The sequence below is a fragment of the Eleutherodactylus coqui genome, chromosome 6 (genome assembly GCF_035609145.1).
Source record: "Eleutherodactylus coqui strain aEleCoq1 chromosome 6, aEleCoq1.hap1, whole genome shotgun sequence".
NCBI classification, from domain to species: domain Eukaryota; kingdom Metazoa; phylum Chordata; class Amphibia; order Anura; family Eleutherodactylidae; genus Eleutherodactylus; species Eleutherodactylus coqui.
Genome location: NC_089842.1, coordinates 194,688,607 through 194,832,785, shown reverse-complemented (window position 1 = coordinate 194,832,785; position 144,179 = coordinate 194,688,607). Strand labels below are relative to the sequence as shown.

At 43.1% G+C, this 144,179-nt stretch overlaps 2 protein-coding genes and 2 long non-coding RNA genes across 4 annotated transcripts in view; all 4 read left to right on the top strand.

Annotated features, from left to right (window-relative positions):
* LOC136633089 (uncharacterized) overlaps nucleotides 1–5,784 on the top strand; it is a 14,970-nt gene extending 9,186 nt beyond the window's left edge. Inside the window, exon 3 of the long non-coding RNA XR_010793226.1 lies at nucleotides 5,698–5,784. This is a non-coding gene — a long non-coding RNA (uncharacterized lncRNA). The remainder of the gene's footprint in view (nucleotides 1–5,697) is intronic.
* A 34,116-nt stretch (nucleotides 5,785–39,900) lies between these two features.
* Nucleotides 39,901–109,958, top strand: LOC136571799 (A-kinase anchor protein 6-like). Its single transcript, XM_066572426.1, has 6 exons — nucleotides 39,901–39,965; nucleotides 42,115–42,184; nucleotides 44,118–44,257; nucleotides 47,629–47,749; nucleotides 106,038–106,184; nucleotides 109,938–109,958. Exons 1-6 carry the CDS (start codon nucleotides 39,901–39,903, stop codon nucleotides 109,956–109,958), a joined length of 564 nt encoding a protein of 187 aa, XP_066428523.1.
* Nucleotides 109,959–110,797: 839 nt separating this feature from the next.
* LOC136633090 (uncharacterized) lies at nucleotides 110,798–126,643 on the top strand. The gene is made up of 3 exons (XR_010793227.1): nucleotides 110,798–110,849; nucleotides 125,449–125,661; nucleotides 126,566–126,643. It is a non-coding gene; the product is annotated as an uncharacterized lncRNA (long non-coding RNA).
* On the top strand, nucleotides 126,643–135,474 carry LOC136633088 (A-kinase anchor protein 6-like). Its single transcript, XM_066608555.1, has 2 exons — nucleotides 126,643–129,364; nucleotides 134,619–135,474. The coding sequence occupies exons 1-2, from the start codon at nucleotides 126,815–126,817 to the stop codon at nucleotides 134,655–134,657; spliced, it is 2,589 nt and encodes an 862-aa protein (XP_066464652.1). The 5' UTR covers nucleotides 126,643–126,814; the 3' UTR covers nucleotides 134,658–135,474.
* Nucleotides 135,475–144,179: the final 8,705 nt, after the last annotated feature.

The following is a 144,179-nucleotide window of genomic DNA, read 5'->3' as shown; positions in this document are numbered from 1 at the left end:
GAAGTTTAGGGCAGTCTGGTCCCCCTGGATATCATACATGGGGACTTCCTTGGTTGACCCCTAATGTGGTGCGAGTTTTTCTTTAGACTAGGTGAAAGCTTTCGAATTGTGTGTTCCTTCCCCACCCCTCCCACGCATTCTTAAATGAGACATTCGCCCGGCACACAGCAAGCTCAAAATGACATTGCGTACTTGTTGCTCACCACCAATTGCCATGTACTATCTTGGCATGTATGCGCAAGTAATGCTACAATTTTTATTCCGCATGTGTTTCATGCAATATGTATGAGCTGCAACATAGGAGCCTATGGCAGATTGGTACAACATAATACGCTCGCAAACCCCACGCACATAATACACTTTCACTACATGTTTATGTGAAGGAGCCCTAAAACTAGAGTGAAATATATAGATGAGGGAGAAGCAGTCTATATATATCCTTGCAGGGCCAGTTGAATAGGAATCGTAATCTATTACTACTGACCTATGTTATTACTACTAAAGGGGATGTGATTCAGTAATGTCCTCAGTACTTGGAAATTGCGCTTACTATCCAAGACTTGGTGCTTGCACCTATGAAGAGGTAGCTTCACAGAAGGCCACATTCCCTAGTTTATTTAAGTCACACTGCGCATGATGGCGTGTGTGAGATACGCTGTCATGCTCAGTCAAAAATCGCTGCTCTACACGATGATAGCCGGCTCACACAGCGGTAGAATGCTGTGTAATACATACGGCTGTGTGAGCTGGCCCTAAGAAAAAGGCCAAATGCACACAGCTGGGTCGGATTCCGCATGCTGGATCTCGACCCTGTGCCCAGCCGGTGACCCCCGCGTACCTGTCTGGATTCTTCATAATCTAAATTGCGGATGTGCCGGCCGGCGCACATGCACAGTACAGATCATGCTGTGCCGATGCTATGCAATGACACAGATTCCGCGACCTTTCTGCAATGATGATTGCGGAAGGCTAGCGGATCAAGCGGCTTCCATTGACTTCAATGAAAGCCGTCCACGCGGAATCTGCACTAAAATAGAGCATGCTGCGATTTTTCCTCTGCAAGCAGAAAATTGCAATTGATTTTCCCTCTGGATCAGGGAAATGCGATTTTCAATAGCATGTCTATGGACAGTATTTGCTGCGGAATCTGGAGGCAGACACCTACTCCGGATTCCGCAATGCAAATACGCCCGCATTTGGCCTAACCTGTCTTCTGTTTATTCCTTGTTCTTCTAATAACAGAGAAAGGGGATGAAGATATGCAAAACCTTTGAAGAAATCCTTGTTGTTTCATATGATTTATTTATCAACGTCATTATTTTCCTAGGAAATTGATAAAACAGTCTCTGACCACCCAGATTTGTGCTTCACAGTTTATTCCTATAGAGGGCAGCATCTGTCAGTGGCTATCGGAGAGGGTAAAGATGGCACAACCTGCCCTTTGTATGCAGTGAGACTCCCAGCTGTGACTTGTTACTGAAGCATGAAATTCTGCATGAAATAGTAATGAGTTACAGGGAATGCACACAGTGACGCTGAGTATCATACTGTGTGTCGGTAAATAACAAGCTGACTTCTGATGTATTATTAAAATTTACATTAACACTGAGACCTCCACCTAGTACGACAGAGATTGTTATATACACATACTGCCCCTGAGTCAGGCGTACTATACAGCCACTGACAAATCCCTGACACAAGCATTTACTGGTCCGATCTGTGCAGTTGGAAATTCAGATAAAAACCTCATTCTTGTATGTGTGATCCCATAGAGCCGCCACTGAGCCAATAGCCAAGCCCTATATCTGTGTTTTAGGCTAGATTGACGCGGGCGTTTTTCTACGCTTAAAATTTGTATGCACAATGTACAGTGTATAGAACCCATTGATTTTAATGGGTCTGTTCACATGCGAGTATTTTCCTGCGCATTTCGGTCACAAAAAACCTCAAGTGCAGTATGCTCTATTTTCTTGCACATTTGCGCACTGTGCAGGAAAAAAGAACACATTTGGAACTTATTAGGCTAATTAGCCATTTCAGTCAGCGTGTATTTTTTTGCACGTGCATTTGCTCACGGAAAAAGTGCAGTAACAGGCACAAATACGTGTAGGTATAGAATTGAATCTATTGATTTCAATGGGTTTGTTCATACTTCCTCTTTTTTGCATGTGCATTTCGTATATTACTGTACATGCCTTGCACGTGGGAAAAAAGAAGCACGGATTGAAATAACTAATTACTTGAATTAGTTACAGACGTGTTCTTTTTCCTGCGTAATTAAGCAGTGTTTCACGCATCTCCTAGCATATTTTGTGCGCATTTGTGCCTCTGCATTGACTTTTGTGGGGACCCTTGGTGCGTAAATGCGCAGGAAAATAGAGCATGCTTTTTTTTTCTGTGCAACCAAAATGCACAGGGAATCTTGTAGGATTCTAATTGCCACTGATTGCTAAAGGTACCTTGGCACAGGGCAATTGGTGCCAGAATAGTTGCTTGAAACTGATTTTGGCGATAATTGCACCGTGTAGCCATCGACAGGGCACTGAGCAAGAAATTGCTCATTAGTCATTAGTCACTTTGTTTCCACACACTAAACAAAGCAACTAGTGAGCAACTTCTTACACAGTATGAACAGGAATCATTCAGTCTTTGAACAACTTCCTGTTCAATGTGAATGGAAGTGGGCAGCCAGAAGAGATCTCTGGCATGCTCCGCTACCATTCACTGAATGACTATCGCTCCCGTGTGAAAGCACAAGAGCGATAATCATTAGAGAGACTGTCATGCACTTATGCGCCTGACAGTATTCCCACATAAAGGTACCTCTGTAGACTATCTTGACTCTTTATTAAAACATAACTTTTAATGGTAACTTATTAAAATGAAGAAGACCTCACAGACAGAAAGCATGTAGATGCTAAATTAGTACGATAAGCACCAAAGTCTACCAATTTAATTGGCCCACAGATGGCACTACGATAGAGGAACAATTGCACAATGCTAATCGGTATGGATATTCTGTGCTTTTATTTTACTCTATGGTCAACATAGGGGCCACGGTGACTATTCCATCAGTAGGAGGTGGCCAGCCGGGAATACGATACCGGCATGTCCAGTCCCACCGTAGGACAAACGAAAAATATGAAACGGGTGCGTACCCCCGTCCAAAACAACTAGGCTTGTCCACTAGTAAAGCCGTGTGGACCAAGTCTATATAGACACTGGTTTTATTTGATTTAAAAAATGTTTTGATGATCAAAGCAGAAATAAATCAAGGGGGTAGACTTTTAATTCTGTTTCACTAGATAGAATCCAGTTATCGATAGGAACATACCCAGGATTTAATCTATACTGTATTCCAAATTGAAAAGAAGACCTATGTGGTTCACTAAATAGAAATAGATGTAAGTTGGCTCGATGTTAATTGGCTCAACGCGTTTCTGTCGCAAAATGCGACTCATCAGAAGCCTTCTAAATGAAGAAAAAGAACCAAAAAGGAGTCATAAGGTATTTGAGCAATAAGGACAATGCCTATTACTGCTAGGATAAAGGTTTAACTATAGTACATGGGTGGCGATCCCCAGTATTGTGACCAGAATAGTACTGGTCCTGTAGTTTTCCCCAGCCTCAAAATTACCAGCTTTCCCTGAGCTAATTTGGGCTGGAAAGAAACCCTGTTTACAATAAACAAAGACTGCCCAGTCACAGTCATAAAATACTCTGGATCTAATGCTACCCACAGTCAGTACCCAGAAAGAGGTTTGCTGGAAAGAGAACCAAGATAATAAAATGGAAACCTAGCAGAGTCTCCAGCCTCTCCATTGAGCCAATTAACATCGAGCCAACTAACATCTATTTCTATTTAGTGAACCACATAGGTCTCCTTTTCAATCTGGAATACAATATAGATTTCATTTTCTTCATTTGTCATACAGTGGGACTGGACATTCCCAGCTGGCCACCTCCTACTGATGGAATAGTCACTGTGGCCCCTATGTTGACCATAGAGTAAAATAAAAGCACAGAATAAGCATACTGTTCCTCTATCGTAGTGTCATCTGTGGGCCAATTAAATTGGTAGACTTTGGTGCTTATCGTACTAATTTAGCATCTACATGCTTTCTCTCTGTGAGGTCTTCTTTATTTTTATAAGTTACCATTAAAAGTTATGTTTTAACCCTTTTGCAATCCAATTTTGGATTCAGAGTTTCCTAGGGGGGTTTCTCTTTCTGCCATTATACAATGGTGCCACCTGCTGGCTAGAGCCAGTACTGTGGTATTGGACATGCTCAAGAGGCCCCTGACAACAGAGCGGCCAGTAATATACAGTAAGAATACTCTGACGGACGTCTTCCGATATCGGAAACTATACAGCCTTCAATCTTAATGTCTTTAGACGTCAGACAGTGGATTGGAAAGGGTTAATAAGGAGTCAAGTCAGTGAAGACGTTTTTGTATTGTTGATTCCCCTGCGGCTGTGATACCTACCTCTACAGCATCTGCAGTCAAAAAGTACCAACCGATATATTGAAAATACCAGTAGACAGACTTTTGTTAAAATAGTGTCTTTGTGACCTACAGTATATCTCTCCAGTAGAAATGCCTTTATCTCAGCTATTTTGAAAATCACAGTCGACTTCACTCTTCAATACAACTGCATGTGATAAAAGTACTGATGCAGCAAACATAAAATTGACAACGTGTTAAATACAGAGTTACTTGATGCTTTTGTTGCACGGTGTCAATTTAAAGGTTGCTCCATCTGTACACCAAGTGGCCTATTTTTTGTCATGGCTTGTCAATGGCAAATTTATAAAACTGTACAGGTATGCAGTTGGGGCATATGTTCAGCGGACAAAATAAAATTATTTCACCAAATGTAATCCCCATGGGGTGAACAATGATTAGCTGTGGTAGTTATCTACATACATAGAATATGCTATGGGACGTCTTCCCAAAGCCCTGTTTTGAATGCACTAGGCACTAAATGGACATTTCTTTTAGACCCAGTCCATCTATGAAATGGACTTGGTGGCACTAAAAAGGTGAGCAAGAACCTGAAGAAGAACTTTCATATGTATTTTCTTTCCTGGAACAATGTAAAGCATACTGCACTGTCGTTCCATGATAAAAGTCTGGCTAAAACGTTTTGCTATACTTTTTTATGGCCTACATAGACTTTACTTGAAAGAATACTCTTACCTTTAAGAGGGTTGAGGGCACCCTTTTCTCTGCAGGAAGAGCTGGCAGGAAACAAAGCAATCCTGGCTTCTTATATATGCCGAAACATTTTGTTGCTAGTAGTTATTTGTAACTGATTTACAACATTCTTAATGGACTATGTCAGGCACGGCGCACCAGCTGTAAGCCTCTGTAGAGGTTAAAGTGTCCTCCACCTTTGTGGTGGTGCTAACAATTCTGGCTTTGCTGCAGATGTTTACTAAGTGGTCACAGCTGTTTGGCGTAAATAGCCATTCAAGGTAAACACCATTTTTAATTGCATTTACCTTACTAAATATTCGACATATGAGCAAGATATTTATGACCCGTGCGCACTACAGACCGTGTTACAAACCAAGCACCTGTGCAGTACAGCGACACGGTCTGCAGCTCATGCAATGCAGGTGATATATACATTTTGTTCGTATACTATACAATGTTTGTCACATAATCTTCATATTTGTCCCTTTTATACAGGATTCCAAGAAATGCTGCAGATGATTACTGCACAGTGGAAAGAGCTGCAGAAACAGATACGGAGGCAGCACGGTTGGATTATGGGTGCTCTTGATACAATCAAGGCAGATATTCTTCAGAAAGATGAGTTTCCAGAAGTTGTAAGTGAATCACAGGTGAGAGAGAACAGGCCTCACCTACGGCACACATTATTATAGATAGGAGAGGTTCATGCATGGTGAGGCCCGTGCAAACAGTCGATACGTGTTTGGTATTTCTGTCTCTACAAAGACTGTGGAGAGTTAATATCGTCTGTCCTACACATGATCTCTGTACATCTAGAATAGCGCGTACGCCTTTAAAGAGTAAAACTCAAAGTGCCGTGTCCCATGGGTGTCATACACTAGGGCTATAAAATATTTGTTACGTTAATAAATCATAATAATGATTCCATTCTCTGACACATTTTGGTCACATGACTGCATCTAATGAGCAGTTTGACTAATTAAGAAAAAGTGGGTGGAGGCAATGGCAGTTCCCACTTGAGCTCTGTCATTGGAAGTAATATTTGCAGTCTAGTATGGCTTTTTTATGCATGTGGTGCAATGCAGAACTTCCTGCAGGCATAAGGGTTAAAGTTTCTACTATTTGCTTACATGAACCCTTAGAGGACACCATTTTTCCTCCTTAGATGTATAATATATTTCAAATATACGCTCAATGAACAATACCGCGTCATTAAAGTTGTACAAACATACTCCGCTCTCCTCTCTCCTGGCACCCATAAAACCTTGTTTCTTATTACCTTCAGCATATGTTCTTGTTGTTGTTGACTGTGTGTGGTGTTTCCCCCTCAACCCTCCTCCTCTGCGTCCCCTCCTAAATGATCCCCCTCAGAGCTGTAAAATATTTTGAATGCTGATTATTTTGTCCTCAGAATCATAATGCAGCAGAGCGATTGCCTTTCAAGAATTCCCAGACTGATCTACAGATTTAAGGTTTAAAATTAAGGGTACACAAGGATACAGGCATGTGTCTGCATGTTTGTACAGTATATACACCCTCAGTGTAGGCTTTACTGTCCAACCTTTGATACTAATCTTAAAAAGTGGTACCTATTCTGCATTTTAAAAGGAACTTGGAATTTTATTTAGTTTTCATATTTTTATGATGATTATTGCAATTTTAAGATTATTACAAGTTTAATAGGTTTAATAGGCAACATTATTCAGGTCCCTTATGAGGACTAAAAAGGTGTAAAGAAAGGTGTAATAAATAGAGATGAGCGAGCACCAAAATGCTCGGGTGCTCGTTACTCGGGACGAAATTATCGCGATGCTCGAGGGTTCGTTTCGAGTAACGAACCCCATTGAAGTCAATGGGCGACCCGAGCATTTTTGTATATCGCCGATGCTCGCTAAGGTTTTCATTTGTGAAAATCGGGGCAATTCAAGAAAGTGATGGGAACGACACAGCAACGGATAGGGCAGGCGAGGGGCTACATGTTGGGCTGCATCTCAAGTTCACAGGTCCCACTATTAAGCCACAATAGCGGCAAGAGTGCCCCCCCCCCCCCCCCCGCACTGTCAGCATAAAGATTGTTCTCCTAACAGCTGTGGCAGAGAAGAACGATGTTAGCCCATTGAATTCAATGGAGCCGGCAATACAGCAGGTTCCACTGAAAGCAATGGGCTGCCGGCGTGCGTGGGATGAATTGTCGGGAAGGGCTTAAATATAGAAGCCCTTCCCTGCAATTCATCCAGAAATGTGTAAAAATAAAAAAAATATACCGTATATACCGGCGTATAAGGCGACGGGGCATATAAGACGACCCCCCCAACTGTCACCTTATACGCCGGGAATACAGCGGAGCAAAAAATAAAAATCATTACTCACTTCCCCTGGCGTTCTGCGGCGCTGCTGCAGGATGTCGCTCCCTCCTGGTCCCCAGCAGAGCATTGCTTTCTGGACGCAGGGCTTGAAATCCCCACCTCCAGAAAACACACGTGCCTTCAGCCAATGACAATAATGTCATTGAATGGCTGTGATTGGCTGACGGCGTGTGTTAGCTAATCACAGTAGCTTTCTGGAGGCGGGGATTTCAAGCCCTGCGTCCAGAAAGCAATGCTCTGCCAGGGACCAGGAGGGAGCGACAGCCTGCAGCAGCGCCGCAGAACGCCGGGGGAGGTGAGTAATGAATTTTTTTTTTGACACTTTCTTTTTTTTGTATTACCGGCGTATAAGACGACCCCCGACTTCAGAGCAGATTTTTCGGGGTTCAAAAGTCATCTTATACGCCAGTATATACGGTATATACTTACCTTGTCCCAGCAGACGGAGTTCAGCGCGGCCGGCCTACAGTGGGTGTGAAGGGGGTGTGAGTCAGACCTGCCCCCTGATTGGCTCAGCGCTGAGTCTGACTCACACCCCCTTCACACCCACTGCCGGCCGCTGCGGCTGAACTCCGTCTGCCGGGACAAGGTAAGTATATATATATATATATATATATATATTTTTTTTTTTTTTTTTTATTTTAACACATTTCTTGATGAATTGCAGGGAAGGGCTTATATATTTAAGCCCTTCCCCACAATTCATCCCGCGTACGCCGGCAGCCCATTGCTTTCAGTGGAACCTGCTGTATTGCCGGCTCCATTGAATTCAATGGGCAAACATCGTTCTTCTCTGCCACAGCTGTTACAGCTGTGGTAGAGAAGAATGATTTGTCTTCTATATGTTCTCAATGGGCGCTGCTGCCGCCGGCCCCATTGAGCGCATATAGAGAAGAGAACAGGAATCGCAGATCGCAGATAGGTGCGATCTGCGATTTCTATGGCCTAAGAAGGACCGTTGGGGTTCTTGAAGCCTAAAATCACTCCTAACGCTCTCCCTATAGCAGCTCCGGCATCAACAGCACTTTCCCTGAACTATGTCAGAATTAGAGATGAGCGAACGTACTCGTCCGAGCTTGATACTCGTTCGAGTATTAGCGTGTTCGAGATGCTCGTTACTCGTAACGAGTACCACGCGATGTTCGGGTTACTTTCACTTTCCTCTCTGAGACGTTAGCGCGCTTTTCTGGCCAATTGAAAGACAGGGAAGGCATTACAACTTCCCCCTGCGACGTTCAAGCCCTATACCACCCCCCTGCAGTGAGTGGCTGGGGAGATCAGGTGTCACCCGAGTATAAAAATCGGCCCCTCCCGCGGCTCGCCTCAGATGCGTTGTGAGATAGCTGAGGGACAGTGCTGTTGGTGCCGGAGCTGCTGTAGGGAGAGTGTTAGGAGTTAGTGTAGGCTTCAAGAACCCCAACGGTCCTTCTTAGGGCCACATGTAACCGTGTGCAGTAGTGTGGAGGCTGCTTTTAGCAGTGTTGCACTTTTTTTTTTTTTGGTATATCGGCCGTGCAGAGCATTGCGCCCTGCAGTATAACTCCAGGGATAGAATTGTGTAGGCAGGTCCCAGAAGACATATATTATAGATTGAATATACGCAGTGGTCCTTTAGAAAAAAATATTTGAAAAAATCTATTTGGCCTGCCTGTCACTCTGCTCAGTGTTCTGGGTCTGTGTCTGCTGGGGGTAGTAGTTCTCCAAATAAATACGCAGCCAGCTAAGTGTTACAGCAGGCTTGCGCCAAATTATTTCCTGGCTCTGAAATCACCGGTCTGTTGCAGTTAATAACAGTGCAACACTGCAGTTCCGTGACACACACATCAGGGACAGAATTGTGTAGGCAGGGCCAGAAGACATATATTATAGATTGAATATACGCAGTGGTCCTTTTGAAAAAAATATTTGGAAAAAATCTATTTGGCCTGCCTGTCACTCTGCTCAGTGTTCTGGGTCCGTGTCTGCTGGGGGTAGTATTTCTCCAAATAAATACGCAGCCAGCTAAGTGTTACAGCAGGCTTGCGCCAAATTATTTCCTGGCGTTCCGTAAGCGAACTCAGCCTCCAACCACAGGCCAATAAGCAGCACATTTAATTACAGTGTTGTGTTTCTGCATTCCTGGTAATACAGCATGCTGAGGGGTAGGGGTAGGCCTAGAGGACGTGGGCGCGGCCGAGGACGCGGAGGCCCTAGTCCGGGTGTGGGCACAGGCCGAGCTCCTGATCCAGGTGTATCGCCGCCGACTGCTGCGGGATTAGGAGAGAGGCACGTTTCTGGCGTCCCCACATTCATAGCACATTTAATGGGTCCACGCGGTAGACCTTTATTAGAAAATTAGCAGTGTGAGCAGGTCCTGTCGTGGATGGCAGAAAGTGCTTCCAGCAACCTATCGTCCACCCAGAGTTCTGCGCCGTCCACTGCTGCAACTCAGAATCCTCTGGCTGCTGCTCCTCCTTCCTCCCAGCCTCCTCACTCCATTACAATGACACATTCTGAGGAGCGGGCAGACTCCCAGGAACTGTTCTCGGGCCCCTGCTCAGATTGGGCAGCAGTGGTTCCTCTCCCACCAGAGGAGTTTATCGTGACTGATGCCCAACCATTGGAAAGTTCCCGGGGTCCGGGGGATGAGGCTGGGGACTTCTGGCAACTGTCTCAAGACCTTTCAGTGGGTGAGGAGGCCGATGACGATGAGACACAGTTGTCTATCAGTGAGGTAGTAGTAAGGGCATTAAGTCCGAGGGAGGAGCGCACCGAGGATTCTGAGGAAGAGCAGCAGGACAATGAGGTGACTGACCCCACCTGGTTTGCTACGCCTACTGAGGACAGGTCTTCAGAGGGGGAGGCAAGGGCAGCAGCAGGGCAGGTTGCAAGAGGCAGTGCGGTGTCCAGGGGTAGAGGCAGGGCCAGACCGAATAATCCACCAACTGTTTCCCAAAGCGCACCCTCGCGCCATGCTACCCTGCAGAGGCCGAGGTGCTCAAAGGTCTGGCAGTTTTTCACTGAGAGTGCAGACGACCGACGAACAGTGGTGTGCAACCTTTGTCGCGCCAAGATCAGCCGGGGAGCCACCACCAGCAGCCTCACCACCACCAGCATGCGCAGACAAATAATGGCCAAGCACCCCACAAGGTGGGACGAAGGCCGTTCACCGCCTCCGGTTTGCACCGCTGCCTCCCCCCTGTGCCCCAACCTGCCACTGAGATCCAACCCCGCTCTGAGGACACAGGCACTACCGTCTCCTGGCCTGCACCCACACCCTCACCTCCGCTGTCCTCGGCCCCATCCAGCAATGTCTGTCAGCGCAGCGTCCAGCCGTCGCTAGCGCAAGTGTTTGAGCGCAAGTACGCCGCCACGCACCCGCACGCTCAAGCGTTAAACGTGCACGTAGCCAAATTTATCAGCCTGGAGATGCTGCCGTATAGGGTTGTGGAAACGGAGTCCTTCAAAAGTATGATGGCGGCGGCGGCCCCGTGCTACTCAGTTCCCAGTCGCCACTACTTTTCCCGATGTGCCGTCCCAGCCCTGCACGACCACGTCTCCCGCAGCATTGTACGCGCCCTCACCAACGCGGTTACTGCCAAGGTCCACTTAACAACGGACACGTGGACAAGCACAGGCGGGCAGGGCCACTATATCTCCCTGACGGCACATTGGGTGAATTTAGTGGAGGCTGGGACAGAGTCAGAGCCTGGGACCGCTCACGTCCTACCCACCCCCAGAATTGCGGGCCACAGCTCGGTGGTGGTATCTGCGGCGGTGTATGCTTCCTCCACTAAACCACCCTCCTCCTTCTCCAACGCAACCTCTGTCTCGCAATCAAGATGTGTCAGCAGCAGCAGCACGTCGGCAGCAGTCGGTGTCGCGCGTCGTGGCAGCACAGCGGTGGGCAAGCGTCAGCAGGCCGTGCTGAAACTACTCAGCTTAGGAGATAGGAGGCACACGGCCCACGAACTGCTGCAGGGTCTGACAGAGCAGACCGACCGCTGGCTTGCGCCGCTGAGCCTCCAACCGGGCATGGTCGTGTGTGACAACGGCCGTAACCTGGTGGCGGCCCTGCAGCTCGGCAGCCTCACGCACGTGCCATGCCTGGCCCACGTCTTTAATTTGGTGGTTCAGCGCTTTCTGAAAAGCTACCCACGCTTGTCAGACCTGCTCGGAAAGGTGCGCCGGCTCTGCGCACATTTCCGCAAGTCCCACACGGACGCTGCCACCCTGCGCACCCTGCAACATCGGTTTAATCTGCCAGTGCACCGACTGCTGTGCGACGTGCCCACACGGTGGAACTCTACGCTCCACATGTTGGCCAGGCTCTATGAGCAGCGTAGAGCTATAGTGGAATACCAACTCCAACATGGGCGGCGCAGTGGGAGTCAGCCTCCTCAATTCTTTTCAGAAGAGTGGGCCTGGTTGGCAGACATCTGCCAGGTCCTTCGAAACTTTGAGGAGTCTACCCAGGTGGTGAGCGGCGATGCTGCAATCATTAGCGTCACCATTCCTCTTTTATGCCTCTTGAGAAGTTCCCTGCAAAGCATAAAGGCAGACGCTTTGCACTCGGAAACAGAGCCGGGGGAAGACAGTATGTTGCTGGATAGTCAGAGCACCCTCTTGTCTATATCTCAGCGCGGTGAGGAGGAGGAAGATGAGGAGGAGGGGGAAGACACAGCTTGGCCCACTGGTGAGGGTACACATGCTGCTGGCCTGTCATCCTTTCAGCGTGTATGGCCTGAGGAGGAGGAGGAGGAGGAGGATCCTGAAAGTGATCTTCCTAGTGAGGACAGCCATGTGTTGCATACAGGTACCCTGGCACACATGGCTGACTTCATGTTAGGATGCCTTTCTCGTGACCCTCGCGTTACACGCATTCTGGCCACTACGGATTTCTGGGTGTACACACTGCTCGACCCACGGTATAAGGAGAACCTTCCCAGTCTCATTCCCGAAGAGGAAAGGGGTTCGAGAGTGTTGCTATACCACAGGACCCTGGCGGACAAACTGATGGTAAAATTCCCATACGACAGCGCTAGTGGCCGAAGGCGCAGTTCCGAGTGCCAGGTAGCAGGGGAGGCACGGAGATCAGGCAGCATGTACAGCACAGGCAGGCCAACACTCTTTAAGGCCCTTGACAGCTTTATGGCTCCCCAGCAAGACTGTGTCACCGCTCCCCAGTCACGGCTGAGTCGGCGGGAGCACTGTAAAAGGATGGTGAGGGAGTACGTAGCCGATCACACGACCGTCCTCCGTGACGCCTCTGCCCCCTACAACTACTGGGTGTCGAAGCTGGACACGTGGCCTGAACTCGCACTGTATGCCCTGGAGGTGCTTGCTTGTCCTGCGGCTAGCGTCTTGTCAGAGAGGGTGTTTAGTGCGGCTGGGGGAATCATCACAGATAAGCGTACCCGCCTGTCAACCGACAGTGCCGACAGGCTAACACTCATCAAGATGAACAAAGCCTGGATTTCCCCAGACTTCTCTTCTCCACCAGCGGACAGCAGCGATACCTAAGCAATAGGTAGGCTGCACCCGCGGATGGAAGCATCGTTCTGTATCCCCATCAAAAACGGGGACATTTTCGCTTCATCAATCTGTGTATAATATTCCTCCTCCTCCTCCTGCTCCTCCTCCTGAAACCTCACATAATCACGCCGAACGGGCAATTTTTCTTAGGCCCACAAGGCTCAGTCATATAATTTTTCAAAACAATTTTTCTACGTTTCAATGCTCATTAAAGCGTTGAAACGTTCACCTCCACCAATTTTTATTTTAACTGGGCTGCCTCCTGGCCTAGTTACCAATTAAGCCACATTAACAAAGCGATTTATGGGTTTCACCTGCCCTCTTGGTTGGCCATGGCCAATTTTTCTGATGTACATTGTTGATACAGCAATTTTTGTGGGCCCTTGCCTACAGTGTAATCAAATGAATTTTTAGCCCACCTGCATTACAGCTGACGTTACATCCGCTGTGTTGGGCAATGCAATGGGATATTTTTATGTACCGCCGGTGGGTTCCAGGGAGCCACCCATGCTGTGGGTCCACAGGGAGTTGTAAATGCATCTGTTTCCACTTCTAAAGAACCCCAGTCTGACTGGGGCATGCAGTGTGGGCCGAAGCCCACCTGCATTAAACATGACATTACTACCTCAGCTGTGTTGGGCAATGCAATGGGATTTATTTATGTACCGCCGGTGGGTTCCAGGGAGCCACCCATGCTGTGGGTGCACACGGAATTCCCATTGCGGAGTTGTACCTGCCTGTGACTATTTATAAAAAACCGCAGTCTGACTGGGGCGTGCAGACACCTTGACAGAATGAATAGTGTGTGGCACATAGGTTGCCCATTGCTGTGCCCACGTGTGCAGCTCCAGATGGAGGTGGCACAGGATTGGATTTCTCATTGCTTCTGTACAGCATTGTGGGCTATCGCCCCGCCCCTTTTAAAGAGGGTCGCTGCCTAGCCGTGCCAACCCTCTGCAGTGTGTGCCTGCTTTTCCTGTGGCAGACGCACTTATAAATAGACATGAGAGTGGCGTGGCATGAGGGCAGCTGAAGGCTGGGCAGGGACAGTTTGGTGTGCGCTGTGGACACTGGGTCGTGGGGGGGGAGGAATTGGCAGCATGTAACCCAGGAGAAGTGGCAGCGGAGTGTCATGCAGGCAGTGATTGTGCTTTGTTGGAGGTAGTGTGGTGCTTAGCTAAGGTATGCATTGCTAATGAGGGCTTTTCAGAAGTAAAAATTGTTGGGAGGGGGGGGCCCGCTCTTGCCGCTATTGTGGCTTAATAGTGGGACCTGGGAACTTGAGATGCAGCCCAACATGTAGCCCCTCGCCTGCCCTATCCGTTTCTGTGTCGTTCCCATCACTTTCTTGAATTGCCCCGATTTTCACAAATGAAAACCTTAGCGAGCATCGGCGATATACAAAAATGCTCGAGTCGCCCATTGACTTCAATGGGGTTCGTTACTCGAAACGAACCCTCGAGCATCGCGAAAAATTCGTCTCGAGTAACGAGCACCCGAGCATTTTGGTGCTCGCTCATCTCTAGTCAGAATGCATCTGTGGCGAGCCGCGGGCGGGCAGATTTTAATACTCGGGTGACACCTGATCTCGCCAGCCACTCACTGCAGGGGGGTGGTATAGGGCTTGAACGTCGCAGGGGGAAGTTGTAATGTGTTCCCTGTCTTTCTATTGGCCAGAAAAGCGCGCTAACGTCTCAGAGATGAAAGTGAAAGTAACTCGAACATCGCGTGGTGCTCGCCTCTAGTAACGAGCATCTCGAACACGCTAATACTCGAACGAGTATCAAGCTCGGACAAGTACGCTCGCTCATCTCTAGTAATAAAGTGTAAAAACCTGAAAATTATTAAAGGTTCAAAAAACCTTTTTCCCGTTATTAATATAAAAGAATAAATAAAAATAAACATAATTGGTATTGTCGCATTTGTGAAAGTCTAAACTATTAAACTATCACACTATTAATCTAGCACAGTGAAGATCATTAAAAAAAAGTACAGAATGTCAGAATTGTGCATTTTTTTTGTTGCCCCATCTCCAAAAAAATTGAATAAAAAGTGTTAAAAAAGAAATATGTACCCCAAAATAGTACTCAGAAAAGGTACATCTTGCCATTAAGGTAACAAGCATTCACACAGCTTAATCGACCAAAGACTAAAAAAGTTATAGGCAAAGAAAATAAATTTTTGTTTAAAAAAAGGTTTTACTTTTTAAAAGTAGTATAACATTAGAAAAAAACTATTGGGGTTGAGATAATCGTACTAACCCACAGAATAAAGTTGACATGTACTTCTTTCTGCACAATGAAAGCCATAAAACGAAACCCCCAAAATTCTGGTTCAATTGCAAGTTTTGAAAGTAAGATTACTTCAAGTATATTTGTTCTTCAACTGGATGAATAGTGTAATTTGGATAAAGAGATATTCCCATCTTATAAATTATAGCATATTGGTAGGATATGCCATTACTTTATGATCAGTGGGGGTTTGACCTCTAGGAACCTTGTGAATTGTGAGAATGAAGGGGATACACTGCTAACTAGTACTGCTGTGCATGAGAACAATAGTAAAGGGGATACAATGCTACACTAGTGTTGCCTCTCCTTCATTCTCAGGATCAGTGGCAGTCTCAGAGGTCAGATCACTACCGATCATATAATGATGGCATATCTTAGTCATGTGCCATCACTTTATAAAAATTGAAAAAAAAACAATTTACTTCTCCTGACAGCAACATATTCTCAAATATCCATGCCAACACCATACATTTCATGCACTACTCCTTTCATGTCTTGCCAAGGTGTATGGTTTGATTTTGAGCTACCAGTTTATTTACTTATATATACACCAATCAGTGCCAGGGGCGTAATTATAGGGGATGCGGTTGCACCTGGGCCCAGGAGCCTTATAGTGCCCAAAAGGCCTCTCTTCTTCATATAGAGAGCCAAGTACTATGAATAAAACATTACATTTGGGGCCCTGTAAAAGATTTTGCAATAGGGCCCAGAAGCCTCAAGTTACTCCTCTGAATCAGCCATAACATTCAGCATGTTTTCAGATGGTGCAGTTGTGTTGTGGTTTTTTGCCATGTGTCTGAGACTCACTCAGCAAGAACCTTACTCAGTTTTGGTGTTAATTGTTGCAGTGCCACAGCTAGCACAGGTGAAGCTCATTAATACAGGGGCGTAACTATAGGGGATGCGGTTGCCCCCGGGCCCAGGAGCCTTAGGGGGCTCATAAGGCTCATAAGGCCTCTGTTCTACCTAGTACTATGAATAAAGCATTATAGTTGAGCGCCCTGTTACAGGTTTTGCATTGGGGCAGAGGAGCTTCAAGTTACACCTCTGTGGCAAAACCATGGGTATTCGCATTAAAACCGAGTGCTGTTTTTGCTCGTAGTTCTTGGTCACACTGCAAGAATTGCAGCACAGACACTAACAGGTGAAGTGAAAAACATTAATTATCTTGAGATAATAGCACCTGTGAAGAAGTGGGATATATCAAGGAGCAAGTGAGCAGTCAGTTCTTGAAGGTGATGTGTTAGAAGCAGGAAAAAGGGGTGAGTGTAAGAATATGATTGTCTCTAAAACTTCAGGTCTTGTAGGGTACTTCTTCTACACAGTGGGTACTATTTACCAAAAATGGTCCAAGGAGGGACAACCAGTGAATCAGCAAAAGGGTAAGGCTGAGTTTCATTGACAGGCATCGGAAGCACAGGCAAGCCTGTCTGGTTTCATCCAATAACATAAATTGTTGAAAAAGTTAATGCTAGCTATGATAGAAAGGTGTCAAAACACACAGTGAATGACAGCTTGCTGCATGGCCACATACTGGTTATAGTGCCCATGTTTTGCGCTCTCTACTGCCAAAAGAAAGTACAATGGGCATGTGAGCTTCAGAACTGGACCATCCTGCAATAGAAAAAGAGCTATCATGTGGACGACATTCAGGTGTGTCGTTTATAAAGCACATACATATTTCGAAGCGCTGAATATCATAGAGTTTTATCCCCATTAGGGCTTCCAATCTAAATTCCCCTTTATGGGGAGAACATGCAAAACCTGTGCTTGGTCAGATTTGATCCCAAGGCAACAATGCTAATCTCTGAGCCAGCATGCTGCACTTACCCGGAGGAAAAAATGTCCTTTGGCAAAAAGGCTAATTTGTGGATGCAGTATAATGCCTGGGGCAAAGTTTTGCTGGGAAACCTTGGGGTCCTGGCTAGAGATGAGCGAGCGTACTCGGAAAAGCACTACTTGCTCGAGTAATTTGCTTTATCCGAGTATCACTGTGCTCGTCCCTGAAGATTCGGGTGCCGCTGCGGCTGACAGGTGAGTTGCAGCGGGGAGCAGGGGAGAGCGGGCGGGAGAGAGGGAGAGAAAGATCTCCCCTCCGTTCCTCCCCGCTCTCCCCTGCAGCTCCCCCCTCCGTGCCGGCACCCGAATCTTCAGGGACGAGCACAGCGATACTCGGATAAAGCAAATTACTCGAGCGAGTAGTGCTTTTCCGAGTACGCTCGCTCATCCCTAGTCCTGGCATTCATGTGGATGTTACTTTAACATGTACCACTTATCTAAATGTTGCTGCAAAGTACTCTCCTTCATTGTAACAGTATTTCCTAATGGCTATGGCCCAGGGACATAGCTAAAGGCTCATAGGCCGAGGGCAAAAGTTTATCTTTGGGCCCGAGCTTCTCTTAACCCCTTAACGCACAGGCGTAACTTGAAGGTCCTGGGCCCCAATGCAAAACCTGTAACAGGTACCCCAACCATAATGCTTTATTCATAGTACTGGGCTCCCTTTATGGCAAAGAGAGGCCTTATGTGCCCTCTAAAGCTCCTGGGCCCGGGTACAACCCCATCCCCTGCATCCCCTATAGTTACACCAGTGCTATGGGCTTTTTCAACAGGATAATTCATCCTGCCACACTGCAGCAATTTTTGGATTTTCAGAACTTGATCTAGATCATTGCATTACAATATAGATGACACATGACACAACACTGAGTAGCTTTTCACCTGTTAGTATAGTTGTTGGAGACATTATCAACAGAAAGATGAAGAGATCCTCTGTAGTACATCTCTATTCATTGAAGAGCCAACAGTGGTGTACATACATGGCATTGGCTCCATAGCAAAGATATACGGGCTGCTTCTATGGTATGCATTTGGTGTCCAGATATGTAAAGACATAATCAAGATCTGTATAGACCAGAGTGACTCTCACTTACACCTGTATTGTCAAGTTTCTTTAACCTCACTTGGTACTACCTGGTGTTTCTATGAGTCAAATTGTGAAATGCAATAGAAGAATCATTTTTTTCTTTTATACTCTCTTTAAAAAAAGACTAAAAGTGCCTTTACATAGTACAGCTGTCGGGCACATAAGCGCCCAACAGCCGTATCAGTGACTAATGTTCCTATGTTCTATACAGGAGCAATAGTCATTCAAATGAATGGAGGTGAAGTTGGCCAGGTATCATTCCGGCCTGCCCACCTCCACTCACTGAAGTGTTCAAACAGAGGCTGGACAGATATCTGTCTGTTATGATTTAGTGATCCTACTCTGAACAGGGGGTTGGACCAGATGACCCTGGAGGTCCCTTCCAACTCTACCAGTCTGTAATTCTAAAAAGGCAGTCGCTGGCCATAAAGTCATTCATTTGAGCTATCGGACTGTTTAAAGGTACATTAACATGTTGGTACCAAATATACCTTTATAATCATAAAACTTAGAAACATTGTCACATTCACTAGGGTACATCTCATACCGTTCCTTGAAGAACAGACTAGAGTATTGCATGCACGTCTCTGAAATTCAACAATAATCAGCAGGCGTGATGCAAAGCAACTAAAATATTGTCCTATTTTCCTACAGCAAGCAGTGAATTTCTCTTCCAGAAATAGTCAGTTTAATTACACTTAAAAATAACATTTTTAATTAAACACTCAGGTAAGCAGAAATTGATTTGAATTTAAAAAAATAAAACAATTAGATATCAAAAACCTTAGCAAACCGATTTGCAGTGAGAAATGACGAGAGTGTAAGGATGGGATATAAATGGGTAGATGGTATCATGCTCTTAACAACCCCCCACCTCCTCTTGTCTGGAAGTCTCCCACATTCAGTACTCTATTTTGCCTTTTTTTATTATTCATCTTGGGGAATCAGGATGAGAAGACAGAGTCAATACTTCCAGCATTTTAATTAAAACCGTTAGCGGAATAAATCCATTTCATTATCAGTTAATGAAATACAAGGTCATTTTACCACGTGTGATGACTTGTGAGGGTGGAAGGGGAAAAATAACCCTTTGGCTGCCAGAGGGGGTTTGTAGCCATGTTGGAAAAAGCTTCACTGACCACTCTAGAAAATGTGGAGAACCTAATCTTCGAGCTCCTATTTTATTGCTGTATCTTTTTAGCTATCTGCATAATTCATACATTTTGTAACTTGTTCAAAGTAAAGGGCCAACAGATTCTACAATAAATACATTTGTTTTCTAACTCCGTGAAGCTCCTGCCCCAAAGTAAAATCTGTGAAAGGGTCTACCACCTACCATATGCCATTTAAAATACTGGTATCTTTATATGTGGCAGAGAGGCCTTTGGGTTCCTTTAGGGTTCTGGTCTTACTATATCCCCTATAGCTACGCTCTTGTTGCATATAGAGTGCAATATGGTGTAGTTGCATGTATTATGTATTCTAAAATTATGATAAAAATAAGTTTTACATTACTAATTCGCTACATATAGTTAATATTTTATGGTCATACTTCTATATAATTATAATGTATTTATGTGCAATTTATATGGCCCAAATAGACAATGTTCTAAATTTTCCCAATGATCTTTGGCAGTGTGAAAATCCATTTTTTCTAATGTTGTCTAATGCTTTGCTAATTAAAGTGTGCATGTTAATTAAAGCAGAGGCTAATGTTAATTACCTATATTAATGGGATCCTACATTGCACCTGCCTAAAACGCTGCCTTCATTTTTCAAAATATCTCAATTAAAACATAATTTCTTTTCTTTCCTCTTAATTTTTCTTTGCATTTAAATAGTAGATAAAATACGTTAACCTCTAAAACCCATTGATATAGCATGATCATTTAAAGCAATGGCAGACCATTTCATGTTAAAGAAGACTGTTGATTTCAGGAACCAGTCAATTTAGGACATACTGGGACATTTATGGAAAAGATGATATGATTGTGGAACACTAAATAGAAATTAGTCTAAAAAGCTAGGCATCTTCAGTCATTTTAAGTCTAATATACCGAACTACAGAGAAAAAGACTAATGGTCTGCACATCCAGTTTTGTTTATCTGTAATTCAATACTGAAATTATTTGCCCAGTTTTATATAGGGATTCATTTATCATATCATTGTTTGCATTGCCTGTTTGGAAACCTGTATTTGTAAAACGTGTTATTGGTATTGGAGAGATGATACTTTTTAATGTCTAACCAAAGCAGCAAGCTTTCAAGACTCTTTTCGGTCTCTTCCACAGGCATGGTATAACAAAGTCTCAATATGGTACATTTTGTACATTTACAAAAGTGACACTTTTATTTTGGTTAGCCATTAAAAAGTATTATACAGTATCTACAAGAGCATTTTGTTTCTGTTACTGAGAGCAATAACACTTTTTACAATTGGCTAACACAATACCAAACTTTTTTCTTTTTTTAAATATCTGTAAGCATCAAGGCGTGAAGAGAGCACAAAATACTTCATGTTCAATGCATGAGGGTTTTCAAGCCATTTATCTTTGAAAGCTTTCACTCAAGGGTAACTAACAAAAGTTAAAGTTCCCATTACACTGACCAGGCCATCCTTCTACCGGCCCTCACCCATCATCTCTGGAATGTGTTCCATCACAAGACCCATCTTTATCTCATTTCATTTTTTGAATGTTTGGTTAAAATTCCCTGTGATGCAGTTTTGCATAAGTTTTTTTTTTTTTTTTGCCAAACGTTAGAGGAGATCCTAAAGTTAGCAGAAGGAACATTATAGTGAGTGAAAAAGTTGTTATACCTGTGCAGGTTGTGGGAATAATAACCTACATGAAAGCAACCCAAATAAGGGTTGGAAAGAAAAGAATATGCACTCGAACTTCATCCCAATAGGGATGGCCCCATATTGGAACCCAGAGGCCTGGCTCACCATAGATGATAACAGGCAGGAACACCAAACAAGGGACATGCAACATAACTGAAACAGGATAGTTCACAGTTAGTGTAGTCAACACCTACAGACATACACAGAACATGACCCTGCTCACACCAAGTGACTGCAACATAAAGGCGGCGCCACACAGAACAAGATACCACCTGTTCACAACAAGTGGAGTCCAAAACTTCAGCCATACACTGAACAGGACCTTGTTCATACCAAATGTAGTCCACACCTTCCGACATACAACAAGTCATTATTCACAACTAAAGTCTACCCATCTCACAGACAGAAGGAAACCCCACTCAGAACCTCATGCATGCATAGATAAAACAGCAGCTAGTTCAAGTGTCCACACACCGAGAAAGGCAGAAGAGCATCAGACACAAATCTGACATAAAAGGAACATGTTGTCATTAATCACCCACCTGAGAACGTACAGGACATCAGATGTCTGGAGGCCGCACCTGATAAAAGGAAAGGAAACAAAGGCCTGCAAAACATGCAACCAGGGAGATCAGGTGTCCAGACCATCTTCAAGAAAGTTAGGGGAAGCAACTCAAAACTACAGCATGCATAACACCAAGTACTGAGTGGAAAAGGGATAATAGATAAATGGCAAAAATGATCAGCACTCTCCAGTAAGAGAGGCTGGTATTTATGTGCACAAGACCAATTGCAATTGGCTGGTTGGAGAACTCCACACGATTAGACAGCCAAATCAACCACACCCGCAGCAGTGCGGTCCTGGAAACCCATAGAACTATAGGTCACAGGAGCATAACATGACAGTGTACTTACTAAGTTGCCTCCATCAACTTGGAACTTCTACTTCTCAATTACCTCCAGCCCTTCCCACGCTCTCCCAGCAACATGACTTACAAGTTTGGAATGGTTTTGATTGCACCACTAAAGTTTTCATAGAGCATGCAACAGAGAAGCTGATTACAGGGGCTTAACTATAGGTTATGCACATGATGCAGTTGCATCCAGGCCCAGAAGTCCTATGGGCCTATAAGGCCTCTCTTCTCCATATAGGGAGCCCAGTGCTATGAATAAAGCATTACAGTTGGGGGCCCTGTTACAGATTTTGCATTGGGACCCAGAAACTTCAACTTACGCCTCTGGCTGATTATGTAACTTTTAATAATAGATTAAGGATTAGGGCTCCAAAACTTCATTTACCTGTGCTGCTAAGTAAAAGAAATTCAGTGGGCAAGCATTTATACTGATTACCTCTGGCCGACACCTTCATCTCTGCTTACCTCCCGATAATATAAGATATCGCATATTGTACAGCAAAAATAGCGTGTTACCATGTTAGCTAGAAAAATCTATCTGCTTTCTAAAAAAAAAATGTATCAATTTACTTTTGCTTAAAAAACATATATCATACAAAAGTGCTTAACTTCACCATAGATAACGCAAGTTAACATGCCACATGCCTGAACCTTGTTTCTCTCAAGACCCGACATTTGGGGACATTTAGCTTACCACATACATATTAGATTTTCAATGGATTCTAACATTATTGGAGGGAACTAGCTAATTTGCATGGCTGGCCTAAGTTAGCCACACATTCTGTTGTCAAGAGACTTTCATCTGGCCATTTTATCACGGGAAAGTTTATAGCAGCTAGACTAATTTTTCTATCCAGTCGTTATTCAGACGCCTCTGCATTATGCCAGTCGCTGCATTGGCTGCCCATCCACTGCAGAACTAAATTTAAACTCCTCTACCTCACAAAGCTCTGCATGGCGCTGCGCCACCATACATCGCCTCCCTACTGTCAGTACACCACCCAGCGCGCCCACTCCGATCGGCTAACACCCTCAGACTAAACGCCCCTTTAACACGAACCTCTCATGCTCGCCTACAGGACTTCACTAGAGCAGCACCCATCCTCTGGAATGCTCTACCCCAAGGCATCCGGACAATTCCCGATGCACGATATTTCAGACGTGCCTTAAAAACGCACCTCTTCAGGGAAGCATACCAAATCTCCTGACCTAGTCCCTCGCCCCTCCCTATGGTGCTCCACCCTGTTTGCCTTCTGATAAATGATCTGTACATAAAATTTCCTATTGCCTGTGTTCCCCACCCCCTTCACCTCCTGTACCACCCTCAACCCATTTGTGTCTAACCCAATGTACCTTATATTGTAATTGTTGTATTGTTTTGCATTTATCCATGCCTGAAAGCGCTGCGGAATAAGTTGGCGCTATACAAGATTATTATTATTATTATTATACTTCTCTTCTTTTTTGTATTCAGGAATAGTTTTGGATACAGAAAGGCACACGACTGGCCTAACAGGACATCCTTTGTCAATCCAGTCTTGAAAATACTCATACTTGTCAATTGAGATGGCTCCTTTCTTAAAGGGGTATTCCAAAGAGTTAAATAGGTCAGAAGTGACCTATTTGAGCCAGTGATTGGCTGCAGTAGTCACATGTTCTGGTCAGCAACTACCAGAAAGGATAGAGTGGCTGTGAAACAATTTTAAGTCTCCAGAATATCCCTTTAAGACAATTCCTTAATAGTCTGTCCAAAAGCACATAGCAGTATCTAGTAGATTTATAAAAGAAATGGTGCAAAGAAAAAGTGAAGCCATTGTCCATAGCAACCAGCCAGATTCCACCTTTTTCAGAGGCCCTTTGCAAAATAAATGCAGTAACCTGATAGGTCATCGTAGTCAGTTACTTCACTTTTCCTTTGCACTAGTTCTGCTAAATCTAACCCAATAAATTAATTTTTGTCCTTCTTAGGCTTCATTCTGACGAGGGCATATACGCCACGTTTTCACGCCCGGGCACATATACGGCACCCATGTGAAGCATTAGTTTCCAAGGCAGCCATTCACACAGGCGAATATACGGTGCAGAAATACGCTGGCAGCGTGAACAATAGAACACATACGTGGCCAGCGCATATACGCTCAGCCAAGAGATAGTTCTAGAACTAACTTTTGGCCAATATACGCCGGCAGGTCTCAAAGACTCATATGGGAGCAGGGAAAGAGAAGGGAGGGGGAGGCATTTTTGCAGCGTCCAACGTGCCTCTATATAGGCAGTGGAAGATATCCCTAAGGTTCTTAGCAGTGCGAGGGTTTTCCGGGGTGCGGCGTATTTTTTTTGCTAAAAACGACACTCGCGGTCGTGTGAATGACTGAGAAACGGTGATCGCGGAAAAACGCCCATTCAGGTGCTTATACAGAGCAGGTGTGCAAACATAAAAACGCTGTCACTGTATATCCGCTTGTGGGAAAGAGTCCTAAGGCTCTGTTCTTATTTCCATTCTGCTGTTCTATTATGAAAGAGAAGAGTAAAAAAATAAAACAGCTGCCGGATGTGTGAAAATGACAGAACCTGGTAGTGTCTGATGGAACACATTGACCATAATGGGTTCCATCTGATTCTATAATGGGTTCCCGGCATTTCTAATAGCACCACTGGACAGAACGAGCTGACGGAGGGTTGAACAGAGCCTAATATGAAATCATTAGGATTTAAAATCCTACACAGTTTCCATTTTTCCTAGATTTACAAGAACACACCTGTTTTTCCTTTCCTTGTGTCTGCTTTCCAGCTGGTGTCCCAGGAACGTAGTTTTCATTTGATTTAATATGCTGTTGTCAGATGATAGAGTGACCTCTCCTAGGCATGTTTACCATTGTTATGTTTGCACCTCTTTACTCCAGCAAGGACTGAGTTACAATGTTTTTGGGGCAATGTCTGAACTATAGACATTAAAGGGGTTGTCCCGCGCCGAAACGGGTTTTTTTTTTTCCAATAGCCCCCCCGTTCGGCGCGAGACAAACCCGATGCAGGGGTTAAAAAAGAAAACCGGAGAGTGCTTACCTGAATCCCCGCGCTCCGGTGACTTCTTACTTACCTGGTGAAGATGGCCGCCGGGATCTTCACCCTTGGTGGACCGCAGGGCTTCTGTGCGGTCCATTGCCGATTCCAGCCTCCTGATTGGCTGGAATCGGCACGTGACGGAGCCGCTCTCCGGCACGAGCGGCCCCATTCAGAAAAGAAGAAGACCGGACTGCGCAAGCGCGTCTAATCCGGCGATTAGACGCTGAAAATTAGACGGTACCATGGAGACGAGGACGCTAGCAACGGAACAGGTAAGTGAATAACTTCTGATAACTTCTGTATGGCTCATAATTAATGCACAATGTACATTACAAAGTGCATTAATATGGCCATACAGAAGTGTATACCCCCACTTGCTTTCGCGGGACAACTACTTTAAAGAGAATCTGTCAACTCAAACATGCTGTCCAAACTATGATCATTAACGTGACTGCACAGGTGTAGCCAGAGACATAACTTGAAGCTCCTGGGCCCCAGTGCAAAACCTGTAACAGGACCCCCAACTATAATGGTTTATTCATGGTACTGAGCTCCCCATATGGAGAAGAGAAGCCTTATGAGCCCCCTAAGGCTTGTAAGTCCCAGGTGCAACTGCATCCTCTGCATCCCCTATAGTTATACCCCTGGGTGTAGCTGTCAATCACTTATAGGACCGCTCATTGGACTGTTCAGCTCAGAATGAGTAGAGGTTTAACCCTTTCCAATCCACTGTCTGACGTCTAAAGACACTCTAATTGAAGGATGTACAGCTCTGATGTCGGAAGATGTTCGGCAGGGTATTCTTACTGTACAGTACTGGCTGCTCTGTTGTCGGGGGCCTCTCCAGCATGTCCCATACAGCAGTACTGGCTCTAGCCAGCAGATGGTGCCATTCTATAATGGCAGAAAGAGAAAACCCCCTAGGAAACCATGAAACCAAAATTGGATTGCAAAGTGTTAAATAAGTAAAATACAAGTTATACTGAATCTTTTCTCATAAAACAATTTATAAATCTGCCACAAATACGGACTTCAGAAGATTATATTATACATCTATATATAAAAAAAAATGTGTGACACAGAATGGACCTAATTTTCCAGCTCCTGCATGGACTTTCTTCTTTTTCGAGAGAACACCAACATTGCCAAATTTGCTCCAATAGCCCAATAGTGTGCTGTGAGGTCATGCAGTATCAGTAGATACAAGATGTGATCCTGAAAGCAAGTAAAAGACCAGTTTACAGCTTTATGTCCTACCCTGAAGCATCAATACAGCAACAGAGCAAGAGGACCCTCATAAGGAGCAGCAAGAGCCTCTTGGACCTGCCTTTGGTCCACAAGGATAGTAAGCAACAAATGACTTATGTGAACTGGTAGGTCAAACCACCATAAAGAGAAAGTAGACTATAGTTACATTACATTTACTGTTAATATGAATTACAATTCTGGTCTGTGATGGAAGAGGTTTTATTACTGTTAATGGAAGTAGGGTTTCCACCTGTGAGTTAGTGAGGTGTCTCAGTGAAGCCCATTTATGGGTAGAGAATAGAGTTGAACAAACATACTCTGCCAAGCTTGATGCTCCTTCGAGCATTAGCGTACTCAATGGTGCTCGTTACTCGAACAAGCATCAAGCCGTGTTCGACCCCGCTCCAGTTTTTGGCTCCTCCCCGCTGTGACGTGCCTGTTTTGGCACCTCCCCGCCACGATGCAGCGCGCGTCCTTGGCAAAATTTTTGTCTGGCTGGCTGGAGAGAGAGAGAGAGAAAGAGAGAGAGAGAGAATGAACCTAGGGGAAAAAAGAAAAAAGCTCGGCACCCGGCGTCCCACATACAAAAATGCTCGAGTCCCCCATTGTAGTCAATGGGGTTCATTACTCGAGTAGAGCTCTCGAATTTTACGAAAAGCTCGACTCGAATAATGCGGACTCGAGCATTTGGGTGCTCGCTCATCTCTAGTAGAGAAGGGTCTTTTTGGGATTTGTCCATGTATAAGGGGCTTTCCCTAAAAGGTTAACATGATGATGGGCAGAGATTGGATGAAATGTGTGACAAACTGGTCGTGTGCGACAACTGTGCAACAATTTGAACTGAGCATGCCCAGAAGGACATTCACTCATTGGCTACTGAGTAGAATAAAATAAATTACATCTGCGCCATCAGGGCAGCAAAGGAATTGGCAAAGTGGAGAGCATTATAGCAGCTTCCAACAGATACTAATAGAGTGCAAAACCATCATAAACAGCCAAAGTTAGCCCTGAAGGCTATGACATAGACAAGGAAGAGACAAGTGATTAACACACAAAAAAAACAGACACAGGGTATGGCCAGACGCACAGGGAGGAGACAAATACAAAGGGGCAAGTGGAAGGGGAAGGAAGAAGAGTAGGAAAAAGAACAGCAAAGAGAAAGGCTAAAAAAGAAAAGAAAAGGAGGAAAGAGGGAGAGGGCAGAGTAGTAGCTCCTTCCATACTGAAAGAGGATGAATTTATTACCACAGGCATTAATGAACCCCCTCTCCCCCAAGTACAGTAATTAGTAATGGAAAGTTAGAAACGTCCTGAAAATTGATCAAGGGCTGCCATACTGTGTAGAATTTACAAGTGTCACCTGAGTTCTTAGCCACTAATTCTTACATTTTCACCAGGCCATTCATTTCCTGGATTCATTCTACAGGTGAAGGGTATCTGAGTATATTTCTACTGTTGTTGTGGCATGACAGCATGAGGAAATGGCGAGTAAGGCCCTTTTTAATAAGGGCTAAAGAGCCAGGTAGTATCGAAGTAGCGCAATCTGTGGGCCCGCTGTCACTAAATGACCACTATCCACTAACCTTTGTGCATGTATAGAAGACTTGAGTCCAAAAGGGCTGAAAATCCCACCACACATGCAGCATACTCCCTAACCTGATCCACACCTCCAACATACCAAGGGCATAGAGGGAATGGTTTTTAAATAATTACAGCATTACAGTGTAAGGAGAATTTGTGTATTTACCAAGGAGAAGACAATCTCAGATCTTGTGTAAAAAAGCATGGGCCCTCAGGAGAAATACAAATCACACCAGCCTGTTGTGGTATCAAATGATTTCTAATTTAGTCAAAGTTGCATGTGGTTTATATACCATAAATGACATCACAGGAAAAGTATCTACCTCCAAGAATTATTAGAATACATGATAGGCTACATATATACAACTAAAATATTTAACATAAGTTCACACCTTTTAAGGTGTAACTATAATATACAATGAAACCTTATGATGCAAGGGAGGGGGTCTGAGGGACTATCTTATCTTCTGTCTTATCTCATACCACTCTCTGGTATATAGAAATAGTTTCAATTAACACCTTCTCTACTTATACTAGCAGCATGCTATATCTTCCTAGTCTACAATCTTATAGCAAAAACAATTAAGTGATACATTGATCTACAATATTCTTAACATACAGGAGCCATAATCTTAATTTTCCTATTGAGGTAGCCATATAAAAGTCATACCTCATTCAGGTTTTCACCCATGTAGCTGACCGAGGGCTTGTTTTGCAGGATAAGTTATAGTTTTTATAGTTTGTACTAGCACCATTTTGGGATGCGCACAAATTATTGATTGACCTTTAATACAGGACTTTTTTTGGGGGGGGGGGGTTAAGGGGTGTGCTTGCAATATAACTACTATAATATATAAATAAATATATATTAATCCAAGGTGCCATGATTGCTATTAACTGCGGCATCTGCGGGGTTTAATTATCTTGGATACCAGCCATTGGAGCAGGATGTCGGCTGTATAAAACAGCTGGCACTAGCAAGTGCTGGTTTGGATGGTTTGAGCACAACTCCAGTGCTTGCACTATCACTGTGACATAATGGTATGGCGGTTAGTAGGAAAGAACTGTGAGAAACTAATAGGATTCACGATACAGTCACATAGTGTTTAATACCTTATTTAGGGTTTCCATCCCAGGGCTCTGTGTGGATCGACGCGAAACGGCATTCAGAAGGAACCCTGGACAGAACATAGTTGGCTACTACTAAAATGGAAACCATAGGTGCAACTTTAGTGTCCATTTCAGTAGTCTGGGGCCAAAAAGGGTGATCCATCAAAGGGAAGGCCTGTTAGGATCCTCTTAAAACAGGTATCTGCATCCCAGGATTTTAACCACAGAGGCCGGCGTGTGGCTACCGAAGCCGCCGAGGCACAGGACAAGAGTCTGGCCATATCCAAGGAGGCTTCGCAGATAAACTTCCCTGCCTGGCCTATCTGATGAGCAGTGTCTGCTAATTCATCTGGAGGAGACCCGGAAAGTATACCTCGGCGTAATTGCTTAGCTTATTCAGTAGTGGCCCTACAGACCCAGGTAGAATCGCAACCCAGCCTTAGTGTCGAACCCACTTCTTTAAAGCAGGTTTTGGATAGTGATTCCATTTTCCAGCCACGTACGTCTTGAAAGGAGGAAGCGTTGGCCATAGGAAGGGTGGTGTCTTTCACTAAAAGGGACAGAATAGCATAGTTGACTAAAATGCTGCAAATCTGCTAAAATGGAGACCAAACCTTGCAGCTTTGGTCTCCATTTTAGTAGAAGTCACCTATGTTCTGTCCAGGGTTCCTTCTGGATGCCATTTTGCATTGATCCAGACAGAGCCCTGGAATAGAAACTCTGAACAAGGTATTAAACACTATACGACTGTAGCCTTAGGAAGCAGAGGGGTTAAGAAACTGTAAGAAAAACTATAACTCCCAGCAGATCCTGAGAGTCTGCAGTTGTCAGGGTATGCTGGGACTTGTAGTTCTCAAACATAAAGGGGTAAGTAAACACATGCAAAATGAATGCATATTATAAATACCCATTTTACTATGCCTCCTTGGTCCTTTTCCCTTCACAGCCTATATATATGTCTGAGGGCAATATTTCATGCTCACTGTTCATCCCCATGCCATGCTCTGGCCTGGGATGTGGGTGGGAGGCAGAAGATATACCACAGCTGCCTGTCAGTGCATTGTCAGCATGAGGAAATCTGCACCAGAAGCTACAAGGAAACTGTCATGTCCATGCGGCACAAGAGCACCACACTGAACGCAAGTATAATATATCACGCAATGTAGGACAGTGAGCACCATTCCAGGAAACGGGGAGGTGAGAAACCCATGCCTGCAAGCAGAGTTATTGTCCTGATAAAGACAGCCCTGCTGTTTTCTTCTGGCCCTGACTATCCCTATAGGAACCCCTAGAGAGATGGACTGGCACCGCAATGCAAAATAATAAAGATAACCAAAATACAACAGAAAGGATACTGCAGAACTTATCTGAACTTGGAAGCTATTCACCCAGTCTAGAGGCTTCAACCTACTTCAACCTCTCCTCTAGAGAACTGAATAAGCAGCAAGGAGGAAAGGGAGGAATGACCAATAGAAATGACTAATAGTTAGCATGCAACTATGCAGCATATAGAGAGATAGCAACCAGCAATCTCTGCACAACGTGCATTAGCCATTGTCATGCATAGCTACAGGGCAATAGGTCTGACCCTGCATCAAGGCCACCATGCCACAACGCAGTCGCGACCAACAAGCCGTGACAGAAACAAGCTGAGGGGAGGATGTGTTTAGGAGACAGGGCCCATGGAGGAAGAAGATGAGCCCCGCTGCTTGGACACTACAGCATGCAAGTGTTAAGATATCATGTCATCTTGCCACTTGCACTGTGAATACCTCTGATTATGCGCTATTAGGGGGGTACTCAAATGATTAGCTTTGCTGTGTTTCTCAACAAGGAAGACTGCTTGTTAGTCTGGGCCCACTGGGGGATTCACAAGCTCCTTGGTGGGCCAGTCTGAGCCTGAATACTTCTTTATTGCAGTGTACTATACTGTACATGTCTGTTTAACACTGAGAGGCAGCCCATTAGACCCTGCCTCTGGCACAGTCTAATGAGTCTTCTGTAATTGGCAGACCTTTGGCTGTCATAGTGAAGGCAGGTTTGGCCAACACAAATACAAGGGAGAACCCCATCCTGCTACAATAGTAATCCACTGGCACCACATAATCACTTTGTGAGAGTTCCTACGGACAGACAGAGGGAGCAAAACGTGTTTTTCCACTTATCAAGCTCCTTTGTTCCTCTTCCAAAATTACCACCCCCAATCCAAACTGTTCACTCACTCTGAAATAACTGCTGAATGTGTTTTGTGAAATGATATGGACTGTCAGCCCAAAGAGAGATCATACTACATACTTGGTTGAACTTGCTTGTCATTTTTCAACTATACTATGTAACTATGCTGCCCATAGAAGTCTATGAGAGAGCAATGGTGCTGCAGCTACTACTATCTTACACCTACTGGAATTATATCTAAACTGCTTAAACCTTCTCCATATTTTCCTCCATGCTGTTTCTGCTTCTTTGTAAATGAGAGATAGTGATAGGGAAGCAGAATCTCTACTTTCTGTGTGTAGAAACATCATAGCGGCTAGTCTCCACCCAACCCCAGTGAAAAACAAGAGTGTTTTTTTTTAAATGATAAGATAAAACCTGTAGAGGGGAAAACTACAAAAAATGTAATATACAAGTAAGTCATTTGATGGCCAGAAATAGTGATATTTCTCATGTACACACTTATGGCAGCTTATTCAGAAAAGGTCATCTGTAATTACAGCTATGTTTAGGGTGCACATTGCAATTCTGTTGGATAACCATGAAGCATCTGAGAATACATTTTAAAACGATGATTGCTGCCTTAAAATAGAACTGTTCCAACAACAACTAGGGCATGAGAAGCTTAGCATAAATACATTTTGGAAATAAATCCAGTTAACCACCATGTTTTGTCAGTGACATCAGCAAATAATATTTTACTGTAATGCACTTGCTACAGAGCTACAGACCAAACTCATTCGTTTCATATGGTATTGCATATTAAAGACACTGGTCTTTAAAGCTTAACATATTGCACATCTAGATCTGATTCAGAGAAAGGTAAAACCAACCCCCAAGGAATTGGTGCCCAATTTTGCCTCAAAGGGAAATGCAAATATTCTAGCACAGTGGTTGGATTAGAATGCTTAATACTGTTACCTTACAGTACTGGTGTTGTGGGTTCAATTCCACCCAAGGGCAACATCTGCATGAAGTTTGTATGTTCTACCCATGTTTGCATGGGTTTCATCTGGGTACTCCAGTTTTCAAAAACACACATTGTGAGCCCCAATGGGAGCAGAGACCGATATGAATTATGACAATCTCCATACAGTGTTGTGGAATAGGCATATGCTATGTAAACTTATAAATTAAATGGATCTTGACCACTCAATAGCAGCTAGACAGTTTGTCTGTGTGTATTTTACTTCATACCTGTGTCTCATTAATCATAACTCTAAAATAAAGAAAAATGTTTAAAGCGGTTACCAGCATTATTGTAACAATGGAAAGCACAGGAAGCAGATCAGCCTGATCATAGCGCAGCGGCCCAGGTTAGTATTGCAGACGCAGTTCCTACTGAATTCAATGAGAGCTGCGTCTGTAAATCCAATCCAGGATGCTGCACTATGGTGAGGGTGATCTACTTCCTCCATAGAGATAATGGTGCCGCTAATCAGCTGTTCAGTGGTATTGCGAGCCGTGAATCCTATTTGACATGGCCGCTCAACAGAGCAGGAGGCAGGCCGACCCTTTCATTACTAACTCCCTGCATATTAACGCTCTAATTTTTGCTGTAACCTCTACTGCTATCCTCACTGCCTGCCCCTACACCCTCTCTCTACACCCAGGCCCAGCCCACTCTTTCTATATCAAACCCACCCTGCTCTCCTCATCCATGCATAGCTCTCACACGCTGCTCACCTTCCTTAAAGGGGTTGTCCCGCGCCGAAACGTTTTTTTTTTTTATTCAATAGGCCCCCCGTTCGGCGTGAGACAAACCCAATGCATGTGTTAGAAAAAAAAAAGTTTAGTACTTACCCGAATCCCCGCGCTGCGGCGACTTCTTCCTTACCTTAGTAAGATGGCCGCTGGGATCTTCACCCACGATGCACCGCGGGTCTTCTCCCATGGTGCACCGTGGGCTCTGTGTGGTCCATTGCCGATTCCAGCCTCCTGATTGGCTGGAATCGGCACACATGACGGGGCGGAGCTACGAGGACCAGCTCTCCGGCACGAGCGGCCCCATTCACCAGGGAAAAGACCGGACTGCGCAAGCGCGTCTAATCAGGCGATTAGACGCTGAAATTAGACGGCACCATGGAGACGAGGACGCTAGCAACGGAACAGGTAAGTGAATAACTTCTGTATGGCTCATAATTAATGCACGATGTACATTACAAAGTGCATTAATATGGCCATACAGAAGTGTATAACCCCACTTGCTTTCGCGGGACAACCCCTTTAAATGCCTCCACCCTCCTCTCACTGCCAAGAAGCCCCACAGCTACCCTCACAAGTCCCCCAACCATCTTCTTACCATCGGTACCCTGTTACTTTTAGCTGCAGAGGGACATCTCCCCAACCCTGGCCCAGCCTGCACCGCTCCCAGCCTTTATCCTTCCAAACCACACCTACACATCCCCCAAGTCCGACCTCTAGCCTGCATGCACCCCTTCCTGTCTGATTCCACCTCCCCTGCTGCACTGTCCTATGATAGCCTGCAGTTCTCACACCCCCCCAGATCAGACGACTGGCATGGTGGAGGAGTATGTGTTTTCCTCTCACCAAATTGCACCTTCCAGGTCATCTCACCTTCTCGTCATTTGAAGTACACATCCTGTGACTATTCCGTCCACTCCCTCTACATGTTGCAGTTATCTACCGGCCCCCAGGCTCCCCCCACCTTTTCCTGGACCACTTCGCCACCTGGCTCCCCCACTTTCTGTCCTGTGAACTCCCAACCCTCGTACTCGGTGATTTCAACATCTCTATTAGCAATCCCATCTCCCCATCTGCCTCCTAGCTTTTAACGCTCACCTCCTCCTTTGGCCTATCACAACTCCCCGACTTTCCTACTCACAGAGATGGTAACACTCTCAACCTAATCTTCCTCCGCCTCTGTTCTCCTCCAACTTTACTAACTCCCCCCTCCCACTCTCAGACCACAACCTCCTCTCATTCTCCATTAGGCACCCTAACATCCCCTCGGACCCTCCCATCTATCGCACCTCCAAGAACCTCCACAACGTCCGTACCCAACAGTTCGCCAAGATCCTATGGTCCTCCCTGTCCCCCATCTCTCTCCTCTCATGCCCCAGCCTGGCTGGCAAACATTACTTCACCACCCTCAGAGGCGCCCTAGATGAAGCGGCACCCCCTGTGACCAGAGCCGTCAACCGCCGACCACAACAACCCTGGCTCATGCCCCAAACACGTTTCATCCGGCGGTGCTTCAGATGTGCTGAACAGCTGTAGCATAAATCCAAACAGCCTGCTGACTTTCTCCACTTTAAGTTCATGCTAAAACCTATAACCTCGCCCTCCACCATGCCAAACAAATCTACTTCACATCCCTCATCGCCTCATTATCCCATAACCCCAAACGACTCTTCTACACTTTCCACACCCTCCTTAACCCCAAAAAATAGGCCCCCGTGACGGACCTTAGCGCTGGAGAGTTAGCCACAAACTTTAAAGAAAAAAAATTGAAAATATCTGTGAAGAATTGCCCAAACACTGCGCAGCTAACTCTGACTCTGCTACTTTTAGCACAGCATCCACCACTCACTCACTATCTGTACTTGAACCTATGATAGAGGAAGAAGTCTCCACACTGCTTTCCGCTGCTCGCCCCACCACCTGTGCCAACAACCCTCTCCCCTCACACCTCCTCCGATCCTTCTCCCCGGCTGTCATTACCCACCTCACTACCATCTTGAACCTTTCCCTATCCTTTGACATCTTCCCCTCCTCTTTCAAACATTCCATCATTTCCTCTCTTCAAAAGAAACCGACTCTTGACCCGACTGATGCCGCCAACTACTGACCTATCTTTAACCTCCCCTCCATCTCCAAACTACTTGAACGCCTTGTGTACTCCTGCCTAACTCGTTTTCTCTCTTGAAACTCACTCCTCAACACTCCCCCCCCCCCCCCCGTGTGGTTTCAGTCCCCTCCAGTCGACTGAAACCGCACTCACAAAAGTGGCAAACGACCTGATGATGGCCAAGTCAAGGGGCAACTACTCCTTACTAATCCCCCTTGACCTCTCTGCTGCGTTTGATACTGTCAACCATGACCTCCTCCTTGCTATGCTTTGCTCTGTCCGCCTAAAGGACACTGCTATATCCTGGTTCTCCTTCTATCTCTTGGACCGCTCTTTCAGCGTCTTTTGCTGGCTCAACCTCCCCTCCAGTTCCTCTCACTGTCAAGGTTCTCCAGGGCTCGGTCCTTGGCCTCTTTCTCTTCTCTATCTATACAGCCCCAATAGGACAAAGCATCCGCAGATTTCGCCTCAAATATCACCTCTATGCTGATGACACCCAGCTGTACACCCCCTCCTGTGACATCTCTGCACCTTTCCTCCAAAATGCTCTCTCTAACATCATGTCCTCCCTCTGTCTCAAACTTAACCTCTCAAAAACTGACCTTCTCGTCTTTCCACCCTCTACCAGCCAACCTTCCCCTAATATCTCCATATCAGTAGCTGGTACCACCATATTCCTCGGACAGCATGCCCACTGCCTCAGGGTCATACTGGTCTTGGACCTCTCCTTCAACCCCCATATGCAATCCCTGTCCTGAACATCCCACCTGCACCTCAGGAACATTGCAAAAAAACGGCCGTTCCTGACCACGGACACACTAAAGACACTCATTGTCTCCCTCATCCATTCCCGACTCAACTACTGCAACGCACGGCTTTACTGGCCTTCTTCGCAACAGACTCTTTCTTCTCCAGTCCATATTAAACGCGGTAGCTAGACTCCTCTTCCTATCCAGCTGCTTTTCAGACGCCTCTGCACTATGCCAGTCACTGCACTGGCTAGCCATACACTACCGAACTCAATTTAAACTCATCACCCTCACCCACAGAGCTCTCCATGGTGCCACACCGCCTTATATCACCTCCCTCCCTGCTGTCGGTACATCACCCAGCCCGTGCGCTCCGCTCTGCCAACACAGTCAGACTAGACGTTCCCCTAATACAAACCTCACATGCTCGCTTCCAGGATTTCACCAGAGCAGCACCGACCCTAAGGAACGCTGTACCCCAAGACATCCGGACAATCCCTAATGCACAGAACTTCAGACATGCCCTAAAGACTCACATCTTCAAAGAAGCATACAAACTCCCCTGATTTAGTCCTCACCCTCAAAATCATGTTTATTTCCTGCCTGCATACCTCCCCATCCCATCCCTATTGAGCCCCCTGTGCACTTGAATGTGCTGCGGAATAAGTTGGTGCTGTACAAATAAACATTATTATTAACCCCTTCCCGCTGCAGGGCGTAAGTTTACGTCCTGGCAGCCTGGTACTTCCCGCAACAGGACGTAAACTTACGTCCTGGAGATAGCGCGGGATCACATATGATCCCGCGCTATCCCGCAGCGGGAGCCGGCTATCAGTCACAGCCGGCGTCCCGCTGCAACAGCGGGGGGTCATCGGAGATGCCTCCCCCGCTGTTAACCCCTTCCCTGCCGCGATCTAAGTAGATCGCGGCAGAGAGAACTCCGGCCGGAACTCGCGATGTGATCGCGAGAGCCCGGCCTGTCACCATGGCAACAGGACGCCAGACACTGGCTTCCTGTATTGCCTATGCCTATAATCGCTGTACAAGCGATCATCAGGGCAGTGGTTAAAGTCCCTCAGAGGGACACAAACAGTGTAAAAAAAAACAAAGATTAAAAAAAGAATTTAAAAAAATGTAAAAAAAAGAGTAAAAAAACCCATTTTTTAATGCTTTTTCTCAGATTAGCATAAAAAAAGGTTAAAAAAAAATAAAATCCCACATATTTGGTATTGTCGCGTCCGTAACGACGTGTAAAATAAGTTGCACATGCTTTTGACTATGCACGGAAAAAAACGCTAAAAAAACGCTAAAAAACTGAGGCAAAATGCTAATTTTTAGCATTTTGCCTCACTAAAAACGCAATAAAAGTGATCAAAAAAGCCGTATGTACCCCAAAATGGTACCAATAAAATCTACAGCTCGTCTCGCAAAAAATAAGCCCTCATAGAGTGCCGTACATCAAAAAATAAAAAAGTTACAGGACTTTGAATGCAGCAATTTAGAAAAAAAAAAAAGATTACCCAGAAAAAGGGTTTTTATTGCAGAAAAGTGGGAAAACCTAAAAAAAATGTAAGAATTTTGGTATCGTTGTAACCGTACCGGTCCACAGAAAAAATGGAATGTCTCATTTATGCTGCATGAGTACCGCTGTAAAAAAAAAAAATAAAAAAATCTATGGCAGAATTGATGCGTTTTCTCTCCCTGCTATCATTAAAAAAAAAAAAGTTTTACAATATAGTCTATGTACCCAAAAGTGGCAACAATAAAAACTACAGTTCGCCACGCAAAAAAAAAGCCCTCATACGACCGCGTCGACGGAAAAATAACAAAGTTATGACTTTTGATAAACGGAGAAGAAAATCCGCCAAAAATTGTTGTGTCCTTAAGCCCAAAATAGGCCGTGTCATGAAGGGGTTAATGATAAATTCTGGACAAGTCATTTAATTCTTTTTCTAAGTTTAATGTTGTTTTTACCTTTATTAGTTTTTGTAAAGTATCTTAACTTGATTAAAAAAACATTTTTATTGACCTTGTATGTACACTGAATGGCCACTGTAGTAGGGACATCTAGTAGCACATTGAGCATCCTGTAGTTGGGACTGAATGGCCAGTGTAGTAGGGACATCTAGTAGCACATTGGGCCTTCTTTGGCCATCAGGACCACAGCAATTTGTTATGGCATTCCATTAGGTGTTGAAATCCTTCACAGGAATATTGACCCATGTGGACAGGAAGCTTCTTGCAAATTAGATGGAGGTAATGAGATGCTCTGAACAGCTGACAGGAAGGGTTCATCAATTCATGCTGCTTTCAGCGAATTCTGGGCTTCCCATCAGCATGGTCCAATAATGGATTCATTTGACCAGGCAATGTTTTTCCACTGCTCAGTGATACAGTTTTTACTCTTTTTCTCACTAAGACTTATCTATTTCTCTTTGACAGTAATGTTAGCTAAACCAGTTGTCTGCTATTATAGCTCATGCATGCACAGAAAGAATGAGTTGTTCATTTGGACACCAGCATTGTATGCAATTTGCTTGACTGTGCACTGCCTGTACGTCTGAACAATTCTTGACATCCTCCTATGATCCCTATCATTGACTAGTTCTTTACACCCACATAATTCTCTTCTTGATGTTTTTTCTTCAAACACATCGTTCTTGGTATACTCTTGTCACTGTTGCAAGAGAAAACCCCACAAGGTTGCCAGCTTTTGAAATACTGGCTCCAGATAGTCACTGATGACCATGCCTCGTTCGAAATCATTCAAATAACTATTTTTTTCCTTCTGAGGCTTTATTCACACAAGCGTTTTATTGCAGCAATTTTGCCACAATATAATGCTGGGCAAACATCATGACCATCCGGTAGATTGTATACCAATGCATTTGTTCAGATGGCTGATTTTTTTTGTGCAAAAAATTGGCCATCCAGAAAAGATAGCACATGCGGTGCACATTCCGGACGGCCGCTTTTACGCTGACCGAAAAAGATAGGTCTGAACCTATCTTGTGCCGGAACATGACAGCCAGTCCCATAGACTCCTATGGGAGCCTATGAGAGCTGCCAGAAAAGGGAGGAGAGAGGGAGTTTAGCAGCGGCTCTGCTGAACTCCCTCCCCCTTCTCTACCCTTGCCGGCTGCTGGCAAAGGCAGGGGGCGGAACTGGACGGGAAATTAGCACACTAGCTGCCACCCCATCCCCTTGGCGGCAGCCGGCAAGGAGCGGAGAGGGGGTGGGAGTTTAACACACTAGCTCTTATCCTGTCCCGCCCCATCCCTTTCCCGGCAGCTGGCAAGGGGCAGAGATGGGGAGGGAAGGGAGTTTAGCAGAGCTAAACTCTCTTCCCCCGCCTGACGGTATTCTGTGCTGTGGCATACACATGCTGCACCCGGCCATCTGCATGGGCGATAAAACAAGAGATGCAGCCGCTGAGGTGCGGGTGGCCGAAAGGTGCAGCGCCCATGTGAAAGAGCCCTTAATGTTTAGAGGAGCTTATCTCTTGCTCTGTAATCACCAGTCTTATTCCACTTAATGTATGGACAGTCATGCTATTACTTTAGCCTAAGTGAACTACCTTATGTTTATCAAAATTAAATTTTCTATGCTCTTTTATGACATAAGCAAAAAACAGATGATATAGTAAAAACACTTAAAAGCAACTCAACATACTTATAAGGGGAAATAAGTCTTTAAATGGTATCCTTCTTTATATAGAATTTACACCTGTGTCACATAAAAGGTATTTCTAATTGATGTAGTTCTAAATTTAATTTGTGTCGTATAATGAAATCTTTTGTTTTTGAGAACTGATCTAAAACTGCCAATCCCTTGTGTAAAATTTACTGTATGTCTTAAGTGTCTAAAGTGGTGATAAAATTCTTCAAATTTATTAATTTACCTTAGTTACATTAGAATAAATCTTTGCTATTCAATAGAGAAACATATATTACTCAATTTAAGGCAGCCCTGAAGAGAAAGACTTTCCAGTCAGTCCAATTGCAGTCAATGTATCTGAAAATCTTGATGTCATTGATGGCATAATCACAGATTCTTAGCATGGATAACCGACATGTCCGAGATATGTTGGGAATATGTAGCACTCAACATCCATAACGTGAGAAAATTCTCTGCCAGGTAGGTTGTCAACATTTGTGAATGTGGATCAGAAGTGCTGCTTTGTTGGGCCTCTCAGGCAATTCATAGGCACTTTATATGGAACACAACAGGTTCCTGCTTTGACTAAGATGGATGAAACATGGATGCATTTGTTTCTTCCTGAGACAAATAAACAATCAACGATGTGTAGACACAGTGGTTCACCTCACTCATTAGAGTTTCCAACACAGAAGTCCGTCTCCCAGATGATGGCATCCATGTCCTTTAACCAAGAAGAGAATCCAAGTAGGAGCAAGTTATTAAAAGCAAGCTAAAGTACTTAGAAAAAAGTGATGCAGGTACTGATCTACAAACAACTGTCCAAAGGAGTCTTGAAAACTTAAAGGACTCCTTCACATGGGTGCTGAGATTTTCGGCCACCCACGTTGCGGTCAAAAATCACATGAACGAGGGGAGCCGCGACCAAGTCGCAGCTGCATCTCCCGTTTTAATGCCCATTCAAGCGCACCGTATATGCCGTTGGGCGAGGGGAGAGAGTTTAGCTCTGCTAAACTCCTTCCCCCTGTATATCACTGTGTGGGCTATCTTTTCCAGCAAAAAAAATCACCCACTGAACAACTGCATTGAAACCCAACGCTTCAGGCGGCCGCGATTTTTGGCCAGCGTTTTATCGCGGCAAAATAGCCACTGCTATGCGTGCTAAAGTAAGGCTGGCTTCACACCTGTGCTCGAAGTTCTGCTTTCCTGCTCCATTCAAGAAGCCTAACGGTTCCGTCTATGGCCGAACAGTTCTGTCTATGGATGGAACCGAATAGCGCCTAGCGGACCCCACTGACTATAATGGGGTCCGCCCACTTTCCGCCCAGCTGCCCAGCTTTTTCTTCCAAAATTTATTAAGAGAGAAGGTTAAAGTGACCAATTTTAGTGCAAAAAGAGTGTCAGCTAAATTTTTCTACTTTTAGGTCCCCATCACACAAGCGTATGCATATTTGCACACGCCTGAGCGCTACATAGTTACAGGATGAACGATGCTTCTTTCCACACGCTTTGGCTTATTTTCTGTACTTTTGCTCCCGCAAGGCACGTTTATTTGCGCACAGCAAACAAAGATGCACTGATTGAAATGGCTAATTTCCTATGCATTTTTGCAGTGTTTCACGCATCTCCTACTGTATTTTGCATGAATTTGCGCATTCCCATTGACTGCTATGGGGGGGCTTTGAATGCGCAGGAAAATAGAGTATTTTGCGCTTCTTTTGCGTGACCAAAATGCACAGGAAAAATATGCACATATGAACAAGGCCATTGAAATCAATGGACTCTGTTCTCTGTGTATTGTGTGCACAAATACGCTCGAATAAAGGGGGCTTTATACTACAGAAAATTGGTGTAAATGGTTTATCATGCGCAATCAATATAGTTCCCATTACAGCTTGCAATGGGACTATAACCTAGCTTTCCTTGATTCCTGAATGGCAGTACCTTAGTTATGCAATAATATGGAAAGGAGGGAATGTATCGTTGCATAACCATGCCTACGTAAGGCTCATGCATATGGCCATATTACTGCTCAGTTTTGTACAGAGATGTAATAGACCTGCCAAAGAGGCTTCTAGGGGATAATATTACTAAACATAAAGAGTCCAACAGAGTCTGTATGTCAGTACACTGAGATCGTCTGACTCTGTACTAAAGCACCATACAGGCTCTGTGCCAGTGTACATGAGCCCTTACTGTGCAAAATTGATTTGTCATTCTAGGAAAGTGATAACTACTTAGCAGCTTTAATGGCCAGTATTAATCGATTGTCATTGTTGAAAAACGTTCAAAGGAGCAGATTTAACAATGGAACAACTGAACTGAAAGTTAACAGATTTACAAAAGAAATCAATTGAAGGAATCATACTTACAGGTATTTTAAAATTTAGGGGGAAAATGCTCTTCATTTATATCCTGATGATCTTGTCCTATGAGAACATGAAAACCATTGTGCATATGTATCAATATGTGTATTCATTATATTCAAATTGATCAATAATTGAAAATACTGACCCTCAAAATTAAGGGCTACATTGAGACTTTGGGTGCAAAACACACCGCACAACCAAAAATCGCAGCAACCTTGTGCCTATATCTCTACAAATGTGTTCACGTTGTTGACCAGCAGGTTTGGAGTTCTTACGGCTGTTCTTGCCATTTGCAACATGACCCCATTTATTTACACTGTGAAGTGCGATGTGAGTCACACCCAAAGTCGCTACATAGCCCTAGCCTAAATCTCTTCTGCCTTGCCCCCAACTGTTCAAAGTGCAGAAATAAGAAATATTTCCTCTCTTCATCTACCACAAATCTTATACTTCCCTTTTCCAGGAGGATGAGAAATTTAATATAACAAAAGGCATGTTCCAAGCCGGTTGTATTATGCATTGGGCCTCAGTATCTGAGCAAATGTAAATAGCATTTTATTTAAAACATCTGTCCACAGTGGGATAGATGAATGCGCGTGTCTGCCGTCCAGCTGTTGACTTTTAATGCTTTGAATAATAATAAAATAAAAACCCCACTGAAATCCTCAAATCCCCAGGACAAGAATGCAGTATTCAGGATCCAACCAGCGGGTGTTCCGAGACAAAACAGCCTTGGATTTTATCTTTTCCAGTGCTGCCACTCTATGTTTCTAAGTCAGAATCAGCAATAGTCTTTACAGAGGTTCAGATAAGGCAGATAGATGCGCGGGATCAGATTCTGCGTAGAGATGTGTAATCAAAGTCGGTTGTTCTCTCAAGACTATCGTTATGACAGACAGTACTTTATCAACAGGGCTTCACAATGTTCAATATATCTATACATCTGTATATAATGGGGATGCAACCAAGTACACATAAGAATTCATATACAGCAACAGAATAAACTCGTCTTATGATCCATACTGACGATGACCGGCGACACACGAGTACAGGGAGTGGACAAAAATATGGAAACACCTTTGAAATGCATTGGATTTTAATCATTAGCACTGAGCTGTCCTTTTGACCCTTGCTTGGCTGAGAGCTTTCCTACCAAATTTGTGTTTATTTCACCTCTTGCCCTGCTCTGGGTGGTTTTGGGAGCAGCTGAGTGGCTCAGACCAAAGTACGCTTGTTGCTGGGGCAGATGTTCACTTCTGCCCGGCAGCATCTGTGTCATATTACCTCCATTGAAAATCGGTCTCTACGTGTCTTATTGAAATATGATTTATAGCCCCATGTAAGGCATCCACTTCCTGTATGTTCCTGCTGCATTTATGCATCCGTAATATGGACAAGTATCCCGGACGGCCTCCTAACTCGAACTCCAAGCATCATAGATTCCTATAAGGCTCATAATTGAGGTCAGTAGACTTGCAGTCAAGCCTGGATGCTTGTCCATAAACAGCCGCATAAATGCAGTCAGAATATGTATTACCAGTCTATTTGGTATAGAAATACAAATATCAATAAAGCCTATGCATTATTTGGTGTGCAATTCCTAAAGGCACATTTACATGCAACCATTATTGCATCGTTGCATGTAAACACTGCCATCATTCATTTTTCAGCTGAACGATGATTTAAAGGTGAGATTAAAATCCATTGTTCAGATGGAAAGAGGTAACAGGGACCACATGCTGAATTCTGCAGGGTAGTCGGAGATTATATTGTATTCTGCGGACAGCTCCTGCGAGAACAAACGAGCTGTGTGCAGAGCTCAGACCATATGCTGTGTTCTGAAAACAGGAGGCCCTTTTACATGCAAATGAAGCTGATATAGTGTTAATGGACATTAGTGTCTATTAACACTTTATGCAAAACGATCGCTATAGCTGTCAATCTTTCAATCATTTGAAAGATTGTCTATGCGTGTAAATGGGCCTTTACGTCCTACTTAAAACCAGTACATTCTCTGCACCTATATGAGTCTTAGTTATAAAGTAAGTGGCCTAAATTCTGAACTAGAACTTTACTGCATTATGTTGTCGGAAACAGGTACTGCATCACAACTACTGGTCATCAAGCGGCACTGTTGAGGGTATTGCGTTGTGTTTGCAGAGTCTTTGTGATCTGATTTTCTATTCCATTTCTTTTTTCAAGAACAGGCTGTCCATTATGTTTGCTTGGAACCTATGACCCATCTATTCTCTTCACTCCGCAGGTAAATGAACCTCTTAGTTCCTTACAAGCTCAGAGAGATGCAATAACCAAGATGTCGCTGCAGCTGAGCAGCACAGAGTATATCGAGAACAGCCATCATTCTGATCCACCTCCACTGAAAAGTAGCATGAGATGTGACAGGTGAGGACATCTCTTCCACTGTATCATCAGCAAATGACCATGTAATTCATGACACTTCCGTATATTTGTCCATATGTTGTCCATACAGTTTTCTTTGATAAAGCAGCCCTATAATATACTGTATCCTGTACCACATTCTTAATCCGCTGTAGGGATAAATAAACACTTATTACTTGGCTACTTGACATATAGAGGGACGCCTTTGACATTTAAAAACCCGCCTCTTTTCCAAACTGAAGGCTACTTTATCCACATAATTTGTTTTACTTGGCATTTTTCAGATGTCCAAAATACGGTCGTCTGTATATTTTGTACTCAGATCTGATCCAATCACAACAAAGCAGGGAAACCTCTATGCTGGTAGGATCTGAACTCTTTGACACACAGAGCCATATATTAGCATTCTGAAAATGGCCTAAGTTGCATTTTATATTGTTTATTAATGTGTTTTATATAAATGGACACAATTGACAAAAAGTAGAGCACCGTCTCATAGTAAGACCACTGATCTGACCACACATGGAATATTGTGTACAGTTTTGAGCTCCTGTAATCAAGAAGAACATATCAGAGCTTGAGCGGGTACAAAGGCAGGCAGCTAAACTAATAAATGAAATTGGTGGACTACAATACCCAGAGAGATTTCAAAATTGGGATTAATAAGTTTAGAAAAAGACGGTTGAGGGGCGACCTGACAACTATGTATAAATATATCAGGGGAGAATACAGAGATATCTCCCATCAGGAAAGAAGATTTCTACAACAACATAGAAGGGGGTTCTTTGCTTTAAGAGCAGTGAGACTATGGAACTCTCTGCCTGAGGGCGTGGTGATGGGGAACTCCACTAAAAGAATAAAAGAGGGGCCTGGACGTGTTTCTTTAGTGTTACATTATTACATGTTATAGTCGCTGATTACTTCAGAAGGGATTATATTGATTGCCAGATTGGAGTTTGGAAGGAATTTTTTTCCTTAAATGATGAAAATTGGCTTCTACTGCACTTTTTTTTTCGCCTACCTCTGGATCAGCATTGTGGGATAATAACCTAAACTAGACAGACAAATGTCTTTTTTCAGCCTAACATTCTATGTTACTATGTTTCAATGTCACTTATCATCTTACAGGCCTTTTTGTGCATGAAAACAGCAATCTAATTGGTTGCTGTAGACAAATGTTAACAAGTGTTTATAATAAGAAGGGCACAGAGTTGTCCCCAATTAGTGGCTTGCAACCCTTGCTATGTGGCTTGTAGTCGAAATCCTAAGTTATGACTGTGTACTGAAAATTGAAGTTATTGCAGACATATCCTAACCACCAAGCAATGCCAATTCTGATGGCATAATACTAGTATCAAATACATAACATAGTAACATAGTATGCTAGTTCAGTCTATTTCTGCCCCCCCCCCCCCCCCACCTTGTTGATCCAGAGGAAGGCAAAAAAAACCAATGAGGCAGATGCCAATTTAGCTTCTTTGGAGGAAAACATTCCTTCTCGACTCCATAATGGCAGTCAGAATAATCCCTGGTTCAACGTTTGAGTTCTACCTAACTCCAAGACCAAGACCAACAACCCACTGCTCACCTAATGTCTATATCCTGTAATATCACAGTGCTCTAAAAAGACATCTAGCTCCCTCTTAAACTCCTCTATGGATTTTGCCATCACCACATCTTCAGGCAGAGAGCTCCACAGTCTCGCTGCTCTTATGGTAAAGAACCCCTTTCTGTGTTGGTGATGAAACATTCTTTCCTCTAGATGTAGAGGATGCCCTCTTGTTACCGTCACAGTCCTTCATATAACAAGATCATGGGAGAGATCCTTGTATTGTCCCCTGATGTATCTATACATAGTTATTTGATCACCTCTTAATCGTCTTTTTTCCAGGGTGAATAATCCTAATTATGATAGCCTCTCTGAGTATTCCAGTCCTCCCATTCCATTTATTAATTTAGTTGCCCTTCTTTGGACCCCTCAAGCACTGCAACGTCTTTCCTGAACACTGGTGACCAGAACTGTGCGCAGTATTCCATGTAAGGCTTGACAAGTGCCCTTATATAGTGGAAGAATATAGTGTTCCCGTCCCTCGCCCCTATACCTCTTTTAATGCACCCCACGGCTTTATTTGCCTCAGCAGCAGCTGACTGGCATTGACTGCTCCAATTAAGTCTACAGTCAACTAGTACCCCCAGGTCTTTTTCCATATCACTTCTCCCTAGCAGTACCCCATTTAGTGTAAATTGGTGGCATCCATTTCTTCTGCCCATGTGCATAACCTTACATTTATCAATATTGAACATTTACCATTTTTCAACTCAAGCCCCCAACTTATCTAGGTCCGTTTGTAGCCGCATATTGTCCTCTGTTGTATTAATTACCCTCTATAATTTCTTATATGGATATTTTACTGTGTAGTCCTTCTATCAGGTCATTAATAAATATATTGAACAGAATGGGGCTTAGTACTGAATCCTGTGGCACCCCACTAGCAACGGTGGCCCAATCAGAGTAAGAACCATGTATTACCACCCTCTGCTTTCTCTCTCTGAGCCAGTTCTTTACCCAGATACACACCTTTTCGCCCAGACCCAGCTGTCTCATTTTATATATCAGCCTATTATGCTGCACTGTATCAAATGCTTTCTAAAAATTTCTTGTGATTGTTGGGTCGAGGCAAGTTGTAAGCCCCAATGCGACTGCATTCACTTACATCAGGATGTAATTTAGCACAGCCATAGTGCAATCTTTGTCCATATGTTGCCTATCACAAGTAAAGTCACCATGTAGTCTTAGCCTAAAAATTTCTCATCTTCATTTTTGAGTTGAGTGTGGCTCACACAGTACAGAAGGTTGAGGACCTCTGATCTAGTGGTACCTTGCATGCTTTGGTGTGGGATACAAAAAATGAGAGTGCCGTTGTCTGCCGTCAAGGGAATTCTTTTTTTTTTTTTTTCACAGCAGCTCATGGGCACCACAATCAAAAAACATACATTAAGCTAAACCAATTGGTATTTCACTAAGAAAAGAAAGCTGTAACTTTAATGGAAAACATAGTTCTAAAATGGCAGGTTGGGTTTGGAGAGTTTTTCATCTTGATTATCTAATTGTGAAGATATTTCCCTTGAACAATTAGTTATGTCATGTTGTAACATTGGATTGATAATCTCGTCCCATCTTTTACTTAATCAAAGCTACTTATGCTAGGTGTCCCTTCAGGGCAGTCATTAGCATCATGAAAACCTGGACATATGCCAGGACCTACTTGGCTTGTGGGGCCCATGACGCTCTTGGTAAAGATGTTTTGGCAGGCAGGGAACCCACTGTGACTCTAAAAATGTCTAAATGAAAACTGTTATCTTTTTCTCTGCAGTGTACAGGACTTGGAGGGAGAGTGCCAGGAATTCTGGGACTGGCTACTTGACATGGAGGCTACTGTGCAGAACAGTCTTGGATTATTGGTGTCTGAAGAGCAACATCTACAGATGTGCAAGGTTCTAAACTAAATTCCTAGCAATGTTGTATGTGGGGCATATCAAACATTGGTGATCTAGAAACTACATAATATCATTGCATACCAAAGTATAAACTGGTGCATGATATACCATGTTATGAACATAACCCAAGACCAGCTATGATGCCCCCTTGACATGATTCTGTTGTCTTACAAAATAGCTAAATGTAATTTAGCATAGCCATAGTCGGAAAGGAATTTTTTCCTTAAATGGGAAAAATTGGCTACTAGCTCATTGAGGTTTTTTTGCCTTCTTCTGGATCAACATTGGGGGGAAATAGGCTGAACTGGACGGACATATGTCTTTTTTGGCCTTACATACTATGTTATTTGTAAAGTATTTGGGCTCAACATGACTGACTATGTCTATATAATGCTGAAGGAAACCTGCTTTATGTTGTGTGCACACTGTGACCTGGAAAGGTCCATGCCCTGCTTGTTTAATACAGGTTTACTATTATGGTACAGCATTGGGAACTTAAAAGAGCCATATCTCACAAGTAGTTATATTTCAGTAAGGATGTCTCGGAATCCATAAAACCTCCGGTAGTTGACTGTAATACACAACAAACATTACTGCTGTGCCACACTGCTGGCACATGAATGTAGACATATTTTAGAAGCAGTTATAGCTTAGGAACAGTAACAGCTGTGTAGGGAAATCTCAGAAGTAGTAATATCTCAGTAGGGCTGCTGGATCTCAGATGCAGTAACATCTCAGTAAGGATATCTAACAAGCACTTGGATTTGAAACTCTCTAAATGACAGGCTGTGAAGCGGGATGGGATGCAGTCCTGCAGGATAAGTTTGGAGCAAAAGAATAACATTGTTTAAAGTTTGCATAAAAGTAAATTACTGACGAGCACAATACAGACACTAAATATTCTTTGTTCACAGGCAGGCCTATTTATTTCATTTTATAGCCTATTTATACCTTGACATACCACACTTATGTATTCGTGATAGAGGCCTAAGGCCCCCTTCACTTGGGCGTTTTTGCGCGCGCAATACACAGAGAATAGAACCCATTGATTTCAATAGGTTCGTTCACATGCGCGTATTTTTCCTGGACATTTCGATTCTGCAAAATAAATAACTCAGCATGTGCTATGCTAGGAAATGTATGAAACACTGGGTAATTGCGTAGGAAAAAGAACACATCTGGAACTAATTAGCCATTTCAATCGGTGCGTCTTTGTTTGCCGTGCACCCATGAACATAGCTTGCGGGTGCAAAAAGTACAGTAAAATACACCAGTGTACACGCAGAAAAAGCATTGTTCATTCTGCAAATATTCAGCGCTCAGGCGTGCGCAAATACACATATGCCTATGTGAAGGGAGGTTTCAAATGGCCATATGCACAACTACGCTCGCCGCAACAGAGAATAAGCTGCGCATGAACAGGTTTTTTTTTTCTCTGACTTTTCAAACTCTGCACTATAGCATGCAAGTTTGAAAATAACCAAGGGAAGATAGGGCAGGTCCTATGTTTTCTAACCTGTACTATTGATGGCCAGGAATCTAGCTAATAAAAACAAAACCATTGAAATCAATTGAAATAATTGGTTTTGCTTTGTCCCGTTATGAAGTGATTATCACGGCTGCATAATAGGACAAATACACACCCATGTGTTTAAGCCCTGGGGCTTCTTTCACACGAGCGCATACTGGCCAGCGTTTTCACGGCCGGCCAATATACGCTTCCATCTGGGGCATAGAAGCTTTTGAACGGGCGCACAAACATTCACATGGCATGGGACCCGGTGCACCGAGCTCACCATGCCGTTGCAAATTTCCCCTTCTTCCCCATCGCAGGCTTACTTTTCCTCTCCTCCCCGCTCTTTCTTTATAATGGGAGGGGGCGGGACGGGGGCAGAGCTAAGCACCAGCCCATCCCACCTCCTCCCATTTATGGCTATGGACAAGGGGCGGGGAGAGGGCGGGAGCTTAGCTCCATCCACGTCCCGCTTCTTGTCCACAGCCAGCAATGGGAGGAGGCGGGCTGGGTCGACTTTTAGCTCTGCCCCCGTCCCACCCCCTCCCATTGCAGAGATCCAGCGGGGAGGAGAAGAATGGTGAGCCTGCACGGGGGGAGGAGAGCAGAGGAAAGGAGTTTAGCAGCCACGCTGCTAAACTACCTCCCACCTGTGGCCGCTGCCATGGGCTCCCATAGGAGCCCATGCAGCAGCCAACGTATTCTGGCCCAAAAGATTCAGTTCAAGGACTATCTTTTGGGCCCAATGTAAAAAACACCCGGCGCTATATTGGCCGGCCGGGCGCTTTTGCGTCTCAGAAATACGGCCATGTGATCTCATGCATTGGAATCCAATGCATCAGATCACAGTGTATATCAGCCGTCTGTGAAAACGGCCAGCTGATATGCGCTTGTGTGAAAGAAGCCAAAGACTTAGGCCTCGTTCACACGATTGCTGTTTTAGCGCAGTATAGGTGGGCAAAAAAATTTGGCTTATACTGCATTAGAAATCGCGTGAACAGACAGCTGCTCCAGGAGGAGCGAGAGAAGAAGCCCCACAGGACTTCAGGACTTCCCCACAGCAGGGGGAGAGAAAGCGGGGCTATTAGAGTAAATTGGTCAAACGAGAAATTGTTTATTTCAGGAAGATAGTTCCAGGATTATCTTTCCTGGCCGGCGTAAAAGCACAAGGGGCTATATTGGCTGGCAATACGCCCGTGTGATTTGATGCATTAGAATCCAATGCATCAGATGGTAGCATATATCTGCCGGCCATGAAAACATATACGCTCATGTGAATAAGCCCTAAAATGAACAACGAATGAAAAGTGATTGATTTATCATTCATCATTTAATCATTGGCTACATTTAGACTGAAAGATTATATTATTTCGCTTTTGCATGTTTGAATGATTTTTTTGAATGATAATTGTTCCATGTAAAAGGACCTTTATGCATGAAAATCCGGCACTAATCCATCATACGCAGATAACTAAACACTAGCCTAGAGTTACAGTCAAGAGTGACTCGACTCTGAGATCAGTTACTAGGGACTGAATCGGAATACAGAGTGCAAGACAAAGTTGCAGTACTACCGTACTTGTGTAATTGTTGGTGGCACATGCCTAGCTTGCTTCAGGGTGGTTGGTAATATTGAGAAATATTGTGTCACAAGCAGTAAATATAAGTATTGATAGTTCTCAAGCAATGTTACACATAAACTGCCTTTACAAGTGTATCCAATGACCAAATTGAGGGCAATTACTCCCTACTCATCCTCCTCGACCTCTCCGCAGCATTTTACACTGTCGACCACAAACTCCTTCTCAGTATGCTTCGCTCCGTCGGCCTAAAGGACACCGCTCTCTCCTGGTTCTCCTCCTACCTATCTGACCGCTCTTTCAGTGTCTCCTTTGCTGGCTCTACCTCCCCTAACTCCTAGACAACATGCCCGCTGCCTTGGGGTCATATTCGACTCTAAGCTATCATTTACCCCCTACATCCAATCTAACGCCCAAACATGTCAGCTGCACCTCAAGAACATCGCAAGAATCCGCTCTTTTCTCACTGTAGATACGCTAAAAACGCTTACTGTTGCCCTCATCCACTCTCCGCTCGATTATTACAACTCGTTGCTGATCGGCCTCCCCTGCACCAGATTCTACCCTCTCCAATCTATCCTGAATGCGGCAGCCAGGTTCATCTTCCTCTCCAGACACTACTCGGATGCCTCTGCCCTGTGCTGATCACTGCACTGGCTGCCCGTTAAATACATAATTCAATTTAAACTCGCTACCTTCATCCACAAAGCCCTCCACAGTGCAGCGCCCCCCTATATTGCCTCCCTCATCTCAATCCATCACTAAGCCTGGGCTCTCCGCTCTGCTAACGAAACTAGACCGCGCACCCCTCTAATTCGAACTTCTCATTCCCGCCTCCAAGACTTCTCCAGAGCAGCACCGCTCCTCTGGAACGCATTACCAAAGGCTACCCGGCCAATCCAGGACTTGCAGAACTTCAGGCGTGCTCTAAAAACGCACCTCTTCAGGGGGGCATACTGCATACCCTAAACAAATTCCTTTGTACCCCCCTGATAACATGCTCCCTGACCTATTAACTGCAATCCCTGCTGGCCATCATAAACTGTTCCTGCAGTCATACCGATTCTGCCGTCACACGGCCAATGTCTGACCATTGTCTATGTGTATAGCATCCCTTACTCACCACCTCGCCATACCGTGCACATCTCCAGCCCCTTTACCTTCTGTATCACCCCATTACTTGTAGTATGTGAGCTCGTTGGAGCAGGACCCGCACCCCTATTGTTTCCATCAACTGATTACTATGTAAACGTGGTTCTCTAATTTTTGTATTTTTTGTCTTTTTGTATTCCCCCTGTCTATGTAAGTGCTGCGGAATATGTTGGCGCTATACAAATAAAGATTATTATTATTATTATTAATGCTATAGATAAGGTTAAGCGCCATATTGGTTCACTATGGGATGTAAGCAGACCAAGGCCTTACCATTGACTTACCATTTTCTTATTTGTTCACTGCTAAAGTTCCGCAGCAACCTAGAAAAATTCTTACATTTAACATTGATCTCAGTGTGTCCTTAGGTGGCTAATCATTACTATGCTGACTCCTGTTTACATGCAGCAATCATCACAACTAGGCTTGTCTGATGACACCATTTTTTAGCACATCAGATTAATTTCAGTAATGATGGCTTCCATTATTGTGACTTGAAAGCAATTGCCATGGGTCATTTACACTAAGTGAGTATGGCTAGATGCGGCCAAAGGTAATGAAAAACCCATCTTGAGGCCCTCTTATATGCAATCCAAAATGGTTATTAATGGCAGAGTATCAAATACCCTCTGTCACGGAAGGCCTCCTCTCCGGCACAATGACATGGGTGCAACTATAAGGGGTAAACACTATTTCAGAGCTCAGTCTCACACTTGCCTCCCGCTTTGGCTTGGACTGCCCAATGACTTTTGACTGTGACAGGGATCACACAAGACCACAGGTTGCTGTGTACCCTTGCGACCTTGTAATTTCATTGTGGTCAGTGGGGGCTGCAGTGTGAGTTTGCAAGTAACTGCGACCATGACCCATGTGGTCGGATTTTTTGTGATCTGCGAATTACAGCCATTAGTAGTAGTTTTTAACCCCTTAACGACCAGCCCATAGTGTTTTTACGTCCTCCCGAAGTGGGCTTTATTCTCTGAGGTCGTAAAAACATGTGTCCTATAGAGAATAAAGCCCCTCGGGCTCTGGACGTGACAGCTCCATGCTGCCAGTGCCCGCAGGTAGCCGACAGCATGGAGCTGTCATCCTGGGCTGCGGGCAGTCCCCCCCCCCCCCCCGGCATTGCGATCGGCGCTATCCAATCGATAGCGCCTATCGCAAAAAACTTTTAAAAAGTTGAAAATAAGTTAAAGATCCAGCTGCCCTGATGGATCGGATCCATCAGGGCAGCTGAAATTACTCACCTGGGTCCGCCGCACTGCTCCCTGCTCTCCTCCTCCTCCGGGCCCCGAAGCCAGTCTTCTGCGCATGCGCGCCAGGCGGCATTACGTCAGCCGCATGCGCAGAAGACCCGGAGCCCGTAGGTAGCCGGGAGGCAGGAGATGTCAGCGGGGACCGCTGTGAGCGGTCCCCGGTACCACGATCGCCGTTATTCAATGGATAACGGCGATCGCGGAAAAGTGAAAAAAAGTTTAAAAAAAGAAAAGCTTCACCTCCCCTGAAAGAAAAGCTTCACCTCCCCGCATGCGTCTGATCCGCGGTATTGCGCAGATCAATCGCATTGGACTACACAATTCCGCTCACATTAGTGGGTTGGAATTGTGTAATCCACTCGCAGAAAAGAGAACAAAGCAGGTTCTATTTTACCGCAGATATCTGCAACATAGAGCCTATTGTGCTCCATGGTCGCGGATATACCCGTTGCCCATACGCAACTACCTTGTATACGGGCTGCGGGTACCCGCATCATCGCTAAGCGACGGTGCGGGAAATACAAACAAAAAAAAGGTGTGCTGCGCATGACCACCTGTGTAAGTAGGCAGTTATGCGCAGTACATTACGCAGCCGTACGCAGGGTCACGGCCGGCTCACAGCTGGGATCTGCTGCGGGCCTCCGCAAGCGGATTCCACCTACGGCTGCGTGAGTCTGGCGTTATTCAGACCGCTACCTATAATCCATAATTTACAAGAAGCCCCGGGAACGCTCGCCTTCATGCAGTTCCAGGAGTGGCTTGTTGAGCGCCTTCTGTGTGAGACCGCCGCACCTCATGAAGCTTACGGAGACTCACAGAACGCCACTTTTTACACCCCATACCCGCTACTGAGGTCAAGAAATGACCCCCAAAAAGCATGAGAGGAGGCGGGATACACGTTTTTATTGCCACATGGGCCCATTCCAACCAGCCTCCGTAATTACCCCTGTCTTCGGAAATACCACACAGTTCACATTATTACTTTTATCTAAGATTTGCAAGCGCTGAAAAGGGCGCAGAGTGTGTGTGGGCGGGGGGGGGGGGGGGGGGGGTTTAGGGAGTCAATTTTTATTCCGTACAAATAAGCAATGGGGCCTGGAATTTATTCAGTTGTGCCCTGAAATCCAACGGGTGTTCCCTCCTTTATAGGCCTTGCCATGGGTCCTGTAGGTAAATTAGGGTCACAATGGGTATGTTTCTGAACACGGGACAAACGGGGGGATCCATTTGGGGGTTAATGTCTTCATTCCTATGTACACTGTACGAAAAAACTGTTTTTAGATTTAAAAAATTGCCAAAAAAATTGAAAATCGTAACTTTTTCCTTCTGCTTTGCTTAGATTCATTCAAATACCGTGGGGTCAAAATACGCAGTACACCCCTAGATGAATTTGTTAAGGGGTCTAGTTTTCAAAATGGGGTCATTTGAGGGGGTTCTTTATAGTTTTGGCCGCTCAATGGCTCTATAAGTGGGCAATGGGGCCTGGAATTTATTCAGTTGTACCCTGAAATCCAACGGGTATTCCTTTCATTGTAGGCTGAGCCATGTCTCCTGTAAGTAGATTAGGGCCACAATGGGTATGTTTCTGAACACAGGACAAACAGGGGTATCCATTTTGGGGTGAAAGTCTTCATTTATACATGTGCTGTACAAAAAAACCTGTTTTTAAATTGACGTAATTTTTTCTTACTGCTTTGCTTAGATCTATTCAAAAATTGTAGGTTTAAAATACACAGTAAACCCCTAGATAAATTTGTTAAGGGGTCTATTGTTTTGGCCGCTCAAGAACTCTACAAGTGGGCAATGGGGCCTAAAAGGACTTCAAGCAAAATCTATGTTCTGAAAGCCACCGATTACTCCTTTCATTTTGGGCCCCGTTGTGCATGCGGACATAATATTAGGACCACAATGGGTATGTTTCTGAAAACAGTACAAACAGGGGTATCCATTTTGGGGTGCAAGTCTTCCTTTATATGTGTGCTGTACAAAAAAAGCTGTTTTTAAAATGACAGAATTGCCAAAAAAACAAAACTCCTAATTTTTTCCTTCTGCTTTGCTTGAATTTATTCAAAAACTGTGGGGTCAAAATATGCAGTACACCCCTAGATAAATTCCTTAAAGGAGATGTCCCGAGGCAGCAAGTGGGGTTATACACTTCTGTATGGCCATAATAATGCACTTTGTAATATACATTGTGCATTAATTATGAGCCATACAGAAGTTATAAAAAGTTTTTTACTTACCTGCTCCGTTGCTAGCGTCCTGGTCTCCATGGTGCCGACTAATTTTTGGCCTCCGATGGCCAAATTAGCCGCGCTTGCGCAGTCCGGGTCTTCTGCTGTTCTCTATGGGGCTCCGTGTAGCTCCGTGTAGCTCCGCCCCGTCACGTGCCGATTCCAGCCAATCAGGAGGCTGGAATCGGCAGTGGACCGCACAGAAGAGCTGCGGTCCACGAAGATAGAGGATCCCGGCGGCCATCTTCAGCGGTAAGTATTGAAGTCACCGGACCGCCGGGATTCAGGTAAGCGCTGTGCGGGTGGTTTTTTTAACCCCTGCATCGGGGTTGTCTCGCGCCGAACGGGGGGGGGGGTTTAAAAAAAAAAAAACCCGTTTCGGCGCGGGACATCTCCTTTAAGGAGTCTAGTTTTCAAAATGGGGTCATTTGTGCGGGTTCTATATGGTTTTGGGCACTCAAGAACTTTACAAGTGGGCAATGGGGCCTAAAAGGACTTCAAGCAAAATCTATGTTCTGAAAGCCACTGACTACTCCTTTCATTTTGGGCCCTGTTGTGCATCCAGACATAAGAATAGGACCACAATGGGTATGTCTCCGAACACGGCACAAACAGGGGTATCCATTTTTGGGTGCAAGTCTTCATTTATATGTGTGCTGTACAAAAAAAGCTGTTTTTAAAATGACGGAATTGCCAAAAAAACGAAAATCACAATTTTTTCCTTTTGCTTGGCTTGAATTCATTCAAAAACTGTGGGGTCAAAATATGCAGTACACCCCTAGATAAATTCCTTAAGGGGTCTAGTTTTCAAAATTGGGTCATTTGTGGGGGTTTTCTATGGTTTTGGGCGCTCAAGAACTCTACATGTGTGCTATGGGGCCTAAAAGGACTTCAAGCAAAATTTCTGTTTTGAAAGACACTGATTACCCCTTTCATTTTGGGCCCCGTTGTGGACTCAGATATAACATTAGGGCCACAATGGGTATATTTCTGAACATGCGAGAAACAGGGGTATCCATTTTGGGGTGTAAATCCTCATTTTCATGTAAACTATAGGAAAAAAATATGTCTTTGAAATGACAGATTTGCAAAAATATGAAATTTTACTTTTTCTCCTCTAAATTGAATTAATTCCTGAAAAAAAACTGTGGGGTCAAAATACTCATGACACCCCTCCGTGAATACACTAAGGGGTATAGTTTTTAAAATGGGGTCATTTGTGGGGGTATCTATTATTCTGATACTCACGAGCCTTTCCAATCTTGGCTTGGTGTAGGAAAACAAAGTGTTCCTCAAAATGCTAAAAAGTAATGTTAAATTTGTACGTCTCCTAAATGGTTAAAAAAAAAACGAAAGTTTTTCCAATGTGCGCCCAAAATAAAATAAATGGGTGGAAATATAAATCTTAGCAAAAATTTCTATATTATGTTTGAAAATATTTAAGATATTGCAGTTGGAAATGTGAAAAAAATGACGATTTTTTCAAAATTTTACCCAATTTTGGCGCTTTTAATAAACACAAATTCTATCGGTCTATTTTTTCCGCCTAAATGAAGTACAACATGTGGCGAAAAAACAATGTCAGAATCGCTAGGATATGCAAAGCCTTTCTGGTGTTTTTCCATGTTAAAGTGACACATGTCAGATTTGCTAAATTTGGCCTGGTCATTAGGGCGCAAACAGGCTTGGTCACTAAGGGGTTAAGTGAGCTAAAAACCAAGCAGCTCCAACAAGTGAACGATTTTCGCTCACTTGCCCTGTTGACCTCTTGCCAAGTGACCTGTAATTGTTCTTTTGAGTGACCACTTGGGTGATTATTGGCCCATATACGAGCACCCTTAGTCTCAGGCTAGAATTGAGTATAAGAAGTGCCTCAAACACTCTACACATACAAAACATCAATTCTGCCACCCCTTATTGAATATGAGTGATAAGTCACAACTCCACACACATAACACAGAGTACTTTTAGGCCTTCTATCCACACGCGGATCGGATTCCACATGCAGGAGTCCGCAACAGAATCCGACCTTGCGCATGGCCTAGACACTGCGGGTCTTCTACGTACCAGTCCCATCATCTATTTTCTTTACTTCGGATGTGTGTGGAAGCACCAGCCGATGCGCCGACACGCATGCACAGTAGAGTGGTTTTTTTTAACTCCTGCTTGCATTGGAATCCGTGGCCCGCGGATTGAACGGCTTTCGTTAACTTTAGGAGGCCGTGCATGCAGTAACCGCACTGAAATGGAGCATGTTATGATTTGTATTCCAGACCAAAAGGTCCGCAAATCAAATCCACATGCTTTAATTCATGTGTGGATGCCCATGCTTCCCTCTGGGCCGCTTGATTTGCGGATCATCGTGGATTCCACATATCAGATCCACCATGAACATTGGGCCTTAGACGGGAAGACTATTGTGTGCAGAAGTGATAGTCATTCAGTAAATTGGGGTGGAGCTTCTGGTCGCTAGCCACCATTCACTGTGAAGAAGCAGTCATTCAAAGATGGACGACTGCCTTTTTACACTGAGTGAGAAGTTGGTCACTAGTCCATTCACTTCAGTGAGTTGACACAAATGACTTGCGACTACTGAGTGATTTCTCACTCAGTATTTAGTCGGGTCCCATGTTTTCATGGGACAACTATTGCTTAAAATTGCTCATTTAGAGAGATTTTTCAGCTGATAGTTGGCGAATGTAAATGACCATTGTCGCTGCATTGTAGCAGTCAACAGGGGTATTATTGTTTGTTGATGCCACTACTGTCACACCCCTAGCTCCTGATTTGCGGAAGATTTAAAGGTCCTACAAGGTACAAAGCACTGTGGCATGAGCCTTAGTATGTTAGCCGCCGCTGATGTGCTGCACCCCTGTGACCCATGTCCCTGCTTCAGGGAGCCATGCTCCCCGTGGCAGTCCCCCGCCACTGTAGTCTCCCTTCTGTATTCATGCACTCAGCCGTGTGCCCACGCCGCTATGTGATCCGCCCTCTGCTCATCCGCCGGCTGTCAGTCTCTCAGCGGTCCCCCCTTCGGCCAGTGGCCTCCCAGAACCCAGCCGCGATTTGTATGTGAAATGGGTGGGGGTTGCCGCTGTGTGAGCCCTGCAGTCCTCAGGGAGTGTGCAGCCGACGGATGGGAGTGTCTCTCCCCCCGGTCCTCTGTATTCCCTGTCAGAGTGAGATGGGGATGGGGGGGGGGGTGACTGCGGCGTTGAAGCCGCTTCAGGGCGCATTTACCCCCCCACTGCGCTGCCAAACTACAGGGGTTCTAGCTTCAGGATGACTGTCGGGGAAGCTCTTGCTACAGATGGCCCCGCTGTATGCCTTCTGCACCTGGGGCCTCTGTATCGCTTTTGTGTACATCTGTAGTGCCCATACGGAACCTGCAGTCTAAGCACTTCTGGGGGGGCACTTCATTATTTATGCTCAATGCAACCTACCAATTTTTGACTAGCAATTTGTAATTATTATAGAACATAACTTTTAACCCATATTGAAGTTAGATACTGACTCTTTCATAAATGACATTGCATCCTGATGATCAGCTAGGTACTAAACATGACTTATGTAATCATAGCAGAGGCACCAATATTAACCCTTTTCTGATCAAGCACCATAAATATACAGTGCCTGGTCCTAAGCTTTAAACCCGTGCTATTGTAAATATGTGTTGCAGGTTTAACTTCTACAATCTAGCAGGTACAGGCCTGCTGCTTAGCTCTCAGAGTCAGCCGAGGACCCCGAAGAGAAGACAGAAGTAATTTATAACTGCTTCTGCCTTCTCTTTTCCAGCCTACATAGCACTCAATGAGTGCCATGTAGTAAATAGAGGAAGTGACTGTGTCGTTCACATGATCACTGGCGACCTCTGGTATGGCAGAGTCATTGTCAGGATGTAATGTCAGCCCTGTCAGTGACTATTGTTATATAGTGGGATTTTTTTGTAACTTGGGCTCCTATGGATGCCCCAATAAAATTGTAAAATAAGAAAAAAAAATGACAGTGTGAATGATATATATGACATCATAAGAGACCTATATATAAAAAAATATATACATAAAAATAAGTTTAAAAAAAAGCAAATATATTTCAGAAAAAGAAAAAACAACCCCCCTTGCCCTATAGTCCGAGACTATACAGGATATATAGCAAAGTGACCGAAACAAAATGGGGAACGTATTTCTATGCTTTTACCATTGATGTACTAATTTTAACAATAAGAAATTATACATTTTAAAATAAATCTTTTTTAGTAATTCCAAAGGCATAGAGAAAACGGTTAGGGACCTTTCATACATGTGGAATATTTCTACAAGACACGCCTATAGACGCAGTTTAAGAGCTTAAACACATGAGACTGAATTTCTCCCCTTATAAAGCCGTGATAATCACAGCCATTTAACGGGACAAAACAAAACCACTGATCTCAATACGAGTTAAGTGGTTTAGTTTTCACTGCGGGGATTTCTCGGCTGTGATTTATACATGGACATGTCCTATCTTCCCCGCAGGTACTGAATACGTCATGCAGGGAACATCAAGCAGCTGCTGTCGTCCCGCCTCTTTTTTTCAAATTCCTTTGTTCTGGGGAGGAGTTTGAACTGCCAGTGAGGGAGTGAAAATCTCCCTCGTTTCGCTGAGCATAGTTGCGCCTATGCCAATGTGTTTTTAGCCTAATTGTGCAAAACTAAACAATAATCATTAGGTGTAAACACTGCCAGCGGCTGAACAACGAACAATTATTTGTTTGCTTATTGTTTGTCGTTCAGTTTAGGCAGGCATAAAAATCAAATGACAATCAGCCCTGGTAAACAGGCAGTCATTCATCTACAAATGACTGCCTGTTCACTGTGAATATACTTCATGTATTCAGCTTGCCATGCACCAAAGGAAATCGTACTAAGCCTAGTGTCGCAAATGCTGGTCTTAGTAAATTTTCCCCATTGTCTCCAACAATCTTTTAAAATAGTATATCTCGGAAGTCTAGTCTTTAGCTTGGTGCTATGATTGGATCTATGTTGAAAGTTCTGTTCTGGTTCTAGATCTATGTAGTAATTTGGGTTTCAGCATTGTATCTATGTAGTAATTTGACTCCGGTACTGTATCTATTCAGTAAGCTTAGTTCTGCTATCTTATCTATGTAGTAACTTGGTTCTGGCATGGTATCTATTAGAGATGAGCGAACATACTCGCTAAGGACAATTGCTCGAGCAAGCATTGTCCTTAGCGAATACCTGCCCGCTCGGAAGAAAAGGTTCGGGTGCCGGCGGGGGGCGGGGAGCGGTGGGGGAGAGCAGGGTCGAACGGAGGGGAGATCTCTCTCTCCCTCTCTCCCCCCCGCTCTCCCCTGCTCACTGCTGCAACTCACCGCTCACCCGCGCCGGCACCCAAACCTTTTCTTCCGAGCGGGCAGGTACTCGCTAAGGACAATGCCCGCTCGAGCAATTGTCCTTACCGAGTATGCTCGCTCATCTCTAGTATCTATGTAATAATTTGGCTCTGGTATTGTATCTATTGGTTTTGGTATCGTAGTTACATAGTAAGCTTGATTCTGGTATTGTATCTGTATAGTATGCTCTATTTTGGTATCGTATCTAAGTAGTAAGCTTGGTTCTGTACCATTTCTATGTAGTTAACTTGGTTCTGGTGTTATAGTTATGTAGTAAATTTGGTTCTATTGTTGTAATATATAGCCGACTTCCCACTGTATCAATGAGGATTGGAGGTGTTGTAACTGCAATAATAGTAATTTAACCAATCAGATATGACTTGATAATATAGATAAAATTGTATTTTATTGAATGGCGCAAGTCGTAAAAAAGTAAAAAACGGCTTTACAATTTTTTATTTCATTCCCTCCACTCCACCCCAAAAAATGTATTAAAAGTCAAGTAAATATATGTAGCTCAAAATAGCAATAATAAATTCTACACTGACCACAATAAGCCACCTTCATTGTTTACCAGACAGAGTTGCGTACATTCAGTTGTGGATGAGTGTGGTACAGTTCTATCACACTCATCCACAACAAAGTAGATAGGCTCAGTCCTATCTACTTAAGTAGATCTACTTAAGTATGAATGAGCTTCTCTGACTGTAAACAATGTAAACAAGTTAAAGTACATATAGCGGAAATAGTGCAGATTTTCTCCAGTGGAAAATCCACACCAAAATCCACACCATTTGTGCAGATTTTGATAAGGTTTTTCATGCAGATTTGCAGAAGAAAATTTTCACCAATTTTTACATGGTTTTTGATAAAGAAATGGTGTGGATTTTCCACAATGGAAAATCCGCACGATTTCCACTACATCTGCAAAATGCTGTGTGACATAATGTATATGCAACTGTTGGGTGAGCCCCCAAAGTAAATTCTACTCATGGGCCCTAGGAAACAAGTTCGACATTGGTTCCGACTCACAGCAGCCAAGTAGTGGAGAGGCGGGGCATGTAATGAGAGGAGGTGGGCCAGAGAAGGAAGCAATGGGCCTCCCATGCTGATAGCAACCACTGACTGCCATAGGTTTGTCACACACCACTAGGGGGGGAGGAGGGGAGCGTCCGTCGATGTGCAGTCTTTATCTAGCAAGGCCTGTTTCTCAGCTCAAGGGCCCACAAGAGGATCCATCGGCTCCACAGTGAGCCAGTCCGAGCCAGGGGCCGGATCTCTGTGCTAAGAACAAATTGTTGTTAAGGAACAGTTCAGATCATCAAGCACTCTCTGTAGCTTTCCCTTGTTCCTCCCTCGATGTCCTCCTTTTAGTCCAATACTACTCTGAATACCAAATTAACTTAAATACATATGATTTACATAGGAGTACAATCCTCAATTCAGTATATTTCTATGTTAATTTACCCTTTATTGGGTGTCCTTCCCCTAGAGCTGCCTATAGGCACAAGCCCAGTGTGCATATGGGTAAATCCAGTCATGCCTACACGATGGAAATACTAAGTATTTAAAATTAATTTTATTTATTTCTCCTTCAAGCGGTATCATTCCATTTTTGGTGTTTGACAAGGTTTCTAGCTCAAAGTTATACTGAAAAACTAGGAGAGTCAAATGTGAGCTGAGAACCTTGTGTTTTCTCAATCAATTACTTTTGCCTTAAGCAAGGTGTACCTCATTTAGTAAATAGATTTATGATGGCATAACTAACTGTGCCCCAAGCATATTGGACATGGAAACCTATTTTTAATTAAATTAAGCTATAACACAGACCTATTCTGGTGCTGAAAGGGTTGAAAGATTTTTGACCAAAGCAAGCCAGAAAGAAAAAAAAATCTGCGGTGACAAAGAATAGGTTGGAAACATAAGGAAGAAAGAGTGGGGGCGTCTTCCATCCGAAATACCAACCTACCATAAATCAAGCTCATTTAGGCAATTTTTATGGATGTAAATCTATAAACTGTCATGTCAGAATCACTGAGAACATATGGTGTATTTCACCAACCAGATTGCTACTCATAAAACCTAAAATTGATAACCGGGAACAAAAAATACAGGGAAAAAAAAGCCTAACGCTTTTAATTTCATCAAATCCCCAGGTTACCTTCTCATCCTTTCCTACTCATCTATTCTCTTCTTTATACTGATATTTAACATGGATGGTCAGTGATTGTAGAAAGATAAAGGTGAATTCTTCATACCTTCTTAGGACAGTATTAAGGTTATAAGACAAGTTTTTAGAATTTGGCATAATTTAAAATCATCTGTGAAACGCGACTCATTATTCGATCAACTCTGTTCAACAACACAATGAAGTTGGGTACAGGCATACATATAATTCTGTTCATACAAATATCCCAAACTATAATGTTATCATGTATAAAACATGCATAAAGCAAGCCCTGGACTCACTTCTCAAGAGCCTGTAGGCATAGAATGTCTTATCCTTTATGTCAGACCTTAGCCTCGCCGTTTGGCGAATAAGTGCGTTGCAATGTGGCAGATTAAGGGTAGAACACAGGTTGGAAAAATGTGCTACGGATAAATTCACCACAAAATCTGCATGTCTTATGCTGCTTTCACACCTGTGCTGTAACGTCCGTTTCGAGGTCCTGTCACAGATCCAGCACTAAAAACTGGAAGAAAAAGTCTTGCATACAGGCAGCTGAGCAGAAACTAAATACAATCCATTATAGTCAATTCGGTTTTATCATAAGACGGATCCATTCAGCTATGGGATTCCCCTTTACCGCTCCTATAATGGAGCAGGAAAACTGAACCCTTGGGAAACTTTTCTGGACAAAATAGGAAAACTTTTGAAAAGTAGTTGCCCAGCTGTGTCCGGAAAGCCTTGCATAATTGTCATGGTCTTCTTTGGCTGTTGTTCATATTTTTATGCTTATTCTCCACTACCTAATCTAATGTATTTATGCTTAGGACTGGCCCCTTCTCTTGCGAGGCATTTGTTTCTCTGACAATATTAAAAAACATCACTTTAAACCCTCTACAGACTTCCTCTTGCACTCCCTGGGTGTTCTCCTCTGTCTTTGACAATACTCTTACTATCCAATTGACCTAATAAATAGATATAAATTACGTATGGATACACAATGTTGAGCAGGTGCCCAGGGGCATGTACCTATGTTACCTGTATCTAATTCTAGCTCGGCATAAAGTTATCAGATGTATTTGATTTTTTTCTCTCTGCTTTTATGCTGGTGAATAGCAATCTGATAATAATTTAATGTGTAATGTCTATCATCCCTTCCATAATGACATAAGAATGCTCAAAACATCAAAATGACAGTGAAAATTCTCCATACGTTCTAAAAAAACTTTAAGTTGATGAAAAAAAGTTATACTTTGTTGTCACGCCCAGCTTAAAACTCAAGCTACGGTAGAAGAGAATATAGACATTGCCTTGATTAAAATGCATTAATACAAATTTGAGGTGCATGTAGATGGGGAGTGCCAGCTGTTTACTGAATCATATATTAAGTAAAAGACTTATTGCTATCACTATGACGTAAATTATCATTGAAGTGCATCTGTTCTTATTTGTCTGTAAGGTACATCAAGTAATTTGGGTGATGACCTAGATACTGTCTGGAAAGTGTTAGAAAAATGAAATGTTACAGAGCTGTCAATGAACGTGATGTATATCATTTGTTATTGTGCAGTGTTTTACAAGAGGCAATTTGTATGTAGTGAAGGATTTTATTTCAGTGCTTTATACAACATATACATTAACGAGCACCCACATAAAAATTCTATTAACCCTTTCCAATCCAATTTCTATCCTGGTTTTCCTAGGGGGCTTACTCTTTTTCTGCCGTTATATAACAGCGCTATATGCAGGCTAAAGCCAGTACTGCATGAGGTGACACATTGGATAGGCTCTGACAGCAGAGGGGCTGGCAATATACAGTAAGAGAACCCCGACGGACATCTTCCAACATCAGAGCTGTACAGCCTTAAATCATAATGTCTTAAAACGTCAGACAGTGGATTGGAAAGGGTTAAAAGGAGTTTTACCAGAATCACAAGTTATACCCTATGCACAGTACAGGGGATAACTTACTGATTAGTGGGGGTCTTACTGCTAAGACCTCCACTGATCCTGAGAATTAGGGTCCTGTGGATATTAGTGTATCTTGACACCACCAGGAAGTCCATGTGGAGTCAAGATTGACAAGGGGGTGACGCCCCTGTACCTGATTGGCAGAAGAGCTGGATGGGCTGTAGGTCCTTGCAGCCCACTAAGGCAAGCTGTGGAGGCAGAGAGCTGTTTGGCGTGATTTCTCATTTATGTCTGGGATGGTGGGTTAGGGTGAGGGGTAAGTGTCACAGTTAGGCTTATATTCAAACTGTAAGCCTGACTGTTACACTTACCCCTCACCCTAACCCACCATCCCAGACATAATTAATAAGAGACGGCACGCTGCTGTTCCCCACTCCTGCTACCCCTGCAGCCGAAGCAGCCGGGAGCGCATAGAGTCGATTCCCCCCTGCAGTTGCTCACCTTATACCCAATACTAAATTGCCTGTCCGCACCCTAAGCAGCCAAGAGTGATGTAACTGTCCTTGCCGCTGGTGTCCGCGGGTGGCACTCCTGCACCCCCGGCAAAGTTGCCTCCCCTCTTGCGGTGCCCCTAAGGGCCAAGCAGGCTGCAGCACTGTCAGTTGTGTCCCTGCATAACTCCTGCACTGTTGCCTCCTGTGTCCGCTTCCCCTGCAGCCAAAGCAGCCGGGAGCGCTGTCACTCAGGTCCCAGGGTGTCATGGCTCCTGCGCCATGTATTCCGCTTCGGCTCCCCCGCGTTGTCAGTGCCATCCACACCTAGTAGGTCCTTCCAGGACCTGTGCTACTTGACCCTATCAGGAGCTGGGGGCGTTCCTCCTCAAACCCCTAGCTTTTGGTGGCGTCAAGATACATTAATACTGGTCCTGTGTGCCCCTCTTCTGTCATTGGAGAGATGCTTCTCCCACCTGCAGTGACATCATACTGAACAGGGCCATGGCCATTCATGCACAGCCACTGCTTCATTCACTTCAATGGGGTGATGCTCCACTATCTCCAGCAGTCCTATTAAAAATGAATGTGGCATCAGGGCACTTGCATGACCAGTGCTCCGTTCAATCTCCTTCTCACTTTAGGCGGTGTAGCAAGTTTGCAGTGAAGAGGATAGGGAAATGGGAGTCCTGTTCCCTGGATCGTTGGGGGTCTTAGCAATGAGAGTCCCACCGATCAGCAAATTATTCCCTATACTATGGATAGGAAATATTTTTGTACAACACCTTTAAGGCCTCATGTCCAGGGCAAAATAACATTTACAATCCGCAGCGTCTCTCCCACACGCGTGATCCGTGCCCCATAGGGATGCATTGGACACCCGCAGGTAGTTAAATACCTGCGGATGTCATTTTCCCCTGAGGCGCGGATTGCGTGTGCGGGAAAACACCCACAGCATGCTCCCTTTTAGTGCGGGATTGCGGGAGAGCAGGAGTTTAAAAAAAAGAATAGAGTTCACGGCACATACGCGCGGCATGCTTCTGGCGTGCCGAGCACATCCGCCCTGCCGAAGAAAGAAGATCCGGCCGTGACGTAGGGCAGATCCTCAGCGTCCAGACAGGTGAGCAATTCTTCTATTTAGGCGTCATGTCTGCAGGAAAGGAGGGACCCGCTGCGGGATTCTGCATGGAGAATCCGCGGCGGACCTGATACATACCCCTGTGTATTGCTGCGCTGGCAACAGGCACCCAATCAGTTGATTGGCTGGGGTCCCAAATAGCGAATGATCCCGGATGATCTCTGCTGTGGGAAAATATTAATTTTGTGGAAATCCCTTTAAATCTCCAGAGCTGATGCTCTCCATCAGTCTTTGCTTATTTTCCTGCTGAGATGATATACTCTACATCCATGTGACCACTGCAGCCACTAGCATGTACTGTATGTGGCATGTACTGTGTGATACTGCTGAACGCAATGATTGGCTGCAGTGGCTATACAGCACATCATTGCTCCAACAAAGACCGGTGGGGCTCAATGGATTGTCGGTGCTGGAGAACGGGACTTATGGGATGAAAAATGGTTGTTTTCTATTGTATATCATGTCCGGCGGTCAGGTTAATTTCTTAATCTCCAGAACAACCCCAGCAGATTGGGAGTAATTTTTAATAGAATTTTTCACACTCTTTGCACTAATGCACACACTGTAGAGGTAGTAGCATTTAGTAGAAATGGTTCACTCTTTATACATACCAAAATGATTATTTCCTGAAAAGATAGTCTGTAAGAAGTACATTCACAAGCCCCGAACGGTCAGGTCATAAGGACAGAAAGTACAGTATTTATCCTAGAATGTCCTGGTGCTGGAATGTGCACTTTTGGCACGTCAGCTATTCCTCAGGATGAGTTGTGTATGGGTGAGAGTATCCGCACGCTGTGCTGATTAGCATGGCTCTCAGACAGACTGCACTGGCCTTGTGCCCGCAGGAAGTCTCTCCCCACTGTCACCTCTTTATGTTTGGCACAGAAAAACCTTATCCGTATATAGGGTCAGATGGTCACAACCCCAAATCCCTTGTAAGGTTAACACCTGTACATAGTTCTTTTTAGCTTGTAGTTTATTAACCTCTTCTTGTCAGCCTGCACATTTATACTACTAGAGTTTGGTAGCTGTTATATTTGTGACAAGTTACATTATATAATTGTTACATTCCTATTTACATTATGCATCAGTGAAACACAATGTCTAGGAACAGTTATATACATATATACAAACAATAAGGCAGATTTACTAATACTGTCTAATAGTCAGTGCAAACTTAGACTAGACAGTCTTAGGACTTATTCACATGAGCGTATATCACAGCCAGCCGATATACGGTACCATCTGATGCATTGTATTCCAATGCATCAGATCACGCAGGCGTATTCCCGCAGCATAAAAGCGCCCGGCTGGATACTTTTACGCTGGGGAGGAAAGATAATCCTGGAACTATCTTCCTAGCTGGACTATGGCCGCTGCCATAGACTCCTATAGGAGCCAATGACGGCGGCCAGAAGAGGAAGGTGGGAGGAAGGTTAGCAGCGTGACTGCTAAACTCCCTCCCCCTTCTCTCCTCCTCTCTGCCCCTTACCGCTGTTTGCAATAGGAGGGGGCGGTGCTTCAATTGCAAACAGTGGCAAGGGGCGGAGAGGGGGCAGGAGCTCAGAACATTAGCTCCCACCCCATCCTGCCTCCTTCTCTTGCAGAGAGCTGTCGAGGGGGAGGGAAGGGGGAGACAGCCTAGCACAGCTAAGCTGTCTTCCCCCGCCCGATAGCATATATGCCGAGCCCATGCATCAGATGGTAGCATATATCGGCCGGCTGTGAAAATGCCGACCAATATACATTTGTGTGAATAAGCCCTTAGGTCTTATTCACATGAGCGTTTTTAGGTGGCTAATTTAGCTGCAATAAAGAACACAACCATTGAAAGCATTGGTTTCCAATGTATTCCTTCAGATGACATAAAAACATTGAGCCAGGAAAGATAGGACACCTGAGACTGAACACGGCAGCCGATTTTATACGCGGCTGGAAAAGATAGGCCTTGCTCTATCTTTCGGCTGATATACGCTGGTGGCTCCCATAGACTCCTATGGAAGCTGCTAAAAAAGGGAGGGGGAGGAAGTTTAGCAGCGTCCAAAGCTGCGAAAAGCTTACAGCTGGCTCTATTGAGCGATTAGAAGTTACCCGGAGGATTTATGCCAATTGAGGGAATTCCAGGATGCGGCGTATTTTTTCACAAATACACCGCACCTGGCCCTGTGAATGGCCAAGAAAACGCTAATTAAGATTGTGACTTGATCACATGAAAACGTTTCTTCATGCGATTAAATGGTGCATTCAGGGAATGTAAAGACACATACGGTCGTATGAAAGAGGTCTTAAAATGATTTATCACAGTAAATGTCCTTTTCCACACATCAGTTATTCATTGGAAGAACGAACAAGCTGTTTGCTTTCAAACGACATCCATTTACATGTACAGATAATCATATACATTTTTTCAGAATCTTTTTGTCACAGCTCATTCAGTCCATCGTTTGTGTTTCAGGGGAATCTAGAAATGCCTGGCGATGGTTTGTGAATGACTGAATGATCACCTTTTACATAAAACGACTGACAAACGACAAACGATTATTTTTATGCCTGTATAGGATGAACGACGAACAATAAGTGTACAAATTATCATTCAATTGTTGGCTATGTTTACACTGAATAATAATTATTATTCATTTTCGCACAATTCAACGAATATTTCAATGATAATTGTTCCGAGTACAAGGGCCTTAACTCTGTTGGATGTTACATCTATTGCATCTTTAAATTATCTAGTATTTAGGGCTTATTTACACAAGCGTGTATTGGCCGGTGTTTTCAAGCCCGGCCGATATACACTTCCATCTAAGCAGTTTCCCCCTTCCCTCCCCCTCACCTGCTCTCTGCCTCTCTCCTCCATTCTGGCTGTTTGCAATGAGAGGGGGCGGGGCGGGGGAATAGCTAAATTCAGCTCTATCCCGCCCAATCCCATTGCTGGCTGCGGACAAGGGGGGAAGAGGGGGCTGGAGCTTAGCTCGAAGTGCCAAGACAATAAACACCCTCACATACCAAAGAATAATGGATTGCATGGTGTTGGAAACACAGAAAATAAATGCCAAAATATAGCACTCTAAAGTGTGAGTGTCGATACAGGCTATAATAGCCAAAGTAAACACATGCCCCATAGTCCGGACCCCACGCGTGTCATTACATTGCAGGCAGCTTTGGCAGGGAAATTATCAACCAATAATAATGTCACATTTCGGTCATGTTTCCTTTTTCAGATATAACAAAAAAGTGTCCTATGATATCTAAAACACATCATCAATATGGAGCAAACCACATAAGACCGTTTTCTGGTGCAATGTGTGCCAGGAAACTGTCACATTTTCAATAGTAAATATGTCATAAAGACCAGAAATGGGGTATTGTTACAGCAGCATGGTTTACTATAGACTTATATTACATAGTCCTGGTTAAAATAAGCCTTCACTGTCCTATGAACTTAATTATTCAATAGTCGTGCAAATGAATAGGAGCGCTTCTTGAAAAGTATTATATATTCACTACATATTCATATATAGTGATATGCTCACACACACACAAATATATATATATATATATATATATATATATATATATATATATATATATAATGTGTGTATGTATTACTGTTCAGGCAGCATGAATGAACATTCATGTTGCAGGCTGGGAATGGAATCTTGACTAATATCATTCCATTCTCTCTATATCAGATTGGTAGATCGGCTGTGGACAATCTGCCATTGCTTAGTCAAGCTGTAAGAATTGTTACATGTGAAATAAATATAGAAAAATTATCAGGTGCCAGTAAATATTGACATTGTAGGCAAAAGATGATGTAATCAGTTCAGGGCAATGCCAATTACTGATGACACAGTGGCTGAAGTGGCCCCCTATCTGCCATGTGAATGAGAGGTTTAGAGGCAGAGTCTAAGCATTTCCCAGTGTGGCTGCTGTGAATGGGATACAAGTACACAAAGGGGACTCTGTGTACAGCAAAAAAAGACCCTCCCCAGCATCACCAGGACAACCAGAACGCACACAGAACTTCCTTCAAAAACTGGTTCCATCCATCACGGGCTCCGGAAGGAGCAGAGACAATCCCAGGGCAGCAAGCCGAAGCCTAGAGAACTATAGCCGCTACTACTCAACACTGAGCAGTGAATATAGTCTATGCAGTGCGGTGAAATATCCCACACCAATATAAGAAAAGGTCTCATTAACATTTATACAGATCACCAAAAAAGTGTCACACTATCTAAGCATCAATAAATCTAAACTTACTGACACAAATGATTCCGCAGCACTAAGAAAGGCTGTTTTTTACCTGCTGTTTTCCATGTAATGTTTTTAGTGAAAATAATACATTTCTAATAATGAATAATTTTATCAGTGGGTATCTATCTTCACTAATCCCAACAACGGGGAATGCCAGCATGGGGGATGGGACAAGCTCCCTTGGTGCCGAAGACAGTGGATTCAGAATACCTCTTTCCACTCTCAGTCCCTGAAGTAAGCGCTCCTTCACATGGGCATATTTGCAAATGTAAAATTTACGTTTGCAATATGTAGCGAATAGAACACATTAATGAATTTGTTCATATTTCCGTATTTTGTGCGTGTATTTCTGTTGCGCAAAAAAAAGAATGCAGAATGCTTTACTTTTCTGCTCATTTGTGCACCAAAGGTACCCATAGAAGTCAACGGTAGGTGCAATATGCATGGAGATGCGTAATAAGCTGCATAATTCCGCTGGAAAAAGTACACATTTGGAACTCATTGGACTAAATTAGCCATTTCAAGCAGTGCGTCTTGTTTGCTGCATGCAAATGAACATGCCCTGTAAAAAAAAAGTACGGTAAAATATGCCGATAAGTGTGGAAAAAAGCCTTGTTTAGTTCACAAAAAGTCGTGCTGACGTGTGCACAAATGAGCATACGCTCGTGGGAAGGAGCTTTAAAGCATAAAAGCTGTGGGATGGACAGCTGCTCATTTAATTACCATTGCCTCACCTCTATACAATAGGTGATAAAAGTCTGATTGGTGGGGTTCACTGTTGAGACCTCCAGTGATCCAGAGAATGGAGCTCCCATTTCCTCATCTTCTCCTCACTGTGGGCTTACTTCAGCCCCTGTAGTGAGGAAGAAACTGAATGGAGCGATGATTGAGCATGAGCACTGCTGCTCCATTCATCTTCAATGGGAGTGCTGGCAGAGATAGCCAAGCACTCGTATTTGGCTATTTCTGTTAGCCCCATTGAAATGAACGAAAAAGCACTGGACATGCTGGCTGCCATTTCATTCAATCTCAAAGTCCCTGCAGGAGATGCAGTGAGCCTGCAACGAGGAGAAGAGGGGAACATGTGATTCCTGTTCTTGGGATCGGTGGGGATCTCAGTAAAGTCCCCCGGTGCAGGCAGCAAGTCATGACTGACTCCTAGGGTGACGTCATGTTGTGACGTTTTCTTGGTAGACTGTTTTTGCAAGGTGGTTTGCCATTGCCTTCCCCAGTCATTAGTTCCCAAGTGGTAGGACCCCCACCAATCAGACTGTTATCACTTCACCTATCCTGTGAATAGGTAATAAAAGTCAATTTTGGGGATTACCCCTTTAAATATACTGCCCATTTTTCTCCCCCAGCTGCAATTAGTTTTACGGATACTATACAGTATCTTGCACCAGGTGTTTTGTGTTGGTGGTATATTATTTACTTAGTAATGGTTATCAGGGGTAAGTTCAGACCCATTTCTCAGGGCCAGTAGTGGTTTGTGCCCTGAACATTAGTAGGTGAGTGGTCAGATATGTGGTTGTAAATGTCTTAATTCCTGGTATTTCGTTTGTGTTGTCAAGTAATATGAGGCAATACAATGGCTCACAGTCTAGCAACAAGACTGTTCTGCTTTATTTCCAGGGTCAAGAACGCTATCTTTTCTCCTTAGGGAGAGCACCTAGAAGATGAGCGAGGAGACTTATAAGGCCATTCATGCTCCTCTGGGTAATATGCAAACAATGGAGATAATACAATACCTCTGCAGTGCCACCTTTTGGAAGGCAGCATTCCTGCAAGTCAATGTTAGGCTCTTTTCACAAGCCTTGTAACAATAACTGGGAGTTGAGAGCCAAGCCAGAATTGATATTTACACTACTGCTTGAAAATTAAAGGGGTTCTACAGTATTTGAAAAACATTGCAGCTTTTTTCTAAACCGAATGCCAAAACCACACATGGGTTGTGCATTATATGGTAGCTTAGCTCCATTGAAGAAAATATGGCTGAGCTGTAATACTACACACAACCTATGGACAGATGTGGTGCTCTTTCTGGAAGAAAGCAGTCATGTTTCTCTAACACTGAACAATTCATTTAGGGGCCGTTGGTCTGAGTATGATCCGCCAATGGTTACTATAGCTGAGCTCTTAAAATCAATTAGGATAGCTTAGAAATATAGCATCTGCATTACTGCTCCCAGTTATTAGTATTTATATTACATCCTAGCTTCCAAAAACTACTAAAATAAGCCGATGTACTGAACTATGATATGAGGAGCAGAAACAGAATATTTTATGCAAGCAGAAATGGTAACACAACCGACAATCCAGACAAAGACTTGTAGAAACACTATTTCCGTTAAATTACAAAGGATGTCTCACAAGTAAGAAACTTGTGCCATGCTTGCATTGCCGCAAATAAACATTAGGTGGTGTAGTGAGCTATGATATTGCCTTATTACTGGTGTGTACAAGTCCTGTAGAGTCTATCCTCTGTTACAATGCAAGGTATATCTGCTTAACTGGTGGAGAGTTTTCATTTTATTCAAATTACCTTAAACAGGAATATAAAGAAATGAAACCAAACAAGATCTAAATGGTTAAAAACAAAAAGAATTTACAATACTTCTTGTGTGACATTGTGTGAATGATTATTATCTATAATTAAGGGCAAAATCAGATAATGATTCCCTTCTATTTCAATTATCTGTCACTTGCTCCACATGTTTCTTCTGTATCTAGCAGAGTCTTAAAGGAAACCTCTCAGCCCTTTTTCGCTGCCGTCTGTGAGGCATCACAAAGTAGTAACAAACCTGCTGATTTCAGCTATTTGTCACTTATCTGTGAATATGCTGCCGTTTTGTAAATCTTACCGGTTATTCCTTGCAGTGTGATTTCAGCACTACGAGGCAGGAGTTCGCTGCATTCATGAGATTAACCCAAAATGATTGACAGCCTTCTCCCTATTAGGGCCAATTTACATGACCATATTCTCTATCCGTGTGCTGTCCGTGCGTACCATTAACAGCACGCAGCCCAATATCAGCCTTTCAGGTTATTTATACAAACAGTTTTTCACATGGATTGATGAAAGTCAGTGAAAATCGCTGAATGTCCTATTCTCACCCATGTTTCCAGATTAGGGCATGCAATATGCAGGGTCTGTGGAGATTGGCTAGCACATGTCCATGTGATGTCCGATGCGAGTTGGACGCAGTTTCCCAAGCATAATTTGCATGTGGTTTTGTGAATCTGACCTTAGGTTGGATTAAATATTTAGCGTAAAGTTTGTCACAAACAAACCCACAACAAAATCAGTGGCTTTTGATGCAAATGTTGGAGCAGATTTGTTGGGGAATCGCTCCAGATTTTGCCTTTTGCATTGCACATATTATTAATATGTTTTTTTCACTTAAGGCAGCTTCACACGGTCGTATGCGTAATTGCGTGCAAGTCAGCGGACCATATTTGCGCTATTGATGAATCTTTTTTGCATGTGTTTTGGCATATTTTTCTGAAACTTTTCTGTTTGCAGGGTATAGTTTTTTGGACACATGACCCAACCGCAACTATTTAGCCTAATGATTTCCAAATATGTTCTCTTTTCAGCGGAATTGCGCAGCGTATTGCCAATCCAATAACATATTGTGCGCACATTTGTGCACCCACCACATACTTCTATGGCGACCATTGGTGCGCAAATGCGCACAAAATGAGAGCATGCTGCATTTTTTTTCCACGTGTACAAAATGCACATCCAAAAAAAAGAAATGTTAGCCAACCCATCAATGCTTTTATTCTCTGTGTATTGCGTGCATAACTTGTGAAACCACCCTTAATATGTGCAGTAAGGCTAACTTCACACAGGCGAGCACCACCATGTGAATTCCCCGTGGATGCGAGGTGTTTTCCATGGGAGATCTCGCATCGCGTGCACCTAGCACGTAGTGTAGTGTTGCTACTAGCCCCATTAAAAACAATGGTTGCTGAGATGCGAGAGCACTCAGAAAGATAGAACATGCTGCGATTTGTTTCCTGCATCCTGGTGCCATGCAGAGAAACATCGCTCATGTGTATGACTTCATTCAAAAGAATGGGTTTCATATTTGTGCATCTCGCAAAGCACAAATCTCACACAATTTTCTCGCCCTTGAAAAGGCAGCGTAACACATGTTTTCAACAGGCTAACACGCTACCAAACATCTTTTCTCAAAACCTCCTCTATACTGCAGTATTTAGATCAGTATTTGTCACGCAAAACCAGGAGTGGGTCCAAAATTTGAAAGAGGGGCAAATGTTTCCAACATACGTTCCCCCCTGTAGGCTCCACTCCTGGTTTTGGCTGACAAAAAAATACTAAGAAAAATGCTGCCATGACCTTATTTGTTTTTTTTTCAGTACCTAAAACCACAGTGACCAGATGTTGCAATGTCACTGCATGGAAAAATCTGAATTTCTATATTCATACACCACTGAAGCATTTTTAGTGCCTTTTTTAAAATAATTTGAATATTTTTAATTTAAAAATATTCAGCCTGCGGCAAGTTTGGTGCTTGAGTCTTACCTATGTGGCCATTTTATTTCCTACTAATTTCTTAAGTATAACACTTCTAGAAACATTTCCAGTGTTCTTACATAAGAAAGACACAGCGACTTGCGATGGCCGCAGTGTGCGGCGGTATTCCATGCCGAGTGAAAATGATGATTTTACACAGGTTTTTGTGACAGTTTTTCATGCAGTTTTTTGATGCACAAGCAAAAGTGGACAGAAAGAGTGGGAAAAAACATAAAGAAATGATCTATACTACTCCGCCCCGCTGCATCCACTACTGACTTTAGTTAAAAAAAAAAGCTACATCAATAACTGCATTTTTTTTCCAAAGAAAACTTGTGTGTGTGAAAGCACCTTAAGGGATCCTCCACACGAGTGTTTTATTGTGGCTATTTTGCCACGATTAAACGCCGTCTGAAAATCTCAACCATCTGAAGCATTGGATTACAATGCACTTGTTCAGATGGGCAATTTTTTGAGGTATAAAATCGTCCATCCGGAAAACAGTGCGCATTCCGTCCAGCCGCTTTTACTCTGACCGGAAAGATAAGTCTGGACCTATCTTTGCCGAAAAACGCAAACCGCTACCATAGACCGGTCCCACCATAGCTGTCTCTGGTACATGTGATGTTCGGCCATGCCATGGGCAGCCAAGGATCGCAGCTCCCATGTGAAGGAGCCCTTGGGCAGTGCAGCAGAAAAACTACTTTTAACAGCTGGGTATTTCTAAGTTTGCCATCTTAAATAAATTATTATTGCAACAAAGCTAAATCGGGTGCAATGAGGGGAAACTGAGTATAAGGCACTTTCCTGAATTTTCTTGGTCCATGGCTAATTTGTGCATTTCTCATCCCCAATCCCCAAAACAATAGGGATTTTTCATTTTTGCCAACCCAACTATCTATAAAAGGAGAAAAGGCTGACATAACCCTCCTGCCAGTTCCTCCTGCTTCGTTTGCTGTTTGGTGGAGACCTGAGAGTCCTGCGTAGATTTATGACATCCTTGTGAAAAATAGATAAGGCTCAATGGGTCCCATACAGGCTGCTGCCCGGTCACTAAATGTTTTTTTTCCATTACAGAAACCTATTTTTTAATTGAACCTAGCCTGACAATCATCTCAGTGAAATTAGTCTGGCTTCAGAAACCTTTGATGATCAGCTTGTATCACTTTGGAAAGCTCCATACAACCAAGAGTCTTTAAGGAGTATTCCTAAAATGAATCATTGGATAGGTGATAAAAATCTGATCAGTGGGGGTCTCAGCAAGGATCCCAAGAATAGAGGTTCTATGTCCCCTTTTGCTCCTCACTCGCTGGCCCCCAGACCCCACATTGAGGAGGAGACTGAATGGATCAACAGTCACGCATGTACAGCGTTGCTCCATTCATTTTCAGAGGGACTGTTGGACACCGCAAAGCGCTTGTATTTGGCTATTTGTGTCAGCCAAATTTAAAAGAATGGAGCATTGCCACTCATTGTGGGTGACTGCAGTCAGCTCACAGTGACTAGAAAAGGGGAACACCAGACCCTTGTTCTCGGGATGGGCGGTCTCAGCAGTGTGACCTCCGCCGATCAGACTTGTATCACCTATCCTAAAAAGTTGATTTTAGGAATACCCCTTTAAGTGTTATTGTAGTCACAGAAATGTTCCAGTTGTTTTATACAGTAAAAAGAAGTTAAAGTCAAGAGTTCTCAAGACAGACACACAGTGCAGTCAAATCTTATATCTTGCGGGGGTTTTTTGCAAATCTGTGGCATTTTGCCAATAGCTAATGGTGTTAGTGACAAAAGAACGGGATTTGACTGCACAGTGTGAACTAACCCCAAAGCTGGTTTTTAACATTGATAGATCTCCATTGTGTCACCATTGTGGAGCTGTTATCTCAGGACATTGTGTGAGCCCCAAGGCATTGGAGCCAGGTGGTGACTGCATCCACTGTGCCTCTAACTGCTGTGCCACTCTCATTACCTCTTTTATGTTTACATTAGGCTTTTAATTGCAGCTGACTTAGCAGTAGCCTAGTATGAATGAACATACAAGGTAAAGGACATGGCAATTGGAATTACCTGCACTTATGGAAGCAGAGTCTAAGGCCTCGTTCACACGAGCATGGTTTTAGCGCAGTATAGATGTGTGAAAAGATTGTGACTAATTGAACCAATGGTTTCCTATAGAACCGTTCAGATGAAGGAATTTTCGATGCGCAAAAAACTCGCACCTAAGGGCTCTTTCACACAAGCATATATCGTCCGTGCTTTCACGGCTGGCTGATATACGCTGCCCTTCCGATGCATTGGTTTACAATGCATCAGTTCAGATGGGCGTATTCCCACAGCGTAAAAGTGCCCAGCTGGCCAAGATAGTGCATCAGAGCGCATTCTGGTTGGGCATTTTTACGCCGGCCAGAAAAGATAGTTCAGGAACTATTTTCTGGGCAGAATACAGCGACGTCTCCCATAGACTCCTTTGAGAGCCTATGGTAGCTGCCGGAGAAGGGAGGTGGGAGAGAGTTTAGTAGCGTGTGTACCCCCTTCCCTCCTCCTCTCTGCCCCTTTGCCAGCTGTTTACAATTGGAGGGGGCAGGAGCTAGTTGCTAAGCTCCCGACCTGCCCCGCCCCCTCTCCTTGCCAAGAGGTGGCGAGGGGGCAGAAAGGGGGAGACAGTTTCGCAGAGCTAAACTGTTTCACCCCGCCCGACAGCAATCCTGGCTTGGTGTATACTCGCCGGACCCGGGCCATCTGAACAGACGCACAAACGGGAGATTTGTGCGCCCGTTCACGTGATTATCGGTTGCGCTGTGGCCATGACACAGGCAACCGAAAATCGCCTACACCCATGTGAAAGAGCCCTAACAAAGATAGGACATGCATGACTACAATGCTCGCATCTAAGGTCTGTGGTGTGTGAAAAGATAGGACCTGACCTATCTTTGGTGCACGATGTGCAGGAGTTTCCATAGACTCCTATGGGAGCTGGATAACACGCACCATGCGGCTCCCGACCATGTGAACGGATAATTTCACAGCTAATTAAGCTTGGAACTTAATAACTGGAAATCGCCTGTTTACGCTATCTTAGTGCAGCATAGCCGCGATCTTTTCACGCACCTATGCTGCGCTAAGACCACTCTCGTGTGAAAGAGGCCTAAGTCCAGCCATCTGAAAGCAATGACTAATGTTGTTGCTGCCATTTTGGGGTTGGCACAATTAGACTTATAATGGCATATGAAAACATGCACTCAACTGTAAATTACACTAATAATATTCGCTTGGTAAGCGTTAATATAATTAAGTGGAAAGCATTTGCAGAAGCGTTTTCACCGTAGCACCCCAACGTCTTTGCACAGTGGTCAGTTTCACCCTCGCTCTTCATGTTTTGCATCATTTTCCTATTGTTCAATGTTATCTCCCCATAGACGTTACACTCAGCGCATTTCTCCGTAGTTTTTGATGTATTTTTATTTAAGGACTGAATCCAGAAAAAAAGAGTATTTCATTCCTAATTTTCCACTGCCTTAGATCCACACTTGACAAGGTGTAAAAAAAATCTGCATCAAATACTGCAGCAAGCGACACTGTGTGAACCTGGGCTGCACATGGTTTGCAGGCACTTTCATATGAAGTCCTTCTAAAAGCCTCATATCTCTATTTCATTTTATGCCACACTCCCTTCTGTCTCTCTTACTCGCTCTCCCCCCTTTCATTCTGTCCCACTGCAGGGGGCTTTAAAGCCAGCACAATTCTACTGTTTTGGCCGTGAGTTCCCCAGAAATGTAATTATGCTCTAAAATGTGGTTAGCATTGCAGTAAATATCGCACAGAGATTCCAAATTACATTTGGGGTGTAAAGGGATTGAATTTCATTGCAAGTTGACACTCAATTACAATTTCCATATATCTTGCATGTGAGGGGGGTTGGCGATTTTAACCCTTGACTACTCAAATGTATTGAAATGCTCTGTCTGGGGAATATATCAAGCATCGAGAGAAGCATATGCTATTACATGAATTTTGCCCAAAACGTACACAACTGAGTAGGTGCATTTTTAATAAGAAATATAGATTTTGGAATAAAGATGAGTAAAGAGATGATTAAAGCTTCTAGAGGCTCATAGACAAACGAAAACTCATCAGCTGCATTTAGGGCAATTAAAGTGGTAGTGCAATGTGGCCCACCTCAGGCTGACCCGTTAACGTGCCCTTCACACAGGCATACTTGCACGCGTATTTGCGCACGCAAAATACACTATTGCGCGCAAGTTTAAAAAATAAAAGCAGGAAGAGAGGTCCAGCCCTATCTTTTCTCCCATGTAAAAAAAATTACGTGCGAGAAAGATAGAGCAATCTTTTTTCGCACATAGTATTAATGCATGACAATTGCGATAATGAAAACGAAACCATTGAAATCAATGGATTCGTTTCGGCCTGTTATGCGGCTGTAATTTTCATGGCCGCATAACATGGCAAAAGAAAAGGGCCATCAGTTTAGGCCCTAAGACTGCCCTCACACAGGCAGAAAGGGCTGCAGAAGTTCCACTAGCAGAACTGTTGCGGAAATTCCACAGCGTTAGTACAAGGCAAGTGAATAAGACCTAGTATATCTCCTTCACACGTCGTGGATTTCATGCATGAAAAGCATGAAATTTGAAAAATGTTATTGTTTTGAAATCTGCAGCATGTCTATTTATGTTTTGTGAAAACTGCACATATCTGCTGCAGATTTTCTTCATAGAGGTCAATGGGTAATAAAATATGCACCAAAATACGCAAATAGAATAATATTGTGGTTTTTGCTGCTTTTGCGCTGCAGTAACGCACTGAATCGTCTTGAAAATTTGCATTAGTTGATGTTTGAAAATAAAGTTAGCGTGCGCTGTAGCATATTCTTTTGCTGATATGCCAACACCGCACGTGTGAATGGGCAAGAAAATGCTAATTAAGATCGGGATTTGATCGCGGCTATTCTTCATTCATGCGATTTTTAGCTGTGATCGACCAAGTGTAAAAATGTATACAGTTGCGTGAAAGAGGCCTTAAGGGTTCATCTTGTGAACAGTATGGGTACCTACTTTATAGTCTCTCAAGTCCATGTTCAGTGGCTTGTGCGCTATTCCCAATAACTAGCAGAATTTGTCACCAATTAGTGGAAAGTCTAATTCACCATCCGTAAGACTGTATTCACATCAGCATTGGGGCTTCTTTTTTCCGCTCTGTTATGACAGCAGAAAAACAGAATCCATTGAGTGAACGAATCCGTCCAATGACGAGAAGCAAACAGCACAGAACAGATGCCATTGACTATAATGGGGTCCATTCGGTTTCCGTCTTGCTTTCTCGTATTTTTTCAGATGAAATAGCACCTGTGTCATCTGGAATTTTATTAGAATTCAGCAATGGAGCCTCCAACGCTGATGTGAGCATAGCCTGAGAGATGTAAATGCAATGCTGGTTTGCTCATAGACACTGAGACACAAGGCTTCCCTTTCACTATTGAGCCAGGACATGTATGGTAATTCAGCTAGTAAACATACACAGTATACAGTCTACAAAAATCAGATTTAGTGGATTGCAGAGCGTGGGCCACGGAATGTTTGCCTGCTTCTGACAATGCTGCGACAGGAAAAATTGTTTTTCCAAAGCTTTATTGATTTACCGATAACAGATACTGGTAGTGATCGCCCTTCACTTCTATGCAGTTCTGGGCATGTCACAACATGTTGGATGATACTGCCTGCAGCTCTTCAGTGGTGATGCTGCAGATAGTTTTCATGATGTTTTTCTTCAGTTCATCCAGGGTACGGGATTATTGGCCTACACTTTCTACTTTAAATTTCCCCACAGATAAAGATCGCTTATGGACAAGTCTGGGTAACGTGTTGGCCTTAAACCCCTGCTCGTAGTTCACTCCTCTGTAAGCAGTACATGAACCCATGCCAGTGAGTCACTGCAGGTGTGGCATGTTGCCCCATCTTGTTGGAAATAGCAGTACATTCCTTCTTCTGGTGTTAGTTCATCAAACAACTATTTAAATGTGTCCAGACAAACCGCGATATTCACAGTTGATTAGAAGAAAATTGGGCACACTACTCATGTTCCTGACACTGCATACCAAACGCCAATTTCTGGTAGTGCAGTGATGTTTCATGAGTCAGGTGGGGATTTTCAGTAGACCAGTACCTCATATTTTGTGAATTCATGTGACCTGATAAATGGCTTTATGACTCTTTGTCCGACATAAAGTAGCAGTAATGGGTCCAAAAGTCCTCTGGCAAACATATTCAGCAATCACATACAGTAATTACGTGTTTAGCTTTGTCAAGTTCATTCAGTTCCTGCACACATTATTCGGTATGGTTTCAGGTTCAGAGATTTCAGCATTCACCGACACGTTGTTTGTGATACACCAACTTGCTGGGTCAGTCTCTGGGTTGCTTTACGAGAGCTATTTGCAATCTACTGCTGAATGTCATGGGCAACTTTGTTGATTTGGGTCGTTGTCTTGCTGAAGGGTGAAATTCCTTTTCATCTTCGGCTTTTTAGCAGAAGCCAGGTGGTTTCGTGTCAATGTGGACTGAAATTTGGAACTGTTCATAATTCCCTCAACCTTGACTAAAGCCCCAGTTCCAGCTACAGAAAAATAGTCCCATAGTATAATGCTGCCTCCATCATCTTCACTGTAGGTATGGTGTTCTCTTGGGGATGCGCAGTGTTGGCTTTGTGTCAAATATACCTTTTGGAATTGTGGCCAAAAAGTTCCCCCTTGGCCTCATCAGACCATAACATGTTCTTCACATACTTCTGGCAGACGTGATGTAGGTTTTGGCAAAACAAAGCCGGGCTTGCATGGTTTTTTTTGTTAGAAAAGGCTTCCGTCTTGCCACCCTACCACAGCCCAGACATATGAAGGATACAGGAGATGGTTGTCACATGCACTACACAACCAGTATTTTCCAGAAATTCCTGCAGCTCCTTTAATGTTGATGTAGGCCTCTTGGCAGCCTCCCAGACCAATTTTCTTCATGTCCTATCAATTTTTGAGGAACGCACAGTTTTTGGTAATGTCATTGTTGCACCAAATTAAATCTAATTATTTATGACATTTTCACTGTGTTCCTTTGTATATGTAATGCCCTGTAAATTTTCTGGTACCCTCCTCCTGATTAATACTTTTCAACAATCAGACCCCTTTGATGTGCTGTAAACTCTTAACAACCTCTGCTGAAAATGCAACTAAGAAAATGTCAGAAAAATCTTGACTATATATGGGTTAAATCAGAAGAATCCCTGTAAATAATGTCAGCGGAGTGCTGACTACTATTTACCATGAGTTTAAATGTGATTGGCTAACTCTGAACACAACCCCATCCCCGAATGTAAGAGGGTGTTCAGACGTATACAACCACATTATTTCAGTTTTGTTATTTTTATTATATTTCATATATAACGTGAACATCATTGGCACATACCCGGATTCTTATGTTTCTGTCTCAAGTAATTCATGAATCAACTGACTAATGGTTTAAAAAGATAAAATTTGATGGACCTGTGTCTTTTTTTCAGTATAAGTATATATTTGCACACACTTAATAAACTGTAACTAATTGTAATATCAAAAATCCCCATTTCATCCAAAGAACATTAAACATAGTGTAACTTAGTATCAGCGATGTTAGGATGATCTAGATTTTCTGCCTTCCTATTTAATAAATATGTAATAATTATTTGTAGAAGTTATTATTTTTAGAGCTATCACACCTCACCTGCTCTTCCAACAATAGTTTATATTGTTTATTCATTTTTGGGGTGGTGTGAAGGATGTATAGGGATAATAAAGTATATGTCTGTAGAGTTACTCTCCCTTTCCAAAGTGTAGTTTAACTGGATTTTTATTCACCCCCTTTGAGGGAACAGAAAGAGCATTTCATCTATTTATAGTCCCACAGACATGAGAACAATCCTGCCCCTTTTCCCCAGCTGCCCCCTCCCTCAGTCCAGGCTACTGAAGGGATTCCGGGGTTAAGTTCGTTGCCCACTGCGGTGATGTAACTCCGGCTTTGTGTCATTTATATTCAGCCCAAAGAAAACAATTTTCTTGAATAGACAGGCGGACAATAATATTGTTCAGGGCTGATTTTACTTTGGATGTGATCCAAAGTGCTCCCAGGCAGCTCAGACTGAGCTCCCGTTCTCTCACCACATCCCCTGCCTCTCTCTCACATCATCTGTGCACTGTCACTTTTCCCACTCACGCTCTTTCTGTGCACTCATCCATCCTCTCTCCATCCATTTATTACTCATTTCCTTTATCGCCTTTCTACACTCTTTTCTCCGTATTAATCTGCTTTCTCTCATCTTGGTTTTTTTTTATCTTGTGTTTCTCCACTTTTTTAGTCATTCTTCATTTATTTCAGACTTTATCACTTTTTTTACTTCCTTTGTTCTTTTCAGCTCTTTCTATTCTGTCACTTTTTAACTAACTTGAATTCCTTGAATTTTTTCATGTTTTACTTTAGGCAAATTACTTTGTAAAATGTTATGCACATGCCCTTTTTTTCTTGAATGTGTGTCTGCACTTTTCTTTTTTGATGATTCTAAAATCATTTGGAAGAGGTGCAATGACAAAAGGACCACTGAGCCTTGAAAGCTTTATTTTGTTTCGGATCGAGCTAGAGAACATCCTCACAGATTGTATAGTTGACTGGATTTCATCAATAAGACACTTTGCTTCCATGTTACCCCAATGATGTACTTTATTTATGGTTGATTAATTCTTATGCCTACCACAAATGCCTGTCCTTCATGCAGTTGGTTGTAGGCCGGGCAGCGTTCATACTGTGTTTTCTGTGTAGGTTAAATGTATAAGTTAACATATACATCACAAAAGTGGAAAACTTTATAATAGGTTTGCAGTATGTTTTCATTTTAAAAAATCAGATACATTTGTATACATCTGCATATGTTTTTACAAAAAATATACTTTTTACAGAAGAAGAGAAGCTTGGAAAATTAAAGTTGTTTGTCTTGTTTGTTGATCTTCGTCCGCGGTCATACTGTACAATACGTCAGGCTATAGGAAGACATAAGTAATTATTACGGAGGATATCTAAGACAGAAAGCGAAACAGGATATGACACTTGGAATTACCTGATAGAGGAAGGTCCCAAGCAAGCTCCACCCCTACTAGCTAAATACTGGATATTCTCCATTAATGGGGTATTGCATTTACTAACTTCCTCACCTCTTAATTAATGTTTTCTCTTGCCAGTCAGTCAAGGCATACAAAAATAAATTTCATGTAATGTAAGCATTATCCAAAGACAGCAATCTACATATAATCATTAATCTCAAATCTGAGAATCTCCCCATTTTAATCAGATCATTACTATTTCTTTCTCTAAAACTTTTCTTTCATAATAAGAATTGTGCACCTTTATGTAGCTTTTATTTTCACTTCCACTAAATACACATTCACTATCTATTAGCATTCACTTACAATTCTGTACCCCCTCATTTACAATATATCATCATTTTTCCACATTCACGCTACACTTTTTATCCGCATTCGGTCGTAATCATAACATTTATTAACCTTGTGTTCAGCAGAAGTTTTCCGGTTCGCTCTATACTTCACTTTCTGCCTTGAGCCTTCTTTTACATATTCAATAAAGTTCTCTTCACTTTCCATTTATGAGCTTTTTTTCACACATCTCTAAACAACCTTTCACTTTCCATTTATAAGCATTCATTATTGCTCCTTCTAATCTTCTTTTCACTTTCTTACTATCAGCATACTTTAACGTTCACTCAAGGCATTCCCTCACTCTCCATTAATCTTCATCCATTCTTCAGATTCTCTGTAAACTTTGCAAGGAGCTCCCTGACAGTTCCACTTATTTGCAAGTCAAGCTGTCAGATTAGTGCACTCCATCCGGGGCTGACTACATGTCATTACATTGTATATGGAAAGCCCATCTTGGCCACACAACACTTTTAATAGATGTGCAGCATATACATAAGACACTTTAACAGGGTTGTCTGCTTTAGAAAACTCATTTTCAAATACCCTATTAGGGAATTTTGAGTTAATAAAGGGGGTCCCCTGCTCAGGACCCCCATCTATTATTCTGAGCGGAGAGTGGCTACAAGAAGCAGCTGTAGAGGTTGCAGCATGTCCGTGCATTATAATTCCAGCCGTCTTGTGTAATGCTCAATTTTCCTTGCGGTGGTGCTGCAGGGTAATTAAACATTTGCTGGCATAATCCTCTGTAGATTATAGCAGATCCCTGAAGATCCCAACAGCAGGACACCCTGTGATCTGCTTTACATCATTGAACTCCTCAAACAAATACACTCATTGTCAAAAAAACACAAGCATCTAGAAAGAGTTGTCAGAATTGAATGAAACTTTCTCTGTGTAATTGTAACATTTATATAAGTAAGTGATCACGATATTAGAGCAAAGAGATCATTTATGAAAACTGACCCCTGTCCCACGTAGGGTTAACTAAGGGCCAAGGTATGAGGTCAGGTACGTTTATGCAGGTACCCGTTCCTGTGGTTATTTTGATAGGGAAAGAGTTCCGATATTTTGGTTTCTTATTGTTTTTACACAGCTTGCGCAGATTTGTGCAGGATCAGCGAGTTGCAGATTTCACAACCCCAGCACAGCTAAATCCCCATTGGGTCCTGCTCATAGGCATGGACTCCAGCGTCCATCTGCACACACTGTGCATGTCCGAGAACACCAGCACCCCTAAAGTACAGAGCTGCATGCATGCGTCACAGCGTCCAGTTCTCACGATAGCCACGTCATCATATTGTATCATAGCAGCACGGGACCGCCTCCATGCTTTCTCCCTGGACACCATAGCACATGACCTCCCTGGATCGCGTCAATGAAGCGGTATCACCACGTTGCCGTGGTAACAGAGGACACAACCTGTCCCTACATATATGGCAATGGCGATTGAGCTGTGCATTAAGATGCACCTGTAAGGAGTATGTATCTCATTATTGGGTGATATTTTTGATTGGTGGAGGTATAAAGCATGTGGTGTTGCATTTGTTTAAAGTCCATGCATTGTGTGTGATTCAGTAGCTTGACAAAGACTCTAGTATTTGAGTCAAAACATTGCTATTGTCTGCTATTGTCTTGTTGAGAAAATAAAGAAGACCCCTGCTGGGGTTGTGAAAGTCACACCAACATATGCTGCCGGATACTTTACATTTGGAATGTGATTTGTGATCTGGGTCAGATCATCCCAGCTGGCATGCATTCTTAGACCGCTCTACCACATGGGTCTATGTGATGAGTGCCATGGATCTCCTTTCTTGTTTGATTGGTCTGAATACAGACAGTGAGCAGGAGCTAGATGCAGTACTGATGAGACTAGGGTCAGGGCTGGTCTGGGATTGGGAGGTTATTTCCTGCCAGATGTCATCGATTTTTCTTTTTGAAGTAAGCAGCCAGCTCTTTAGCACTGAGATCCATCACTGGGGGCTGAGGTTTAGGGCTGAGAAGGGAGTGCAAAGTGTCAAAGAGATGTTTAGGGTTGTGAGATAGTGAGGAGATGAGAGAGGTGAAGTAGATTTGTTTGGCATGGTGGAGGGCTAGGTTGTAGGTTCTAAGCATGAATTTGAAGTGGAGAAAGTCTGCAGACGTTTGTGACTTTCTCCACAGCCGTTCAGCACACCTAGAGCACCACAGCGTTTGTGGCGTGAGCCGGGGTTGCTGTCTGCATCGGCTGGCCTGGGTCACGATGGGTGCCGCTTCATCCAGGGCATGTTTGAGAGTGGTGTTGCAATGTGCAGCAGCCAGGTTGGGACAGGAGAGGAGAGAGATAGGGGACAGAGTAGACTGTAGGGACTTAGCAAAGTCCTGGGTGTGAACAGCCTGAAGGTTCCTGTATGTATGGTAGGTAGGAGAGTCTGGAGAGATGCTGGAAAGCTTGACAGAGAAAGAGATGGGTTATGGTCCAAGAGTGGGAGAGGGGAGTTAGTGAAGTGGGAAGCAGTGCAAAGATGGAGGAAGACCAGATCAAGAGTATTGCCATCCTTGTGAGTGGGAGAGGCTGTGAGTTGTGAGAGACCAAGGGAGGAGGTGAAGGATAGAAGCTTAAAGGCAGATGGTGAGATGGGGTCATTTGTGGGGATGTTAAAGTCGCCTAAGATGAGAGTTCGAATTTCATAGGATAGGAAGTGGGGGAGCCAGGCGGCAAAGTGATCAAGAAACAGGCGGGGAGGACCTGTCGGGGTGGTAGATAACTGCTACTCGCATGGACAGCGGACGGAAAAGTCATAGCGTATGTACCTCAAACAATGGAAAAGTTAGTGAAGGTACAGGGGGGATGAACTGGTAGGTACATTTCGGGGAGAGAAGAGAACCTACTCCTCCACCATGCCTGTTTTTCAGTCTAGGGATGTGAGAGAACTGCAGTCCATTATAAGACAATACAGCAGGGAAGGCCGTGTCAGACTGCTGTATCCATGTTTCTGTGAGAGCTAGCAGATTTAGAGATTAAATGTTCTATTAGTGATAAATCTGATGATCGAGCAGGTCATGGAAGTGTGACAATGTTCTGGAGACATTCCTGTGACACCCTTGCTGTGTGTGGCCGAGCATTATCCTTTATCCAAAGGCAGGATTGAGGCGCTCACCCCTAGGTCCCCAGATACAAACACAACCGTGATGAGTACCAAAACTAAACCTTTGTCACTGAAGACAATACGGTTCCACTCCATAGCAGTTCAGTTTTGTCATTCATGAAACCACTGCAAACAGAGGCGACAGTAGTTGGGTGTCAAAGCCAGTACATGTAATGAGTGCTGTGGGACCAAATGTTCTTCAGCAAGGTGCCTGGAAATGGTTCCAACAGACACACAGGCCTGTAATGATTCTGCCACCTGTCTCTGGATAGCAGACAACGAAACAGTTGAAGCTGCTCATGCTTGTTGGACTATCATACTATCCTCTCTACAGGTGATGGAGATCGTCCTGAGCCTGGTTGCCTTGTTTGTGTGCCCTCACGCATTCATTGGTCCCAACACCTCCTAACAGTCTGCTCACAACAGCCCAGGTGGGGGGCAATTCATCCATGCAACTATCCAGTTTCTCACGTTCCAATAATGAGCCTCTCTCAACTTTATTAACTAGGCAAAATCTGTGATTGCATCATAGAGCCATGTCTAGTGGTCATCAAGCTCTAAGGAAGCGGAAAAAGAGGTCCACTACACAGAAGTAGCCTCTAAGAGCCTTTTTATAGGCCAAAGGCAGAACTACTTTTAGGGCCTCAGGTGGAAAGACTGTTGATCTAATCACGCTACAACTGTAATCATTTGCATATCTGCCTGAGATGTGACTGCAGGAGGAGTTCTGCAGCAAAACAACAACTTCTTCTAGGTGCTTGACTTTTTTTTGACAAAGAGTGTTTATTCAATTTTGCACTTACTATACAAAGATCTTAAAAGATGAAATATGGGGAGTTGTTTAGAAGGTTTTTCACATAGGAGAGTTGTGAAAAAAATGAAGTTTTTCAAGATTTAATAAATCAAAATTATATTTTTGACCCTGATGAGTTACTATTTTATTTATCAGGACAAATGCACAGGTCGCTTCCTTTTTATTTGGAGTAAAAGGCAGTCATAGGGACAGGTTATGCAGCTCTCCAGTGTATCTGCCACATCAAACAACTCATATCTGAGCTTCTTGGGTCCCTTTGAGTGTGACTTTTGATGGTGTCTATTTTTTATGTTTTGAGTGAAGATCCTAAGGGTATGGACACATGTCACAGATTTGCCAATGGCAAATCTGACGTGTACTGTATGTGTAAGGGCATCTATGGCAGAGATCCGAGGCTGACACTTGGATTTTTGCGACAGATGTGCAATTTGACTTTCCGCAGATCCCCATAAGAATTAGCTGCATTCAATGGGGCTAATCCAACAGTTTTCCATGCACAACAATCGTTTTGGATTATTATACAATGCATGTAAATGGGGTTTCAAAGCCCCAATTCACATGCATTAGAGGCAGAATATTAGGGGATTTGTGGAGAACTTGTGCTCAGATTCTTTGCCAAAATCCTTGTCAAATCCTGAATGTGTGAAGGGGCCCCAACAGAAGACGCTTTTCTTGCCTACAAAATGTAGTTACACTCAACAATATTTGTCTTTTACATTATATATTAAAACTAATGTTTAATATTTGCATGCACAATGGGCAGAACTGTTTAATTTCTATCTACCAAATGGTCAATTTCACATATGCTGCCAAATGCCTGTGATACCTGTGCATATATGCTGTAAACCTTAATGAGCCCACATTGACTACTTCTTACTTAACATTATTTCATCAGTGACTTAATTTGTTAGTGAACCATTATTCTTGCAATGAGTAGGATGTAGTTTTCAGTTAACTCGATATTGCATACTTGACAAGTAGGTCACCTACCATTAGATTCAGGAAAGCAGCTTGCGATTCCTATTTAGTTTCTAAAAGTTTTAAGATTAGCAATAAACTGAAAATAAATTATCTTTAATAGTGAATATATATAGTTAACTCCTTCATTAACTTATATGCATGTGAATATAACAATGTGTATATAATTACAAAATCCACTCTCACTTTTACAACCCCTCAAGCATTTGCTCGCGGTTTTGTAGCCAATGTTCTTTTTTAACTAGTACATCCCCTTGACCTAGGTCATCCACTTGACCATCCAATCTGTGCATATATTTTCTGAGGTCACATCAAGGTCACAAGGAATTTTCATTTAGTTCAGAAAGTAGTTGCTCAAAATTCGTTTGGTTTACACATGAAGTTGCCCAGACATGATCATGAATCTGCTGCACAATAGAATATGACTAATAATATTGTATCAGAGTTTGCTCTACAGCATCCAGAGATGTTTTTTAAGTGCCAGTCATCATGTGTTTCTGCAAAACAAGTGATTGCCCTCACAAAAGTTCATGCACTCTCGAGGCATTGAGCTGTGATTGTGTCCTAGGATTTTAGAACTGAGGGAGAGAGTTTTTGGAACAACAGGTTGTGCTCCATGTCTATGAGTTGACAGGATCATGGCAAACGGAAACAGTTCTATTTTTACATTATGATTGATTCACAGGTACATAAGCCCAGAAGCAGAGGAAACAAGTAAAGGGCAACTCAAAATACTTTTTTATAATTACACAAATATAGAGCAGATACAAGAATAAACTGAAGTGTGATTTCTGTGTTACTATGTGTACATTTAAAGCATGGCTTAGACTGACGCCACTCTCACACATGCGCTTGGCAAAACGCAGCGATTTTACTTTCGTAAAACCAGTGGGTTTTAGCGCACCTCATCATTGTGATGGGTGATGAAATGCGTTAAATGCAGCAAAAGAGAGCAGACAGCGTTTGAAAATTGAGTGCATGTCTGCGAGGCCCCATTGAAATTAATGGGAGCATTATACCAAATTTACCGCAGCATTCAAAACAATGTGGTAAAATGCACATGTGTGAGAGAGCCCTTAAAATGTAACATTTTCATTAAGAAGTCTATCTAATAGATAGATAGATAGATAGATAGATAGATAGATAGGACATTTAAAATCTAGGGGCTTTAAATTGTGTAAAATAAAGAAAAAATGAGCACTCACCTGTTCCAACTATTCCCCATCCAGCACTGCAGCCCTGGCACCCGCCACATTGAACTTGGAAGAAGTAGTGGTTTGTCATATGCCGTTCATTGTGCACATGACCACTAACTCACTCACAAGCTTCTAAGAATTAGTGCTAGAGGTTGAGCCACCAGAATATTTGAGAATTCTTGTTTTCCTTCATTTTACATGATTTTAAGTGCCATGATTTTTTAAAATGAAAACCCCTTTAAAGGTCTACCAGTACCACAATACTTTGCTAACCAGTCTGTACAAATTACTTTTAATTTAAACCAAGGTCTTTAATATCTTTAGGTCGTCCATAACCTTAAGTGAATTATTTAGAGTCACTGTTGGCCACCTTATTGTCTCTTTAGTTGACACTACACATTATATGTATATCAGCCAAACCCACTGATTTTGGCAGGTTCAGACAATCATGTATTGTGTATAGGGGCTTCCCAATTTTCCACCAACTGCAGATGTCTGAAGAGATAAGGACCGCGCATTTAGATTTCAACTGTCCAATTCTTTTTGTTATTGGGATGATAAGCCGCTGCCAGGCGATTGCGTTCAGAGCACATGCATGCTCAGTAGAGATGAGCGAACGTACTCGGATAGGCACTACTCGTCCGAGTAATGTGCCTTATCCGAGTACCGCTGTGTTCGTGCTGAAAGATTCGGGGCGCTCCGCTGCTGACAGGTGAGTCGCAGCGGAGAGCGGGGCAGAGCGGCCGGGAGAGAAGGAGAGAAAGATCTCCCCTCCGTTCCTCCCCGCTCTCCCCTGCAGCTCCCCGCTCCGCAGCGCGTGCCGAATCTTTCAGCACGAGTACAGCGGTACTCGGATAAGGCACATTACTCGGACGAGTAGTGCCTATCCGAGTACGTTCGCTCATCTCTAATGCTCAGCTAAGTGTAAATGTGTTTGGGGGTATTTTGTGACATAGTTATCATTTGAACGAGCATTTATCCAACAGCTATCTAACGTGTATAGCCACTTTTAGGCAAGTGGACCTGCCTACTGTGCCCCTAGGCGTGCAAATATGGCCAATAACAGAAGCATTGGATGTCTTGCAGTTCCTCTCCTGATTTACTGGTCCAATTCTACCTTTCTCTTTGCCTTTCTCGCAAACCTTGATATTCAAGGACTTATGTATCCTTCTTTAAAGATCCGCGTTTTCCATTACACTTTCTGAAAGGTTGTGTCTCTTTATTCATATTACTTTATCTGTCAGACAAGATGCCTTTTCTTGTTTGTAGTCTGTATAATTTTTGGGATGACGCTTTTGCTACCAAGCCTGTATACTGTATTTTAAACAATCTCCTTCCATATTAATATAGATAGCTATAGATAGATTTAGGAAAAAGTATTGTCTATCATTCCGCTAGTCCTGTCATTGGCAGTGGGCACCACCAGGGTATAAAGTTAAATGCACTAGAGTATTAGACAAAACTCAAACATGAGATGTCTAATATGGTAAAAACCCCATCCATGCTGAAGAGACCTAAGTAGTCTCAAAAGCTTGCACTGTTAACATAATTTCTTTTGTTAGTAATTAAAAACTATCATGTCGACGTGGTTAATTTATTTCTATTACTGAGAGCAATAATATTTTATGTCTAATATGTTTACTTTCATATAAAATGTACACAAGAACACAAGCAGTGTTGAACTGAGGTGCCTTGGGCCCACCAAAGCAAAAGATTGCTCATTGTACGTTAAGCAAAAAAATCTTTAGATTTCCCAAACAAGAAAAGAAATTCTTGATAACCAGTACTTCAATAGCAAGTATTCATTATTGAGTTTGGGAATAATTTGGTGGAATAGGGTTAATCTTTTGAAGATTTGGCTCTTTCTGTTTTAGGAGCAGCAGAGTGAATCTTTCCATAGCTATGTTAGAATGGAGCACCCAGCTTCGTTGTCTTGCCTAATTAATGAGGATAATATGCTCGGCTGCTAATGAGTTTATTAGCAAACAATATGCCCGGAACCGACTTAAGCAGCTCAGAGTTTTAAAGGATGGCTTAGCACCTCTTCCCTTCTTGATGAGTTATACCATACACAGGGTGACATGAGGAACAAGGAGGGAAGGTGGATTTGAAAGACAGAAGCACAGAAAGCATATTGTATTAAAGTAATAAATACAAAGACCATAAATTAGAAGGAAGTATAATACAAGTGAAGGAACCTGAGTCTATGGACATTTATAATACTGTAGGTATTGACTGCATGAGTGGCTATTTCCTATTAAAAAGAAAACAGATGCTATGATTGAAAAACGTTTAGTACCATGTTAACCAGTAGAGCAAAATGTGATTGTTCTCAGTAAGAGAAACCAATCAATCTTGTAGATATGATACCTTTTAATAGCTAGCAAAAATACATGATGTTATTGCAAGCTTTCGAACCTCTCAGGATTCTTCCTCACACTTGTTAAGTTAGTATGTATGTGAGTGTGACATTAGAGAGCTGCAGCGGTTTGCAAACCCGTGGGCTTTCAATTTTTTTGGTCATTTTTCAGATCGTGGTGTGCTGATTAAGGTGTTCATTAGATTCAACTGATAACTATAGTAAGGAATTCAAAGAGAACCTGTCAATTCGGAATAGTACCAGAAGCTATCGTGCTTCCCCAAAAATAAGACCTACCCCTATGATAAGCTCTAACATGATTTTCAGGGGGAGGAACTTGAAAAATTCGCCCTCTCCCGAAGGTACGCCCTAGCTACACTACGTGGGAAAAAAATTAAAAATATTCATCTTGCAGGCGCTGTCCCCGTCCAGGTGCTCCAGCAGTCTTCTGTGGCATCCTCAGTGTTAAAAAAAGAGCATTCTCTTCCTGGTAACGTGGATTGAATACCCTGCCTTCAGCAAGAGAATGCTGTGATTGGCTCAGGACCGCAGCCTCACCCAATCACTGTCGGCTCTCGATGAGCCAATCACAGTCATTCAATGATGTCATTCACTGAATGGCTGTGATTGGCTCATCAAGCGCTGGCTGTGGTTGGCTGAGACTTTCACTGCTGAGGTCGACACAGAAGATTGCCAGAGCACCTGGAGAGCAGCTAGCGGAACAGGAACGGTGCATGCAATGTAAATATTAAGACACCCCCTAAAAACAAGACACTGTGCCTCTTTTAGGGCAAAAATTAATATAAGACAGTGTCTTATATTCAGGGAAACACAGTAACTTCTTATGCTATTTCGGGAGGTGACTGAGAGATGGGGGATGTGTTGTTTATACTTGCCGGCTCCTCAGTTTCTATGCTGTCCGCCGGTGAAGATCTTCTATGGGACTGTGTGTGCATGGCGGTCACAAAAGAGTTGCATGCTCAGACTGTGTGCAATCTTCACTGATGGACAGCACGGGAATTGGAGGGTGGGTGACTATAAAAAAAACACTCCCGCCACCTCCTGGAACAGCAACATAACTTAATAATTTATGGTCCTGTTCCAAGGTGACAGGTTCCCTTTAGGGATATCTGCACTCTCAACCCAATCCTTAAGCTTCATTGATCTATTGGCACTTCTAATGTTACTAGTGGTGTTTTTTTTCCAGAATACCAATTTTTTAAATTAAGTGTTTAATCAGACAGTATGCCATATATAGAATCACCTCCCTCCCTGTATCATACTGACCAGTGCACTCATTAGTAACCCACTCTTTTTAAACCATGCTCTTCCGCTCTTCTTAGGCAGATGCCTTCATACCTACAGCCATAACACAAAAATTAAATGCCATTCAAGCCTCACACAAAGTAAAACCAACAAGGTCTTTACTCCTTGTCAAACTGGTCCATAAAAGTTATTTCAAGCTTTCAACTTGTGATCAATTTATTTACGCTCCATGGTTGTAAATGTACCAGATAATGTACTTGAAAATATTGATATTCAGTAGTTATCTAGTTAGAGCAGTAGACATGTTCTGACAATTTCCTTAAAGGGGTTGTCCCACGCCGAAACGTTTTTTTTTTTTTTTCAATAGCCCCCCCGTTCGGCGCGAGACAAACCTGATGCAGGGATAAAAAAAACAAACCGGATAGTACTTACCCGAATCCCCGCGCTCCGGTGACTTCTTACTTACCTTGTGAAGATGGCTGCCGGGATCTTCACCCTCGGTGGACCGCAGGTCTTCTGTGCGGTCCATTGCCGATTCCAGCCTCCTGATTGGCTGGAATCGGCACACGTGACGGGGCGGAGCTACGAGGAGCCGCTCTCTGGCACGAGCGGCCCCATTCAGAAGACAGAAGACAGGACTGCGCAAGCGCGTCTAATCGGGCGATTAGACGCTGAAGATTAGACGGCACCATGGAGACGAGGACGCTAGCAACGGAACAGGTAAGTGAATAACTTCTGTATGGCTCATAATTAATGCACGATGTACATTACAAAGTGCATTAATATGGCCATACAGAAGTGTATAACCCCACTTTGTTTCGCGGGACAACCCCTTTAACTATAAGTACTTGGTTCTCATGGTAAATATGACACTAACAAATATCACTCCTCAAAATGACGTGACATATCTTTCCAATTAAAAACATTTATGTCGTATACAAGACGTGGTAATTGAAGATATATGTACATTGTATCATATTATTAATTGGTCACTATATGGTACACTGTAAGGGGACGTCAATAGCACTTACTGCGCAGAGCAGCATACAACCTAAGGCTGGCCTAAATGTTATCTTATATGGTGCAGTAGCTACACCCATTGGTCCAAAAGGAATTTTACATTTATCACCCCTACTGACTTATTTGTTAATCCCCAGGATAACATTTTTCCATTTTGAATAGTTAAAATATTTCACCGGCACCTCTTGCATTCCGACCTTAGCCATCATATGGAGGCTGCTCCAACTACATTTCATAAAAAGACAAGAGCAGCGTAGCTCAATTATTTTCCATCCAAAAGGAGGAGAGAACAGAGCATGACAGGGATCAGAACACTAAATAGTGTATTCAAAAGTATCTAAAGAATGAAAATGAGGTTGTGGAAAGATCAGGTGCAGAGATGAGACAACCTAGAAAACTAAGATATAGAGGTAAAGAAACTCTGAACTGGATCTTATAGATTTTTAATGCAAACACCCTGCATTTAAAATACAAGGTTCTCTCTTGGCATTATCCTGTGCAGATTCCTTTGCTGTGTGTATGCGCAGATGAGCTGTGGTGCTAAGATGCGAAGATATAAAGGCTCTTTGTTGTCTTTTGAATAGCATTAGACATGGGCTTTAAAAGAACCCACCACAGAGGGAGTACTGCAAACGCCATCTACAGCCGCCATTATGTGCAGAAGGGATACAACCGCCAATCCCTCTATGAATATGTTTGGCTGTGCTACTCTGAATGACTAGCCTCTGTGAAGGAGAACGGAAGCACTTAAATACATTGCTCACTCTTTGAGCAGGGTTTTAAAATATTTTTTCAAGTTTTTTTCCCTGTCATTGTATGTAGGGATATTAGGAATATCTATAAATTTGCATTCCTTTTAGTGGTTATTTTTTTTATATTTGCTATAATTAGATGTCACCTAATTAAATATTATGATTTTAGAATGTCAATGACTGCGTTATTGATTATAGGCAATTAAGACATATTTTAATATAACCGCAATGTATTACTTTGCAAGAATGTAACAGATTTGTGGAAAGAACACAATTAAAAAGTCCGCTTTCTTGGAAAGATATACATTCAACATACTAATACAACTTTACGTTTTTCTTTTAGAAAGTGCAGCAGGACATTACATCACTGATTCCTCAGGCAGAGAACAGGTTAAGTGTTTAGCTGCCTTTTTCAAAAGGATTACAATGCAGCGCAGAGTGAGGGGGTCTCATTCGCTTTTCTCAGCCCTAACCGTACAGCCACCCCATGAAAAATAACTCATAATGAATGTCTTAATTCCTTCATCAGTCTCCCTGAGTAGTAGTGCTGCCCTCTTTTCTCTGACTGTCTCCCCCACCCTCTCTTTTTCCTCACCCTTGGTTTTGTGCAGTGTTTCTCCACATCAGCTTGCCTGCTATTGTAAGCAATGGCTATGCATTGAAATTCTGAGGGGGAGGAAAAATTCCCACTCTACTTTATAGTGGCAGATTCTTCTAGTTAGGGGTTAATTCCAACCCAATCCCCCATCTATGATATTGGCGGGAGAAGAGATGGCAGGATGGAACCACAACTTTCATTTTTAACATATCTTTTGTGATTTTATTCTTTAATAGGACGTGAAAGAAATGTGTCCCTTTCCCAGTCAGTCCACAAGTCTAAGAACAACACAGTATAAGTGTATGGTTGCTGATGCTTTCTTGCATGAAAGGTGCCCTTGGCCCAGAAACAGTTTTTTGCATGTTCCGCTTGGTTAGTGAAAGTTACACTTATAAGAATTTTCCAGAATTAAAAAAAGAGGATTTACTTTTTGTTCCTGGAAACAGTGCCACTCGAGTCAATAGACTATGTACGGTATTGCAGTTCAAATTTTAAAAAAACATTTATAAAAGGCGTATTAGGAAACTGAATGTACAACAAATTCCTAAAATCCCTTCTATTAATATTCAGCAATTCACACATGGGAAAAATCAAATTTCCGGAATTTGTCTTACGAATCTGCTGTAAAGCATATTTAGTAGTAGTTGTATATTAGAGAATTGTTGCCTATGCAATTTCCTGATGTAAAAGCATAGATTCTCCTTTGCTTCATGAAAGGGAAACATATATACTTCAAAGAGGTTGTATTAGGTGAAGAGAAACATGGCTGCTTTCTTCCAGAGATTATGTCTAGGAGATGTATGTGCCTTTCATCTCTTAGTATAATATTATTGTATATGATATTATATTGAGGGTTATCAACATTCCATACATAAATGTTACTGTATATAAAAACATTAGTAGATTAACTATAGAAAAAAGCCACGCGGTCTATCTAGTCTATCCTTATATTACGGTACTTTCTTTTTACTTCTCTCTTAGGATAGACATCTATTTATTCCAGGCTACTTAAACTCATTTACTATTGACTTTCCGGCCACTCCCATATAATAATGCTATACTAATGATTCTTTATATATTTTGATATACTCACATGATGATTATGCAGATAGTGACATCATCAGAGTGTTCTTCTGAAGTTTATTATTGCTCACTTGCAGAAATCTCATTGTAGTCTAATGTAATCTACGGCCTACCTAAAAAGTGACTTCTGCATTCCCAAGTCCTAATCGGGAGGATTGCATCATTTTCAGATTTTCTTGCAACTCAAAGTCACACAATTTTGTATTCATCCTAAGTTTCCATGAACTTTACTGGAGTGTACCTGACATGTAGTGATTCCAGTGACTTTGTTGCCAGCTCTCACATTGTAAAACATGAGTAGCATGATGCAAAAAAAGACCATCTAAAATTGTGGTGCAAAGTGGTCTTCAATGGTATGGTTTTCTCTAGTGATTAGCGATTAGTGAAATAATCGGTTTGTGTTTGGGTTGGGTTGATTTCATCATGAATTGGGACTGTCAATTTCGACTCCCATTAAGGTCAATAGAAGTAAAAATCAGGTTCACTAATTTGCATCCAGAAGCTCTCTAATGCAGACAAATACCCCCAAATGACATGGGAATACAGCCACACATCTGGGGAACACTGTGCTCCTCTCAAATATTAGTAAAAAAAATAAATACAGTGGTGTAGCGGTTATTCGTAGCACAGGGATGTCACTTAAAACAAAAGAAGGCACACATAGGGTCTCTAGATCAAGAATTGTACCAATGCCCAGGAAGACAGCAGGTGTGATGCTAGTTTTAAAACAATGTCATACTTTGCACCAGGACAAATTGTACTGTGCGGACAGAACACTCAAGTATGAACCTGATCCAAGGAACAGCTGTAGAGCTACCAAAAGTGTGCTGCTTGTTTTAAAAGCCATACATTTTACAAGGACAAATTCTACCAGATAACCACAACACTTAAGCATGGTGTAGAGTTATAGCCGATTCTTGTGTTTTAGAAAATTTCTGGGAGTTTTTGGAGAAGGAGGAAGAAACATGGTGGAAGTAAGAGAAGCAGAGCAGCAGCAGTTCCTTAACCACCAGCAGCAACAGCACCTAGAGGGCACCGTATGCTCCTTGTGAAAATATGAGAGCTGTAGCTCCATATTTCCATATTGACATATTTTTCTTCTGGAGGGTGGGGGTGAGTAGAAGGAGAAAGCATGGCAGAAGCTGAAGGAGAGCAGCAGAAGCATCATCACCACCACCACCAGCAACAGAACCTTGAGAGAACACTGTGGTATTTAATATAAATCTAGGCTCAGTCACATGTGAGTAAAAATTGCCAGCATGCTAACTAATCAGGGGAATCTGTAATGGGGTGGCAGAAGTCATGTGAAAGCTATGCCTGGTTCATTTCTATAAATGTCAGGCAATCCACATTGTCTGTAGACAGGCGGATGCGTCTATCAGTTATCACATCCCAACTGTTCTGAACACCCTGTCTGTAAGACACTGACAGCGGGGCAGGCAAGCACCTCTAAAGCATGTTGTGCAAGATCTGGGCACTCGTCCAGCTTAGATACCCAGAAATCAAAGGAGCCAACACCATGTCTGAGTACATCCATGCAGTAGTTGCCATCCTCTCGGATCATCATGGATAAGTGATGCCTATGACTGTAAGTCCTACTCTGTGCTGTTGCTTTAGGCTGCAATGGGTTGAAAAAAACGATGCCATACCTCTGTCAGGCTGCCTTTGCACTGATGGTGTCAGAACTGTGATCCATTGCAGATGAATCCTTGCAGCCATAGGGAAATACTCAGCTCAAGCTGCTTAACGGTCTATTCTGATACGACTGCATTTCGAGGTCGGTCTCTACTGCCGGCATGAGATTCGTCATTTTGGCCTTATAGCGGGTCCAAGGCGGATGACCATCCAGTAATGATCTTATCTGCAGGCTATGCAACGGCCCTTTTGCAAGCACTACAGCACAAAAGCAGTTATATGCCTCAAAGTGCTTAAAGGGGTTGTCCCGCGCCGAAACGTTTTTTTTTTTATTCAATAGGCCCCCCGTTCGGCGCGAGACAAACCCAATGCATGTGTTAAAAAAAAACAAACGTTTAGTACTTACCCGAATCCCCGCGCTGCGGCGACTTTCTCCTTACCTTACTAAGATGGCCACCGGGATCTTCACCCACGATGCACCGCGGGTCTTCTCCCATGGTGCACCATGGGCTCTGTGCGGTCCATTGCCGATTCCAGCCTCCTGATTGGCTGGAATCGGCACACGTGACGGGGCGGAGCTACGAGGACCAGCTCTCCGGCACGAGCGGCCCCATTCACCAGGGAGAAGAACGGACTGCGCAAGCGCGTCTAATCGGGCGATTAGACGCTGAAATTAGGCGGCACCATGGAGACGAGGACGCTAGCAACGGAACAGGTAAGTGAATAACTTCTGTATGGCTCATAATTAATGCACGATGTACATTACAAAGTGCATTAATATGGCCATACAGAAGTGTATAACCCCACTTGCTTTCGCAGGACAACCCCTTTAAGGGTAATGGCCCACGTTCTTCGGGTCAGGCCTAAGAGTGTCCTCCAGCTGGTCCTGCCATCCATATAGAATAGCTAGGGTCAGTGATAGATGGAAGGAACAATGCATAGTCCCCTTCCTCTAGACCTATATTATCCTCCTTCTTCCTCCTCCTGCTCTTTCTCCTCTATATTTCTCCCATGGGTGGAAAAATGGGTTAGAGAAGATGCCCCCTTTCTTGCCCAAAGCCACCCACCCAGTGGTGTTGGGTAATGGCAGACTGGGCAGACAGTTAGGAGATTGGTATCCCTTCCTCCTCCTGTGACAACAACACTTCATTGTTCCTGAGGCCCCATAGAGTCTGTTCCAGCAGGCAGACAACAGGGACAGTCCTACTGATCAGTGTTTCATCACAACTGGCCATGTTGGTCACTTTCTCAAAGCACGCTAAAATGGCACAGACATCTTTTATCTGCAGCCACTCCACAGATGTCAAGTTATTAACCTCCATACAGCATCTGGTAATGGCATACACCATCTGATACACTGGGTTTACTCTCTGCAACATATGGAACATGGAATTCTACTATGTAGGCAAGTCACAGATGAGGGTGGTAGCCCCAAACTGGCACGGCACCTCCTCCAGATGAGAGGCAGTTGGGTGTGAATGCTGAAAGTGCAGGCACAGTTTTATGGCCTTTTCCAGCAGTGGATATAAACCTGGGTAATTGTTTAGCCGCATGAATTATTTAGTCCATGAAGTGCCAACTTGATCAATCTTCTATCACTGACACCACCACCGCCAGCCCCTTGCTTACTTCATGTTTTCTTTTTCTTTTTTTTTTCACTTAGTCTTTTTTTGTTTTACATTTTAGTGTATTTTTATGTAACTTTTCAGCTAACTTTGTAATTTCCAGAAAACCACTGCTAGCTGCTTAAGGCCTGCAGATAATTTGTAGTGGGCAGACTGGTGACTTTGAACAATGTCTGAGGCTGCTGACTTGTACTGTGTGTATTTGCTGTTTCCCTGTTTGGGTTTCATTTTGTTTAATTTAAATTTAACAACGCAGCCAACTAAAGTCACAATCACTTGGGCGACACGATATGTGACAGCAGAAGGCCACACCGTACACCTTGTATATTTGCACACTGTCCTTGTTTGGTGCAGTATAATTGATTCACCTCACCCTACTGCTAGCTGCGTAAGGCCTGCAAGTAATTTGTAGTGACCAGACTGGGAACATTGAATGACATCTGAGACCATGAACAGGGAATTTCAATATTCCCCAAGCCAGTTTATGTGTCTGCTTTGCTGCTATAAACAGTGAGAGCAACAGAAATATCCCCCCCCCCTTCACCCCTCCCCCCCCCCCAATATCCACAACTTCCTTAAGAATCTTGTTGGCACCAGGACAAAGATTGCACTACCAAAAATGTGCAATTTCATATTCAAACCGCATGTTGTTGCATTGTTCAAATGCCATGTGGCCACCACTGTGGCCTCACCATAAGAATCACTATAATGAAACAAGTGAGTTTAAACGGGGCGCCTTCTAGTGTTTACCACTGAGCCGCCATGTACACGCACCTGCACTCTTCAGCACCCTAACTGGTCCTGTTAAAGTGAGCAAAAACTCCATGATGGCCAGATTCAAAGAATATCGCTGAGAGCAGCAGGGTAACTTTATTACAGGTCTTTAATAAAATGTATCAAGAAGTTATTTATGTAAACATGCAAACCATAGAACTTCACTGTAAACATTTGTTACAATTTATTATACTCACACCACAACCTTTAAACATGTAAGGCTAATTTATCTTACGGGTTGTATACGAATGATATTTGTGAACTGAAACTGAATAAGTCCTAGTATGTTCTTCTATCTCTCAGCTTAGGCACCTGTACCATGGGGTACAGAAAGAGCGAAAATGATGCTCTGAGGGGTGAGAATGATCCTGTAGAGAGAAGGGCTACAAGCCTAGAAAATTACACTGAAGTGTTTCCTTTCTACTTGTCAGCTGCACAGAGCTGAGAAGAATCAATGTGTTGTCAAGATTTGTCTAGGCAATGATTCCTTTTATGACTGTATTATAAAAATAGTTATTTATAACGTTCTATAGTTTATAAATTATATGACATTGTAGCTTTTAATACCGTTGTGCCATAGAATATATATTCCAGTTTTCAACTCAGAAAGTTGAGGAATTATTTTCTGCCTCATATCCATTTTGGATGTGACATAGTATATGGATGTATCGGATTTAGTAATTACACTGGAGAACATTAGTAATACCGATACCTTGACTTTATGGAAAAGAAACGCCTGTGTGAACTTTAGGATGGCGGATTAGGACATTTTTATCCCTCCCCCAGCACCACTCCCCTTGCAGTATTCTGCCTTATCCTTTCCAAAATTGAGTCTCTATAGCAACAATGAAGTTCTTTTTCAACCTCCTTTGAGGGTATTGTGCTGATGTTTTTTTCTTCAGATGGGGTAGAAGAAGAATAAGGGATTCATCCCCCCCTCTCAGCCAAACATTCCTTGTACACTTTTGTACACAGACATGTCCAAGTCAGGACGTTTGATAAAAATGTTTCTAAAACAACTCGAGAATTTTGTCCCTGTCTGCAATAGATGAAGTGCAAGAAACTCTGTTTATAGGAGATATGATTTTTGTTCGTACATTGCCACCCTATTCTGGCAATTTACCATTCCACCAAAGACTGCACAATAGTGTTTTATGTTGGTATATTTTTATTCACTCTGTGCCAACATTGAATATAGCTGTTTTATAAAAGAATGAATTAAAAGAGATACAAAGGTAAGTATTAATGATTCCTAGAGGAGAGAAAACTGCTTCCACGAGCTGGCAAAAATAGAGCGTGAAAGAACATATATATATATATATATATATATATATATATATATATATATATATATATATATATATGTATATATATATATATATGTATATATATATATATATGTATATATATATATATATGTATATATATATGTATATATATATATATGTATATATATATATATATATATATATATATATGTTCTTTCACGCTCTATTTTTGCCAGCTCGTGGAAGCAGTTTTCTCTCCTCTAGGAATCATTAATACTTACCTTTGTAACTAGTTTTGCATGGATGTATTTTGCATTGGCATTTCTAAGCCAAAACCTAAATGGGACAAAATGCAGAGATTTAAATTTTACTTTTTCTGTTTGTTGCCATTCATGGTTTTGATGCACATGCAGAATATTGACCAAAATACATGCATTATATATACATGTGACACACACATGGAGACTCATGCTCTATTTCCAATACTTTTCATAAATCTGGCCAGAATGTGTCTCCCCCCATAATAGTTCTTCCTTGAATCATTTTTGGTAAGTTCTAACCCCCACACACAGGGAACATCACACACAGCATGCTGTTTTTGTGATAATCTTGTGCAGTCATTTTTCCATCACAATTTTGGCATTTGTCAAAGTCACTGAGATCTTTACACTTGCCCATTTTTCCTGCTTTTAGCAAATCAAGAACTGACTGTTTACCTGTTGCCTAATATACCCCAATCCTTGTTAGAAGGCCATGCAATGAGATAATCACTTGTCATTGGTTCTAATGTTATGACTGATTGGTGTATATGAATATTATGCCAAATTTGCAATCCAGAAATTTTTATTTTTAGTAGCAATATTAACCCCTTAATGCCACAGGACGTAAGTAATACTGATCCCCGCTCTGAACCCCTTAAATGCCACGGTCAGTGTACATCGCAGCATGTAAAGGGTTGACAGGAGGAGTATGTTCCCTCTGTGAAGTCATCGGTTTCCATAATCGCGGAGAGCTGATGGGTTGCCATGACAACTGGATGCCGTACACTGGTGTCTGGGCCTGCCATGACCTGTGACCGCTGTTGTAAGTGATAATGCATTGCAGTACAGAAGTACTGCAATACATTATCATAGCAATTAAAGTTTCAGAGCTTTTATGCTTCAAGGCCCCTACACTTTCCCCTGTTTCTATAAAGCAAAAAAAAAACCTACATATTTAGTATCATCTTATCCATAACAACCTGCTAATTAAACACACTATTTATCCTGCAAAAACTGTACATAAAAAAACCTAAAAAACATGTATAATGCATATTTTGTTCATTTTGCCTCCCAAAAAGACACAAGTAAAAGTGATCAAAAAGTAACCAAAATGGTAGCAATGAAAACTACAGCTCGTCACACAAAAAACAAGACCTCACGGAGCTCCATCCATGGAAAAATTAAAACGTTATGGGACTGAATGCAACAAGGTTTTTATGCAGCAAAAGTGGAAAAACCTAGAAAATGATAATAATTTATCATGTCATTTATGCTGCATGAGTAAGGCCTCCTTCCCACGTACGGATTTACGCCACGTAATTCGCGGCGAAAATCCGCTGCGTTGCCCGCAGCTATTAGGTTCTATTGAACCTAATAGCACAATGCTCACGATGCGGCATTCCACCGCTGAATTCCGCACCGTGAAATCTCCCGTCCTCACCCGCGGCATGCTCTATTTGCCGCGGATGTACGCGCTGACGGCTTCCATTGCAGTCAATGGAAGCCGTCCGTTAACGCTATCTCCCGCTGTAACACAGTGGAAGATAGCGTGAAAACGCTTTCCCGCCTACCGCCGCGTCATATGACGCGGCCGGCGCGTCACGTGACACGGCCGGCCGCGTCATGTGACACGGTGGGTGTGTCACATGACGCGGCGGCGGTGGGCGGGGAAGCGTCTTCACGCTATCTTCCGCTGGTAAGTATGGGGTCTCTGGGGGGCCCCGTGACGGGCTTTGCCGCGGAAAATTCCGCAGCGGAGCCCGTCACGCTCGTGTGAAGCCGGCCTAACTCTGTGAAAAAACAATGGCAGAATTTATATGTCTTCTCTCCCTGCCCTCCAAAAAAATGTATAAAATTTTTACAATGTACCCAAAAATGGTACAAATAAAAGTATAAAACTACAGTTTGCCATGCAAAAAACAAACCCTCATTCGGCCATGTCGACGGAAAAGTAAAAAAGTTATGACTTTTAAAAAGTAGAAATGAAAATCCCCAAAAATCGTGTTCTTATGGCCAAAAGAGGTCATGTCCTCAAGAGGTTAAAGTATAAAAGAAACATAAGACTTAAATACAGAATTTGAAGTACTTGTTTGAGCTACATGTGTATAATGTACAGAGCGCTTTTCTTTGTGTCAGTCCATAGGGCATAGCCTCTCCCACCAAACAGCAGTATAAAATATGTCTTCACTAGTACAAGCCTTATAGCGGTATAGCGCCCATTCATCACAGAGCTGGGGCTTCCCTGCTCCATAGGTTGGTATATCAGTTTTCCTGTATTGGCATCATAAGAATCTCTGGTCTATAAGGCACAAACAGGCACGGCTTATTTTCAGATTACTGTAGTAACTATTCCTAACTTTCTGTCCTTTATTTCACAGAGATGCAGTGTGGAGCTATCTCTGAGAGAGGACCGGGTGCACTCTTTATATCGTCAGCTGGCAACCTTGAGGACTGAAGGTGCTACATTATCTGACTGCATGGCTGACAAAGAAGAGTTAATCAGGGAGAAGTGGGATATGTTGAAGGTGAGATTATATGCTTAAAAACAAATAAACATTGAGGTCCTGGTTTGTAAAATGGTGGTTAAGGGCTCCCTACCAGGTAACACCTCTCACAGCCCCAGCAGGCCTGTTAGCACTGACACCTATGGCAAAGCTATAACAATGGAATGGTAAAGCAGTCCTTTCTTAAACTGGGAAGACTCTTACAGGGCTCCTTCACATGGGCGTATTTACACGTGCAAAATACGTGAATAGAACCCATTGATATCAATGGCTTCATACACATAGGACATGCTTTATTTTGTGCACATTTGTGCAGCAAAGGTCTCCATAGAAGTCAATACACTCTGCAATTCCGTGAAAAAAAGAGCACATCTGGAACTCATTAGGCTAAATAGCCATTAAAATTGGGGTGTGTTTGTCTGCCACCCGCAAATGAACATGCCCTGCATGTGCAAAAAGTGCCGTAAAGTGTGCTGCAGTGGGGATATCCCTTCAGCCTCGCAGAGATGAAGGTAGTCTCCAGCGATGAAGGGGGTTCCCCAGGGACTCCCTTCATCTTGCACTCTTTCTCCCTGCTGTGTGGAAATGCCTCCAGCCCTGCTGAGATGAAGGGGAGCCCCGCGGAGATGGGGGTTCCCCCGGGGCTTTCCTCATCTCTCTTTCTCTCCACACTGCGAGGAAATCCCTTATTCTCCCTTTACCAGCCACCACGCATAGTTCTCCATAGGAGTCCATGGAGACTTCTGCGCTTTGCGCACCAAAGTTAGGTCACGTACTGTCTTTTCACGTAGCAGGGAATTTCAGTCACTGATGTCCTATTTTTTTAGGTGCAATTTTTGTTTTTTTGCGTGGCTAAAATTCTTTCTTCTGAATGTTTCCATAGGAAACCATAGGTTCTAATAGTCACGTTTTTTTTTTGCGCATGTTAGCTGCATGAATTATCCCATGTGAAAGAGTCCTTAGAGTAATTTTGGAGAGCACTTAAAGGGTGCCTTGGTATAAATTGCTCCGAATTAATTAGTGGCACCACAGCTATGAGAGTTCGAATAATCACGGGGTTAATGTGTGTTATGTTGTGATGCACTCTCTCCTTTGTTTACCGCTGCTTAGTTTATTTATGGCCTTCTGTAGAAGAAAGGCTTGATTGCATCATAACATAATATTACCAATCACCGCGTTAGCACCACCATTACATACACTCATCTACATCACGCATATATTAAAGATTTGTTAGTTAACAGGAAGTTAACATTCTACTTTCTTATCTATCTGGCATAAGGCCGGTGACACATCTACATCAGAACTTCCGATTGGAAGTTACGTCACGGATCTGGCTCAAAATCCTGGGAGAAAAAGCACTGCATGCAGATCCATTTGTTCTGTCCAAAAGCCAGGCAGCTGGGTGGAAACAGAACGGACCCATCATAGTTAATGGGATCCGTCCAGCGCTGTTTGGTTCCATCATGAGACAAAGCCATTTGGCAGCAGGGATTCCCCTTTTCTGCTCCCCGAACAGAGCAGGAAAGCAGAACCCCTAGCGCAGGTGTGAAACCACCATAAGTTAGTTGAAACTTCTGTGTTCTACTCAAGAGTAACATGTAGGGACATTCTACAGTGCCCTAAAATAAGCTTTAATAGCGTAAAATAAATACACATATAAACCATCATCTGAGTAATATAGTTATTATTATATCACCACTGTCTGACTCTTCTGGAAGTAGCTTATCTCACGTGTACATTGGGTGTATTGAAATCCCAAGCACCTTCCTCCTTTACAACATTTACACATGAAATTGCCAGGATCGGATATATTACATTTCTTACTTTTAATGTGTATGCTTACCTTAAAGGGGTTGTCTCGCGAAAACAAGTGGGGTTAAGTACTTCTGTATGGCCATATTAATGCACTTTGTAATATACATCGTGCATTAAATATGAGCCATACAGAAGTTATTCACTTACCTGCTCCGTTGCTGGCGTCCCCGTCTCCATGGCTCCGTCTAATTTCGGTGTCTTCTTGCTTTTTTAGACGCGCTTGCGCAGATGGGTCTTTTCCCTTCGGCTCGGTAGCAGCGGCGTTTTGGCTCCGCCCCTTGTACGCATCATCACGTAGCTCCGCCCCGTCACATGTGCCGATTCCAGCCAATCAGGAGGCTGGAATCGGCACATGTGATGGGGCGGAGCTACGCAATGACGCGTACAAGGGGGCGGAGCCAAAACGCGGCTGCTGCCGAGCCGAAGGGAGAAGACCCATCTGCGCAAGCGCGTCTAAAAAAGCAAGAAGACACTGAAATTAGACGGAGCCATGGAGACGGGGACGCCAGCAATGGAGCAGGTAAGTGAATAACTTCTGTATGGCTCATATTTAATGCACGATGTATATTACAAAGTGCATTAATATGGCCATACAGAAGTACTTAACCCCACTTGCTTTCGCGAGACAACCCCTTTAAGGGTGCCTGTCCACGGGCCCTCTGAAGCTTTCCATAACAACACTATGGAAAGCGCCGGCACACTGTCCACGAGCGGAGAATTATTGCGATTCTCCACTCCTGGCGGGCAATTCACAGCATGCTGCCAATTGCCCCGATTCTCTGCGGTGAGCCTATCTATCTATACCGCAACGCCCGTGGATAGGGGTTCCTAAGAAAGTACGGATGGACTGTAGTATCCCCACAGTTTGTATGTGTGTGTATATATACTGTCAAAAAAAAACTCCCCTAGAAGAAGTTGTCAGAAGAAAACAAAACTTTCTCTGTGTGATTGTAACGTTGATATAGTTAAGTGATTACAATATCAGAGCAAAAGGATATTTTACTGTGGAGAACTGGAGACTTGAAGGGAGGCTCTAGTACAATTTTGTACCACTTTTAGCTTAGATACAAGATGTGATACGGGTGGGTATGGAAGCTCTAGTACCCTGTTGTACCACCTCTAACTTAGATACCAGCTGTGATACAGGCAGGCATGTAGGCTCTAGTACCCTGTTTGTTCACCTCTAGCTTGGAATCAAGATGTGATACGTGCATGGAAGCATACAGGTTCCGCATGGTATCCTGCGGCATATCGATCCAAATTTGACTGAGCCTCTAGATCCTGCAAACTCATAGGCTGCTGAAGCTGGCATCCCAGATGGTCCCATACATGTCCTATTGTCAATATATCTAACGACAGGGCAGGCCATTCCTGTGAAACTCTTGCCGTGTACATCCGAGCATTATCCTGCTGGGAAATGCCTCTTGGAAGCCGCCATGAGAGGAACACATATGGCTGCAGAATGTCCTGAACATATCACTGAGATGTCATAATCCCTGGATCATCAACCCTTCTGAAGTAATCAGTGATATAACATATATTATTGTTACACTCAAGAAAGATGTCCAGGCCCCTCTTGTCCTTTTTTATTGATTTCCCCATCACCACGTCCTCAAGCAGAGAGTTCCATAGCCTCACTGCTCTTACAGTAAAGAACCCCCTTCTGTGTTCTTGTAGAAACCTTCTTTCCTCTAGACGTAGAGAATATTCTGTGGCAGAAACCTGTTCCATACATCTGAATGGGGCTGCTTGTGCCACATGGTTGTGGATCGAATTTTTACATACTCCATTCAAATATATGAGATAGATTGCAGCCTCAGAAATGTTTGTAACAAAAGTATCAACACTCACTGATGGTTATTAATGTAAGATGAGTTATTTTGTGACACAAATTATGCGACATACGTGCATCGCAAGGATAAGTCTTTGTCATGGTCTGTATTTGTCTGCCTTGCTTAGTTTCTGGATCTCAGTATTTAAACATGGAGGCAGTTTTTAGATTGATAAATGAGCATCTTTTAGGATTGCTACTTTCCCGAAGTGATATGAGGCGATTTTGATATAAAACGCCTCGCATCTGCAGGGAAATTGCATGTTAGCAAGCACGATATCGGGCCATGATTTACAGCCTGATATCGCACTCGCCCGTGTGAAGTTAGCCTGAAGCTAAGGCCACTTTCACATCTGCACTGCTACTAGGGTTCAGAGGTTCCATTGCAGATCTGGCACAAACTACCCGAAGAAAAAGCACTGCATGCAGCACTATTTTGTCTGGTAAAATGCAGGGCAGCTGAGCGGAAACCAAACGGACTTCTTTATAAATATCAGGGTCTGTTCAGTTCCATCATAAGACTGGTCCGTTTGGCCAGGTGATTCCCCTTTCCTGCTTCCCAAACAGAGCAGAAAAGGGAATCCCCCCACAGATGTGAAAGCAGCCTAAGTGCAACCCAAGGTAACTGCTAGCATACTATATGTAGAGATAATTTTTCCATGTCAAATGTGTCCAAAGCCTTTAATGCCGTTCTAGGATTAATCAGTGGTCTAAAGCCATCAAAAAATTGCTAGGTCTATAGTTAAATGTGACATTCTTGATTCTGTCTACCTACCTTTGATGATTACTGTAACACTCTTGTTCTCTGCTACTCTTCTCCGCAGAGATCTCTTTCTGAAGCACTGTCAAGCTGCGTGCCTCGTCCTGTGCTTTCACCTGGGAGTGGTAATCTGGTACAGCAGCTGGATCAGCGAGTCAAAGAGCTGAAATCATGGCTTAGAGATACTGAGCTAGCTTTGTATAACTCCAGCTTGAGAGTCGGGAAAGAGGACAATCGTAGAGAAAAGGAAATGCTCCAGAGAGAGCTGCACCAGTTCCAGGTAAGCTACTAACTGCCCCTCACCTTCAGCTATCATTCATTTTCTCCCTGCAAAGGCTCCTTCACACGGACGTATTTGCACACGCAATACGCAGCGAATAGAACCCATTGATTTCAGAGTTCGGATTTTGTGTGCGCATTTTTGGCAGCGCAAAAAAAGATAAAACATGCTCTATCATTCTGCACACTTGCGCACCAAAGGTCCACATAGAAGTTAATGTGGATGCGCAAATGAGTACACAGTACGCAAGGAGATGCGTGAAACATTGCGCAATATTCCGCGGGAAGAAGAACACATCTGGAACTAATTAGCCATTTTAATTAGTGCGTATATGAACATGCCCTGGGGCAAAAAGTGTACAGTAAAATACGCCGATATACACGCAAAAAAAAACTTGTTCATAGCACAAAAAAGTTGTGCGAAGGCATGCGCAATTGCGTGTAAAGGGCCCAAAATGTGTACCCCTAAATTTAATACTAATCACCTACAAAATTACTTTTTCAGTGTGTTATTTTACAGACTTTCGACAGTTACTCAAACTCAGCGATACATGCGTTCCACTAGAAACTGCACAATACTGTACATAATAACTTAGATATACTTAGTGCTTATGTAAATGCAAAGAAAATTGTGCATGTTCTGGGTGTTTGTGTGACGCACAGAATGCGTGCATTGTATTAACTAATTGTTCAATGGGTTAATTTATATGAGCGATTTTTCTTCTCACACCGATAGGAAAAGGACTTGCAGTTTGCGGTGTCTCGCACAGCACACAGGTGGAGTGCGATGCAAATCTAGAGTGCAACTCGCTATCGGCCATTTAAAGCATCACTCAACAACTATCGGAATTATATTGCACATTGCATTGACCCTGAAACAAAATGTACCTTGAAATTGGTTTACAGTTCTGATAATTTTGTAGTAATTTTGTAGTATCGCATCCACTTGAGCGATTTTCTCACGCAATTTTTTCACAATGCGACAAGTGCTTCAAATTACCTGTATGTGAAGCCCATGCTTGGTTGCTAGAGATTCCTGCGACTTGTGATGTTTTGTAGCCATGTTCCCTTATGGAGTCTTATTCTCTGTTGCACCGCATTTTCTAATGTAAACGTTACATCGCACCACAGTAGGAAATCTTACTGTAAATGCCCTAAAATGAGCCCTAGCAGCAGACAGAAAACAAAAAAAACAAATACATCACCTAAGAAACACCTAAGAAGCACGCACCACATGCGACTTTGTAGCGACACAAAATCAGGATATTGCATGGATCACTGATTCGATATTGCTGCGATTTTCTCGCAATAATATCGCATCGCTCATGTGAAACAGGCCTTAGAGACAATTCACTTGCAGTAGTTACAGGCTATATCTCAGAGGTAGGGAGGATGCACAGGATCAATACGGCCCTATAGTCCACGTTATCTATATGTCACCGGTCCTGTTTTGAGAGCACTTTGGAGGAGAAAAAGGCGGTAGGGGTCACTCTGCATACACTCTGGTAAGAAATACTTATTCAGAAAAAGGCCTAGCCTTTAAAGTACCTCTGTGCGGTGATCCTTAATTAACGGGCACAGGAAACCGCTTGTGGTGTGAATAGATACCTGGTTTAGAAACTGGAGTTGCTCTCTCTCAGTTGATGGGATTCACTCCCAATACATCCACTATCCAGATGCTATGGGAAGTTGCTCCTCTTCCTCCATCTTCACCTATATGGAGGCTAAAGGTGCTTCTATGCGGCTCTGTGTTAGCACACCCAGGTAGACGAGGTGGAACTCACAGGCTCAAGATGGAACTCCTTTCCCGCTCTCAGGTACTCACATTTATATCTTCACTCGTACCACATGACATAAGCGAATAGATACATTCAGCAGACAGGCAATGATTTTATGAATGTTAACCCTTCAGACGCTGCAACTGTGCTACACACATACAGAAAATGACAAGACAGCTTGCACAGTGCATCCACATGAGACAATACAGGTATGACATTTATGGAGGGGACCAGAATGATGTTCTGATAAAAGCCTAAATATGGTATCACTGCAATCATACTGGCTTGCGTAATAAATTTAACTTTAACAATGGTGGAACTGCAATTTTTTTTCCCATTCCACAAAATATTTGTTATAGGCTTCTAATGCATTATATGGTACACTGAATATTGACGTTAAAAATACAACTTGTCAAGACCTATAAATAAAAAAGTTTTCCCAGAGAATAAACGCTGACCATATTTTCTGACATGACATTCCAGTTCATCCCAAAAAGATGTTCAGTAGGGTTCAGGGTGAAATGTTGGATTTGTGATGAGACAAATATGACAAAATACTAAGACAAAAGGCATTCCACAGGCATCCTCCACATCCAGGTACATCCATCTGATTTGAAGACTGGGTACCGTGATTTGTCATTCCATAGAATGTTCTTCCATTGTTAAACTGTCCAATAACAATGCTCCTTGCACCATTCTAGACAGGGCAATGTATATCCTTTGAGAGAACTCACCAGACATTTTTAATGAATTGAGGGAAATACCAGCTGAAGTATATCAGATGTTAGTGGAAACTATACCACTAAGAGTGTCCAATGGGGCGAAAGGAGGCCCCACTAAGCATTAAAGGAGATGTCTCGAGGAAGCAGTTAATTTTTTTTTTTGCCCAGTCCCCCCCATTAAGTACACATTACTAAGCCCCCCTGTAAATGACATTTCTAGCTGGTTCGTACTTACCGTTCCAGCGTTTCAGCAAGTTATAAAAGTTTCCTCAAGATGGCCGCCGGCTCTTTCCCCGTCGCTCGCTGCAGCCCGACGTGCGCGCTCCCGAGACGCCGCCAGCTGTGTCTCCATGGCAACCGGACGCATCGCAGCCGCCGACCAGACGCCCCGCAGCCGCCGACCAGACAGCAGGTAACCGGCGCTAGCCCCCGGCTCCCCAGCGCTAGCTCCCCCGGCGCAGCGACAGCCCCCCCCATCGCAGCGACAGCCCCCCCGGCCTAGCGCTAGCTCCCCCGGCGCAGCGACAGCCCCCCCGGCCTAGCGCTAGCTCCCCCGGCCTAGCGACAGCCCCCCCGGCCTAGCGACAGCCCCCCCGGCCTAGCGCTAGCTCCCCCGGCGCAGCGACAGCCCCCCCGGCCTAGCGACAGCCCCCCCGGCCTAGCGCTAGCTCCCCCGGCGCAGCGACAGCCCCCCCGGCCTAGCGCTAGCTCCCCCGGCGCAGCGACAGCCCCCCCGGCCTAGCGACAGCCCCCCCGGCCTAGCGCTAGCTCCCCCGGCGCAGCGACAGCCCCCCCGGCCTAGCGACAGCCCCCCCGGCCTAGCGACAGCTCCCCCGGCGCAGCGACAGCCCCCCCGGCCTAGCGCTAGCTCCCCCGGCGCAGCGACAGCCCCCCCGGCCTAGCGACAGCCCCCCCGGCCTAGCGCTAGCTCCCCCGGCGCAGCGACAGCCCCCCCGGCCTAGCGACAGCCCCCCCCCATCGCAGCGACAGCCCCCCCGGCCTAGCGCTAGCTCCCCCGGCGCAGCGGCAGCCCCCCCGGCGCAGCGGCAGCCCCCCCCCCCCCCGGCGCAGCCCGGCGCAGCCCGGCGCAGCGGCAGCCCCCCCCCGACCCATCACTTACCTGGGAGGCTTCTCGGGGCTGCTGGGCTGGGCTGGGCTGGGCTGGTCTTCTCCGCTGGGCAGCTCCAGTTTCTGCACCTTCCTCTAACAGAGGATGGTGCAGAATGGCCGCTTCAGCGCGCTCCCGAGCAGTGACAGCTCGTCTGCGCATGCGCAGAAGAGCTGTAGCGGGGAGCACACTGAAGCGGCTCGTGCTGAATGGAGAAGACCGGACTGCGCAAGCGCGTCTAAAAAAGCAAGCTGCCAGCGAATTTAGACGGAACCATGGAGACGAGGACGCTAGCAACGGAGCAGGTAAGTGGAATAACTTCTGTATGGCTCATATTTAATGCACAATGTACATTACAAAGTGCATTAATATGGCCATACGGAAGTGTATAACCCCACTTGGTTTCGCGAGACCACCCCTTTAACATACTATTCATATGGACCCATACTATTTATAATGGAGACATGACAGATTTGTTTATGAACAGATCCCAACCAATCTTGAAGGGCCTAATTGACTTAATACTAGGACTATCAGGTTTTTTTCAAAGTTCTGGTATTTTTATGACTATAAAACTACTGGAAACCCTGTCAGGCACCTGAATACACCAATATGAACATCGCTTTAGTCAGTAATATGCATTATCTGTTACATATTAAGGCTTTATTCACATCATTCATTGAAGGCTCAATGGTCGACAAAATAGTGTAGAATATTAAGATGGCATGATAAAAGCTGGACAGACCCTGATATAGTCGGTGGGGCCTGTTCTATTATAAGACGATTTTGGCATTCTGTTTTTCTGTTCCTGTGATGGAACATAAAAACATATAGTCAAATAGTGATGTGAACAGTGTCTTCATTGCTAATATATCTAAAAACACTCATACTATTGATAATTGAGAAAATATTCTGATCACTTGTCTTTATAAAACCTTATAAAATCCACATCCCACATCACACTCCCCATCCTCACTTAATGACTACTTTACATTTTAAATAACTGTATCCAGCTATCCGTATAGTAAAATGACAATTCCATTCCTTGGTTAACCTTTGTCTTTTTTCAATCTATGTAACTATTATGAAGCAGAATAAGAAAGTATGGTACAAAATTGTACCCAATATAATCATCAGTAACGCAGGTATTAAATAATGTGTGAGAGGAGCACAATTTCCTCCATGTTCATAACTCTAGTAGAAGCTTCTACCACCTTCTGCATTGCCCAAGTATCAGGGTAAGTGATGCTGACAGGCACTATAAGAGATCGATATTCTCACTATAATTAGTAATAAAGTCTTGGTGCTGAGGTCACAAGGCCATTGAGCCCTGTACTAGCGGAAACTTGCCAGCTTTATGCATTGAGTGGTATGTCTATAGCATTCAAATGCTCTAGATGCTTTCTTCTCTTACAAAGGTCTCATTGTGTGACCGATTAAAAGGGACAATATTAAATCAATCACATGAGATTTCAAATTTACTTTTATTGACTGTGCTGAGATTTATTTAATTTCAAATAAACCAATCACATATTATTATTCTAGATTTTACTTAAACCAAGGACATACTTACCATAGAAGCAGACCTTTTGGTTGCTATTGGGCCCTTGGAAGGAAAGGGCCCAGTCTTGGTCAGTCCCATCGCTTGTGCTATTACATTGGAAGAACCTGTGCACGACTTTCTTCTCCAGAGGAACTGCAGTGTTAGCAAACAAGGGGTGGAGAGTTGGCCCAAAGGTATTAGAAAGGCCCTTCTGATATGCTGTGGCAAAAGCCCATACCCTAATGGGTTGCCCACTTTGACCTTTTCTGCGTCCACCACTATATAAGAAACTGTAGTTAAAAGACTCTACAGTGTCAATGTTACATGGGTATCCTAATAGTAATAAGAAGGAGGTGCAGGGACAAGTAAATACATAAAAAATGAATGAGCTTGGATTTCTCTTGATATAAAGCTCGAAACTGATGCCTAAGAATCACATTACTATGACACTGTGTGAATCCAGCCATAGAAAGAGAGTGCAGTACACTAACTTATTAAAGGGGCATTCTGGCTATCCAAAGCAAAAGTTGTATGTTTCATAAGGTAATAACTTGTAACTTTGCAATGTAATGTTATAACTTGTTTTACAAAGCTGCAGTGGCTTTACCTGCGATCCCCCCTTTTCCATTGGTATTCAGTTGTTACGTCCTGTATGCTCCGCTATTTTGCTGGTCAGGCATATTAAGGAAATTTTGAAAATTTTGCCCAGTCTCCAGAATACTCCTTTAAATACAAGCAAATTGTTAAAGAGAACCTGTAACCGGTTCATGCTGCCGAAATCACTGGCAGCATTAACCCGGGACAGGCATGCACAGTGCTTCCATTTTAGTGTTATTCTGAAACGTTGTAGCTTTTGAGAATAAGCACACTTTGAAGTTTACCTGTTTGACTTGGGAACGGAGCAGCGGGTGGGGAACACCCGGTGCGGACCACCTCTCTGACTCAAGAACTTTCCAACTGAAACAGGCTAAACTCAAAGTGTGTTTACTCTGAAATGCCACAGCATTTCAGAATGACACTTACATGGGGGCACTGTGTATACCTGTCCCAGGGTCATGCTGACCACGCTTCAGGCAGCATGAAGTCCCTTTAAAATAACTACCTAAGTCCTTAGAAATGGAATACATAAGCATCCACTTCATAAAACCCACGTAGTATTACTCATCATCCAATAATTACTGCTTTGAATCTTAAAGAACTTTATCCAGACAGTAAAGTTACAATTTCAGTCCTTGGTCTGTCCTACGTTTCCTACCTTACATCATCCTGCTGGTAAATGAAAACTTCTGCATCTGCTATCTTGTTTTTCCCTCACTACATAGACTTCTAAATAGGCACTGCATAGGAGAAAATTGCCCAGCAGCAAGCAAAGCACTTGGGAGAAATTGCTATATTGATCTCTCCAAGGCACGAAAAAAGTTAGCTTTACACCTGGTAAGAGGTCCTCTTTAATTTACACCATAGTTAACTAAGAGCCGTACACAGTGTTCAATCTCTGGTGGATATCATAGACCGTGATTACATGAAGATGTTGCGTAAGGCCAGAAAAAGAGTCTGATTTTCTTTTTTTTAGAAACAGCACCACTTATGTCCATAGACTATAGCCGGTATCACAACTCATGCCATTTCCAGCAAACAGTCTATGGACCACATGGGGTAGATTTTCTGCGGATTTTCTGAGTGGACTTTCCATGCAGAAAATTCACAGCACTTATTTATTGCATTGGAAATGCTGGGAATAGACTTCAATGGAAAGTCTGAAATGCACAGTAAATTCACACCATATCCAGAAAATACACCAATGCAAAATCTGTAATAAATCTGCAATAGTAGCCACGGATTTTAAAAGCAGATTTTATGTGCGGAAATGCTGCAGATCAACCGTGCAGAAAATCTGCACAAAATCAGCACCAAATCTATCCTATAGGGACATACCTTTTGCTTCGTTCACATGTAGAGGATTTTCTGTAACCCTAAATCGCAGCTAAATCCACATGTAACATGCGGATTTTTGTGTGGATTCAGCCCCTCCACACTGAAAATCCACAGCATAAATTCACATGTAGCAAATTTAAAATCCGCACCGCAGATCAATTTATATAGCAGATTTTGTTGGCAACATATGACGGCATTACCTTCTGGAAAATTAGGCATGAGTGCTTATAGCTGCAACCACATATTTCATTGGTACTGTGTTGCTAGAGGGTACAGACTTAGGCTCGGGATCTTCCCCTTCCTTTGGAGTCCCCGGTATAGCATTCTTGGGATTAAAAGGCCTTGCAGGCTCTGGTACCAAGAGGGCCAAGCCCAATTCCTTTAATGTTATCATGGTCCCCTGTCCACATAGTCAGGAAGGGGTGCTATCAGGGACTCGCCTCCCAGTTCAGGCCACAATGGTTCAGGGAACGCTAGGTATGGAAATATACCCCTGCTAGTGGCTACAACCTGCAAGCTTGGAGGGTAAGTTATGAAGGATCCAGGAGTTGACATTACTGCTATATCTGGAATTTTTAAGAAGTGCAGAAATTAATTGAAACAAGAAGGATAACCGTCCAATTCCTGTCTCTGGGTTTCTGTCCTCCAACAGTTATTGGTTCAGTCCCTACAAGTTTTTTTTCCCATATAACAGGTTTTCTCAATAGTTCCACGGGCTTTACTAAGTTCTTACCAGGGACTGGGATATTCAGTCCTATAATGTATCTGTACAGGCCATTGTGGTCAGGTAAAAGGGAGCTGGAGCAAGGCAGACTCTGAGGTTTCTGTTTTCCACCTTAGGTCCATTTTCCGGCCTGAGCTTTTCACGCTCAGAGTGCCGCTCCTCTCTTCCGCCCTCTCGTAAAAGTCATAGTACCATACTCAGCATAACTAGCACAACAGCAGTGCAAGAATTAACCCCCTCTTACAGTATATGGAGGATTAACAAATGCTAGCAAATCTTGTATTTGCTAATGACTTTCCTATCCACATAATTACCCCAGCAATGATTATGAATGATTCTAAATCTGCTTATATCTCCGGATACATACACTCTTATTGTCTCTTGCAGGGGCAGGTATACTATATCAGACTTACTGTATACTCTAATACAGTGTGATAATACTCTATCTACGTTATTCATGTTATATCACTGTTGAATCCCTGCCCCCTTCCATCCGCTCCATCTGATCTGTACACTTACTTGGGTCCTTCTCCCTTGTGAGCAGTGATTAGGGCCCTGCCATGTGCTTCATTATCAGCGAACACTTTAATAGTGCCATTTAAAAGGCCATATTTCTGCCTCCCTCGTTGGGCCAGGGATGATACATGGTGATAATTGGCAGAGAGAGATGGCTCTCAGTGGCCTTTTAATCGCCCTATTTGTCAGACTTGGTGTCTGTGTAAGACGAATCATATTGATGGGCCTCTCTTGGTTCTCCAGTAGCTGACACTTAACCTGTTCACTGCCATGGTTCCAGGATTAGCATGTCTGCCTTGATGGGAATTAGACAGAAATATACAGTTTGAAGAAAAAAGAAGTAGAGTAATATTTTCTTATTATGTGCTTTTATGCTATTTTAATTTTATTTCTATGTAAAATTAAGGTTCTGTTTGCTTGAGGCCACACAGTAATACTGTAACATCACATGCCATTACGTGTTTTGACTGCTCATGGTTTCACCTTCACTGTTTTAATTTGCTCCTCTTTTCCCCCAAAATACATACAATTCTTTATTTATTTGAGTAATTTGTCTGTGATATTAGTATTCATTTAAGGTATATATGTAGCATGTGTAATTTTTCAATAGTAAGCACAAGTAAAGGATAACGTACCCCTCATTAAAATCATAAACAAACAGTTAAAGGAGTTTTCCAGGCAAATGGTGATGACCCATCTTCAGGATAGGTCACCAATAGAGATGAGCGAACCTACTCGTTTCGAGTAATTACTCGATCGACCACCGCGATTTTCGAGTACTTCAGTACTCGAGTGAAAAGATTCGGGGGGGGGGGCCGGGGGGCGGCGTGGCGGCGCGGGGGGTAGCAGCGGGGAACAGGGGCGAGCCCTCTCTCTCTCCCTCTCCCCTCCACTCCCCGCTGCAACCCCCCACTCACCCACGGCTCCCCCCGAATCTTTTCGCACGAGTACGGAAGTACTCGAAAATCGCAGTACTCGGGCGAAAAAGGGGCGTGGCCGAGTAGGCTCGCTCATCTCTAGTCACCAATATCTGATCAGCTTGGCTCCGCTGTTTGCAGGGTACGAAGTGAAAGCAGATAGCTTCGACCCCTGTATAGTGGCTGGCACTAGTAATTGCAAGTGCAGCTCTCATTGAAATCACTGACAGCTGTGCTTGTAATTATCGATGCCGGCCACTACACAGAGGTCAGAGCTATTTGCTTCTGCTCTGTACCCCATGTGTTGTGTGCTGACAGAAAGTGCCCAAACAGTTGATCAATCAGGGTCCTAAACAGCTGATAAATCAGGGTCCTGAGCAGCAGACCCCAGCCGATCAGCCATGGTATTAGTGACTAGAGATGAGCGAGCACGAAAATGCTCGGGTGCTCGTTACTCGAGTCGAACTTTTCGCGATGCTCGAGGGTTCGTTTCGAGTAACGAACCCCATTGAAGTCAATGGGCGACTCGAGCATTTTTGTATATCGCCGATGCTCGCTAAGGTTTTCATTTGTGAAAATCTGGGAAATTCGAGAAAGTGATGGGAACGACACAGAAACGGATAGGGCAGGCGAGGGGCTACATGTTGGGCTGCATCTCAAGTTCCCAGGTCCCACTATTAAGCCACAATAGCGGCAAGAGTGGGCCCCCCCCCTCCCAACAATTTTTACTTCTGAAAAACCCTCATTAGCAAGGCATACCTTAGCTAAGCACCACACTACCTCCAACAAAGCACAATCACTGCCTGCATGACACTCCGCTGCCACTTCTCCTGGGTTACATGCTGCCCAACCCCCCCCCCCGCCCGCACGAACCAGTGTCCACAGCGCACACCAAAGTGTCCCTGCGCAGCCTTCAGCTGCCCTCATGCCACACGCTGGCCTCATAGCCACACCATCCTCATGTCTATTCATAAGTGCGTCTGCCATGAGGAGGAACCGCAGGCACACACTGCAGAGGGTTGGCAGGGCCAGGCAGCGACCCTCTTTAAAAGGGGCAGGGCGATAGCCCACAATGCTGTACAGAAGCAATGAGAACTCCAATCCTGTGCCACCTCCATCAGGAGCTGCAAACGTGGGCATAGCAATGGGGAATCCATGTGCCACACAGTATTCATTCTGTCAAGGTGTCGCATAGCTCAAACCACACTGCAAGGGGAAAGCCGTCAGCGCTCTGCCCTCTACCCAAGTCAGTCAGTGCCTTTGTGCCAGACAGGTCAAACACCACGATAGGAACTAAGTTTGCACCAACAGCATAGGGGGGTCCTAGGAAGCCCAAGACATGAACAAAAAATTGATCTGAGCGGCCAAACATGGCAAACTTGCACCACACCCACGACATAGGCCTCGGCCCACAGCTTCAGCAATACTAGGCAGAAAGCGGACTTTCACTGCACCAAGGACATAGGCCTGTGCACAAACCCTCAGCAATCGCGGGCCTACGGTGGACTCCTATGCTAGTGTAGCTGTGCACGTCGCATTAGCGCTGTATTGCTCCTGTAGTTTGTCCCAATGCAGTGCCCCGGATAGTAGGGCTAACGTCAGATTAAATACAGGTGGGCTTCGGCCCACACTGCATGCCCCAGTTAGACTGGGGTTTTTAAAACATAGACACAGGCAGGTACAACTCACTAATGTGAAGTCCGTGTGGACCAACAGCATGGGTGGCTCCCTGGAACCCACCGGCGGTACATAAATATATCCCATTGCAGTGCCCAGCACAGCTGAGGTAACGTCAGGTTTAATGCAGATGGGCTTCGGCCCACACTGCATGCCCCAGTCTGACTGGGGTTCTTTATAAGTAGACACATGCAGTTACAACTCCGTGTGGACCGACAGCATAGGTGGGTCCCAGGAAACCACCGGTGGTACATAAATATATCCCATTGCATTGCCCAGCACAGCTGAGGTAATGTCCGATTAAATGCAGATGGGCTTCGTCCGACACTGCATGCCCCAGTCTGACCGGGGTTTTTAATACATAGACACAGGCAGGTACAAATCCCTAATGTGAAGTCCCTGTGGACCCACAGCATGGGTGGCTCCCTGGAACCCACCGGCGATACATAAATAAATCCCATTGCAGTGCCCAGCACAGCTGAGGTAACGTCAGGTTTAATGCAGGTGGGCTTCGGCCCACACTGCATGCCCCAGTCAGACTGGGGTTCTTTATAAGTAGACACATGCAGTTACAACTCCGTGTGCACCCACAGCATAGGTGGGTCCCAGGAAGCCACCGGCGGTACACAAATAAATCCCATTGCAGTGCCCAGCACAGCTGAGGTAACGTCAGGTTTAATGCAGGTGGGCTTCGACCCACACTGCATGCCCCAGTCAGACTGGGGTTCTTTATAAGTAGACACTGGCAGGTACAAATCCGTAATGTGCAGTCCCTGTGGACCCACAGCATGGGTGGCTCCCTGGAACCCATCGGCGGTACATAAATGTATCCCATTGCAGTGCCCTGCTCAGCAGAGCTAACGTCACATACAATACAGGTGTGCTACGGCCCACAGTGCATGCCCCAGTCAGACTGGTAATATGTACCTTAACAGTAACCGCGTTGGTGGGAATGTGGTGGCGACTGTGGACCTAGTAGCACGGTTTTATTTAGTTGGTTTTCGGAATGTGGCCAGGATTAAGTGGGCCGTGGCGGGGGGATGGTGGTGGGGCTCTCTTGTTGTGTCGGTAAAGGTGAAATTCTTGGACTGCCACCAGACGGACCAATGCAAAGGTATTTGCCTAGAATGTTTTCATTGTTGGAGGAGGAGGGGGATGTTTTTGAGGCACTACGTGTCCGTGGTTATATGCACCTTAACAGTAACCGCGTTGGTGGGAAATGGCCTCGCCACCATCATGTCTTTGGGAAGCCTCCGTTTCCACACCCCAGTGACATAGCATTAGCAGCGGTATAGGCAGAGCCCAGAATTAGTAACATTTCAGCGGTAGCATTAGGGACAGGCCCCAGTAACATATCACTAGCAACATTATAGGGGGAGCACAGTATTAGTTCCATTTCAGTAGTAGTAGCAGTCCAGACAGGCCCCAGTAACAATTCCGAAGCAGCAGTATAGGGGGAGCACAGTATTAGTTCCATTTCAGTAGTAGTAGCAGTCTGGACAGGCCCCAGTAACATATCACTAGCAGCAGTATAGGGGGAGCACAGTATTAGTTCCATTTCAGTAGTAGTAGCAGTCAAGACAGGCCACAGTAACAATTCCGAAGCAGCAGTATAGGGGGAGCACAGTATTAGTTCCATTTCAGTAGTAGTAGCAGTCAAGACAGGCCACAGTAACATTCCCGTTGCAGCAGTTTAGGGAGATAACAGTCTCTTTCACATTTCAGTATTTGCAGTATAGACAAGGCTCCAGTTACATTTATGTAGCAAAAGTGTAGGCCAACCCCACACACCTTGCTGTAGCATGAGTGCAGGCGAAGCCCATAAAAATTACTAGGATTACACTGTAGGCGATGGCCCAAAAAATTTGGTGTACCAACAGTACTAATGTACCTCAGAAAAATTGCCCATGCCCAACCAAGAGGGCAGGTGAAACCCATTAATCGCTTTGGTTAATGTGGCTTAAGTTGTAACTAGGCCTGGAGGCAGCCCAGTTGAAATAAAAATTGGTTCAGGTGCAAGTTTCAACGCTTTAGGGTGCCTGCACACGAACGGAATTTCTAGCACGTTATTTTATGCACATTGTCCTCCCCAGACCGCAGCCAATATACTCCTATGAGGATCCGCAGTTGTCCCCAGACGGACGGATTTGTATCGCGTTTTTTCTCGCGCGTGATTACGTGAGGTTTCAGGAGGAGGAGGATGAATATAATACACAGATTGATGAAGCTAAAAGGTCCCTGTTTTTTATGGTGATAGAGAACGATGCTTCCATCCACGGGTGCAGCCTATGTATTGTTTAGGTACCGCTGCTGTCCGCTGGTGGAGAAGAGAAGTCTGGGGAAATCCAAGCTTTGTTCATCTTTATGAGTGTAAGCCTGTCGGCACTGTCAGTTGACAGGTGGGTACGCTTATCCGTGATGATTCCCCCAGCCGCACTAAACACCCTCTCTGACAAGACGCTAGCTGCAGGACAAGCAAGCACCTCCAGGGCATACAGCGCGAGTTCAGGCCACGTGTCCAGCTTCGACACCCAGTAGTTGTAGGTAGCAGAGGCGTCACGGAGGACGGTCGTGCGATCAGCTACGTACTCCCTCACCATCCTTTTACAGTGCTCCCGCCGACTCAGCCTTGACTGGGGAGCGGTGACACAGTCTTGCTGGGGAGCCATAAAGCTGGCAAAGGCCTTGGAGAGTGTTCCCCTGCCTGCGCTGTACATGCTGCCTGATCCTGAGGATAGGTCATTAATAACAATTGCCTGGAAAATCCCTTTAAAGCTAAAATAGAATAGGAAAGATCTTCATTAAATGCAAAAATTCTGTAACAAAACAATTGGTAAGTCCTTCATATTCAATCAACATCTGACCAGCTATACAATCCTATATCCTGGGGAATTTTACAGTTTATGTATTGTCGATCTAGATCAGCCAAAGCAGGAGTAGCTTTCTGTTCTGCTCTAATGGGGCATATGGGCAATAGTTTTCTTGAGACCGTTCCTTTAATTGCTATCACAATTATGGAAAGTGTGAAAAAGAAAGCATACAATAATTGAAAGTAAGTGAATGAGATGAGTGAAAGATTCACACCATCTTTGTTGGGCATACTACAAAGCATGGAGCTACTATATGTTACTGTCATGCAAGAACCCTATATTAGCCCCTATTTTCTAATATAAGAGAAATAAGACTCTGAAAATCACAAGCTAGTATGCTCCTAAACAAGCATTCTCCCAATTATTTTTATAAGGAAGTTCTAAGCAAATCTGATAAACTGAGTTCACCCATACCTGGTTTATCGCTTCTGTTACAAAGATAAGTCAGCGTTATTCATTCTACGTGAAATAAACTGGCTTGGGACATTCCACAGGGAAGAACTTCATATTTTGTGCCCTTTATATTTTGTACTGTGTGTACAGTAAGGTTGGGAAGGGTGCAGTATGTAACACACTTCCAATAGGTGTGCCTCAAAAGCTTTGAGAAGAGACAATGGAAATACGCGTATGCTTTCATGGAAGAACTAGATAAACAGTAGAGATGAATACTAAAAATAAGCACTTAAAACATGATATGTAATATATATATATATATATATATATATATATACTATATATCATATACTATGCAATAATTGATTTATATTTCACTACTATGTAACACATAGATATATCTGTCTTTCCCTACAGAGTCTATGCTCTGAGCTCCGGCTGCGTAGGCGTGGTGTGGCATCCATCCTGCGATTATGTCACCATCTTCTAAACCTCCAGGACCAGATACCACAACATGATGCCCCCAACCTGCCACTTCTGAGTGTCAATTTAGAGAGGAGATGGGAGGCCATTGTGATGCAGAGTACACAGTGGCAAAGGCGGCTTCAGAGAGAACTGGGTGAAGAACAAGTGAGTTTGGAAATTAAGAGCTATTGTGTTCATTTTCTGTTCTTTTTATGGCTTGTCAGATTAAAAATTATTTAATTCAACTGATTTATTTTCACTCCAGGGCAAGTATTAGATTACAGCAAACAATTCGTAGGGTTTCTGCTGCTAATAAAGTATAGAAATGTTGCCTTCGTTGACCTCAATCAGATGGTTCCCTTTCATTCATGATAGGGGGTAGGAGGCTGTTCCATGGCAGCTTAATGAATTTCTGATGGATATGATTTGGCACAAAGCTCTATTTCTATGACATGATATATTATTGTCTTACATTGTACACATGAAAATATGGTATGTTTTGTGTCTTCAATGGGCATGTCCACCTTTGTAGTCATTTTTTACTGTCCAATACATCTATAATAGAAAATAAATAACTTTGTTTTGATTAAAAATGTTATTTTGTGTATTTACCACCCCTTCACATAACTGCATGTCTCCATAGTTACAGTCTTTTGAAGAACTGTTCTGCGTAGGAGTTGTAGACAATAAATAGTAAGATATTTGTAATCAAAACAATTTACAAACTTTATTTATTGGGTTAGATGCACTAGACAATAAAATAGTAGCAAACATGGGTTACAAAGCATCCTTTTAGCAATTTTTTAGTGGTCACAAGGTCTCTGATAGCTGTTGTGACAAACTACATTTGGCTGCTGAATGGTTTTTGTCACACCAACTGCACAAATTTGCTTTACTTCTGACAAAGCATAATTACTGAATACAGCACTGCAAGTTTCTATGTGGGTAGTTTGTTTCATTACATTATGAGTCATCTGTTTTAAAGCTATCGATACATATGACATCTGCGTAATACTAGTCTAATAAGCGAATTGAACATTATAGTAACCTCTAAACTTTGTTGTTTTAGGAGATGGATCTACTGGTGGACCCTGATTGGGCAGACTTACGTAATAGTCATAGTGAGGAAGCCTTGGAATGGGATGAGACTGATATCACAACTGAGACCATATGTGATGATGAGGATAAAGAGCAGATAAAAGCAGAAACATTTGTTTCAGGTGGAAGACATTGCTCAAGAGAAGGTATTTCAGATACAAATCAACAGAAAAGTTCACTCCAAACACCTCCCGTGTACCAAGTCTACAGCGTGCATGATATGGAGCTTTTCAGAACAAACCTAGATCCTTCATCAAAAGAAGTGTCCAAGAAATCTTGCACCCTAGCACCTCTCCCTCTTTCTCTACTACAAGGGTTTCCATTTTTATCTTTGCCAGACCTAGCTAGTGGATCTCCCCATACTCCTCATTTTCATCCAATAAAACATCAGAAGGACTCGTGTGCCCACTCTGAGAGTGAAAGTGGAATTGCAAGTGGAGAAGGTGTAACTGCTGCCAATTCAGAAGGATGCTTATCTCTCGATGGGGAAATACCACAAGGATGCTTGGTTCAGAATGTTGATTTGGCGCAATTTGGGAGTAAAGAAATTGGACATATACAGTATTCTAGAACAAAGCCACAAAGTCATCTCACATTTTTTGATTCTTCACAATCACAAGCTGATAAACAGAAACTTGTGACACTGGAAAAGACTCAAAGGCTAATGCCTAGTTTTTGCCTCCAAAGACTTCGAAGTCAAACTAATACAAACAGAACAATGCTTACAGCAAGCTCAGAAGACCATAGCCCAGTAGATGCTGTTGAGGACCTGATTGAAGTACTGAGTCCAGAAAACTCTCCTCCTTATTCATCCTCACTGGAATCTCTGTCAGGAGCTGGTGAAGCTATAGAGTCTGCAGTTCTGAGGCGTAGTGTGTCTCTCGAAAGCTGGCCAGCCTCATATAAGAGCAATGAAGACCTATTTAGTCAGCAAGGTTCAGCTGATGTTACTCCAGGTAGTGAGCCAGGAGAAGAATTAAGTAAGCGTACTTTGGACCTACTGAAAAGATTAGAAGACATTGAATGCCCATCGGAACAGAAATTGAAACGTAGTCTTTCTGATGACATAACTCTAAGGAGTAGTTCTCGGAAGGCATCACTTACTGGTCTGCACTCTCCACAAGATAAAGAATCATCAGGAAATGAAGATGTTGGTTCTGAGTTGACAGAACTGAGTAGCAGTGAGGAACTTTCACTAAGATCTGAGGATATGGTTATGCTAAAAGGCCGACTAGGGTTGCTGAATTCCAATGCCTCTTTCCGCAAGCACTTGAGTCGTTCTTTGGGAGGAGAGGAAGGTGACGCCAATCTAAGCATGATTGTTAATGTGTCTTGTACCTCAGCTTGCACTGACGAAGAAGATGATAGTGACTTACTGTCGAGTTCCACCCTCACGTTAACTGAGGAAGAGGAGGAAGAGGAACTTGAAGAGCCAAACTCTAGTTTGGGAAGTGAAGATGAAGCTGGTGATGGCACAGATCTGCCTTTAGGGTCGGATTTTATTAGAAGGGAGTTGCAAGCTTGGATTAGACCTTCATTTTTACTTCCAGGAGAAAGAAGGAAAAGACTAGTACAAGACATTTCTGTAACACCTAAATCTGAGAAAGGTTTGCAGTTTTCTCTACAAAGACAGAAAGAAAGCAATGGGAATGAAAAAGATACTAACAAGGTTTTGACAAAAGTAGGTGGTGTAGAGACATTGCTGAACTCAGCTCAGCTAGTAGATGATATGGAGAACGGAAACATTAATAATAGGGAAATTACAATGAAAGACAGTCTGACCAAAAGAATCATACCAGAAAAAAAAATAAAATCTGGCCCATACCCGTCAATATCAATTACCAAAACTGAAAAACTTCATCCTCCAAGCATGCCTGCATTGGCTTTCCACAAGCCCCGTGAACTAGGGCCATCTTTTAAAGGAAAGAGTAATTTACGGGTTACGAGTGATTCAGTTGCTGATGTGGATATGCTCGATAATAGTTCATTGCAATCTGAAAAATATCAAACTTCTGCTGTTTCAGGATCAGTATATGAAGGGTCTTGCTCTTGTCACAGCTCTGCACATGAAAGGTCTAGCAGTCCAGACTGTTCTGTACAAGACTTTGTAAAGGAAATTCTGGGCATGACATCTAATGCACTCCACAGATCATCACCACAAGATGGCCAGAAGCAAGGAACTGGGGCACAGATCAGGGAAAAAGTGCTGGAACATTCTCGCAAACAGCTTGAAAGAGGTGACTTCTACTCTTACTTATCTCTTTCTTCTCATGACAGTGATTGTGGAGAGCTTAGTGGACAAGCCAGGGTTCCAACACCACCGATGCCAGAAGAGGAATCCACAGAAGATCAAATAGAGAATATGTTTGAGGCATGTCCAGAAGAAGAGACAAAAGAACAGACAAGTGATGAGTCTTTTGAACTTAAAGGTTCTTCCAAGCTGACATCCTCACAATCAATATTAAAAGTCTTGCCAGTAAAAGATACTGCTGCTAGGAGCTCTCAGAACAGACCCACAATCTCAGGGCAACAATCTACGAATAAAGTTCCTGCCCAGAAATTTCAGGATCATTCAACTGTTGCTGCAAAAGGAGCCAACAACAAAGTCTCCTACAAGAAACTGCCTTCCACTAAAGAAGTTCGCATTGAGCCTAAAGGCAAAGGTTCTGCGAAACCTGCAGTCTCTAGCCTGCCTATACTGCACAAAAGGGTCAGAGATCAAAGGACAATGGCAGCAGGTGGTGCAAGCCTTGGTACAGGGCATCAGAAGGTAGGTATATACATATGTCAATACTGTGGTTTTATCTATTAGTTCAGATTTTATATTCTTAAGCAATTGCAACCCAAATGGCATGTTTTACTAACAATACATAATGGGAATGAGTCATATTGCAAACTTATAACTCCATTTCAATTCATTAAAGCTCCAAATCACTAAAAAAAGATTAATAGCCATTGGCTCATATCTCCAACTTTTTTTTACTGTAATTAAGGATTAGCTCCTATGTTAGGATATACCATCTGCATATGTGACAAAAAGATAAATGCTCGTTTAAATATCATCTAATGATAGACACAGTAAGTAAAGCAAAGCATGAATATGCAATTGCTCATTAGCAGTTATAATTAGAATAGCATTACTGTTGTTAACTGTACTGGCACAGAAAGTACCATTTATTAAAAAATTTTAATACCAAGACAGTATACATTTAAAATTGTTACATTATTTACTATAATAAATACAAAATCAATGACCGACTTAAATATACGCTGTATTTTCAAACTGTTAATGCATTTTTTAGCAAGAAAATTTTTTTGCTTAAAAAGTAGCAACATCTAATAGCCAGGGGCCTGGCAGCACCAGGCCCTCCTGACCACTTTCGTAATAATCTGGTAAGGCGCCCTGCCTGATCAATGATAGAACTGTGCGGTTGTTCATAGCTGCACAGTTTTGCATCTCCCTATCTGGCAGTGGTGACTTTAACTTCTCAGGAAGTTGGTCTGAGTGGAAAATCTCTACATACCCCTAAGCATCATGTTATCCACACTCATGCTGCTATTCAGGATGCTGCGCTTACACACCAAGGACAAGGTATCAAGGATGGAAGGTTAAGAAAAGGTTGTGATCTTACAGCTAGGTCCACAGGCCAGTGCCACTCATCTATGGCCCATGTATCCAGATCATCTGAGGGCTGCTTGCATTCTTTATATTACTCATCAGGCAGAAGTTGGCTAGAGCTGCAGGTGAAAATCAAGAACCTGCATGGGCCAGTTGCGGGCGTTGGGGGCATAAATCTAAGATAGTGATTGAAGTAGCTGCTATAACTGAATGCTGGAAGGAGCTGTAGAATTGGTGAATTGAAACTGAATTCAGATACATGAACATGTATACAGGCATATGAAATTATAGCTATCTTGAAGAGAAACAAAATAATCTATTCTTAACCTTTGTCCAACTGACTAATATGATACCAAACTTATTTTCTTTTTATAGGCTTATTAGTAATAGAATGCACTCTAGGAAGGCCTATAGTAAGTAATGGCATGACTGTTCAGAGGGATCTGTGACATAGCTTTCCTACTGGTGGAGGTGCTGAATGTAATGCTGTTGTTGGGGATATTTCATGTGTAGTGCATATGTCACTGTGGCTTCTTCCATCCTTTGAATTGAATCCACATTCAGAGACTGTGCATAGTGGTGGCAGCTTGTTGCCCAGCTGTACAGCAGCCTGCCATGGTATAGTCTCCTTATTTAGTGCCCTGGTATTAGTGACATTAGACCCTCCACTTCTTTAGACCACTAGAGAAGCTTAAAACCACTTTAGGACCAGAGATTTATCATTTTTTTTTATTCTTGTTTTCCGTGCCGACCTTCCAAGAGCCATGACTTTTTAATTTTTCCATTGACAAAGCTGTATGTTTTTTGCAAGATGAGTTGTATCTTTTAAAGGTACCTTTTAATGTACCGTATAATGAACAAATTTTTAAGTGGGGAGAAATAAATACAAATGCAGTTGCTCCATTTTTGATGGGTAAAAATGACACGAACTTTTGTTCTATAGGTCAGAACAATTATGATGATACCAAATTTATATAGTTCTGTAATGTTTTTGTATTTTTAAAAAGTAAATACAAATTTTCCTTAAACAAAAAATTCTTTCTGTTGCCATATTCTGAGACCCGTAACATTTTTTATTCTTTTGTCAATTGGGCTGTGTAAGTGAACTAGGGGGCAAGAAGTATATGAGGTGTATGGCCAGCTTAAGATGTAAGCTCACATCTTATTAGAGCTTACTATCAGCAACTATCACACTCCCAGTACTGCATAAAAAGAAAAATGTTGTGTGGGTATTCATTTTACCAATAGTTACTTTATTCTGGTTAGACTTTTGCAATTGATCAAAAAATGTACAAGCTACTGGTTGGATTCATACCAGTGTTTAAACTCTGTTTTTGCTTTCCGTCTCTGGGTTCCATTATTGGAGCAGAGAGACATAATTAAAACAGAATTAAATGGATCAATTTCTACCACCATTGATGTCAATGGTGTTTTTAATAATGGAAAGCAAACGGAAAGCTTTCTATTTGCTCTCGTTACGTTATGGTTCCAGTTTTTAGATGGCATAAATAGTGCTCCAGACTGGGTTCCATTTGAAAAATGAAAGCCTAAAGTAATGAAAACAAACAGAAAGATTGCCATTTGCTTTCTGTTTTTAAAAACCGCATTGAAATCAATGGTCGTAGAAATGGATCCATCTAATTCAGTTTTTATTATGTCTCTCTGCTCCAATGATGGAACCCAAAGACAGAAAGCCAAACCAGAGATGAAACGCTATTGAGAATCCACCGTAAGCTTTAAGGCAGTGGTTCCCAACCAATAGCTTTGGAGCCCCGTGTGGCTTGTGAGCCTATGCTGCTGTGTTGCTGCTTATTGCCAGATTTTAATAGACATAATATGGTCAGGCTTAAGCATCCTTATTATGCCCAGAAACCCTAGGATCTAAAGATATGCCAAATTTATAATTCAGCAGAGTCCCTGTCATAAATCTGGTGCATCTAAAGATCGTCGAAGTCTAAAGGCCCTTTTACACGCAAAGGTAATCATTCAAACGACTGAAAGTTTGAAAGATTTAGCAATCTATTTGCATAAATTGTTAGCCCATTAACACTTTATCATCTTCATTTGCATGTAAAAGGACCTCTAGGAGTTGTTTGCAGAGTGCAGTGTGTGTTTAAACACATGCCCAGCTGTGCAAACAGCTGCTAAAACATTCCATTGTTCTCCTCACTGCTAGTGGACTGCAGTAGGTTCTCCTTGCAGTTCACATGCCGCAAGGAGAACATCCTGCAGTCTATTGGAAGATGAGCGAAATACATTCAAATGGAATGTATTTTCTCAGTCTTTTTAGCAGCTAAGCGATGGATTTTAAGTGAACCAAAATCCATAATTCAAATGAAAAGTGTACAATGCCCACATTAACATGTAACGATTATTGCTCATTTTCGGCCATGTGGACAAATTTTGAGTGATAATTGTTGTGTGTAAAAGGGCCTGAAGTTTGTGCGGTGCAAGTGGCAATGAATGGAGTTACAGCATGCATGCTCGTTCACAGCTCCATTCGTTTCAACAGTAATATGGGAAATAGCCAATTACAGCCATCTTTGGGTGTCCAGGAGAGAAGTTTCGCTTTTAAGGGACTTTTGATTTTTGTATATATATAAAAATTCTAAAAATTCTGCAGCTTTGCTATATATTTTGTTTCTATTCTTCACAATGTAGACATCCTGTAATACAGTGCTGACAGGTTGCTGCTATTGTATCCAGTATAAGTAATCATCTAGATACAATTGTGCCAAACTCTCAAACGTGAGAATTATTAGGTTTATAACTATGGGTTTTCAGTCCTTGCAAGTCATTGACAGTAAACAGAAATATTTTACACAAAACTATATTAAAAAGATAGATAACATTTCATTGTACAATGACAACGGGCCAGTTGGTTTGTTTCTGGCACTCATGTCTGAGAAAATATCATAGTCCACTACGTTGGAAGAAATGCCGGAAATTAATGGAGCACTGCTCAAATGCCCTTTTTATTGGTCTCCATTTTAGTAATGGAAGTCTATGGTTCAGATCAGGTTTTAGTCTGGATGCCATTTACAATAAGCCAGGAAGAAACTTGTGACAGAACCCAGGGACGGAGGTCTGAACGTGGTGTCAACTGGCCCTAGGTTGTATTTACGTAAACGCGGAAAACTTGTTAAAACCTTATTCTTATATATATATATATATATATGTATACCCATTGTCAGAAAAAATCAAGCACCTAGAGGCAGTTATCAGAATGAAATGAAACTTTCTCTGTGTGATTGTAACGTTAATATAAGTAAATGATTATATATCAGAGCAAAAGGATGATTTATTGTAGAAAATTGAGCCCTTGAAGACAGTGTTGTGGAGGCATTTCTTTGACAGCCTGCTGGAAAATGCCTTTTGGAAGCCTCCATGAGAGGAACACATGTGGCTGCAGGATGTCCTGAACATATCGCTGAGCTGTCATTGTCCCTCGTACCACTACTAGGGGTGACCGACTGTCATATGTGATGGCCCCCCCAGAACATCACACCAGCAGGGGGCAGTGGGCTGCTCCACAGTAAAGGCAGGATTGAGGCGCTCACCCCAAGGTCTCCAGACACAAACATGGTTGTCGTCAGTGTCAAAACTAAACCTGTATTTGGTTCTGAGAACAACTCCATAGCAGTCCAGTTGCATCTTTCATGACAGCACTGCAAATGTAGGTGACAGTGGGTGTCAAATGCAGTACATGTAATGAGCGTCGTGAGACCAAATCTCCTTTAACCAAGTGCCTGGAAGTGCTTGTAAAAGACTCAGAGACCTGTAACGATGGTGCCATCTGTCTCAGGATGGCGGATAATGAAAAAGTTGGAGTTGCCCATGTCTGTCGGATGATCAGACGATCATCTCTACTGGTGGTCTGTTGAGAGCATCCTGAGCCCAGTCACCTTGTGTTCCCTCACGCATCCACTGGTCCAAACACCTCCTAACAGTCTGGTAAGTAAGACCTAGGTGGCAGACAATTCGTCGGTATGACTATCTAGCTTCTTGCTTTCCAGTAATGCACGCCATCTCAAACTCTGATAACTAGGCAAAACCTCTTTGATTGCATCATGGAGGCATCTAGTGGTCAACAGGCTCTCCACAAGCAGGAAAAGAGGTCACTAAACACAGAAGTAGCCTCTGAGAACTTTTTTATAGGCCAAAAGTGGAACCATGTTTAGGGTCTTGGGTGGCAAGACCATTTATCTAATCATTCCACAACTCTAATCATATCTGCCTGAGATGTAACTGCATGCCAAGCTTGCAGTAAAATGACAACTCCTACTAGGTGCTTTATTTTTTTTAAATTTTTATAAAAAGTTTTTTTTATGTTCATTATAAATGTCAATCTTTTGAACTTACTGGGTACATTGAAGTTCTAATAATCCCCTTTTTTTTCTTTCAGAGACCATTAAATGGATCCAAAACCAACAAGGACCTGTAACCTGTAACTGCCTTTTCTTTGCATCCTCTAGAAAGGTGGAGTTGGCAGTGTTGTGTACAATGCTCTCCTGTCTATGCTTCCTCTCGCACAGCATCTTGGGTTTTCATCCATTTGCTCTTTATGAGAAACTAAAAACGGATAAACCCTTTGACTCCTTGGGTATAAAACAGGGTATAGGTAAAAAATTGCCCTATGCTTGGCAATCAGTATCACCATTGAGTATAAGCCTTGCATTTCTTGGTAATAAGGAGACAGAAAATGTCTCCTATGTTGGCTCTTTCAAGCAAATATAAAGATATAGGCTCCAGGGCTCATCTCTGAGGCAGTACATGAAAATGTGTTAATGACAATAGACACAGTAAAGCAGAGTGAGACTCAAAAGTGAGAACATTTTACCTATCAAATAACAATAGAGGAAATATAATACGTGTGGTTCTAAGAAGGGGAAGTTAGGATGACCAGAACAGATATGAAGAGCATGAATGAAGATAATCAAAGAAGATAATGAAGAGAAGAGCATGTGAACATGAAAAAGTCAAGTATGAGAACTGAGAAAGCCTAGAATGTATGTGCAAAAGAGTTAACAGTGGAAAGTGCAGAGGTAAAAACTAAGGTTAATATGGGAAATATGGCAGGTCTCTGTTGGATTAACCCATTTTCTGCCTAAGAGGGCAGCTTTCATTGCAGTATTTGGTCCACCTCCACAAAACAAGACATTCATTTACTTTAATGATGACTGTTAATGAGAAGAAGTAGGATGTAAAGCACTGATAGGGACCTAATGGAAAATAAAATAATATAATTAATTACACATGCTTATTATGACCTAATATATCACAGCGCGCAAAGGTCTTTATAGATTCAGTTAAATGTTTTGAATTCCAAATTAAGCAATTTTCTCATTGTTCACTGTTTTTAATAAGAATTTTAGAATGTTCCACATGTCTTCAGTACTTTTATAACTCAACTCCATAGGGATGCTATTTTGCAGATAACTCGCTTATTGCCTGTTCATTAATGGCACCTTATCATTGTGGTAGAATCTCTCCTTCCTTGTACAACACACAGTGATTATGAACCACTAAGTTATAATACAAGTATTGTTCCAACAGAAGGACTTAGCGTACATGCACACGGGCAATTAAAAAGTTGTGCCAAAGATCCTCGAGAGCAATTCACATCAGACAGCCGATCCGTGTGCTGTCCAATGTGCTGAACACTGCACATTAACATGTGCTATTCTAGTCCAAAATCAGACAAGGATAGGACATGTTGCGATTTTATATTTTACTCTTTTTGTCCGAGCAAGGGGCAAAAAAAGCCCATGTGCCTACAACAACCCAAATCACCAGGTGTTATTTCCATCTGTTTACACACCAATTCTTTCAGTCCAACAATTGGACAGAAATAAAGCATGTGCCCTAAGGCTACTTGCACACGGGCTATTTTTTGCTCCAATTTTCAGATAGTCCGAGTAAAAAAAAAAGTCACAGCATGTCCTAGTTATCTGATTTTCAGATGAGAAGTACATTTGTCAATGTGCCGTGTTCAGCACATCGGACAGCACATGGACAGTATATCCATGTGCTGTCCAATCCAAGTTGGGCCCAAGAATCTTGGACACAACTTTTTCAACGCTCATATTCATGTACCCTTTTGTTTAACATTCTACTACAGACTTTTTCAGATTGAGAAATATGTGTGCAATTATTTGATAAGTAAAGACGTACTTCTTGATCAGTGGCTACTACTTATGTAAACATTTGGTTAATTGTAAACACAATAGTGTTAAACAGAAGACTAGTCATCAGTTACTGAATTTTAGACCAAACCTACAATTTAAGAAGTTTGCTGCTTAATGGCTTTTACACATCCTCATTTTATGGCTCCATGCTTTAGCCATAAATTTAGTGGCAATGACAGGATTGGTTTCTGTCCTGGAACATTAGGAATGCCTTTGCCAAAGAGAAAAGGGGGGTCTAAACCTGTCTATGGCACTAGATAAAGCAGTCATGCTCAGAGCTATAATACAATCATGTGCAGGAGCCATAAATGTATTTTTGGGGTAAATCTGATTATTACTGCAGAAGGGCAAGAGCAATAGCATGTATTAAGGGGGTACAGCATTTAGATCTCAGACATTTATGGTATGACTCAGATAGGAATATGACTACTTGCTTCCTAACTGTATCTCTCTTTTTTCTATTAGCCAAGTGAAAATCTTTAAGGACAAATGTTTAGGGCCTAATGCCCTGGCCGGATTTCCACCGCGTGAAAAGCGGCGGAAATCCGCAGCGTTTCACTGCAGCTATTAGGTTCTATTGAACCTAACAGCTCAGTGTACATGCTGCGGAATTCCACCGTGGAATTCCGCAGCATGAAATTACCCACAGCATGTCCTATTTGCCACGGGTATATGCACGGATAGCTACCATTGTAGTCAATGGAAGCCACCCGTGACACTATAATTCCGCTGTAGTACAGCGGAAATATAGCGTGAATACGCGTCCCACCCACCGCCAAGCGCTGTACTGCGCATGTGCGCCGGAGCATCATGCGGGACTTCGCGTAGCGGATCCGTAGGTAAGTATGGGGTCTTTAGGGGGATGCCATGACGGACTCCGCTGCGGTATTCCACTTGCGGAGCCCGCACGGTCGTGTGCATAAGGCCTAAAGGTGGCCATACACCTTCATTAGCTGTCAGCTGAATTCTCATTCAACTGACAGCTATTTCTCCTGATCTCCCCAAATACGTGCATGCTTGGTTTGTCCAAGTATGCATGGGTACTCAGTAAAGACATGGGAATAAGCCACTGCCTGGCTCTGGTGGAAGTTTATCTCCCTTGAAAGCAAAAGGATTCGGTAGACACCTTTGTTCCAACTGTGGTGGCCTAGTATTACAGGTAAACATAGGAAGAAGATTTTAGGTGGAAAAATGTCTTGTGGCCATACAGATGAGGCTATTATCCCCCAATGTTGATCCAGGGGAAGGCAAAAAAAAACAGGTAGAAGAAAATTTTCCTCATTTTCCCACTCAAAGTCTGGCAATCAGAATAATCCCTGGATTACCAATCCTTCTAAGTAATCAGTAACTATAAGGCCTCATGTCCACTCAAAAAATACAATCCGCGCAGAATCCGCGGCGGATTCCGCGCAGATTTGCTTTAAATGGCATTTTTTTGCATGCAGATATCCGCACACATTGCTATCAATGTGATAGCAATGTTGCCGAGCCACGCGGATTCCGCGGCAAATGGAGCATGCCGCGTTTTTTCTCCCACGCATGAAAAATGCAATTCTTTTAAAATGCTATACGCGGGTGCAAAAATCAATTTAACGGACCCGCGGATGGCAATGATTCCCTATGGGCAAAATCCGCTGCGGATTCCACAATTCCATGTACCCAGTGGACATGAGGCCTAACATTCTCAGGCAGAGAGCATCATAGTCTCTCTGCTCTCACAGTAAAGAACTCCCATCTATGTCTATGTAGAAGAAAATAGGAGACCAACAGCACTCACCGCCACCAATCACCGCATCAAGCTTTGACAAAGACCAGCATAGAAGGTCGCAACCTCGCTATTCTCTGTGATGTAGAGGCATCTACTTTGTACTCCTATGGATACATAAAGCTATTTGCACCGGAAACCTGCTGCCTGACGTTTCTTCATTTATTTCCTATGTCTATGTAGAAACCTTCTTTCTTCTAGACATATACGGTGCCCCTTGTTACTGTCCTGGGTATAAATAGATAATTGAAGAGATCTGTGTATTGCCCCTGATTTATTTATACAAAGTTATTAGGTCTCCCCTCAGCTGTCTTTTTTCTAAATTAAACCCAATTTTGATAACCTCTCTGGGTATTGTTGTTCACTCATTGCACTTATTAATTTAGTTGCCCACCTTTGAACTCGCTCAAGCTCTGATATGTAATTTTGAGTACCTGTGCCCAAAACTGTACAAGATATTCCATGTGTGATACCCACTTCAATGGGAACTCTACCTGTAATAACAAGCTTAGCCACAGCAGTGCGAACGGAGCCATCTGCTTCCAGCAGAAATCAGCTCCATGCACAAATACACCCAGCCAGCGAACAGTTAATCAGTAGGGTTCCTGGATCCTCACTAATATACTATTAATTAACTATCCTTAGGACAACCTCCTTAACCGTATTCTGCTTAAGTAAAGTTAGGCAATCGGCATAGAATCCTTTTATATCTGTTTATAGCACTGAACTTAGATCACCATTAAATTCTATTGTGGTTGGTGCAGCTGAAGTGTTGAAGATCTGAGTCTTCTGCTATAATATGGACACTAAAATGTGCCACATTCTACAGTTTGAAAATAGCCTAAACAAAGAGTAGGACCGCGAACTTCACCCGGTCTGGGAAATTAGTCCTATGTGGTCTGTTCAGCGCCATTTACAGTGTTGTGAAAAAGTATTTGCCTCTCACCCAATATCTTCTATTTTTGCTAATTTGTCACAGTTAAATGCTTCAGATTATGCATCTAATTTTAATATAAAATAATATATAACTTTGGCATCACTATCATCTTACTGACCCAAAGATTAAAGTTAACATGTCATTTTTGCAGCATCATGTATGCCCTAAAAACAAGATTCCCCTAACCAAAAAAGGCAAAGTTGAGGGTTTTTTTCTTTCACCCCACTTAGAACTTTTTAAAAGCCTTGCAGTACATTACAAAGTAGCATTGGAAAATATGACTTGTCTCACCAAAAACAAGCCATCAGAAGACATTTAGTGTAAGTTAAGGTGTGAAAATGTATTCTATGGGCCCACTATATGCAAATACCAGTATTACTTTACCCCCATTTACAAAAACATCCCAGCTAATACACTCTTCGTACACTGCAATAGATGCTTGCAGTGTACTTGGATGCAGCCACGTCTTTACTGAAGTATATGGAGCTTGCAGCGACGAGAAATTAGTGGAGTCCTGCTTACCCAATAAGTGAAGATTTCAGAGGTGTTTTTATGGCATATCTTATAAAGGGGAATATTGCACATAACATCCACAGTGTGCAGGTTTACCCACAAAACCATATGCCCATTAATAATCAGTGTGAAAACCAAGCAAAGGCCCAGGAAGAGAGGACACAGACTGGCATGCCAGTTTGCCTACATATCTTCTCAGCCAGCCTATGCATCAAGATAAACAGATAAACCATCCAGTTTATTATATATATGTATAGGCTGGTTGAGATGCTGCCTATGTATATGTAGGAAATGTACTGCGCCCTGCACCACTCTTTCAGAGCGAGTAGGGTTGGGGGCCCATGTCTAACTCATTGCTCACTCCTTACTCTTGGCCACCGAGAGATTCACTTATTCCCCTGTAGGCCAATCTGAGCATGGCAACAAATATGCAAAACAGAAGAAATTAGGAAGGTGACAGATACTTTTTCACAGCACTGTATGATCACTGTTGGATTACCTTTGATCTGTGTTTTTACTTGTGCTATAAGATTTCATGCCATCTAACATAAGGTTATGATATCATCACTCAACTCTATACTATCCGTCTACCAAAAGAAAGGATAGTAAAATATAACAACTTTCCCAAAAGTATCTGTGAGACAAAAATTTGACAAAAGTGTTTTTTGGCATGTATCTGACTGATTTACATCTGGCTATAGTTTTTTTTTTAAACACTATTATGAAAGCTGTCAGTGAGAAGCCTAAACTTTTTTTGTATTTGTTTGTCTGTAAAACAGTTTATGGACCACTTTTTTAACCCATTCACATCTACCATCTCATAGAATCGTATAGTTGGAAGGGACCTCCAGGGTCATCTGGTCCAACCCCATATATATAATGTCCTAACTTTTGATGCACCGTGCAGCTAGGATGTGTATATATATATATATATATATATATATATATATATATATATATATGTCCTCCACTTTAGTGGTGGTCTGCCAGTAAAAAGATTGTGACAGCCCTTTTCAGTTCTACCCTAATGAAGTGATAGAGAACATAGTGGTCAAATTGAGCCGAATTACCAGCTGATGACAGGCAGAACAAAAAAAAAAAAAAGTAGACTTTTGTTCCCAGGTCTACCAATGATAATAGGTTAATTAGAGTACACATATGTTGTATAAATCTAAATAAATTGGTTTTATCAAATGTATTACAATGAATTAGAAATTTAAAAAAATGAAATTAATTTAAATTCTATACTATTTTTGCCCATTCGTCTCTTTAGACTGGCTGTTCATGGGTGAGGTGTCATAGTGAGACTCACGTCGATAAACCGCACGCGGAGCTCACATGATACGCTTTCCATAGGAGTGAAGAATCGTAGCGATTTTCTGTTCGCATGATTAAAATCACAGCATGCTGCAATTTGCCGCGATTCTCCACTGTGAGTCTATTATTAATATAGGCTCATTGCGGAGACCTTTTAGTGCTTCCCCTCCTCCCCCGTGGTGGAATATCGCTAGCGATATTCCGTCAAGGCTGTGGACAGGCAGCCTAACACAAAGTTAGGGAAAGAGCTGCTATTGTCTACCCGAGGGAAATAGTATAGTTCATGGCACTTCGCTCCTTGACAATACCAGTCACATGTTAACTACCTATACAGTTGGTAGCTGACTGATGGCTAAACTCCGCTCAGGATAGGAGATCTTAAAAAAATAGTTATACAGAAATTTGCCATGTGCACTAACTAAATTTAATTTAAAAAATCCATTCTGTATTTTTCAAGCCTGTGTGCTATGTATCAAAATACTATCATGCAATAACTGGAGTTTCCCTTTAATATGATGGCCATATCTATAGCCAACCATTTCAGAAGTTAATGCTCAATAAACTATTGCAGACAACTCTATTCGTTTCTATTTTATCACTTCTTACAAGGTGATCAGAAGATATTATCAGCCTTAAAATTGAAAAGTAATGACACTCTCCCACATTTGTAACAAGTGGCGCCACTTAAAGCTCGCGCTGACAGATTTCTAAAATAAAGTTGAGCGATGTTCTTTTACAACATTTTTACTGCTCTTTTAGAAGTTTGCCATATTAGTATCTTAGTATTACTTTTAAGGGTGTGATACTTGGTGGACTTTAATGAGAACTTTTTTTTAGGAATCATGAATAGTTTTAAAACTCCAATGGTAATTTGTGAGCTGTGCATTGACTGCAAAATCTACTCAATTAGAACCAGAAACAATCCGTTATGTCACTTTATCATACTAAATTGTTAGCATTTTTAATGGTATTGTTATATTAAGTAATATTATTGATTTTTATGAACATATCTAGGATAATCAACATCCGTGTGATGACAGCTTCCAATATTTCCTCTGTGTTTTTACTTTATATTATATACACATTTAGGGTTTCTTCACACGACCGTGTTTGCACGGGTATTTGTGCAAGCAAAATCTGTGCATGCGAAACATAGAGAATAGAACCCATTGATATCAATGGTTTGTTCCCATGAGCGCATTTTGCACATGTGGAAAAGAGTAGGACCTGCTCTATTTTTGTGCATTTTGAGCAGCAAAGACCCAAAGGAGTCTATGGGAGGTGCACAAATAAGCAAGGGGAAGCATGAAACACTGTGCAAAACACAGGGAAAAGAACACATCTGGACTAGAGATGAGCGAGTACGCTCGGTAAAGGCAGTTACTCGAGCGAGCATCACTCTTCTCGAGTAACTGCATACTCGTCCGAGCAAATGCTGGGGGGGCATAAGCTCTAAAATAAGTGCACACATTTTTTTGGTCACTAATAGTGATGAACAAACTTTTGAAAAGTTCAGTCCAGCCGGTTCACCGAACTCTTGCAAAATCTTCACTTTGGTCCGAATTAGTTTGAACCAAACCAGAAGTTTGCCAAAACTCCTACAGCTAGTGTATAACACTATCTAGGAGCCTTAAACGCCCTGTGTGATACTCTGGGAGTGCCATACAAGGCTTTTATGGCTCTTAGACAAGGTAATACACCAGTATTTGGGACTAGTGTTGAGTAAACCAAACCAGTAGAACCCTGCTTTGGGTAGAACATGGCTAAAAACTTGGTTTGGGTTCATGCCAAACCAAACTTTTAGCAAAGTTCTATCTGAAACAGGGTTCCTGGTTTGGTTCACTGTCATTGACTTATATGAGACTTATGTTACGAGACCAAAGTAATTTTAAACTCTATCCTGAGTGTTGAGAAACAACCAGCCTCAATAAATGCTGTCTAATGCTAGAATGGAGAATGTGGCTACCTGGATTGCCACAACATAGTCCATATTCCCAAACGAGGCATGCTGGCTTGTGCTCCCTTATCAACAGGTTATAGGCTTAGCCTCCACTAGTTCTATTCCTTTAGTACAGTATAGTGATTTGTAGTGACCTCTTCTCGTGACAACATTACTATGCAATTGTGGGAAGCATTACAGTGAATTAGAGCTCTTCCCAGCATCCCTTGCCAAATTCTAATAATAAAATTAGACTGTTCCGTGGATGAAAAGTACTTTTTTTAATTTATCGCACAACTTTATATATCAGTGCCAATACACATAAATATGAAGTCATTGCTTGCTGCATTCAGTAATTAATTTCATGTTGCTTTGAGACATTATCTTCCATAATAGGGACAATATGAGTTGTGCCAACTGAATTTAGGAATTGAGAGTACACAGTACAGCAGGTCAGGATTTGCTTCATGTGTCAATTTTGTATTGTCTTCGATGACCTTCCCAATAGGGACTTAGAGGAATGTTTAAGGTGTAAATTAGCCTGTTCCCATCAGTGTACAGTCGAACATTATCACTTCCAGAAATATCTCAATGAACAGCACAATAAATAACAGGAGAATGAACTTGAATTTTATAGACCTGTGAAATTTTTTCCCTATAGAATGTAAAAAGTCACAATGGATGAAACGATGGGTGCCAATAGGATAGGCATTTGTGGGTGTAAAAGCATGCAGATGCAGATGCAATGTTATGACCAAATGGTTTAAAAGTATGTTTTTTTCTAGATAAATTTGCAATGTTTATGGAAATGTGTGATACTGTCCTAGTCTGATACAAAAAAGGAAATAGAGTCAAATGCAGTGGCCACAGTATGCTGCTTTGAGGAGAAGGCACTTTACATTATTCTAACGAGAGCAATTTTTCTTGTTTTCCATGATGGCAATGACCAACGGTTACCCTCCTACTGTTATAAAAATATGGCAAGGACAACTGTAACCATGATAGATCAGGATCATTCTCATTCTTAGGCTATATTAACACAGGGCAGTTGGAGTGCGTAAAAAACACACCGAAAACTGCATTGGCAAGACCATGCATGTTTTTGCTCTATTTTCAATGCTGTTGAGGTTTTCACTCCAATCGCAGCTAAGCCACAACTTAAATGTATGGAACTTTGCCAATACAGTTTTTGGTGATGTTTTTTACGGCACTCCAGCCACCCCGTAAAAATACCACCTTAGGCTTTATGCACATGGCAGTAGCAGGTGCATGAAGCCTCTACAGAGGCATGTGGAGTCTCTGCTGCT

Excerpts from the sequence above, each read along its gene's own strand:
- LOC136571799 (XM_066572426.1), top strand. The coding sequence starts at position 39,901 with ATGTCCGAGATATGTTGGGAATATGTAGCACTCAACATCCATAACGTG. Across the intron at positions 44,258-47,628 it reads AGTAGCATGAGATGTGACAG|TGTACAGGACTTGGAGGGAG; the intron begins GTGAGGACATCT and ends TTTTCTCTGCAG. Across the intron at positions 106,185-109,937 it reads AGAAGTGGGATATGTTGAAG|TTTCTGGATCTCAGTATTTA; the intron begins GTGAGATTATAT and ends TGCCTTGCTTAG.
- LOC136633088 (XM_066608555.1), top strand. The coding sequence starts at position 126,815 with ATGGAGCTTTTCAGAACAAACCTAGATCCTTCATCAAAAGAAGTGTCC. Across the intron at positions 129,365-134,618 it reads TTGGTACAGGGCATCAGAAG|AGACCATTAAATGGATCCAA; the intron begins GTAGGTATATAC and ends TTTTTCTTTCAG.